Below are 144,179 nucleotides of genomic sequence, written 5' to 3' on the forward strand. Positions count from 1 at the left end.
TTATATTTGGCTCCGTTGTGGACAAGCAAGTTCAATGGTGTGTGAGTGAGTGAAGTATACTAGCTTGGTGGAAAAGCAAAATAATGAAAAGCAGATGGCAGAGGGCCAAAGATGCTAGTCTAAGGAGTATGAATTCCACTCATAGAAATCAGAGAGCCTCCTAAGGTTTTAGACAATGACAAGAATGCTCATAGAGGCCATGCCTATAATCATCAAACATATATAACATAAATGTGGCTCAGTCGTGTCTAACTCTCTGCGACCCCGTGGACTATAGCCCACTAGGCTCCTTTGTCCATGGGGATTCTCTAGGCAAGAATACTTGAGTGGGTTGCCATGCCCTCCTCCAGGGAATCTTCCCAATCTAGGGATTGAACCCAGGTCTCCCACAAGGCAGGTGGATTCTTTACTGTCTGAGCCACCAAGGAAGCCATATATGTTACCAGCAACTCTTATTCCTAGTATTTTCTCTAAAGAAATGAAAAGCGTATTTGCAAACACAAAAAATTTGTACATGGGTGTCCACAGGAACTTTATTCCAAAAAACTGGAAACAACTCAAATATCCATCAAGAGGTGAATGGTCCAAGAAACTGTGGTATATTGACATAGCAATTAATAAAGGATTGATTCACAGAATATGGATGAGTTTCAAAACCATTATGCTGAGGAAAAGACGTCAGACAAAAGACTACAAACAGTAGGTTTCATTTATAGGAAAATCTAGAAAAAGAGCAAAAAACTTGCCAGGTGGTGCTAATGGTAAAGAAATTGCCTGCCAATGTAGGAGATGCAGGTTCAATCCCTGGGTCAAAAAGATCCCCTGGAGGAGGAAATGGCAACCCACTCCAGTATTCTTGCCTGGAGAATTCAATGGACAGAGGAGACTGGCAGGTTACAATCCATGGGGCCGCAAAGAGTTAGACATGAATGAGCACACACGCACGCACTAGAAAAACTATTCTAATCTGTTGGGACAAAATGCAGATTAATTGTTGCCCGAGGCCAGGGGTGAGGGGGGGAGTTGCCATCCCATGCACAGGAGCACAGGGAATTTTGGGGGGTGGGCAATGGAATTATTCTATATCCCAGTTGTAGTGGTGGTTTTGCAAGTACATACATTGGTTAAAATTCATTGAAGTGCACACTTGAAATGGATGCATTTTAATGTATGTAAATTAAAGCAAAATGAAGTTGGTTAAAAAAAAAACCCAGAACTTTATTTGGGCACAGCCCTACCTAGGGCAAAGATGAAACAGGACAGACTTTCCTAAGGTGCTTGTCCTTTAGCCTGAAGGTGAGGTGCAGCCTGTGACTTAGAGGCCCTGCTCTGTAGCACCATGGACAGCAGCGTGGGGGGTTGGGGCATGGCCAAGGAACCACGTGGACAGAAAGGAGCCAAGAATGCCTCTGTGTGTGTGTGTGTGTGTGTGTGTTGAGGGGGTGGGATCCCTGGAGTTAATTAATGCACATTGTTCTAGTGAAGATCTTACCTACTGGCTCATCCTTCAAGATTCTTCCCAGTCCTATGTCCCATGAAGTCTTACTCGAGTTCCTGCCCACACCAGCCTTTTCCTCTTTCTCTCTTCTGAACTCTTACAGTAAGTCCTGTTTGTTTAATCTGTTTGGAGGTAACTATGGCCTTTTTTTTTTTCTTCTTTTTCTTGTACTGCTCTTCCAGTTGCTCATTGCTACTTAATTTGAAATGTGGATACACTTTACATCATCTGCTACTGCCAGGACCTGAAGAGGGAACCACCATTTGGATCCCCCTTAGTGCCTCCAGAGAAGTCAGGCAGGGTTTGTGTATGTTCTTGATTCACGTTGGTTTTCACTTCCTAAAACTGGACTCTGTTAACAATTGGCATAAGGAAGAGACAGCTACAATTCTGTTACGATTGAACATAAGGGCTAAGTAGGGATATACTGGGGTTTCCCAGGTGGCTCAGTGGTAAAGAACCTGCCTGCGAATGTGAGAGACGCAGGTTTGATCCCTGGGTCGGGAAGATCCCCTGGAGAAGGAAATGGCAAATCACTCCAGTATTCTTGCCTGGAAAATTCCATGGACAGAGAAGCCTGGCGGGCTACAGTCCACGGGGTTGCAAAAGAGTTGGACATGACTCAGTGACTAAACAACAACAAGAAGAGATACTGAAGTTTGTGAACCCTTTGATAATTCATCTCCGTTTCTACTTTAATTGACTGACCGTAATTTCTACCACAAAGCCAATACACTATTCAGGCGATGTCGTTTCTGTGGCAAACTGAAATCGAGTTGATTTCAGTTTTTCAGTTTTTGAGTTGATCAGTATTTTCCTGATGATTTTGTATCTCCATGATTTTTTTTTTTTTCAATCCTGAATTTCAGCCAGGGCAGTCACATTTGTATTCAAAGCCTGCCAACTCTGGCCAGAAATCAGGTGTCCGCTTAAGACACACCTTGACAAGTGGATTAGATGTTCCAATGAAAGGCAGATAAATGTCACTCATGTCACTATAAATAAAAGTCTAGGCCTGCTTATCAGCTTGTAGGGTTGAGGTTGTACCTTCAGCACTTCTGAGTGCTTCACACTTTATTATCCTTGAAACGAGGCGTTTTCCATGCAGTTTCTCCATTTACACCCCCAGAGGGAATTATTACCATTTGACTCCTTGAAACATGTGCCTTCTGTCAGTGTCCCGTCTTTTGCTTTAGGAGACAATATAACCTGTGTCCTTAAACAGAAATCTGCCAGGATCTTCTCAAATGTCATTTTATGGAATGAAATGTAGCAGGAGCCTTTCACGGTGCTGACTGAGAACGTCTTGTACCTGCTTTATAAGCAAATCACATTCTAGTGGACTTTGACTATTTGGGGTTATGTTTTAGAGTGTGGGATTTGTCACTGAAATCCATGTAATGATAAGTATGATTTAAATTTGTGGTTTTGGTCAAATCCTGTTCTTTGAAACCAAACTACGTATAGCCAGCCACACTTTGCGAAAATGTCAGTCACAATGTGTCACATTTACAAACATACAACATCACCTCCAAAAGTATCTGAGGGATACAAGGCCTTGCAAAAAAGAAAAAAAAGATTTTTGTGGTTGGAGAAATTGAGAGATGGGGCATGCAAAAAGGCTCTAAAAAGGCCACAGAAATGTAGTCCACTTAATGCAATTTAACCCTAAAGTCATTTCATTACAGTTTCCCTTTCTCAACACTTTGGGGTATGGTGCTCATTGTTTAATGTCTTTGGTTAACTTAAGGTGTGAGCACAGACGGAGAAAGTTGAGAGGGAAATAATATTTCTGGATGCCTTCAGCAATGTGTACAGATGGAGGCCTTACAAATGCATCTTTCAGTTATGTACATTTCTGAGCTGCATTCTGAAGTTCATCCAGGACAGGACTGCATAGGAACAAACATGCTTTCACCAACGTCATGTTCATTTGTACCTGTGAACTACACTTGGTGATAATGATTGCCTATTGTGCTGTGTTGCAAGGAGCATTTGAGACAAGATCTGAATATATCAAAATCCTAGAAATCTGAAAAAGTAGCTTTGTATTGGGTTCTAAGAGCAGAAATTTGTTGATTCTATTTCCATTTCTTATGTCTTAAGATAGAGGTTCTCAAAGTGTTTGGCCTTGGGACTCGTTTATACTCTTAAAAATTATCCAGTACCCCAAAGAGGTTTTGTTCAGGTAATTATACCTGTCAATATTTACCATGCTTGAAATCAAACCTGAGAAAATTTTAGAACATTTAAAATGCTAAAATAAATAATTATTAATTCATTTAAAAATAAGAAGCCCTTAACATGCTAACAGAAGTAACATGCATATGAAAACAACTATTTTTCCCAAACCCAGATTAGTGAGGAGATTGGCACTGTTTTATATTTTTTGAAATTCTTCAGTGTCTGACTTAATAGAAGACAACTGGGTTGCCACAGCTGCTTCTGAGTGTCAATTCATTGAGAGATCCCATCACATAGCCTCTAGAAATTTCCACTATATACTTTATACACTTGGAGGATGAAAATGAAGACAGAAAATCACACCTTTTTTTTTGGCTGTTCAGCATGCGGGATCTTAGTTCCTCAACCAGGTATTGAACCCATGTCCTCTGCATTGGAAGCTTGGAGTCCTAACCACTCGACCACCAGGGAACTCCCCCAAATCGCATCTTAATATTATTATAAAAAGTTTTAACATCATGGACCCACTGAATGAGTCTCTGGGATCTTAGGGATTCCTGGACCACATTTTGAGAACTACCGCTCTCAAAATTCAATTCAATGAAAATATTGACAGTCTACTGGATGCTCATCACAAGATCAATAAAGACACATCCCTGTCATCAGGGAACTTACAGTGTCTTCTTCCACACACACCTCATTTCCAACCCAATCTCACCGAGATTTCAAGACTCCTTGTCATTCTATTTCCTCTCTATCATCTCTGACTACCCCCATTAGATGACTAGATCTGTATCTTTTTAAAATGTCTGTAGCAATTATTGTCTGTGCAGTTCATTTGGGATGTTTAATGAGAGTTTTGGTATGAGGCTTATTATTCATTAAAATGTGACTTAATTACTTCATTTATTTCATATGCTGTGGCTGTACCTTGTCCTTGCTAGTGATGGATAAGACAAGTGATGGTAGCAGGACAATGATTTATTTTGCTAATGGTGCCCACATAGGCAGAAAAGGCTGTGGACCTTAAATAGATATTTAATAATTTGATTTGCAGCTTAACTGGTAAGGAGTGTGGCAGAGACAATGCAGTATTCCCCAATCCTGTTTCCTTTTTCTGTTACTGAGTACTCCAAAAGACGAGATTGGGTAATATTTCCTCACGGGTGTTTCCCAATCTCGTCTTCAGCTGGGAGCCAAGTGATTGGAATTTGGTCAAATGAATGTGAGGAGAAATTATGTAAGCCACCATCAAGCCTAGCCCTTCAGAACATCCAGGGCAGCCCTCCTGCCCTGCCTTCCTTTGGTAGTGGCTGTGGTGGTCACGTGTTGAGCTAACAGAACCGCAGGATGAAAGCAGCTGGATCCCTGAGTCACCACGTGAAGAACAAACAGCCCTGGAGGAAGCTCAACCACACTTATGGTCAGTTGATGAGATTTCAGCCATCATTTATTAACCAGCAAAGCGTAGCTTATCCTGATATATTAGAAGAAAGAGAATATTTACAGATGCGATAAGAAAAATGTAAGCTGCAATACCACACATTAGAAGTCAAGGAGAGCTATGGAAGATGAGAGCTGGCAGAAGCCTTGGGCTCTGTGCTGCGAAAAATTTATGGAGAAGAGGGGAAGTGGAAACACGTAGGATTTGAGCTGGCACAGTCTTTCCTGTGCAAAGGAGAGGAACTTAGCTCCAAACAGCTTAGGGGAAAAGGATCATTTATTGGCACGTGGAAATAAAGGACAGGTTTACCAACCAAACTGCAGGAAGAGGGATTTAGCTGTACTCGAAACCCACTGAAACCAGGGACTAACTCTGCTTCTCTCATTGCAGACTGGCAATAAGTCCCATTCTGATCTTTCAGCCTCAACCATCTGGGAGGTGCTGCCTCACCTTCCTTATGGCTTGAAGTTGAAAAACGCTGGGCAAGGATTCTCAATGACTTAGCTTTCCCAGCTACCCATCCTCATACCAAATGCCTACCACATGTGTATGCCTATGAGAACACAGCACTGCCCAGGGAAGTCAAATACTTGAGGAAGGGCTCTTTCTAGGAGAAAGGCGGGACTTCACCACAGACATAATTCGAGGTAATAGTTTTGACTGTTCTTAGATAAAATATGGGCTAACCATTTCTCTAATTTCCACACCAGTGGCTTAAACAAAGTAGCATCAGACCACAGAGAAGGGGGCAATGAATACTGCCAGGTGGCAGGGAGAAATGCTTCCCTAGAGACCTCTTGAGGTGAGCCTTTAGGATTGAGTGTGATTTGTCAAGGCGGGAGGGGATTCCAGGGAGACAGACTTCCAGACTTGAGCATATGGATATAAACACCTCCTCTTCCACGCCTCCCTTCTTATATGTTGAAAAAAAATGTATCTGAAGCCATCAGAAAACAAAGGATAAAAGTATCCTGTTAGTGCAAGACAGAGTATTAAATGATCTTTACTTGGACTGAAACAGAAGCGGTGTGAATAAGCAAGTGACTTAAGCCCCCTCTATCCCGGCCTCTCATCTGTTACAGGAAGATGATTAAAGCATCCTCAGAAGGCCCAAGGGACGATCAAATCTGGTAATGCCCTAGCCAATGCTTTAGCACAGTGTAAACTTGCAAATAAGTGCTGGAAAGTGACACCAGCAATTATTTTACACCCATAAATGTAGCTGGAAAGTTGAATTACATGCTACATTGCATTTTATAACCAGTGAAAAGTGAGTTGTTTATGCAAACCAGCCGTCATCAGTGCAAAATACTTTAAGAACAAAACAACAACAAAAAAAACGGTTGCTAACCCAGATTCATACTGTGGCATAAAATCGGGAGAAAGCAGAAAGCAGAAGTAACGAGTGCGTGTGGATGCTTAGATTCTACATAAATCGAGGTGGGTGAGGAGAAAACCAGTCCGCCAAGGTTCCCCTGGAGCAGCCTGGGACGCAGGGTTCCCCCCGAGGGTCGCCGGTTGCTGGGGAGGCTCCGAGTCCCGTGCGGCCGAGGACGAAGAGTCACGCGGGCGACTGCTACCGGCCGCCTGCTCACTAGCCCCACCCCTTGCCGGCCCCGCCCCTCCCGGCCGGCACCTCCTTCCTGGACTCCCTCGGCGGCGGCGCCAAGACCTCATTTCCGGTCGCCGGGCGCACGTGGGCGGAAGCGCCGGTGCCCGCCGCGGCTAGTCTCTCTGGTTACCGCGCGTTCGCTTGCCGGGCCGCCGCCCGCAGCTGCGCCGCCGTCATGGGAGTCCCGGCCTTCTTCCGCTGGCTCAGCCGCAAGTACCCGTCCATCATTGTCAACTGCGTGGAAGAGAAGGTGAGGGGGCCCAGGCGGCCGCCACGCCGACGCCTAGAGCACTCCCCCCGGCGCGCGTGCAGGCCGCGGTCCTCGGGGGCCCGCCGCCCGCCCGCGGGCCCCGCGCCCGCTGCCTCCCCGGTCGCCGCGGGCCGACGCGCGCCGGGGGCGCGGGCGCTCGCACTCGGGGCCCGGGAGCGGCTCGGGCGGCGCAAGGGCCACCCCTGCGCTGCCCGCGGGTTCCCGGGCGGCAGACCGACCCCGCCCACGGCTTTGTCTCCTCCCGAGGCGGCCGGCTTGAGAGGCTTTCGGCTCGGGGAGAGGCAGTCCGTCGCTGTCGTGTCAGGGGGTCGCGTGGGGAGAGCAGCGCCTCGGGAAGGTCTCGGACAGCACTCAAGTCCCCGAAGGGGCCCCTCCCTCGTTGCCTGACTGCTGGGCCAAGCCTGCCTTTGATATTTTCAGGGTTTCTGGGCGCGCTCGATCGGTGCTACGCCTCTTTGCTGTTGGTTTCTTGGCGTTTCGTGTTGGTCGTTTCCGGGTTTCTCCGTCCAGTTTCGATTTGGAGGTTCAGGGAAACACACGATGCCCTGTTTTTGAATGAAGTGCCCGGCCGACACTGGGAACTTTATGCTTAGGCTAGTGAGGGTTTTTTGGGGGGAGGGGGGAAAGGTTGTTGGTTTAGTTTTTGTTTGTTTTGGACAGGTAGATGGGTCTCCAAGCTTCATTCAGTGTGAGATATTGATCTTGTTTAGTTCCTGTCCGAGGAGAAACCGAAACTGATGGTTCTGATGAAATTTCCACTACCGCCTGTTTTTCTCAAAGAGAAACTGAAAACAATAAAACAATACTCATGTTCTTTGCGTTTAAAACTTTTATTAACTATATATCTTACCTCCTTTCTGCTCTGCAGGGATAACTGCTTTAAACTTATTTTTGGTTCTATCTCTGAGTGTCATGGTTACGTTTGATGTATTGCTTTTGGATATATCTGTTGAATTGTAGCTGAGTTAGGAGTAGTTACTTGTACAGGCCCCCGCCCCTCTACCCCACCCACTAATCAGTGCCTTTATTCTTCTACTGATAAACTAAAGCGTTAAGTAATATTTATTATTATTTTTTTTTATTTTTCGCCTCCTATACAGAGTACCCCTTGACTCTTCACATGCTGAGGTTAGGTATTAACTTTTCTACCCCTGCTGTCCTTACTCCTCACCCCAAGCTTGTCAACTGTGCTTTTTGCCTTGTTGGCATCCAGGATTAAATTGTCAAGGGCTTTGGCTATACAAGTTTGTTTTAAAAGCTGAAAAATCAAGTAGGATTGGTGATCATTGTCACTGTGTAGATCTAGGTTGTGTACTAGGATTCTGTTTCTTTTCTGCTACGTTTGTGTTTTTCTCTGTTGCCTGTTTTCCACTGTACATGGTTTCCCATTCAGACTCTTATATCAGATATTCTTATCAAGTCCTCTTTCTAATTGGAGACTGCTTGAAGTCTGTATTTTTGCTGCTGTGGCACCTGGTTATGTAGCCTTGCTGGAAAGCTGCTGCTTGATACTTTTAAAAATTTCTGCAGTTGGAGGTACTGTTTTCTAATCATCTTTCTTGGTTATTGTTCTTTCTTGAGTTCTTAAGAAGTGCTGTTGTAGTATGTGAGTTTTCTAAGTCCATTCTTCCCTTGTAATCATGAGTAATCATTAGCTAGGCAGAGGTTGAGTTTGAAAATTGCTTTCCCTCAGAACTTGGAAAGCATTGTTCTTTTGATTTTTGTCATCCAAAATTGTTGATGAAAAGGTGAATGTTAATGCAGTTTATTTATTTGGCTAACACTTATGCAGTATTTAGTAGGTACTAGGCATTTCACGGATGAATTTATTAAATCCCCATAACAACCACGCAACTATTTCTTCACCTCTTCCCCTTGCTTCTTATTACAGATGAGAAAACTGAAGCACAGGAGGCCTAAGTAATGTACTCATGGTCATGTGGTTAATGCATGTCAGAGCCTGTCAAAACCAGGAAGCCCATAGTCTTAATTTCTGTGTTCTTTAGCTTTCACTCTTTTGTAGTTGATCTATTTTTCTTTCTGAATTTTAAAAAGAGCTTTATCCTTAATAATGTAAGCTTGTGTGACTGTGTACCTAGTTACAGACTTCTTTTTTTTAAATTTTAATTCCTTTTCATCAGTTCTTGGCTGACTCTGAGTCTGGAGGCTTGTGTTCTGTAGTCATGGGGAATGCTTTTTTATTTTTTCCCTGTTTTCCTTTTACTTTGTCCTCTGAACTCTGAATACTGGTCCTCCTAGTTGATTTATTTTTCTTTTCTCTCTCCTCCCCCCGAAGTATAATTGACCTAGAACAAAATGCACTTTTTTAATGTGTACAGTTTAATACATTTTGACATGTGTCCATGCATGGACTCATCACCAAAACCGAGGTAATGAATATCACCTCTTATTTTGGAATTGTATTCTGTGTTGCGCATATATTACATTTTGATTTTCATTCATCAGATTGCTTTTCATTCATCTGATTGGTGAACATTTGAGTTATTTCCAGTTTTTGGCTTTTAAGAGAAACTGTGAACATTGGTATACACATCTTTGTGTGTGGACATAAAGCTTTCATTTCTTTAGAGAAGTGGTTGCATTGTACATTGGTGTCTGATTATTTAAAAAGAAAAAACTAGCCAGACTGTTTTCTAAAGAGGCTGTACTGTTTTATTGCCAACAGCAATGTATGAGAGGTCTGGTTTTGCACTTCCTTGTCAGCACTGAGTGTGGTTAGTCTTTCTGGTTGTAGCCATTCTAGTGCAGTGTTATGGCAATGTGAGTTCAGTTTGCATTTCCCTGATGACAAATGATGCTGAGCATCTCTTTAGGTGCTTTTTTGCCTTCCAAATATCTTCTTGAGTTGGGTGTCTGTTCATATCTCCCCTCCCCCGCCTTTTCTAAGAGCAAAGACTTTTTTTTTTCCTTTTATGAGAGTGGAGGAATCTTAGTTCCCCAACCAGGTATTGAACCCCCACACACAGCAGTGAAAGCAGAGAGTCCTACAAGGGAAGTCCCTTTTGCCCCTTATTAAGTTGGATGGTTTGTCTTACTGAATTAGAGAGCTTTTTACATATTGATTTTTTTTGGTAAATATTTTCTTTTAATCTGTGATTTCCTTTTTCATGCAAAAAAGAGCAAAAACAAAAGTTTTTAATTTTAGTAAAGCCTGCTTTCTTTTTTCTCTGTGTTGCTGCTTTTTGTGTTATGTTTAAGAAATCTTTGTCAAAGCCAAGGTCACTGAGATTTTTCTTATGTTTTCTTAGTTTTTAAAATTATACTGTTATAAAATTATACTTCATGCTATGCTTTCTCTTTTTTAGCTTTTTTTTTCTTTAATGGTGAATCACATTGATTTTTAAATGTTAACATGAATCTGGCATTTCAGATAAATAAACCCCATGTGGTTATGGTGTACTATTTTTTATATACGTGGGAGTTAATTTGCCAAGTTACCACTATTCACTTCTAGAAATTTTTCATCATTCCAAATAGAAACTCTGTACTCACCTAAACAACAATTCTGTGCTTCCCCTGCCACTTACTTTCTGTCTTATGAATTTGCCTATTCTAAGAACTAATGTAAGTGGAATCATATATTTGTTATTTTGTGTCTGGTGTATTTCACTTTTTCATTTTGCGTAATGTTTTTAGGATTCATCCTTGTTTAGCATGTATCAATTTTTTTTTTTTTTTCCCCAGGATTTTGGAAACCTTTGAATGCCTTATTTATAAGCAAACTGGAGTTTCTTGTATTTCACAACCCCATTCTTAGAGTCTGTGCTCTGGTCATTTCTGTATGAGAGCTGACATAGGGCAGAGTGCTGCCTTGTTTAACATCAGTTGGGAGTGTGTGTGTGTCGGTGGACTCAAAATTTTTCCATTCTGCTTGTGTTTGTGAATGACCTCAATAGTGCAACAGTATTGATTTGGGGTATAACAAAATTTTAGTGAGCAGATGAGTTCGCAAATTTAGAATTCGTGAATAAAGAAGACCAGTTGTATGTGCGCCACATAAGGTGGTTGTGTGGATTGAGTCAGTAAATCCAAGTTCACAGCTTCAAATAGTGCCTTGCACCGATTTATGTTAATTTTGGTAGTTTATATATCCAAGTAAAAGTGGAGATGTTTTTGTGTCTAGTTCTTAGTAGCGTTGCATCGTATAGAATTGTGCTATTTGCCTGTAGTGAAATCTAGGTTTCCCACCTTGCTTTTTTCTTTCTTGGTCAGACTTGTCAATTTTGTTGCTCTTGTAAAACAACTGACTTTTGGTTTCATAGATGATTTATTTGCTTGTGGCTGCACTGGGTCTTGATGCCGCGTGAGGGCTTTGTCGAGTTGTGGTGTGTGGGCTTCTCGTTGTAGTGGCTTCTGCTGTTGCATAGCTCGGGCTTTTGGCACGAGGGCTTCAGTAGGTGCAGCACAAGGGCTCAGACTTGCAGCTCACAGGTTCTAGAGCAGAGGCTCAGTAGTTGTGGCACACAGGCTTAGTGGCTCTGTGGCATGTGGAATCTTCCGGGATGAGGGCTCGAACTTGGGTCCCCTGCATTGGCAGGTGGGTTATCCACTGTGCCACGAGGGAAGTCTGGTTTCATAGATTTTTTTGGAAAATTGTCCTTTTTATTCTCTGTGTCATTTTCCCTCATACTTGTTTTCTTCCTTCTGCTTGCTTTGGATTTATTTGGCTCTTCCAGTGTCAAGTTGGAAGGTTAGGTAATTGACTGGAGATCTTTCTTAATATAAACATTTACAGCTATAAATTTTCCTCTGAACACTGCTTTGGGGCTTTATAATATTAGTTTTCATATGTCATATCTTGTTTTTCATTCATCTTAAATCATTTTCTGATTTCCCTTCTGATTTCTTCTTCATTGGTTATTCCTGAGTGTGTTGTTAAATTTCCCATGTTTACAAATTTGCCAACTTTTCTCCAGTTATTGAGCTCGAATTTTATTTACTTTGTTGTGGTTGAAGAACATGCTTTGAATTACTTTCATGCTTGTAAATTTATTGAGGCTTGTTTCATGGCCCAGCTATTGGTCTATCCTAGAGAATGTTGCAGATGCAGTCAAGAATGTATTCAGTCTGTTGAGTGAAGTGTTCCACAGAAGTCTGTTATACACTAATGCAGTGACACCTGCAAGGCTTCGCCTCTGAGATTAATATCTGGTATCTGTTATAACCCCAGCTGGAGGGTGGCTCCTCCCAGCTGTCTTAAACCCCATTTCTCTCCCGCAGACGAGCCAGTCTGTGATCTAAGCTGTATCTTCATCAGGTCCCTGGTTCTTTTCTCTGTTCCTTTTCACCACAACTTACCCCATTCTTGAGAATGCCCTTGGGTGTGAATTTCTCCACATTCTGTCACAAATGAAGTGAATTCTGAACTTTCAAAGGTTTTCTTGACTAGATTGCTCTTTGCCTCCAGACTGTTTCCAAAGGCTTTAAATTTAAATGCTTTTGTCTTTTTCAAAAAAGTCTCACTAGTTCAGCTGGAGAGCAGATGAGCAGAAGTCCTCATGCCGTCATGCTGGCAGCCCAGCTCACCAGTATGCTCTCTGGGCGAGTGAAGATCAGGTTCACACATCGGCATACTCTGTGTCCCCTGTAGTTCTGGCTGTGGTCCTTGACGCACGTTACAGGTGTTCGTTAAGTTCATGCTGAATCTAGTGAAATTGCAAGTAATCACGCTGACATATGGCTTAAGGTACCAGCTCTGAATTCAGATGACTGAGTTCAATCCTGGTCTCTGAACTTGACAGAAGTATAACTTTGGAAAACCCCTTAAGCCCTCTGAGCATTTGTGTTCTTATTAGTAAGTGAGATGCTCTGTACCTCACAGGGTACAGAGAGGGAAATAATCCATGAGTAAAAGTCCTGAGAACAGTTCTTGTCCCATTTTAAGTATTCTGTAAACGTTGGTGGTAATTAGTAGTCCTTGTTGACTGACACCATATAAAAATGGAGAGCTGACAAACAACGTGAAAAAGTACTAATCACTAAAAATATGAGGTTTTTCTATTTGGCAACTATATCAAAATTTATGGCCTGAATTTAACCAGAATACGGTAATTTAAATTTTTCAGTAGCCTTGTGACCCTTTCTCCCCCAAGTATCACCTGTGTTTTGTAAGTCCTTTCTGAAGTTCTGAGCTGCTTTAAGGGAAATCTAAAACCAAGTTGTCAATATCTTATCTGTCAAGAATCAACCTGCAATGCAGGAGACCCCAGTTCGATTCCTGGGTTGGGAAGATCCGCTGGAGAAGGGATAGGCTACCCACTCCAGTATTCTGGGACTTCCCTTGGGGTTCAGCTGGTAAAGAACCCTCCTGTAATGCAGGAGACCTGGGCTGGATCCCTGGGTTGGGAAGATCCCCTGGAGAAGGGATAGGCTACCCACTTCAGTATTCTTGGGCTTCTCTTGTGGCTCAGCTGGTAAAGAATGTGCCTGCCATGTGGGAGACCTGGGTTCAATCCCTGGTTTGGGAACATCCCCTGGAGAAGGGAACAGCTACTCACTCCAGTATTCTGGCCTGGAGAATTCCATGGACTGTATAGTCCATGGGGTCTCAAAGAGTCAGACATGACTGAGCCACTTTGACTTCACTTTGATTAAACGGAGGGCGCTCTCATTGCAGTGGAACCTCAGGCATGCGTCCTGATTCTTCTGTGTTTCTGCACATGCTGCACGCTTAGTTTCTCAGTCATGTCTGACTCTTTGTGATGCTTTGGACTGTAGCCCACCAGTCTCGGTGCATGAGATTCTCCAGACGAAAAACTGAAGTTGCCATGCCCTCCTTCAGGGCATCTTCCCTACCCAGGGATCAAACCCCAGTCTCCTGTGTCTCCTGTGTTGCAGGTGGGTTCTTTATGCTGCTGTGAAATAGGTGCAGGCTTACACAAAAAATGCATTTACTTAAATACTACTGATAGTCGGGGTTTCTACCTTACATGTGAAGAGCCAGAAAGTCGTATACGGTTGACTAGAACAACAGGCTGGTGTGGAGTTTATTTTAGGGGTTTTGCATTAAAACCTGTGGAGTGTATTTTTATACAGAGTCACTATTTGTGTGTGGACCATCTTTACTTTTTCACATACCTTCTTTAACTTGATTCTGTGGCGTACTTGTGCAGAAACAAGCTTGTCTGGGATGCAGATAGCTCTTCCTCCCCCCGTGCCATGGAGAAGTGGGCTTCCTGCAGGATAGGACTGCCCTGACAGCCAGCTTTCCATCAGCCAGGGTGCTGACTGCCCTTCCTCCGCAAGCACCCGTGCCTTTTGGAATAGCTGTCTCAAGGTGCCTGGTCCTCCTGGGGCCTGAGCCAATGAGTAGAGGGGAGAGTGCTGGGCTTGACTGGCTGGGCTGTTCGTGCTGCTGCTGCTTCTGGGTCCTCCAGAGGCTGTTACGTGAGCCCCTTTTGGGCCCAGAGCCCTCGGATTCTCCCACATCTGCGTGTTTGAGGCACGCCCTCTGATCAGATCTACTAGTTTTCCACATTTCGGCATCCCCTGTGATTTACCAGTCACCGACGGTTCTCCTCATGGTTTTCCAGCACAGCTCTGCACTTGTGGTGGGATGTTTTTAGTCTTCTACGTGGCCCGGGGATAGAAAGGGAAGGCTGCAGTGTGTGCTCAGTTTATTACTGGAAACTCCCAAAGATAACGAAAAGCTATTTGAGATGAATTGGTTTTCCTGTTCAGAGTAGCTCTCCTTGTAGCTACTCTTTGATTAAGAATCTCTCAAATCCAGCAGCAGATACACTTATATTGTATTTAATGGCCAGGCTCTTGAAGAGTGAGTTACTTTCTTGAGAATCTTCTCCTGAAGAAAGAAACTCTAGGTTTATGTAATTAATGTGTTGAAGATATCTTTAGAACTCCCAAGAGGAAACTGTGTGCCTTTCTTGTTGGGAATGCCTGGAGCTCTTTTCTCAAAATCAGGACCCGCCTACACCTTCTTCCCTAGGCTCTGCTTTCTAGGCAGGGGAAGTGGAAACTCATCATCTACACTCAGCATTTGTTGAAAAGCTGCAATATAGCAAGCCAGCGATCTCCTGTTTTTGTAAATAAAACTTTATTGGAACACACCTATACTCATTCAGGTCCATATTGTTTAGGGGTGCTTTAACTTTATAAAGGCAGAAATGAGTCGTTGCAACTGAGGTCATAGGTCAAGTCAAAAATACTGTCTGACTTCTTGGGAGGCATAAAGAAAGTGGGTCTGGATTCTCCTGCGTGTGGAGTCTGCTTGGTTCAGGAGGAAGGGAAGTGTGGACCTTGAGTGTAGAGGGAGTGGAGTGGCACAGCCTGCTGCCTTTATAGAGCTTGTTTTTGTTTGGGAGTCATCAGACGATCTTCTCTGATGGACCTCTAAAATTGACTTGCTTTCCTTCCGGTTCACTGCTTCTGATCAAGCCCCTCTTTCCTGATTCACAGGGTGTCTGCACAGAACTCTGCTAGCCTCTTTTTTTGACACCCAGTTCTCCCAATTAGAAATGCAAATTGAAGCCCAATCTCATTGCTTCCCTCTCTCGAGGACCACCACTGTCCTGAGATTGGTGTTCATCCTTCATCCGCTCTTCTCTGTGCTTTCACTACATCCCTGCCCTGAACAAGGCCTAGCGCTTTTTTGTTTATAATTTTCTGTAAGTGGTATACAGTATGTGTTTTTCTTTACCTCGCTATTTTGGCATAAGATATATTTGTGACCATCCAGCTGGATGTTACTTTTGTGACATTTGTACTTTCTGTTACTTTTGTACATTTGGAATATTACTTTTGTCTGACATTCCAGTATATGGTTGTACCACAGTTTCATCAATCCTTTCTGTGCGCCCTGTTTTTTTTTTTTTTCCCCTCTTTAAATTGACCTTTTGTCTTTATATCTTTTAAAAATAGCTTTATTGAGATACGTACCATATAATTCACCCCTTAAAATGATAACAGTTCAGTGTGTTTTAGTATGAATGCAGTGGTACAACCAGCACCATTACCTAATTTTAAAACAGTTTCCTCATTTCCAAAAGAAATGTTGTAACCATTTTCAGTCACTTCCTATCTCCTCCCTTCCTCTCCGCCCCCACTGCAGATTGAAGCTAATCTGTTTCTTTCTAAAGATTTGTCTGTTCTGAATCTTGTAAATAGGATTTTTTGTGGTCTTTTGTGACTGGCTTTAATTTAGCAGAATGTTCTTGAGGTTCTTCCATGAGGTAGCATGTATATGATGGGTTTTTAAGTTCACAATTTTTTTAATGATACTTTGCATGTGTTATTTTTAAAGTGCCTTTGCTAAGAATAAAAACCTAGATCTTACCATTTGCTAAAGCTCTGGCAGAAAGAAAGATAATGCTTTACCACAAAAATACAGTTGAGAGCCTCCAGGAGTGAGTATAGCACAGTCCTTACCTTTTGAAGAACTTGCAGTGTAGTCGGGGGTTAGAATGACAAACCAAGCAGAAAAACACAGAATAAGAATTGTGAGGACATGGAAGAGGAACAGTTAATCTGTTGGGGGGATGTGTTCAAGGTGTGATAACACAGTGGCATTCGATCTGAGTCTAGACTTTGGAAAATGAATAAGATGTCAGGAAGGAATGTTGGTCAGGAGGGAGAAGGAGGAGCAGAGGTGTTGAGAGACGAAAGGGCATCTTCTGGGAACAGGGGAGGTGGGGTGGCCTGAGCAGCGTTGTGGCAGGACCGAGGGCTGGTAAGGGCCAGGCTCGTGGATCTGCACGTGCTGTGGTGGCACTGGAAGACGTAGGAAAGAGAAGACACAGCCGCATTTGTACTTAAAGAAAACTGACAGCATAGAGGGTGGGCTGGAGAAAAGAGAGCCTGGAAGCGGGGCAGTCCATCCAAAGGCCGATGTTTTGGGTGAGAAGTGATGCCTGATGCTGGTAGCAGGAGTGAGAACATACGGCGTGGAGAGGCTTTTTTCAGGTTAAGTTGAAATGGGCGGTAAGGGAGAGAATTCTGGGAAGACTCCCTGGTCTCTCTTGCACAGCTGAAGGACTTGGGAATTTGGTCACTGTCCCCCACGTAGTCAAGAGTAACTTGTCGTGCTGGAAGCTTTAAGGAGTAAAAATAGCCTATCTTGTAACTTAAAGATGACTAAAAGTATTTTATTTCCAATTCAGAAATGAAGCACAGGTTCATACTGAGCCTAGGATATGTCAATTTCAGACTTGAACAGTCAAACCAAACTACTATTAATTATCACTTCCTCATAGCCAAAAGAATGCAATGGTGTAAAGATTCCTGTCGATGCCAGTAAGCCTAACCCCAATGATGTGGAGTTTGATAATCTGTATTTGGATATGAATGGAATCATCCACCCCTGTACGCATCCTGAAGACAAGTACGTAACCCATTTTTGTCGCTGATAGCACAAGTCACGGAGGAGTGCTATATGATATTACACTATTTGCTTGTCATTGTAGACCAGCACCAAAAAATGAGGATGAAATGATGGTTGCGATCTTTGAGTACATTGACAGACTCTTCAATATTGTCAGACCAAGACGGCTTCTCTACATGGCAATAGATGGAGTGGTAAGTGCTGAATGACTTAGAATCAGTTCCCCTGTGTGTGTTTTTGCTGTGTTGCCAGTGTCTAGAATGAAAGTCAGCTAAGTGAAGAATGGTTGACGATAATCACTTTGAGAAAGAAAGCCTCATCTTTCAGTCTCTCATTTGCTGTGTTTTGTTAGTGTGCCTGTTTTGTGCCAGAGCCTGTGAGGTCCTGGGGGTGTTGGTGGCTGCCCTGGCTTTAGAGGGCTCGCCAGTGTAGGGGCAGAGGCAGGGGTAGACGGGTAAGGTGAGTCACCCAGGGCCTTCCTGAGCAGCAGCAGCGCATGCAGGGCATTGGGGCATGGAGTGGGCAGTGCTACATGGCAGTGAGTCAATAGAGAGGAGGGGTCTTTGTCCCATTTATTTACTTATTTATTTTTGAAGAGTTAAGAGTAATGAATGAAATAATTTTGAAAATCCAGAAAACGTTGGGTCTAAGATCAGTTTTTCTTTTTACTCAAGGAAAGACTCTTAGCTGCCTGAAAACTTAAGCTACAAGTAAAGTGTAGTAAAAAAAAAAAAGTAAGGGAGCAGGAGTATGTCTTCCTTGGAGCAGATTACAGCTCATATTAGTTAAGTTTCGTGCAGAAGCCCTTTCACTGTACTCCATTGTGCTCTTCTGCTGGGTCGAGGATAAGTTATGTGCACATTTGAATGTTTATAGATATGTACCCATTCTTGTCTGTAACTGGTTTTCTGTTGTTGTTAAAAATATAAATGTAGTTCGTAGCACTTTCAAGAGTTAGATTAGGTGGTCTCATTTTACAGGAAAGGGAACTGTTTAAAGAGAATATGAAATGCTTACTTTATGCAGACAGGAAGCTTGAGAGTTCCTTCCAAACCCAATTCAGTAATTGCAAAACCATACAGTTCAGTTCACTTCATTCACACTTACTCAGTGATTGAAGTTACTTTTGATTAGAGTGATATAAGATAAAGTGTTCTGTTTCTACCCGCTGTGCTTTATTATAGAGACAGGGTGATAATTATGGTCTTGTGAATCCCATTTGGAGACCATTCTTTCTTTCAGGTGTGGGCTCAGGGAAGATCTTCCTGATCCTGGCTCTGTGGCAGCTACTCCCTTTCTGTGTGCTGAGTTTCTGAGTAAAGGGAGCTTTCCACCTGGGGTGTCTGAAGTATTGTAGCCCAGTGGAACTGTTCTGGGCCTGCCCTTGAGCTGTGCGGCCTTCAGGGCTGTGGCCTCATAAGGGGGTTGTCCTTTATTGACACGTCACTCGTTCACCTGACTGAACTGCATTTAAGGGTTTTGGTCCAAATTTAAGCCCTCAGGTTCTACTCTGTGGTGAAAGGATTGTTTGGACATATTACTTAGCTTTTCCATTTGAGTGTGCTGTTTTTATAAGAGTAGCTGGTTCAAAATAATGTACAGATATAGTTATAAATGTTTGAAATAGTTTGTGAATATGAAATACCCATTTTCAGGCACCGCGCGCTAAAATGAACCAGCAGCGTTCAAGGAGGTTCCGAGCATCCAAAGAAGGAATGGAAGCAGCGATAGAGAAGCAGCGAGTCAGGGAAGAGATACTGGCGAAAGGTAAAGAGCACGCACCTTGGGCTTAGATGTGTTACACGAGCTGTGTGGGGGGGGGCAGGGCTGGTGCTTTCTCCTTTCTAGTAGGTAGGGTTTTAATTTAATCAGGATCCAGGATATCCAGGAGAAGTTTATGTTCACTGTTGAGGAAAAGTAGTTAATAGATTCCTTTAGTAGTTAAATTATTCCTTTAATAAGCTTGTTCGTTTCTGAACTCTCTAGTAAAAGGGAAGTGAAAGTCTCTCAGTCGTGTCCAGCTCTTGCGACCCCATGGACTATACAGTCCCTGGAATTCTCCAGGCCAGAATACTGGAGAGAGTAGCCTTTCCCTTCTCCAGGGGATCTTCCCAACCCAGGGACTGAACCCAGGTCTCCCACACTGCAGGCAGATTCTTTACCAGCTGAGCCACAAGGGAAACTTGTGGACAAAAGGAAGGAATTATGTAGGGAGAGCAAATTGTCAAGTTCTGTCAGGGCGAGTGCAGCCCTTCCGTTCACTTTCATCGGGCTGTAAACTAGAAGTACGTTGAGTGCTTCTTACTGCCTTTTGCTGCGGGGGCTGTTAGGAAGCCGCAGTTCTGTAAACGTTTTCCTCCCGTCAGTCTTGGTGGCTTGCTTGCTGCTTCTCCGTAGCACTCAGGTCTGCTTGCAGAGGCCTGGGGTGATGGCACCATGTTTCCAGGCTGTCCTGGGATCTTGCACACTCTCCCTGTGGGTGGAGGTGGTAGCACTGAGGTGCCCAGGGCTCCCTCAGTTCAGGAAGGGGCTTGTGGGGTCAAATGGGGTCATCTTCGCAGTCCGTCTGAGTCCTGATGGGTCCAGAGGCAGGAGTTGGCTGTGACTCAGAGAGGAGGGAGACCAGGGTGCTGATCCCCTGGGACCGCTTCTCCCAAGAGCCCTGTGGGTGAGGCGTGCCTGCAGGGTGACTCATCACTGTTGTGTTACCTGAGGCAACATGATAGACAGGAAAACCACCATCATTGGTTCGGGATGTTGTGTTTGGCAGGTGGAAAAAGAGGTGTAGTGTAGTCATCTGAAGCTTGTAGTTACAGTGCATGTAATGTTTTTTAATTTGCTGGAAGTGTGCAAGTACATAAATATTATAACAGCTTGTAATTAATATTCTGATTACTGTTTGTATTTGTAAAAGATTGTCTTTGCTTCCAAATGTCTTTTTTTCTTGAAGATGTTAGAAGAAGTTCAAGAAAAGTCTTTTCAGTGATACAGAGGGAAAAATAGAATTTCTAAATCATTCCAAGTGATATAAAGCTGTGATAAACTTGGCTTTTTAGTTCTGTTGTTCTTGGGCCCCTTCATCTTAAGAACTGTTGCTGGGATTAGAGCCTCTGCCTCGTGTGTCTGTGTGCACGCACGCATGCATGCCAAGTCATTAGGAAGAATGTCATTATTTTTATATAACAATAGAGTATCTTTTGTGTACCATGTGTTGTTTGACAGTCATGTTAAAGCAGCTTCATTTAATTCAAGAGGAGGAATCTTATTTTCTTCGGAAAGGGGGAACATTGTTCCTCAGGTGACAACACTTCTCTTTCTTTATATTTCAACTTTCTGTTTTTGTTGTTCTGGTCTAATATTGAGTAACTTACCTCACTGTTTATGGGGAGAACAAAGCATTGCCCCTTCTTCTCTAGGTGGCTATCTTCCTCCAGAAGAAATAAAAGAAAGATTTGACAGCAACTGTATTACACCAGTAAGTAGTCTCATACTTTGCTAGCTATTGCTAACTCTTAAATGATAGGTTAATTTATTTCTTTCTATCATTTTAGGGAACTGAGTTCATGGACAATCTTGCTAAATGCCTTCGCTATTACATAGCTGATCGTTTAAATAATGACCCTGGGTGGAAAAATTTGACAGTAAGTTTCACATTTTGGTACTTCAAAAAGATGAGGGTGACAATTTGAGTCATATCAAAGTCATGTCCTTTGATAGGACTGATATTCTTTGTCATTTTCTCCCCCCATGAAATGCTGGTTGACTGTTAAGAGGAAAGAGAAGCTTCCAGGGTTATTAGAGATGGGGTGCCTTGCATGGTCCAGTGACCGGTAGCCAAATTTTCTCTCAGTGCCAGTTTTGTCCTCTTACCATCGCTGTGAAGCCATAAGATGGGACTCATGATTTAAAATACATATATATGAAAGTAATTTCTGTTGTTAGAAATCAAAATACAGCAAGATAAAGTCATGGGGCTGCCTTTAAAGAATGGCTATGTGCTCCTGAGTATTTAAGTAAAATTTAAGCAAAATGTTTATATAATCTTGGGTATACCTGTTTCCCTGTTAATTAGATGTGGTACTCTGTATTTAATGGGTATCTCTTACCAGTTACTCTTAGGGTTTATATGGCTCAGTGCTGTATCCTTGAGAGCAGCAAAGAGTAGAAACTTGTGAACTGGTCTGTTTTTCTAAAGGCTAAGTTTGACCCAAAATTTCATTTTTTCTACTTCAAGTAGTCAGTTAACTAGTGAAATAATTTTGATGTCTAACACACACCTTATTAAGAAAAATTTCCAATTAGTAACACTGTCTTAATAGAATTATCCCAGTTTATTTTAAAATATTCAGTTCTGTTGATTTTTGAGCTTGAAAAATGGGAATGAGCTAAAAATGTTTAAACTATTTTTTATAGGTTATTTTATCTGATGCTAGTGCTCCTGGTGAAGGGGAACATAAAATCATGGATTACATTAGAAGACAAAGAGGTAAAATTCATATATAAATAATTGATTATATGTTCTATTAAAAAAAAAAAGACAAGCCATTGTATAGAAAATGTTCGGTAAAATATGATATTCCTGTAGTATGAGATCTATTTACATAAATATATATTTCCCTTCTCTCTAGCCCAGCCTAACCATGACCCAAACACTCATCACTGCTTATGTGGAGCAGATGGTAAGTTTCTTCTTTGAGATCGAAGTCTCTTGGGTTAAACAGTAGTGAGACCATGGATTGGTGTGTAGTAATGAATTATTCATGGCTGCCTGGAAATTCTAAAATGCCATGTTTATTTTATGTTTGAGAGCTAACTAGTGTGGAGTTGTTTAATCTGTGGCTAATAGTCACCTATCTTGATTTCTTTTTTTACATTTTTTCAACTTTTTAATATGGTCACACATATCTTTAAAATGGAAAGTTTCTAAGTGTTGACTTCTGAGTGGCAGTTACACTCTAGGCCCATGTTTCTGGAGGTCCTGTTCTTGGCCAATAGGAAATTTTAGGCTTTTCAGCTTTGCTCTCTGTGTGATCCTTTGGGCTTTTCTTTGCCTTGCTGTCTTGTGTTATGATAATATCTTGCCTTTAAGTTACAGTAAGGGTCTTCTGAAAGTGCTCACTGTTTGGTATTTTGTTGTTGTTGACTGATAGCTGATCTCATTATGCTTGGCCTTGCTACACATGAGCCCAACTTTACCATTATCAGAGAAGAATTCAAACCAAACAAACCCAAACCCTGTGGTCTTTGTAATCAGTTTGGACATGATGTCAAGGACTGTGAAGGTTTGCCAAGAGAAAAGAAGGGAAAGGTAAGACTTTCAGGATGGTAGTAGCCTCATTGAATATTTTTCAGTTATATTTTTGTGATCAAACATACATAACAGACTACCACTTTTTAGCCATGTTTAAATGTGCAGTTCAATGGCATTAAGTATATAATTGCCTCATTTTAAAAATGGATAAAAAGAATACTGGTTGATTTGATTTTTTATCTACTTGCTCTGTTACCCCTCAGAGATGCATCTTTCCAAACTCCTTAAACACACATTCACAACCTTGCATGCAGTCAGATTCTTTCTCTTCCCCGCTTTCCTAGCGCAGCTTACATATACACGAGGCTGAGGTCTCATCGGTAATAATGCCCATTGTGCATGATTTGTTTGGTTATTCTTCTTAAAAGGAACTGTAAATCAAGTACATTAAACTTCTTGATACCTTTGAGTAACTCTTAGTTTCTCCCTGTTTTGAGTTCCCTTGGTTATATCCATTTAAACCATTTATATCCGTTTAAAAGGGTGTCTGTTTTAAGAATATGGTACCTCTTTAAAAGACGTGTTGAGTGAAAACTGGTAAAAAGTATACATATTCACAGAGAAGGGTGAGGCATGTACATTAAAATGTTAATATTGGTTGGATGTAGGTCAGAGTTTGGCAAACTACAGCTCTCCAGGTTCGACCTATGAGTTAAGGGGGTCTTTTGTTTTTAAAGAGTTGTAAAAACAGAACATGAAAGAATATGCAGCAGAAACCATGCATGTCTCCCTCCGCAGGCTGAAATATTTATTGTGTTGCCCTTTGTTAAAAAACGTGTGTGCTCAGTCAGTGCCTCAGTGGTAAGAATCTGCCTGCCAGTGTAGACCGCAGGAGACTCGGGTTCAATCCCTGGGTCAGGAGGGTCCCCTAGAAGAGGAAATGGCAGTCCACTCCAGTGGACTTCTTGCCTGGGAAATCCCATGGACAGAGGGGCCTAGGAAGCTCCATGGGGTCTCAAAAGACTCAGACACGATTGTGCGTCTGAGCGCTCAGCCCCTGGTCCAGGTGTGATTGAGACTGTGGGTAATTTTTATTTTTAAAATGGTTTGGTAAATTCTTCTCTTATTTAATACTTTATGTTAAAATGGGTCTTGCTTTAGAAAAAGCTGTGCTATTTGTTTGGATGAAGATTCGGAGTAGGTATATTGAGTCTTCACCCTCTTTCTTGCAGCACGATGAGCTGGCAGACAGCCTTCCTTGTGCAGAAGGAGAGTTTATCTTCCTCCGTCTCAGCGTTCTCCGTGAGGTACGTGGCAGTGACCGTTGGCATCGGTGCGCTGATAATAAGCCAGCTGCTATTTGATGGCTTTAATGACGGCATTCCTTCTTGGTCGCAGTATTTGGAAAGAGAGCTCACCATGGCCAGCCTGCCGTTCACGTTTGATGTCGAGAGGAGCATTGATGACTGGGTCTTCATGTGCTTCTTTGTGGGAAACGACTTCCTTCCTCACCTGCCATCCTTAGAGATTAGGTATGTGTGTGTGAGCTTGTGTCTTCAGGCTCCTGTTTAGCCCTCTGGCCTTTCAGTGCAGTCTGGTCCTAACGCTTGATGTTTGTTTCCTGGTGGCAGGGAAGGTGCCATTGACCGCTTGGTTAACATATACAAAAATGTGGTACACAAAACCGGGGTAAGTTCACTCTTGAATAATTTCAAAACAGAAGTGTTTGCTTTTGTAAGAAGGTCATTTTACATGTATTTTATCACTTACAGGGTTACCTTACAGAAAGTGGTTATGTCAATCTGCAGAGAGTACAGATGATCATGTTAGCAGTTGGTGAAGTTGAGGATAGCATTTTTAAAAAAAGAAAGGATGATGAGGTAAAGTGTTTCTCTTGCAGTAGCTCAATTGCTCCTGTCTCTCATAGGCTGTGATGATCCTGTGATTGTCCTTTTAACCTCTCTGAGTGCGCTGTTAAATCAATGTAGTGTATCAAATACCAGTGTAATCACAAGTGGTCAGTGCTTTGACGATTTTATAAAGGCTGCTGATGCTTGCTGTGTGGAATTATGTATTGCACCCTGTGTGAGTTGCATTGTACCTTCTCTCTTTTTAATCTCAAGTAAGATATAAATCCAAACACCTGCCTAATCAATGGGCCATGAATTGAGGGTTCCAAAGCTAGAAGAATGCTGGAATTGATCTGGTGGCTGCCGTGTTATAGGCACTGTGTATGCTCTGGACTTTGCAACTCTGTACTCTGGTGGCAGAATGTAGGGGATCCAGGATGGATTGACTGCATTGGCCAAGGTAGAGGATTGCAGCTGGTGTAAGAAATGTGGGCGTAAAAGAGGGAAATAAAGCCACAGAGCATTTGGAAATTGGTTATATGGTGGGTAGGGTGAGTGCTTAGCATGGGCAGTGGGAAGTTTGCTGGTGCCATTCATCCAGGTAGTGAGCCCTGGGGGTGGAGCGGATGGGGTGGAGATAAGGTCGAAATAAGTTTCATTTTGGAGGTGCTGCGAGTGAAGGGCCACAGGACACCTGAGAGGAGAAATCTGAACCAGTCAGATAGATCCATGTGGAGCTCAGGTCAGAAGTCCTTCAGAAGGAGATTTGAGAACCATGAGCAGATGGGAGATAGCTCCTATCTTGAGCATAAACTTGACATCCCTGGGAGCTTATAAATAGGGAAAGTGCCTCCATCAGGGGTCTCTGGGAGTGTGGAGGTTTCAGGGGAAGGTAAGGCGGGGGGGGAAGAATCCCCCGGAGAGAGGCGAAGCTGTTGGTGTTGCCTGAGGTTGTCAGAGAGGGATGGATGGGCCCCTGGTCCTCAGGCTGGAGGGAGGCCAGCAGTGGGTGAGAGGAGCAGAAAGGAAGCGGAGGAGATCCTTCCCCTTCTTAGTCCTACAGATCTTTGTGAGCAAATGGCAACATAATATCAATACATAACTTCCTGATCTCCTCAAAGATTAAAACATGTTATTGTATCTGACAAGATTTTGTATTTTCCTCAGCTTTGCGTTACTTTAGCTAATGGCCACCTCTTCAGAAGCTTGGGTACCATTTTGTATAACAGTGGACTATAGGCATTTTTTCAAAGCCTTTGGTACTTGGTAATCTTCACATGTAAAATTCAAATAGCAGAACTCACTCACTCTGGGGTATGAAACACCAGAACAGCCATTTTTAACACATCTTCAACCGTCACAGTGGCTCCACTTGAACTGCTGCTGTTTATGCTTAAGAAATAAACTACACACTTTGTGTACTACTTGGTATAAAAATCTCATGTTAGAAAAGTCTTTTTCTGTGACTTTAGCAGACTCTGTAGTATTAGATATTGATGGTATTTGGCATTAGACTGGGATGTGTAGGATTTGATAGATACCAAAGTGCTTCAGATTTCAGTATGTCCTATGGTTTCCGGCTGGCCTGGCAGAGAGGGCATTTGACAGTTTTGGGTCTTTGTTGGTGTCTGTGACTTGTTATGATGTTTTTTGGCATGGTTGGGCATTGCCTTGGACAAATTTATGAACCCTCAGAAATTCAACATAAAAGTATCTGGGTGTATATATATTTTCCAGGAATGTGTGCCCATGGCTTTTGACAGATTTCCAAAGGAATTCGTAACACACAAAAATATGAAATAGCAGTAAGGTCCTGTCCAGGTAGACTTGATCTGCTTATGTCGCTGCCTCCCTTAAAAAGAGCAATATACTAGAATGGGAGTCTATCAGTATCTGTTATTAAAATTGAACAGTTAGGTCAGAAATGTCTTTTTTTAATGAGCTTTGATCTTTGCCTTGTATCTTGCAAATGTTCGTTTATTCAGCACACATTTCCTGTTTACAATGTGCCAGATAGCATTCTGAAGGTTAGTGATAGAACAAAAAAACAAAATAAAAAATAGGTGGAACTTCTGAGCTCATGGCGCTGACATTCTTCTGGGGGAGATGGATAATTAACACAGAGCTGAAGTGCAGTATGCAGGGTGTGAGAGAGTGTCACGTGCCGTGAAGGAAGTTAAAGCAGGGGACCGAGTGTCTGGGGCGGTCGCAGCCCTAGGAAAGGTGGCTGGAGAAGGCCTTGCTGATGTCAGGGAGTGGACCATGCAGATGTTTTCAGGAAGAGCACTGCAGACGGAGGGAGTCACCCATGAAAAGGCTCTGGTCCGGAGCACGTACGGGATGTTGAGAACAGCGAGGAGCACATGTGGGAGCAGAGGATGCAAAGGGAAGGGAATAGAAGCGGAGGTCAAAAAAGCGGTAGATGTGGTAGAACCCTCTCGATCATTAACAGAATTTCAGCTCTCAGTCTGCATCGTTGAAGCATAGAAGCGACAAAGTCTGACATGAACTGGAAAACATTAACTCAGGCTGCTGTGTGGAGGCAGAGACAGAAGCATCGAGCCCAGTTAAGAGGCTCCTTTGCAGTATGCTAAGGAGCCAGCGTGGTGGCAGTGAAGGTGGTGATAGATGGTTGGATTCTGAGTAGGTTTTGCGCTAGAACCAATGGGATCAGCTCATGGAGTAAATCCTAGGTGTGAGAGAAGGAAAGGTATCAAGCATGGCTCCAAGACACTTTTTTCTGAACAACTGAAAAATGGCCTGGTCTGAGTAGCTGTGATGAGAAGACTGGGAGGTGCAGAGATGGGGGTGGCGAATGTCTTTTGGACATGTCAAGGTTGAGACACAGGTGCGGGAGTTGAGTTGGGAGAGGCTCTGGTTGGAGACTCATGAGACTAGGTGATTATTATGAGAGCAGAGAAGTGGGGAGGTCCAGGTGTTGGGCCCAGGGGAGCAGCAGCTTTCAGAGGGTGGAAGGAGGGCCCAGTGAAGGCAGCAGCAGGAGTGAAAGAAGAGGTGAGTGTGGTGTCCTGGCAGCCAGGTGAAGAGCGTGGTTTCAGAAGGAGGAGTCACGGCCGGATAAGAGACGGCTCATTAACTGTGCGAGCAGAGCATGGTTAGGGAAATCGGTGGTGTTCGGATCTTAGGAGGTTTTAAGTGGTCAGTCAGCATGTATCTGGCATTCAGCCCCTCCTGGCAGAAAGTGCTAACCTCTCATCTTGTTAAGTGTTCTCTTGGGGTGGCAGTACTGCCTCGGAGGGTGGAAGTGCCAAGAGGAGGGTGATGGTCATTATAGTACCTGCTGTGGGCATCTCCGCTGTCATTTCAGTGCCTGGACACTCAAGCATGGGCATGGGAGGGGTGCTTTCTGGGGAAGGACGCCTTTGAATGACTCGGTTAGTGGGGAGCAAGGTCAGCCCTAAATTCCGTCTAGTTGAAACCGTGGCTAGATTTCAAAAATGAGTGGAGGGAAGAATCAAGGCAGACTGGACCCTTTCCTGTGAGTTAAACTGGCCCGGAATAAGCAGTGCAGACATCTGTCTTTTCTTCCTTCTCTCATTGGGTCTATCTGGTTGGGGGTGGGGGGAAGCATCTGAGTGGTAGTGTTTGCCTGGAGCCCCACTGTCCCCTTTATCACTTGTGCCACACATGTGATAGGGTAGGCACTGTCCAGCCCTTTTTAGGTAATAGAGGCTCATTATTAAATTGTCTTGTTGAATTTTTAAAATTGTCATCTTGATTATGAACTATATTCAGCTACAACTTAAAGAATTGTTTTCTTACTTATGTGTATCTTCTCTATACTGACAGCCTATTCACTCCAGGGTAAAACCAAGTGTCTTTGTCATGACTCTTACATTCTTCCCTGAAATGACATTAAAAACTGAAAAAAAATTAAGAGGAACCATTTAAAGTGTATATAAACCCAATTTAGAATGCCCTCTACCCATGTACAGTTCTGATAAGCAGCACTTGGAACATGCAATCTGTTGCCTAGTTTCATTATGTACCTAGGTTTCTGGGGTCTTCCTTTAAAACTTTAATTGTCTCTCGAATCATTCCTGGTAATGTTTAACTCTTACATTTTTGTGTAATTATTTGACAGAATATGTGGATTTTATACTTTTAGGACAGTTTTAGAAGACGACAGAAAGAAAAAAGAAAGAGAATGAAGGTGAGTTTTAACTCATAAGACTGGCAGTGGTATAAGTTTCCAGTTTGGGAGGAAGGTGTTCATTACAGTAGCTTTTTATTCTTTACCCAGTAGGAGCTGGTTAGAGACATGCTCCCCACCCAACTGCCTTCCTGCCTGGTGTTGATTTTGGAGTCCTATCTAAGCTCTGTCTCGAGTCTGAAGGGAAACACTCGATGGGCAGGAGGGGCAGGTGGTACTTAGTTATTTGAGTTTTTTACAATAATCAGTTATTGTTTTTGTAATAAAAGCGGTCAACCTTTGGTACCCCTTGAAGTCACTGTGCTCTGTCTTTAACTTCGTCAGGTTCATCTTCCTAGAATAGGATGCGCGCATGCTCAGTTGCATCCAATTTTTTGCAACTCTGTGGATCGTAACCACCAGGCTCCTCTTTCCATGGGATTTTCCAGGCAAGAGTACTGGAGTGGGTTGCCATTCCTTTCTCCAGGGGATCTTCTTGGCCCAGAGATCTCCTGCTTGGCAAGTGGATTCTTTACCGCTGTGCCACCTGGGAAGCTCGCAGAATAGGATGGCTACCTGGAGCTTTGTTGTTTCTCTGCTCAGAAATCAGCAGTGACTCCTTAGTCCCCCTCAGAGTCCATTCTCAGTCTGGCGTCTGGTCGAGTTCCTGCCACCAGCTCCTCCCCTCCTGTTCTCTCAACATGCTCTAAACAAGCCAGGCTGCCCCTGCCCCAAGCCTGGCCCCCGTTGGCTCCTCAGAGGTTCCCCCTCCCATCTGTGCACACCTCACCTTCCCCATGGCGTCCCTTGCTGCCTGGCTGGTGCCTGGGTTGAGCAGGCCTTTCCTTTACCTCTGGTGATTCTTGTCATCCTTCCTAGATTTTAAATTCACAGAGTTGAGGGACTGCCTTTTATTTTCAGATTTTATTGGATTTGCGCAATTTCAGGAACCTAGAAAGGAGAAGAGTAATTTATTGCTGAAGTAGTTCCAACCCACTTAGATATGGGGAGAAGCCTGTTTGGTTACTACTTTCTTTTTTCTTTTATTAATTTTTTAAATTGAAGTATAGTTGATAACTGAAGACGGGAAAGGCTTACCCACTCCAGTATTCTGGCCTGGAGAATTCAATCCATGGGGTCACAGAGTTGGACACGACTGAGCGACTTTCGCTCACTCACTCATAGTTGATATACTGTGTTACATAAGTTTCAGGTGTATGGCATAATGATTCATAGTTTTTAAAGGTTGTAATCTATTTACAGTTTTTATGAAATGTTGGCTGTGTCCCCTGTGGTGTACAGTGTATCCTTGCAGTTTATTTATTCTATCCATAATAGTTCATACTATGTATGATTATTTTCTTTCAGTCAGTATCTGTTTTAAAAAATCTGTCAGTCACAGCTGTCATCTATTATAGCTGTCGTCATAGCTCTGATTGGCAATAAGAGTTAAATTCTAGCAAGGTGAAGAGTGAATAAAAGCTGTATTTCCTAAAATCAAACCCTTGACTTTTTTTTTTTAACCATTAAGGTAAAATGTTAATGTTATTTGTTATTTTTATTTGACTAGAATTATGTCTTGAACGTGTAGAGAAATTGTAAGTAAATGTAGTAGAACAGCCTGAGACTTGAATAGTTCCATAGAGCGGAACTGAAGGTGATGATGACTATTCTCAAACTTCATGTGTATGTACCAGAACAATGAATTATATGTACTTTTAGAGCAGAGTTGCTATTACAGACTGTTGTTTACAGGGTAAGTTACCATCATATCAAAATGAATAGCCCTGAATGTTAATAGAACATTTCACCTTTTACATGCTTACAGTGGGGTCTCTTTACATTGCCCTCTTTTTTTTCCTGTCATACAACTGTGTTGTGGTTTCACTTTAATTTCTACATTTATTTATCTCCATTTATTTTAGAGAGATCAACCATCTTTCTCTCCTGGTGGAATATTAACCCCTCACGCCCTTGGTTCAAGAAGTTCACCAGGATCTCAAGTGGCCAGTAATCCGAGACAAGCGGCTTATGAAATGAGGATGCAGAATAACTTGGTAAGGGACTCACTTTTCATGTAGCGTGAAAGGATAGTGGCTTACCAGGTGCCCCTTGTAGTTGTGTGTGAATTTGATCTTGTAGCCTGGGGGTGTTTTTGTTTTACAGCTTTTCTCAATGTCTTTTGCCTTGGGATGTTTTTAATTCTGTTAAGTCCACCTTTATCAATATGAAATGATCTAAATGTGAATATGAAATATGAAAATACCCAAATGATGTGAAAGAAAAGAAAATGCATGTAAATAAGATGGCTTAGTGGCTGCAGTGTTTCTGTAATGAACATGGGCCTCAGTGCTTCCAGCTTCTCCCCAAGGCACAATGGTGATGGTGATGGAAGCATGAGGGGGCATCCACATGTCTCATAGCTGGGACAAGAAGGGAGGGAGGGTTTTGCTACCTAATTTCCCCTTTCTTCCAGGGATCAGTTGTGGGCATTTTGCAGAATAGTATTCCTCAGTCTGTTAAGTACAGGTGCTCATTACTGCCTAAACTCTGGCTCTCTGATTGTCATGGAACAGATCCAAGTATCTATTTTAAGGTAGCTCTCACTACCAAAATTCTCGTTGCTCCCTGTTTTGTAAACTCAGGAACTGAATGGATTTGCCTTGTGATGCCCCTCCTTGTTTGGGCTTTGTAATCCAGGCTGCAGGAGCAGATCATCTCAGCCGGCAAGGCTGTACTCTGCCCATTAGCTTCCTGTTGTATTGACAAAAGACCCAAGAGCCCAGAACACATGTCAAGACAGCAAGCAGGGATGAGAGAGTAGACCATGAGCTAACAGCAGATGATCAAAGCTATTGCTTAGTTCAGTCTAGCAGGCATGAGAGAAAGAGTTCTGTACAGGGAAAAAAGATACAGTTTTATTATTCCTATTAGTTATCCTGTTGATGTTCAAGTTCTTTATTATAGGGCAATCCTACATGTGGAGTTTTTGCCATGTCAAGAGACTGAATTTATATTCCCATTAACTCACAATGAGAAGTTTTAGGACCTTAGATTTGAAATTGAAGAAACAAGGTTTGCGTCTTCCAAGAGAAGAAGCTTGCGTTTCTGTTGTGGGTTTTTTTAATTTTTACTTATTTATTTTTTTAGTATTATTTTTATTTTATATTGGAGTATAGTTGGTGAATAGTGTGCTGGTTTCCTGTTAGATTCAGCTGTACATATACATGTATCTGTTCTTTTAGCTCTTTGTTTTCTTGTCTTATTACTTGCACCATTAACAGTGAGCTGCGGAGGATCAGTGAAAGGGATTGCAGTGAGGCTCTTGAGTAGGACAGCAGAAACTGATGTTTGTCATTGAAGAGCACAGTCCCCACAGAGTGGACCTGAACGTGACTGGCAGCACCGTGTTGATGATGGGGTGCTGTTTTCTTAACATCAGGGAGGCATTAGGTCTAAACTTTGTCACCTGTGACACCTGGCCATACAGTCTCAGGAGTAAAGTTGATACTCTACATTTTTAAAAGGGTTATAAACAACTCTATGTGAAATATAATTTTGCTTTGTTATAACAAACTTTCTTAGCCTATGGTTTAAACTGCCTTTATGCTCAGATTTTACAGTTTCATCAAAATAGCCTCCTGAACTACTCAATTTAAAAAATTCGGTTTACTCAGAATATCTAATAGATTGTCACTAATAGAATAAAACCTTCACTGTGAAAACCTTTTCTGCTGCGTATGTTTTTGGTCACTTAAAACTAAAGTTACAGAAGATTTTAATTTTGTAGTTAAATATTAGAGTACTGTAGGGTTTGCCTGTCCTCACTGATTTAGGTACATAGAGAACACTGAATTTAAACTGGTATCCAAGTCTTTGAAATACTAATGTGTATTTTTCTAAGATGACCAGTAGATTTTTATTTGTATATTGAATTTTAAAGCAGTGTATGTAAAATATTTAATAATTTAATAGTTATCTGGCTGAGTCTTACTACTAAACTGTTGCTTTATAGAGTGGTTATACTCTACTAGGTTGAACACATACAATTTAAATTCATTTTCACCTGCTTAGCTGTTTTATATATTGTTAATTTATATATTTATCTTTTCCCCCCTTTACAGTTTTGCTGTTTGATTAGTAGAAAGTGATTGTGAATTCATGAGATCAGGGAATCACCAAAGAAAAGAAATATTTAAGTAATAATTTTTAAAATCTGTAAAATTCAGTTTTTCTTTTGAAGCAGTTTTTGCCCTAAGAACGTTCAAATTCATTTAAGCATAGGAAGCTTGGTACCATATTATCTTTTTGGGGAGGCCAAAATCAGTCTTATGCTTTTTAAATATATTCACCGTATCTATTTAACAGCTTTAAAAAATAACAGCTTTAAATAAGGTATTACCATGAAGCATGGTGGTAGAAGCAGTGGGATGTAGCTGCTTTTGTGAAATGAATAATTAAATCCTTCCTCTGTAATGTCATAATTGTCTGCAGAGTCCTTCAGTTTCTCCTAATGCGAGTTTCACTTCTGACGGCTCCCCATCTCCAAGAGGAGGAATTAAACGAAAAGTGGAAGACAGTGACAGTGAACCTGAGCCAGAGGATAACGTCAGGTGAAGCCATTTTTTGGTAGCACTTTGTTAGCAAATTGCTGAAATAGAGGTGGTCTAATTAATGCTATTTAGCTCAGAGAAGCAGTGCCTTCAGTTGCTTGCCTGTGATCTTTTTATCCACCAGTAATTAATGTGGAGGGTTAGGATAGTCAGTAAATTCCAGTGAGATGTGTAAGCTATAGCTGTTAAACCTAAGTATCTAGATTAGTATGCGTGCAGGTTCTCATCATCCAAGCCACTTTCCCTCTGAGACCAGGCGCTAGATAGGCTAGGCATGAGGTGTTTAGCTCTGACTATGTGATCTGAATGCTACTGTGTGGGGATTAAATTTTCAAGCTGCTTAACCCAGAAAGTTCAGTAACACTTGGATACTTGATATAGTTTGCTTTAATCTTCTCAGTTGAAAAGTTCCTTCCTCAAGATGAAATATGCAGAAATTGTTTGGTTAAGAAATACGTATATTTTTAAAAACCACAAATTTGTATATGCACAGTTATATTTCATGACAGGAGTTTCCCTTTAACTGTATACTTAACATTTATAATGGGAAACTTTGATTCTTTCATTTGTCCAGATCAGAGATTAATAACCTCTCATAATTAAATCTAAGCTTGAATCCTAGACTCCCAAGTGCAAAAGGTCAACAGTCTCAAAAAATGTAACTCATTAATAATTTAGCAAAATGATAGATAGTCTAAAGTTAAGCGAACAATAGTGGTCCAAAAGCATGAACAAAAGAAGCTCATGCTTTTTATATAGGTTGTGGATGGTGTGTTTGTGTTTATGATTAGAAATCTCACAAATGTCATGTGTGGTTCTGCATTTTCCAAACAACCTTTGATGTCAGATACTGCAATCTGTGATGATGTGTTATTGTATTTTTACCTTACCTGAGTTTTTGTCCTCTGCTTCTATAACAATGGATTTTCCTCTTTGAGTGTTTTTTATTTTACTATCTGGCTAGCTTAATAGTAAACTTGATTTATTTAGTACTTTATTGTTTAATGTTGGTGCTGGGAATAATCATGGTGGAAATGCTTCTATCAAGAAATGCTTGGAATTCTTAGCATTTATTTTCTGACTGTCTTTTGTATAATGATGATAATCCACATCATGGATAGAGATATTTCTCCAGATTGATGTTCTGTGAATCCTTTGTGTGCTATGAAACCTTTCATAGCTAGAATGGCATATAGTGAAGAACCAGTTACCCCAGGTTGCATCTTGCTGCACAAAATAAATGGAGATCAGGCCCAGCTGCTCACAGACACAGCTCACAGCTCTGATGACTGATGCTCAGATGCTGAGTGTGGTTCCTGAGGAAGGAGCTGGTGGGGCTCCTCCCACTCCTGGGGTGCACCCTGAAAACAAACATGCTAAATGAGATTCCTACTTTCTGCCTTTTTAAAAAAAACGAAATCGTCTCTGCACTTCTTTCACTTAGGGAAAACAGGCATTGATGGAGGTTTTTTGCACAAGCCAAGTAGTGTAAAGTGAACTTTAGAAAGGGCTTACCTGTATTCTGAAACATGACTGCAGTTAATTTGTAAGGTCTGGCACATGGTAGAAAGTGGCATTACTGTAGAAGCATCTTGAGATCTGTCCTGATGAAAAGAAAATTATTTTGGCTTTTTTGTGTTTCTTCAAGAAAATGTTTTAATATCTCAGAGCCTGAAAAATCAGTACTTTGTGGTTCTTCTCATTGTATATTTAGTAATTAATGATAACTTAGTGAATTGATTGGCCTGCTTCTAAGTTTTACCAGAACATGCATATATACATATGTGCATGTGCATGCATGTCCTTCCCTTTAAATCTTAGCTCTAAGAGGCCCAAGCATGAAGAATGTAGATTAGGTATACCAAGTTTCTGCCTGGTTTCTAGATTATTCTTTTATAAATTGTGTTTTACCTTTAAAAGAATTACCCATGGCAAATCTTTTTTTCCTAAGTAGTTTAATTGACTTTCTTTGTGCAGTTTAAATATATCCTAATAAACTGAGGAACTTGAACTATATAAAAATGTGTTCAGTATTTGAATCTTAAAATGTAGTTTGAGAGTTATTCCATGGTCCAAAAGCATGTAAAACAGTATAAAAATTCAAGCAAACAAGTGTTATGTATCTGCACTTAGTCACTCAGTCGTGTCCAACTCTTTGCGAGCCCATGGACTGTAGCCCACCAGCTCCTCTGTCCACGGGGATTCTCCAGGCAAGAATACTGGAGTGGGTAGCCTATCCCTTCTCCAGGGGAACTTCCTGATCCAAGAATCGAACCAGAGTCTCCTGCATTGCAGGCGGATTCTTTACCAGCTGAGCCTACCCAGGAAGCCCTGTTATGTATCTACTTTAGCATAAGTGATGATCCTTTTTTAAAATGTAGTTTTAGAATGATCTTACTGGAATCAGTGTTTTTGAGTTTTTTTGTTTGTTTGTTTGTTTTTGAGTTTTTTATGTTTAACTATCTTTAATTTGGTAATAAATCCCGTGAAAGTGGAGTTTTTAGAAAATAGTTAAATGAACTCTGTTTGCTAGCATTACTGTTGAACTCATTTACATTTCACTTGGACATTAAATATAAGTTGATTGGGGTGATAAGTAGGTGTATAGTTACCATATTGAATCAGGATAAACTGATCTTGCCTGGTTTGTAGGTTATGGGAAGCTGGTTGGAAACAGCGATACTACAAGAACAAATTTGATGTTGATGCAGCAGATGAGAAATTCCGACGTAAAGTTGTTCAGTCTTACGTTGAAGGACTCTGCTGGGTTCTTCGATATTATTACCAGGTACAAAGGATGTTTTCCTCTAAATTTCTAACTGATCATTTTAGAAAGATAATTTCTGTAATAATGTGTATTATTGAGCCTAATATTTGTTTCTAAAGTTCATTAATGTATATACAGAGCTAATTTCTATTGTGTTAAAGAATTTCAGCATAAAGGAGTGTTGTTGAGTATGCTTTGTCTTGCAAATGACTACAGTTTAGTGATTTTTTTAAATTGGAATAAAAAAACAACTGAATAATAGATAGTCACTAAATGAATTGGAAGAAAAAAAATAGCAACTATTAGATAGTCACTAAATTACTGAACAAAAGAGAAAGCCTGGAAAATGCTAGTAAGAATTGGAAAGAAATTTTGAATGATACCATTTCCTCCATGTAAAGTAACAATGGCACTTGAAGTCTGACTTTAAATTAAAGCCTTTGGTAATTGGGATGTCAGATTGGTGAGAGGTTAGGTAGACATGGGGGATGTAACTCATAGTTAGTATCTGGTTTTGTGTTTGTAGAGTGAAGCAAGTTCAGTTTGTTGTGATCTGAAATTAGTAAGTAGAAAGTAATTTAATGTAAGTATCTACTATAGAATATTTTAATATAATGTTTTACTTCTATAAAGATTTTTAATTCACCAGGCACAGAGTCAGAATACATGTCATTGAATATTTTTATAAGAAAAAGAAAGTTCTCACTGAAAATCTAGGGAATTCTCAAATGAGGCTTTTGTTGGTTTTGCTGTCAATCACAGTGATGTCCCTTCTCCGTCTGTAGGCTCAGTGTCAGCTACACTTTTGTTCTTCATTTTAACTGGAAAGTTGTAAAGAAATGTTGTAAAGAAATGCCACCAAACACATTTGAAGAACAAAAATTTCACCAAATTGTGTTTGTGAATATAAAATTTGGTGTTAACTGCTGATTTTTAAAGGTGTTTTGCAGTATTTTTTTTAAATAAAGGGGCCATTGATATGTAGTGAAAAGTTCAAATTGAATCAAAATAACTTTTAGGACTCATGGAAAAATTAATACATGGACTATCTACTAGAAATCATATGTTTTATAAATAGAATATTATAGATTAATAGCCTAATTTTTTTTGGTTTTCTGTGTATATCATTAACATAGATTTGTGGCTTTGCTGTTTTGAATGATTCCAGGGCTGTGCGTCCTGGAAGTGGTATTACCCATTCCATTATGCACCATTCGCTTCAGACTTCGAAGGGATTGCAGACATGCCTTCTGATTTTGAGAAGGGTACCAAACCGGTAAGCTGAGCATTTATAGAGCCATAAAATTTATAGAATTTTGGCTTAGATCAAAATTGTGTGTCATATGTTAACGTTTTTTGTTTGTTTTGTTTTTAATAGTTTAAACCACTGGAACAACTTATGGGGGTTTTTCCAGCTGCTAGTGGTAACTTTCTACCTCCATCATGGCGGAAGCTCATGAGTGATCCAGTGAGTCTCTCCCCACCCCACCCCCCCAAGTCTTAAACACATTTATTATTTTGCAAAATAACAGGTGCATTCTCTTTCTTAATCCTGCTAAATAAGTAAACTTCTTAATATATAAATAGTAAATTTAAGAATTTTTCTTGATTGGTGTTAGTGGTGGTTTGTTTTTTTCCTTATGATACAGAAACTTTGCTGTCTGTCTTGAGATTAAGATCTTTGGAGTTGTTCACAAAATCAGCCACATTTAAATTATTCTATATTATCAATATGTTACCATATTAGTATTAAATTCAATATGATGTATCCGATACATTCTGATATATATTTGCCATGAGTCTTGGTGTTTTGAGTGTGTAACTGGGTTTTTGTCATACACTTTACTAACATGAGTCACAATTGTATTTGCATTTCATAGTTAAGAGTGAAGTGCAGAGCAGTGCAAGTATTTGAGTTCTTCTGTATATTTTTCACTACTTCATTATTTTTTTCTGCTTCTCTTGACTATCAGTACCCTACTTAGTAAATAAAACGCATTTGTATTTTGAAGAAATTCTTAAAAACAGTTATTTTGTTCTCCGCCTACCTGTAAGCCATTATTTTTGCTCCAGCCTTTGTGGTGTCCGCCAGACCTAAGACTGGCACACCTGGAATCCTCTCCTAGCTGGTCTTGTGTGTGAGGCGGCGTGAGGCACAGCTGGGACACAGGGTTCTCTGTAAATTCTTCACTCTACACTGGATCCACAGATACCCACTCTAAAATTCTTCTGTGTTAATATCTTTTGTTTTTATCTTTAAAATTGTTGATTTTTTCCCCCTGGACCTGCAATTTAAAGAATACTATTTTAAAAGGAAAGCTTGTTTTCTTATCGGGCATGATAGCGTGATTAAAAGTTTTTTTTTTTTTTTTTTTTTGATCAAAAGTTTTATATCAAATTTTTCATAACAGAAATGTGTGACTTCACTTTCTGAATCTTTACTTGTCTCCCTGGTATAGGATTCTAGTATAATTGACTTCTACCCTGAAGATTTTGCTATTGATTTGAATGGGAAGAAGTACGCATGGCAAGGTAAAATTTAGACAGTATTCCTTTTGTTAAAATAATTTTCTCTGTTTGATAAAACTGTGTACTAACATGACTTATTCCAGAAAAACATCTGCTGCTTCTTTATTGACTATGCTAAAGTGACTCTGTGGATTGCAACAAACTATGGAAAATTCTTCAAGAGATGGGAATACCAGTCCACCTTACCTGCCTCCTAAGAAATCTGTATGCAGGTCAGAAAGCAGCAGTTACAGCCAGATGGAACAACAGTTCGTTCGAAACAGAGAAAGGAGTATGTCAAGGATTTATATTGTCACCTTGCTTATTTAACTTTCATGCAGAGTACATCATGTGAAATCCTGGACTGGATGAAGCACAAGCTGGAATCAAGATTGCCGGGAGAAATATCAATAACCTCAGATATGCAGATGACACCACCCTTATGGCAGAAAGTGAAGAGGAGCTAAAGAACCTCTTTAGTGAAAGAGGAGAGTGAAAAGTGAAAGAGTGAAAAGAGGAGAGTGAAAAAGCTGGCTTAAAACTCAACATTCAGAAAATGAAGATCATGGCATCTGGTCCCATCACTTCATGGCAAATAGATGGGGAAACAGTGGAAACAGTGACAGACTTTATTTTCTTGGGCTCCATTGATGGGCTGCACCATCACTGTAGATGGTGACTACATGAAATTAAAAGACAATTGCTCCTTGGAAGAAAAACTATGACAAACCTAGACAGCATATTAAAAAGCAGAGGCATTACTTTGCCAATAAAGGTCTTTGCCAACAAAATTCAGAGCTATGGTTTTTCCACTAGTCATGAGTGGATGTGAGAGTTGGACCATAAAGAAAGCTGAGCACTGAAGAAGTGATGCTTTTGAACTGTGGTGTTGGAGAAGACTCTTGAGAATCCCTTGGACTGCATGAAGATCAAACCAGTCAATCCTAAAGGAAATCAGTCCTGAATATTCATTGGAAGGACTGATGCTAAAGGCCACCTGATGTGAAGAACTGACTCATTTGAAAAGACCCTGATGCTGGGAAAGATTGAAGGCAGGAGGAGAAGGGGACGACAAGGGATGAGATGGTTGGTTGACATCACCTACTCAGTGGACATGAGTTTGAGCAAGCTCAGGCGTTGGTGATGAACCGGGAAGCCTGGCATGCTGCAGTCCATGGGGTCACAGAGTCAGACACGACTGAGCGACTGAACTGAACTGAACATGACTTATGGAATGAAAGGATTTTCTGTATTTTGCCATCCAAACTGGGATTAACCATGATTAATATAATTTTAATAGTCACATTATGATAAATATAAATAGCAAATCAGGTTGAGACAGATTAACCATTTTATCTTTTATCTCCTTTGGATTAATTAATGGAGCCTGGGACTTGGCTCCTGTTAGTCATTGATACCTTATGAGGTTGCTTAGTGATGTATTAATAGAAACACAAGAGTATCCTTGTGGAGATTTACTTACACTCTGTGGAAACTTTTGAAAAATATATTAGAAATTTAGTTTAAATGTTTAACATTGATCATTATTTATCTATATATTATTTTCTCATTCCTTCTGTTCACAGACTTTGTAGAAATAAGGGCAGTAAAAATTAGTATTTAAGGTGATAATTAAGCATTCAAAAAATGTGTAATAACAGTAGAACACAAGAAAGTCTCAAACACAGTAAGCCAGCTGTTGTTTCCCATCACAGTCCCTTTCAACAAGTCATGTTAACCTCTTCTTCCACCATTATTTTTTTAAAATGATACATGTGTTTAGTACTACCATTTTTCACACCTTTTTCCTTGATTATTCTCTGTGGTGCAGAAGATCAGTAAACTAACTCAAAGAGAATTGTGGAACAAAGGGGAATAAGTAATAATTTACCAATTGAAAGAATTATTTTATGAGATTTTAGAGTTAACTTACGCAGTAACTGGAATTTCGTGTTAACTTGAACAGAATGGTAGTGGGAAATGCAGCCCATTGCTTGGGGCTATGCAAGTGTAGTGCTGTGTGGGCATATCGTGTTACACGTATGGATTGGGGTTTAGGTTGCTTTTGAAGATGCCCTGTGGAGGAGCAACAGGGAGAGGAAACATAGGAGAATAGGAAGTAGTAAATAAAAATCTAAGTGTATTTATGTGAGTGTGTGTTAAGTGAGTAAGTAATTACATAGACATGCAGACAACCTGCTGTTACTGTAGCATAAATTACTCAGAGGAAAGGTCAGCCAGTGCGCATCAGTTACAGTTTCTCTACATCCTTACTGATAGCAGCTTTCTGTTTCCTTTGATAGTAGCCATCTGGATGGGTGTGAAACGGTGTCTCACTGTGGTTTTTATTTTCATTTTCCTAGTGATTAGTGATACTGATCATTGTTTTCACGTGCTCATTAGCTATTCCTGTATCTTTTTTGGAAAATTGTCTGTTTGGGTCCTCAGCCCATTTTTGACTTGGGTTTTTGGTATTGTTTGGTAGATGTCATTTATATGTTCCATACTCTAATCTTTTATCAAATACGTGATTTGTGTATTTTCTCCCATTCTGTGGGTTGTCTTTTTCCCTCTGTTGATAGGGTCCTCTGATGCACAGAAATTCTTAATTTTGGTGAAGTCCAGTTTTAGTTGGACTGTTTTGTTGTTCCTGCCTTTACTTTTGGTGTTTTAAGAAATCACTGCCTGACCCTGTGTCATTGAAGCTTCCTCTGTATGTTTTCTTCTAAAAGCTTTATAGTTCTGGCTCTTCACATTTAGGACATTTGAGCCATTTTGAGTTAATTTTTGTACATGGTGTAACGTAAGGGTCTAGCTTCTTTCTTTTGCATGTGGATATCCGTTTTCCCAGTGCTGGTTGCTGACGAGACTGCTTTTTCCCCACTCAGTGGTCTTGGGAGGGTTTATTCCTGGGCCGTCTCTTCCATTGGTCAGTAAGTCTGTCTGATGCCAGTACAGTATATTGTTTTAATTACTGTACCTTTGCAGTAAGTTTTGAAATCAGAAGATTGGAGTCCTCCAACTTATTTTTCTTTGTCAAGATTGTTTTGAGTCCCTTAAGATTCCAAATGAATTTTAGGGTGGATTTGCATGCGTGCATGCTCAGTCGTGCCCGACTCTTTGGGACCCCCCTGGACTGTAGCCCGCCACGCTCCTCTGTCCATGGGATTCTCCTGGCAAGAACAGTGGAGTGGGTTGCCATTTCCTTCTCCAGGGGATCTTCCCGACCCAGGGATCAAACCCATTTCTGCATCAACAGGCAGATTCTTGACCATTGCACCACCTGGGCAGTCCCAGCATGGGTTTAATTTGGACCTTTAATATTTTTATATCTTATATAAATATTTTCACTTATTAGACTCTGTACCAAGAATATACCTTTCTTGAGGTAAAACTTACTAGTAGGAGGTATAGTTTTTTCTCCATACGTATGTTTAAAACTTATGGAAAGTACTTATGAACTTATGGAAGGTACTTAGTTAAGTTCTTGCCTAAATTGAGTACATCTAAAATGATAGAAGATAAAACTTATCTGGATACATTTCTAGCATATATTTACCATACAAATACTATCTGTAATAATATAATATAGATATTTCAAATGTGTTTTTTATATGGACAGAGAATATAAGTTATTTGATGAGAGTCACACAGTGTCGGAAGTAAGATCAGAACCTGGAGAGTGTGACCATTGTTTTTGCCTAAATACTACCACCATTTGGACTGCCTCTGGGCTGTTGAGACAATTAATGAGCCGTTGGATATAGGTGCTCAGGAAAAAGTCACCACTGCTGTTTTTACTGTCATCTCATTCTCAAGCACCACCATCTTCATACCTGGCTGCAAAGTATTCTTTCTTCCACTGGCCAGTAGGGCTTGTTATTTATTAACCATATTGCTGTCATTAGCACTGCAAACTGCTTACTATTTGCTTCTGGAGTTGATATCGTAGGAAAGTCTCTCATAATTTGTTTAGATCCTGAATCTAGTAGGTAGAAAATGAAAGCTAGGTAGTGTTTTAGTTTTTCATGGTAACTTATGTGTGTGACTAATTAAACTCAAACAACTCTCAAGGTTTTTTTCCATCTAAGTGTTTATCAGCTTTTTGACCGTATGAAATTCACACTAGAACTTAATTTCTTTTTAACTTAAAAAAAAAAAAAGTATTCTTCTTTGTAGGTAGTACAGTTGAACACATTTCCTAACTTTGAAAATATGGCAGCTAAATCATAAATGACAACTTTGGAAACTTTCCACTTCTAATCATTTTAAAGGGAATAATCATAAATGCAGCAGTTTTGAATGGCAGTAGTTTCAAAACTGTTTAGCTTCATTTAGCATTTCTCTTTGCTATTTATCTTAAATTTTTTGTTTGGCAAAGATACTATTTATACTATAGACAGCATAACTTACTATGCTTCAAAAGTGTCGAAAATTTTCTAGTAATGGATCCTGCATTCACTGGTGTGCTTCTTTGAAGATGATGCACAAAGGTCTAGATAAAACAATGACCTTAATTCTACCACACTCCAGAGGACAATTTTCAGCCTGAAAATTAACATCTCTTCTACCATCTCTGAGTTATTTAAGCAAACAAATGTCTAAAATTTTTGTGTAAGTTAATTATTATGTTTTAAAATGTGATAGAATTTCTAAAAACTTCTGTTGAATGATCTTGTTTTATAAAAGAAGAATCCAAGGTTCTAGAATGATGAAAGGATAAGCCCAAGCTCTTTGGGGAATTGACTAACTTGCCCAAGACCATCTCATAAGGAAGATGAGAACAGGCTGCTATCTTAAGTGTTCTTTTAACTTAAAATTTTTACTATCACAGAGTTAAGATCAAAGATGGTTTTCCATATGAGACATTTTAAGAATGGAAAATTGGAGGTTTTTTCCTTCTACATTTGAACTCTGGCTAAATATTTCAATTCCAGATGTTTTTATGTTTGTGGGAATATTCTACTAGAAATGTCCATTTGGACCAGTTGACATTTAGGTGACTCTAATACTTGGGGCGGTTGGTGTGCTTTTGTGTCCCCAGGTGTGGCTCTGTTGCCGTTTGTGGACGAGCGGAGACTGCGTGCTGCCCTGGAAGAGGTGTACCCAGACCTCACCCCTGAAGAGAGTAAGGCCAGGCCCATCGGGCAGCACAGTCTGTGTGACACAGGCTTCACGTTTGCTTACAGAATGAGACCTTTTGTTTTTTTCATTTGTCAAATTTTTCATAAAAGAGGCTTAAATCATTGGTTTTACTTCTTTGTAACAAAAATGAGTTTCTTAAAATTAATACTATCTGTACATTGGGTAGTAATTAAATAGTAAATTAAATTGAAAGCTTTTAAGTTATAAGTGTTTGATTTCCTCCATCTCCCTTCTTCCCTTCATCTTCACCCACCCCCCAGATTATAATAATTTTGCCTAAAGGTTAAGATGAGTTGCAAGCATTTACTCTCAGATTGTTAACTTGAAATGTTATCTTTCGCAACAAGTGGGATTTTTGTCATTATACTGATAGTTAAAATATTAGGAAATTGCAAGGTTGGGTTCAATTGGAAAATTTAATGCCAGTGTAACAAACCTGTAGAAATAATTTCTCTGTCAGCCATCCTTAGGATAATTTTCCTTCTCAGATGATTAAATTCCTTGGGGAATGTTTATATCTTATAAGAAATTGAGTTCAACTTAATAAAATCTTGCAATTCTATGTGCAGGTATCTTTTACTGACTTTTTTCCTAATAGTCGTTGATTTGTTAAGTTTTTCTGAGACTAAAAGCTTTTTTTGATAATCATTGATTTTTGAAACCTTATTGTCAAAGTTTTTTTTTCTTCTTCTGCAAAGACACATCACCTAAATTTAGGCCTCTTCTTGTTATTTTTTCACAAACTATAATTTTTTAAAAAAGCATTCATTTATTTATTTGGCTACATGGGGTCTTGGTTGCATTATGCAGGATCTTTTGCTAGAGCGCTTGGGCCCTCTAGTTGTATCGCTCAGGCTTAGTTCCCTTGCGGCCTATGGGGATGCTAGTTTCCCAACCAGGGATCGAACCCACATCCCCTGCACTAGCAATTGGATTCTTAACCACTGGTCCACCAGGGAAGTCCCCATAATAAAGCTTTAAAAATTTAGATGCATCTTCTAATTTTGGTCTCATAATGAAAATTGCTCTTGTGGATATAACTTTGATCTTGTCCTGCCTTCCCCCCCAGCCAGAAGAAACAGTCTTGGAGGTGACGTCTTATTTGTTGGGAAACATCACCCACTGCACGACTTCATTTTAGAGCTGTACAAGACAGGTTCCACAGAGGTATGGTTTCTTTTCCCTCATGATGTGTTTCTTGACAGTGTGTTCATTTGATTATTTAATCAGGAATGCACTTTTACAATTTTGGCCAAATATAAACCCAATTTACCATTTGGAGCATTTTTAAGTGTGTAATTTTGTGGCATTAAGACCATTTATAAAGTTGTGCACCTTCCTGATCAGAAACTCTGTACCCGCCAGACAGCATTAAACACTCCTCCCCATCCTTCCCTGCCCCCAGCCTTTCACAACCTCTCTGCTACTTGCTGCTTTTATGGAGTCGCCTAATTTTGAGACCTCCCCTAGATCACATCATACAGTATTTGTCCTCCTGTGTCTGGCTCACTTCATTTAGCAGAATTTTCGAGGTTCAGCCATTTTATGTCAGTGTTTCTTTTCTTTTATGGCTGAATAATACAGCCGTAATTTGTGTATACACTACATTTCATTAGTCCACTCGCCTGTTGATGGGAACTTGCATAGTTTCTACCTTTGGGGAGTGTTAAGAATGGTAGTCCTGTGACCACTGGTGAACAAACATGTTTGAGTCCCTGCTTTCCATTCTTTCAGCTGTATAATAAGGACTGGGTTTTTTCCCCTCCCCACAGTCAGTGAATGTACCACCTGAACTATGTCATGGGATCCAAGGGAAGTTTTCTTTGGATGAGGAAGCTGTCCTTCCAGATCAGTAAGCATCACTGTATTTAATTGAGGGGTTGGGAGGATGTTTAGTTAGCATTTCTACTTTGTTGCCTAAATGTTTCATATTCTAGAAATAATAAGAAAGTAGAGAGAAAACAAAACAACATAAAAGCCTTGGACTTGGGGTCAGAACCCAGCTCTTGAGGTGATCCACACAAGGTCAAAATTACTTTCATAATCTTATTAAAGTGTCAGGATGTTGTGTATCTTGTTGTGTACCTGTCTCTCAACTGTTTGGTGTTCCTTATTTATGAAATACCTGTTCTATTTTTTTATTCAGTTATCTGTTCCCCCACTGCCCCCTTTTTGGTTTATAGAATATAAAGAATTCTTGTATCAGAATTTTTTTTACAAATTCTGATATAAGCCCGTTGTTCATAATTGTTTTCTATTAGTGAAATTACAAACAGGGCCCTTTTTAAAAGTTACCTATGATTATATTGTTTTTATTGGTTTAGTGATTTCTCTCTCTGAAAGCATAAGAAAGGTAGCAACATTTTGTTTCCGCTTTTCCCAGAGGTTACAACTTACAAACAGATGGTTCTTCTGTTTCTTTTTAGAGTAGTATGTTCTCCTATTCCCATGTTAAAGGATCTGACACACAATGCTGCCATCAGGTAAGTTTCCCCAAATTCCTGACATTTGCCCAAAATACAGCTCTGAACTTGCAAATAAATTTAAGAAGACCTGTGATTCACAGGGAAATGGTAGCTATTATTCCAGCAAGTCTTTGATATTTGGAGAGTCCCTGTGTTGCAGACCTCCAAGTAGAGCCTCTTGACTTTAAATTATGTATATTGTTAAGGTTACTGACTTAACAAGCTTACTTCTCTGCTTTCTGGTTTCCCCTAACAACCTCTAATTCTTCCTGGATTAGAGAGGTGGGAGTTGGAAAGTAGGAGTTTCCAAGAGTTGTGTGCTGTGTAGGTTCAAACAGACCTCTGCACCCTGGAGGCCCACATGGCTTCACTGTATTGTAACATAATATAAATTGTATTTATATTCGTGGCCCTGTAGAGTTCAAAAACAGAGCTGTTAATATATTTTAGTTAAGATGAGATAGAATGAATTAGTGGAATATTTTTTTTATCTATAATTACAAACTTTTAAAGTGCTAATTTCTGCTACGTGGAAAACTCATACTTCATTTCCTCAGTGGTGACAGCATTTTCTGCCAAGTATGTAAAATATAATATGGCTCTTTAGAATAAGAATCAGCAAACTTTCTATGCATCTGTGTAACTATTGTATGAATTCCTGATCTTGATGGCAAGGTTTATGTTGTTGTTTCCCTCACTCTTTAGATGAGAACAAGGGCAAATGTTTAAGTAATTCAAGAATTTTGTAAAAGCTATTCCTGAATACTACTTTCCAACATGTTGTTATTTCTCTCACTCTCAGGGACTATTTTGGATTTTATTTAGATTTCTCATTGTGAAGTTTAAGCATGTTTATTTTCCTATCTTTAATGGATTTAGATAGCAGCTGCCATTCTAGGAAGGCTTTCACTTACAGACATCCTTTGTGAATTTGAAAAATCTTACTAGATTAATTGCCTTCATCTCTCACCACCCCCGTTCTTAAATTTCCGGTGGATCATTTTTTTAATTAATTTGTATTAGCATATAGTTGCTTTATCCTTTATCTTTACCACAGTTTTTGTTTATCTTGGCGTATAATCTGTCCTGGCTCTGTCTTTGGGCTCTTTTGTTAAAGGTGGGATTCAGAACCATAAGCCAGGTTCCTGTGTCCGCCACAGTCTGATTCCGGCAGAGCCAGTGTGGACTCTTGTGTTTAACCCCTGGGGCCCTGGCTTGCAGCAGACCTTCAGGCCGGTTACACCACCAGTCCGCTCCGGATTGGCACATTTGCTGTGCTTCTCAGTGTCTCAGTGTGTGTTCAAGGGTCTTCCTTCGCAGCCCCCTAGAAATAGTAAGTTCTACTTAACTTTCTAATTAGGACAGAGACTTGCACAAGGAAGAGTTCCAGAGTTAACAAATCCTGGAGTTTTTGTTTGTATGATTATGATGGTGATCGTGATTTCTGAGCCTGAAATGGCCTTTGGTGTTATTTGGTATCCATTGTTTTCACAAGATTATTAAATTTATAAAAGAAATCTCAAATCCAGCTGTATGTTGAATAAATAATAATAAATAAATAAATAATAAAATTGAGTTGATTTCCTGGAGATGCCTGAAAGGCCAAAGGTAACTCTTTTCTTACGAGGTCATTTTCAGTCTTTTCTCTGAGGGGTCATGCTGAGACTGATGCAGTTTACTTTAGCTTTTTGGATGTTTGTTTCAGGGCTTCTTCTGTATCCCAGTGTTGTTCTTGCTTTACAAACAAAAAATCTGAACATGCAACCTCCAGTGCCTGCTGCCAGTTACTCCTGTCTCTGTTGACTCCTAGCATTTCCCTCCTTCTCTGTTTGTGTGCATCTGGTGTTGGATTCCGTGTTTGAGAAGTTGTCTCCTTGAGTCCACTTTAGTGGACTTTCCCTCACCTCGTGTTCCCATCACATTAGGTCTTACCTGTGTTGTTGAGGAAATATATTTTAGAAGTTATTGAAGTGTCTTAAATTGATGGAAGGACTCTTAGAGAATACAATCAACTGTGACCTAGGAATTTTTTTTTTTTCAATTCTGATTCCATAAATCTTTCCATATAGTAGTAGTTTAACTGTGAGTAGAACTGAGCCATCTCCCTGAATTTCTCTCGTCCTTCTCTTCTTCCACCATTGTAACTTGCTTTTTATAGTAACTCTTTGCTGACTTTACAGATATAAAACCTCTGTTTGATTCTCAGTTTTCTTCCCATCTGGAGGAGCAGGTGACACCCTCCGTGTCACCCGGACTCCGTGTCCACACTGGCCGCTGTGTCCTGCACCCACACACACCTCCTTGCCCGTCTCTCCATCTTTCCCTCACCTCCTGTTCCCCCGTTGCCCAGGCTTAGGAACTTTAGCTTCCCATGGTACGTGACTCCGTGTACTGATACCACTGCTCTGGAGCCGTCTTTTCTTTCCACTTATTTCTCATATCTGGCTTTTCCCAGTGAGCCTGTTTGTATTCTCGTCTCCTGGATTACTGTAGGGCTCTCCTAGCTGATTTTTTTTTTTTTTTAAATCCCACCTACCTTCCCACTGAATCTTCTCTCGTCTTTCTTAACCACTGCCACCCCTCAGAGACCTCTGGTTCCTGCCATAGTTTGGTAGAGCCGTGCTCTGTATCTGGGTCCCCACAGCTCTGCGGGGACGCCTCCTCCTTGCTCTCCAGGCTGGTCCCTCTGTGAAGACCCTCTCCCTCACATAACGTGTGCATTTAGCCCACATTCACAAGGTCCCATGTGGAAGGCAAGTGACAGGCTTTGATGAGCATCTTTCTTGTGCCTGCTGTGGCCTTTTCCACTTTCTTCCTTACTATACTGTTAAACTTTTCCAGTCTATCTCCCCTATTAGAAGAGGAGGCAGGCCCCATGGTTGGGCACTGTTTGTGCCTCTGCTCCCACCATGAGACCATGTACACAGTAGGCATGCTGAAAATTTGTTTGGTAAACTGCCAAAAAGGCCTGCTGACCCCAAGAGAACTGCTCTGAGATACTTTAGTTGCAGGCCATGCTTTATTACCAGTTTCCTCTGTTGGCTTTGTGTCTAGAAAGCCCCAACAAATCCACATACCTACCTACCACCTTGTCTCTCACCTTCTGAAACCTTTCACACTGCCTGTTGTGCCTGGCCCTGCCCTGAGCCGCCTGGAGTAGAGAACATCTGAGATAAAAACAGTCATGGTGAAGAGTGAGTTTCTAAGAGGAACAGATTGAGTCAATGAAGTGCTGTTCAGCTGTTCTTGAGCTTATAGCATCTTTATTATAAATGGAACCATTTTTATGTACTTAAAATATACAGTTAACAAAAATCTCTCTATAACAGATGGGCCCTAATTATTTTAAGTGGCATTATTTGAAGAGAATAAAGTTAGCTATCTAAAATGTCAACCAGTTCAATAAAACCCTTTCTCACTGATTGCAACTGTAATCTGTAATCTTCAGAGGATCTTTGGAGAATATGAAAAAGCACAGAGAAGGAAAGGAAATGGTTGCGTGTACAAATAATCTTCTGGTGAACGTGTGTCTAGTCTGTTGCCTGTATTTCCATCTTGTCATTAAGTATTTTGTTACTACATTTTCAGAAATAAACCACTTCGGTTTATTTATTATAAAAAAAAAAATGGAAAATTTATTTTTGGCTGCCCTGGGTCTTCCTTGCTGCATGTGGGCTTTCTCTAGTTGTGCTGAGAGCGGCTGCTCTCTGGTTTCGGTGCTCAGGTATCTCACTGAGGAGGCTTCTCTTGCTGCAGAACACGGGCCTTAGGAAGTGTGGGCTCAGCAGGTGTGCACAGGCTTGGTTGCCTCTGGCATGTGGGGTCTTCTGGACCAGGGATGGAACCCACGTCCCCAGCATTGGCAGACGGATTCTTAACCGCTGGACCACCAGGGAAGTCTCCGAGGATACCATTTTTAGAAAGAACCATAGTTTCTTTAACCAGTCCACTATTTGCCTATACACTTAGGTTTTACAGTTTTTCAGTATTATGAATCCTGATATTATGAGCATCCTTAGATATAAACTAGGTGCATATCCAGAGTCCTAGAAGAGACATTGCTGTGTCAGAAGGAAGACTTGTGTGCTCTGGGTGAGACACAACCCCCCCGCCCCCGCGCACACACACACACACACACACACACACACTCAAAAAGGCAGTTTGGCCCAGCTTGTTAAAAGTCTGACACTTTTCACATCATTTCAAGTTGTGACTGTTTACATTCTCACAGAAACACATTAGTCGAGCAGGATATGGGACTTCCAACAGGGAGGCTTTGTGTTTTTTCCCCTGTGGATTATCTGTTCATTGTTTTTGATTTTGCAAATGTTTCTACTGTTTCTTGCAACAAGCGCTGATCTTCTTGAAGATGTTCGAGGGAGGGTCTTTGCCATGGACTGAACAAAATGAAAGGTGGTTTTTATTTTTGTTGTTGCAAACCTCTTGTACCGGTGTCTGGTATCATACTGGAATTTCTCAAGAGTTGGGCTGGCAGTGTCTGTTCTTTCTCTGCGATCACCTACAATTAGGTGGGGCATGACTTTGCACATAAAGTTACACGAGGCCGTCCTGGGGATTAGTGGCAGTTTGGTGAGAAAGATGTACAGCCATTTGGCAGTTTGGCAGAATCTGCGGACTAAGATAATTTTGGGAGAAGACTTTTGAATTGTAGTCATTCTGTTTAAAGATCCACAGCATCTAGTTCCCTGGTGGTATAGTGGTTAGGATTCCAGGCTTTCACTGCCATGGCTGCAGTTCGGTCCCTGGCTGGGGAACGGAGATCTGCAAGCCATGCAGAACAGCCAAAAAAAGAAAAAAAAACCTTAAAAATAAAATGAAGGTCACAAGTACCTGAATTTACAGGTAGTAGTCAAGCAGACTAATCCAGTGAAATTACTCAATTGTTTCTTGTTCTCTTCTAGTATCAATTTTAAAGACCCACAGTTTGCTGAAGATTACATTTTTAAAGCTGTCATGCTTCCGGGAGCAAGGTAACAACTGAACAAATTAGAAAATATAAACTTTTCAAGTTTATTTTGTGTAAGTGAAGTCCACCCCTGTAACTAAATATTGTATTTTCAAATGGTTAGAAAACCTGCACCGGTCCTAAAACCTAGCGACTGGGAAAAATCCAGCAACGGACGGCAGTGGAAACCCCAGCTCGGCTTCAACCGGGACCGGCGGCCTGTCCACCTGGATCCCGCGGCCTTCAGGGCTTTGGGGTGAGTGGTAGGTTTTTGTGTCTGTGTATTTTGGTTGTTCAGAATCTTCCATGGAGCATTAAGTCAGCACTTACACCACAGATGTTCGAGATTATTAAATACAACTATTCTGCAGCTGTTTTAATGACTTTGATTCTTTTCTGCTTTTCTTCTTTTTTAAAATTCAATTCTGTGTCTCTGGTTTATCTATTGCTTTGTGTTGCCTGAGAATTCCATTATTTTCTCTCAAGAGATTTTGCTGTCTCTGACCGTTATTTCAAAAGAATGAAACATGCTGTTTACCCTCAAGAGAGTTGTGACTGAGTTAATCTCTGGGTGTCACAGTCCCTCTACGAGGAGCTGCCAGCCCCTGGGCTCGTGCCCGTGTGTTGAGGCCTCCGTGATGCCTGAATGTGTCTCCTGGCCTGTTAGTAAGGTCAAGCCTCTCAAAGTGTCTGCTGGCCTTTTGTATCTCCTCTGCTGTGAATTTTGCTTTTTATCCTTCGCCTTCATTAGCTTCAAATTTTCTTTTTTCCTGACTGTAAAAGAGGGAGCTTTGAAGCAGAAAGACATAAAGCTGGGATAAAAAGAGTAAAGTACTAGGGCATGTATTAATGAGTTATCATCTGTGAATTGATATTGGTAACTCATAAATAAATATTTCCAATTCATATGAAAGCTTTAAGATTCAAAGTGGGCTTTAGGCAGTAGGTTACCATTAGTAGCATGCACTTTATGCAGTGACTAGTAAGGGACAGTGGCGTCATGGGCTTTGAGTCCTGAGTGTCTGGATCAGACACCTTGTCTACCACTGGATATTTTTTGTTAAAGTTACAGAACCTCCTCTGCCTCCGTTTCCTGTGTGTGAAATGGAACTTCAGCCTCGTGAAGTTGTGGGGATTAACTGCTTGGGATAGTTTCTAAGCCACTGTGTAAATGTGAGGTTTTCGGCAGGTTGCTTGGAAGTCTTCATTTAATAGTTAAAAAAAAAAAGCAAATCTAAAATACTCTCTAGATTTCTTTTTTGCATCATTTCAGCCACTTTGGAAAGCGACATAGAAGTATCTCTAAGTAGAGTGTTAAGGTCTGAGGATCCTCTGAACTTTTGATCCAGATTCCTACTTCTTGGAATTTATCCTGAGAAAATATTTTAGAGGAGCCTAGTTATACACCCGTATCTCTAGGCATTGCTGTCTATACTACTAGTACTAATTAGTACTAAATGAGTGGACAGGTTTAGTAAAGTATGAGACACTAACTTGTAAGTATTCTGTAATACTTGATACACATTACACTTAGGAAGACTATGAAAAGTATAGGGAAATGTTTGATGCAATAAACTGAAAATAGTAAAATATAGAGTAGTAGTATATACAGGTGAACCCTGAACAACTGTGGGATTAGGGACATTCGCCCACTGAAAATCTGCAGCCGTGGATTGTGCAGGACTCCAGTATTTACTGTTGAAAACACTGCACGTATAAGTGGACCTGTGCTGTTCAAGGGTCAAATGTATCGTGATAGCAACAGCATAGGTCTTTGAGGGCAAAACTCAATATAATGCAGAAAAAGAGAAATAGACTGAAATGATTTTTTTTTAATAAAGTACTAAATATTTACATGATTATCAGGAAGCTCTGGTGTGACAAATGAACATTTGCTGTCTCCATTATCAGGTAACATTTTGAACTTTGTTCATTTTAATTTAAACTTCGCATTGTCTTGGTCAGATCTAGTAGTGACAAGATGGCTACCGGCATTTGTTTATCATAATAGTGATGGGTATGTCTTTGTCTCACTTTTTTTTTGGCTGGGGGGGTCCTTTCATAGCCACGTTATGCCGAGAGGCTCCTCCGGAACAGGTGTCTACAGCAATGCTGCACCGCCGCCCCCAACTTTCCAGGGGAACATGTACCGGCCACTTTTGCGAGGACAAGCCCAGATTCCAAAGCTCATGTCAAGTATGTTTTCAGTAATGGGTTCTACCTACTAGCTTAAATACTGTGACAAAGGGTGGTCTCTGATCTGCATTGCTAAAAGGGTGGACCTAACAGCGTAATTGCATTCATTTTAATTCATATGTCCATTTAATGTTACATTTGCACTCTGTGGCTGTGCTCATTTTCTAGAAAATACAGGTTAGGTACCAAGTTCTCAAAGCCAGTTTTCTTCATGAAGCCTTTGCATCTTCATTCCTGGTTGTCTGCTTGCTTCCAACCAGTCAGCCCCCCAGGTGGTGGGGGAAGAGGCAGTGTGGCAAGATGCTGACATTTAAGTCCAAGTGTCGTATCATTTAAGTTTTCTTCTGAATGTTTCAAAGAGTTCATAAAAATTAAATTTAGAAAAAGCAGGAGGGGCTACTCTATTGCAGAGAACCGTTAGAACTCTGTTAAAATCAATTACACCTGTCAAAGAAAGAACCAGATTAAAGCGATGATTGTTGGGAAATATTTATGCCATGTATTTAGTGTTAGTTCAAGCTGATTTACTCACGAAAGCATTTTTAACCTGAAGCTCTAAGAAAGGAGTTCTGACAGTCTCCTGCTCTCAGGCTTCTGTTTTCACTGTGTTCTGTCTGTCTGTCTGTGTCTCTGCGCGTCTTAATGATAGTAAATGGAGCATTGTTGCCTCCATTGTAAAGTCTGTGGACTTGAGTGGTTCTGTTCTGTTCAGTGAAGAAAGCACAGGGGGCATGGAGTTTGATAGGCTGTGGTGAGCTGCTTGGTACAGTAGTTTCTTTAGCTACTTCCCCCCAAAACTGAGCAAATAGTGTTTCTTGGCATTTCCATTTATATCCCTGTGTGGAGTATGTATCAGGATGTACCACATACAGCTGAAGCATCTAATCAGTTTGAAAGAGCTGTCTGTGCCCCGAGAGCTCGCCCTGGGTGAGGGCACCTCCGGCCGGCAGTTAAAGCCTGCTCTTCACTTACAGGGTCCTCGTCAGTGCCTTTCTCCTGTGGCTCTTTTCTGCTTGTGCTGGTATCACGGCTTCCCAAGAGGAGAACGAAATGAGATGTGGATACTAGACCCAGGTGTAATCCATCTATCTCTGTGTCTTGGTTTAGTCAGTCATTCTCAAGACCACGGTTGTGGGGAATTTCGGAGGTTACTGTGTCTAGTAGATCTCTGAGGTTTGAGAAGACAAGTTTGAGTAGCACAGGTGAAAGCAAGCATGGGCTCCATGTTAAACAGCTCACTTCCATCATCAGTCATTGCATTCCGGGTTTGATGTGCTTGATGTATTTTTTTCAAATATACATCAAAGTGAATACAACCACAAAGATAACAAGCTTTTTCATGGACCTCCAGAAAACCATCTTCTATATCACCTGTGATATGCAACACACTTGGAAAGTATTAGCCAGATCAGTAGTTATTATCAGGCCATCACAGACGCAAATGAGAATCTATATAAGTGGGCCTGGTTCAGTTCCTGGTTAGGGAACTAGATCTTATATATTGCAACTAAACATCCCACATACCCCAACTAAGATGGAAGATCCCACGTGCTGCAGCTAAGACCTGGTGCAGCCAAAATAAGATAAATACAATTTTTAAAATAAAAATTAAAAATAGGAAATAGGCTTTGTAGAGTAGGGATTCACTTTGAGTAAGAAACACGTGGCCCTCCCTGTCTGGTGACTTGTAAACATCATTTTCCAGTTGCTTGCTTGTGTATATGTATATAAAGAGTTGACTTTTGAATATTGACTAACAGTGTCACTAAAATTTATTTACTCTGAAGTCTTGTCTGTATGTTCTTTTGGATTTTGCCCTTTTCATTCATGTCATTTGTGAGTAGTGACAGTTTTATATATTCCTTTTCTGATCTTAATGCCTTTGGTCTTTTTTGCTTTTTTGTACTACCTAGGACCTCTAATGTGATTGAACATAAGTGGTGATGCTGGGCATCTTTGTTTCATTGCCAGTCTTCAGGGGAAGACTTGGAATATTTCACCATTAAATATGATATTGCTGCTGCTGCTGCTGCTAAGTCGCTTCAGTCGTGTCTGACTGTGCGACCCCATAGACGGCAGCCCACCAGGCTTCCCCATCCCTGGGATTCTCCAGGCAAGAACAAGATAACCTTTGTTAGGTCGGAGGAGTTTCCTTATATTCCTTGTTTCTAGTGGGTATTGGATTTTATCAACTGCTTTTCCTCCATTTCTTGAGGTAGTAATTGTTTCTTTGTTTTTTTTTCTCCTTCTGTTACATGGTGAATGACACAGACTGATTTTTGACTGTTACACTAACCTGGCATTACTGGAGCAAGCCTAATGTTGATTTATCCGTTTTTTTTGTGTGTATTAGCATTTTGTAGGATATTGATTCATGTCTGTGATTTGAGAGATGAGTTTACAGCTTCACACATTCTGGGCTCATAAAACAAGTTAAGTGTTTCCTACATTTTTATTTCTCTAGTAAGGGTTACTGTGAGATTGTTGTCATGTCTTAATCCTTTGAAGAATTCAGTGGTTTGTATGAGTCTCTTTTTTTGCAAGAGTTTTTTAAAAGCTTCTTAAAGGAGAAAAGTGTACAGTTACATCTCATTTCTAGAACCACAGCTCGGTTGTGGAAAGGCTTGGTGGTGGTTCTGGTTAGGGAGAGAGACGAAAGTCTGCATTTATCTGTGGTCACACTTGTACGATAAGCCCAGACAAACGCTGCCAGCTGTCAAGAAAGGAAATTCCATGTCCTGTGAAGTTTTCCCCAATACTCTTCACACATAGCTCCAAAGATTTGGCTTTTCTTCTTTCTCTTTTTTTTAAGTTTACTGTCATTAAGATTTTTATGGCATATTTATCTCATGGCCTCTTGTGACCTCTCAGTTTCTATTTATGCAGACAGACCTAACCCTGCATATATGCCAACCAGTCTGTCTGTCATCCATCCATCCATCTGTATCTCTCTCTATATTTTGTGTCTGATTTGTATCCGATCCTTTACCTTTACATTTCCATATCTTTTTTGAATACCAAGTGTTTTAGGGTGGTGATACTCTTTTAAGAACAACAGTGATAAGATCTTTTTTCATTTTCTCCCCACGAGTCTGTGTTGCCAAGATGCTCACTCCCAGAGTGCATGTGTGAAGTATCCTTGTTTGCCCTCCTGTCTTGATTAGATGTGTGTATTCTAAACTTTGAAAATACTGAAAGTAGTGTGCAGATCCCCAGTCTTGCCTCCTGGAGATCCTGAACTTCTGAGTCTTTGGTTGAGGAGGCAGCTCTCCTGGTGCTTCTGACATAAAATAACACGAGACTCACCTTGGCCCACAGCGCAAGTGCATGTGGACTGTGGAGTGACATGGTGTGCTGGGGGTGGTCCTGGCTTCCCCTCCACCCCTCGATAGCCTGTGACCTCAGGCAGGCTTTGATCAGTACTCAGCATTTCTTCTTTTCTGAAATGGTACAGAGAGCACCCATCTCACAAAATTCCATGGTAAATGAGTTTTTAAGTACTTGAAATAGTACCTGGCACAGAGTATGTGCTATGAAAGTACTAAGTGATAAATGATCCTCTATATATCGTTCCTCTTTATAGAATTTTGAACTTTAAGTTTTGGTTAGAAATAGTTTTAGTAAAACTGAGATCTAAACTGGTTAGTCAGTCTTTTCAAATATTTGTAGTATCATAGCTGTTTCTTCATGTGGTGCTGAGCTCCATCAAGGAGAGCCACTGGTCACAGAGCCAGTTTCTGTCAAGTGTCTGCTGCAGGCGTCTCTGTCAGTCTTTGATTTGTCTTTGATGTGTCAGGTTTTGGCTGATGGGTGATTGTCCAGGGACTGTTGGAGTCAAGTGCAGCCCTGAGTGCTCCGCATGAATAAAGCATTCGCTTCTGCAACCTGGAGAACATGACATGTCACCTCTCTTCATTTCAGTCCATAAACTTGTCAATTATCTGCATTTGAAAAGTGATTTTTGATTAGTGGCAATCAGTAAACATGGAATCTTTTCTGTGATTGCCACGCTGATTAGGTAAATTGTCACTTGAGGAGCTGTTGGTAAAGCCTTGGTTTCTGTGGCCGTAGAGCTCTAGAAAACGGATGTGTTTTTAAAGACCACGCGAAAAAATTAGCTCTCATTTTTTTCTCTCTTGTGCTGCTACCTTTCTGAAGTGCAATTCAGTATCTCAGAATTTTTTTTCTCCCTCTCTAATGGATCTTCTGTTAGAGCCATACAAATGAATGATAATAAGTTTGTTTTACATTCTACTTCATTACTTCTCCGCCAGGAAGTATTTCCGCCTTATGAACACTTAAGGGCCATATATATTGTTTGAGCCACATGAAGAGATTTGTTTAAAGGTAGCTTTGACGTTTGTCGATCCTCTTTAGTTTTTTTCTTTGATTGAGAGCAAGAGGTATTTTAATAGTCATTTGACCGAATTTTTAAAGTCTTATAAAATTTGCTTAGGTTTTTAACAAAAAACGATAGTTTTTGCATGTACTGAATTTGGAAAGAATATTGTCTTGGTGGTAAGAAATAGTGAATGAGAAGCAGAGAGGAAAGCACCTGGCATACCAGAGTTGGTGGAGTAGGAACTCCGGCCGCTTTCCTGGGCGCTTATCGGGATACAGTTAGACTACTGAGAAGGGCTCTGCCTCTCCAAAGAAAACATTTGTGTGCAGTGAAGTTTACATTCCAGTTCTCCTTAGAAATATTGGTGTGCTTAATTAATCTAACAATGTGGCATATTTGGATATAGTGAATATTCTAGAATGTTGAGGACTTTCCCTCCACTTACAGTGTTCCTGGGAGGAAATACACCTGCTTTTTTCCTGCCTTTACTTTTCATAAAACCCTAGGATAAACATTTCTGAAGGCTTTTCTTAATGTGAGTGTATTTTTTTATTATCTTCGTTAGATTCTCCTCATATTAGGGGGTCTATGTGGAAGCTTCTATCAGTCCCATGGAGAGTGCATACTCTGCAATGACACCATATATAAAGAGACACCATGTAGCTCAAATCGCAGAATTAAGTCTGTTAAAAAGGAGGCCTGTTTCTGGGCTGACCACAGTGATTTTGGAATGTGTGAAATACAGAGTTAGACAGGGGTTTGAATGAAATTTCCTGTATTTCTTTTGATTTTTAAATTTATTATTATTAATTCATTTTTTGGTTGTACTGATTCTTTCTTGCTCTCTGGGCTTCTCACCATGGTGGCTTCTCTTATTGCAGAGCACAGGTGAACTTCAGTAGCTGTGGTTCCCAGGCTCTCAAGCACAGGCTTATAGTTGTGGCCCATGGGCTTAGTTGTTCTATGGTGAAGTTTCTCATATTAGCTAATTTTGTTTAAGATGCTAAACTATAATCCTTCTGGGAACATTTTACCAGTTTTCACAAACTTAAGTTTGGTACAACATCTGAATAGTAATGGACTGCAAGGTTAACAAAGTAACGATCAGAAAAAGCGGCCCAAGTGTTGGTTTTCCTGTTGGTAGATTGCTTTCTTGTGATTCATTGAAAATCATAGAGTGTTTTGGGGTATGTGTATTTTAGGTTTCTCTATAGAAATAAACCACACAGATGAAATGATTGCTGTCTTGTAAGAAGTTCTGGTTTTACCTCCTCTGATTTAGATTTCCTGATGGTACATAGTGATTCGGACATTACTCCAGGCCCTGACTAGGTTCCTGGCCCTACTTCCTGTGAATTGTGTGGTGATGAGCTTCCTGAGTTTCCATTCAGGTCTGAATATCTAATGATCACAGAGAAACATCATCAGCATTGTTCTCTGTTTGACTGGTACTAATTTGGTTTTTAGGGCTTCCCGGGTGGCTCAGTGATAAAGAATCCCCCTGCCAGTGCAGGAGATGCAGGTTCAATCCCTGGGTTGGGAAGATACCCTGGAGAAGGAAATGGCAACCCACTCCAGTGTTCTTACCTGGAGAATCCCATGGACAAGAGGAGCTGGTGGGCTACAGTTCATGGGGTCACAAAGAGTTGGACACAACTGGGCAACTAAACAACAGTTTGGTTTTAAAGAGATGACAGGGAGGCATAATTCACATTGACTGGAAATGCCATCTCTCTTTCAGTTTGGAATGGCATTCTGCTTGGGAGTGATAGAGGTAAAGGCCTCACGCATGCACACGCCATTGGCCCGGGACTGGGGGACTCCCCTAGGCTGGTTTGTCCACTTTGGAGGCTTTCTTTGGGCCAGCACCTTGGCCATGTTGCTTCCAAAGTGGAAACAGCCAGGTGTTTCCTGCTGGAACCCTTGTGAGCAGCCAGGTGCCTTTACTTGTTCCTGATTCTCCTTAGCAGGGGGTTTTAAAGCAACGTTCTACTTTTCTTTTTCTCCTCAAGTAAACCCAGATTGCATCTTTTTGGTTGCTAACCAGAGATAAGCTTTCATTTCTTCTTTCCTTTAAGAAAGTAATTTTGAAAAGCATGTTTCTAGTTTGTGTTTCCATTAAAATGTGAGCTTGAATACATTATGGTAAGCCTTGTTGTCCTTGGGCCTTGGGAGTCTGGAGACCTTACTGTCCTCACACGGAGACCTCATTAGACAACTCCTGGAACAGCTGGTCACACTCAGACCCTGCCAGAAGGTGGCTGAGGTGACCGAGACTGGGGGCCAGAGCGGCGGACAGTTGATACCAACTGTGGGCAGCGCTGGGGGTGCCCTGCACCCCTTTACACAGAGGGCCGGCAACCACTTACCTGTTCCTTGTCATTCGTTCAGTGTTCCCAGCTTCACTTCATGTTAGGGGAAGAGGTTTGACTGTCAGAAAACAGCAGGGAAGTCGGCGATCCCTCTGTGAGCACGTCCTCTGGTCTGTTGTGGAGAGACTGCTGTGTCCTGTCGACACAGCTCAGAAAGTCAGGGTGCTTTCCGGTTGACGTGTTTAAGGGGCAGATTTTAGGCTTTATATTAAAGTTACTATTTGTTCAGTTTCTGTTTATGGATAAAGCCAAAATACCATCGTTTTGCACAACATTTAAAATATGAATGTAAAATACATGCATATGTCTTTGCATATACACACACACACACATAGCAAGGGAGAGAGAAACATGTGAGTTTAATGAGAAAGGCTTCTAAAACTAAAAGCTATGTTTTCTTATCAAAGGAGAAATAATTTTACAGACAAATTTGTTGACCTTGTTGATTTCACATCTTTTCACATTTCCACAGTGTGTAATTATGCTCGTTATTATATTCAGTCTCAATTTTTCCCAAGAATTGTTAATTATATGTGGGTAGCTGAATAATAATTACTTTTCCCAAAAAAAAAAAAAAGTCTCCTGTTTAATCCTTTCCTGTTTATCTTCCAGATATGAGGCCCCAGGACTCCTGGCGAGGTCCCCCTCCCCTTTTCCAGCAGCAAAGATTTGACAGGTAATACTGAAGCAGACATGAATTTTCAGTAATTTTTCACACCAGCATTTGAGGTTTGAGCTTTCGCTGTACTATGAAATGTACTTTCTCCCCTCTAAAGAGTTTCTCTTGGGCCTGTTCTTTAGGAAAATATATGGTTAACACGTTGAAGTAAAAGATTCATATTTATATAGTTTCCTGCTTTTCTTGGTTCCTGGCCTTTACTTTATTGATGCTTTTGAGGTGCCCTGAAAAATGCAACACAGAGAGCTTAAAATTGCATTAGGTTTTGGTCAGGCTAAACAAATTTCTTTTTAGAAGAGTTGTGCAGCTTAATGAGGCATAACTAATGGGGTTCCACTTTTATCATTTCTTTGCCAGCAACACAGTGTCAGTACAGACCAACCATTGATTCTTGCTGCAGACCTCTTGAAGTCCTAATCAGCTTCTTTGGTACAACTTTTTCAGGGCTGACAAGCTCATTGTAGTGCAGTGTCGCTGTAGGTCAGTAGTTATTAGTTGCCACTGAAAACAGTTTCTTCAACTACTTAAGACTGAACTGAATTAAACGCAGAAGGGACTCAGAAGAGGATTATGGGATCTGCAGTCTAATAAGTACCACGGACGAGGAAGAATGTGACATGGTTTAATAACAAGGGATGTTTGACATGTGTTCTTTCATTGATAAGTTGTGCTCGCCTAAGTCAGGTGGTCTCTGCATGAGAAGGCAGCCAGGCGTGTTATGAATAATTATATTAACATCTGAAGAATAATTTTTAAGGGCAGCTTTAAAGTCTGTCGTCTCATGCTGGTCTTGCCTGCATTGGTAAATGCTAAGACGAGTTTAAGCCCCCTCCTAGCACGGCTTCCTTCTTTGCCTTCCCAGTCCTGATCTGTTTTGTTCGCCTCTCCTCTGCCGTTTTAGCAGTCTGATCTGTTCACATCTGAAATGAATGAAGTGTTGTTATTTGAACAGGGTTATAACCTCTACCCCCTTTAAGAAAGTTCTTTCTTTAGAGACTCCAAAACCTCATTTCATTATTTTCTTCAAGAAGATAAAAGAAATTATGTTATTCAATTGTTTATTAATAGTATCAGCTACTTAGTGCAAGCTGCATGTTAATTTAGAACAACTGCTCTTGCCTGTGTTTATGTTCTGTTTTCAGTGTAAGTGCTCAGGGCTCATGGTATGTGCCACTTCAGCATCCTCAGAGTAGCACCATTGTCACACTAAATGAGTGAGGGGTGAACTTTTTCTAAAATACATATTATCACATTCACACTGATCTTACCTTAGATGACTGCCTTCTGCAGAACGATTGTCACGTTTGATGTTTAAGATTTGGTTTCCCGTTGCTTGCTTTTTTGCCATGTTATTAAATAATCACCAAAGTGCCAGCACTGTGCTAATAACATGCTTTTAGAAACATGAATTCATTTATTCCTCCTGTTGCCCCTTTGAAGTAGATGTTTTTACTTTTACAGATGAGGAAACTGAAGCCCACAGTTCAGCTTATCTGAACTTCCATACCGTTCTTTTACCAAGAAATTTTTCACCCGAGCAAAACTCATCAGAAAACTGGCTCTGAGCATTCTGTCCCATGAAGCCACAGGGACTTCAGAGAAGTCCTTCCCCTTCTGAGGCACCCTTTATTCAGTCCTACAGCTTTCCTTCCCTCTCCACATTAAGCTTCCCTAAGATCACCACTTATGTCCTGACATCCGTGGGTTTTTCTTTGATCTATGATCTGTGTCCTAGTCAAGTTGGTATCTTCCCGATTGACTCTGTGAACCCAACAGATTTGATGTGTGTTCTGTAGGAGTTTTGGTTTACTTTCAGTCAGAAACTAAAACTGTGCCATAAGGCAGAAGTTACGTGTGAGCTTAATAGAATTCCTTATGTCTTAGAACGTGGCTGTTTAAGAAACACACTGTTTATTATTAAAGAAAACAAAGTTTGAATTTAGCCTCCTAAACTTCTCCAGTAGCCAGCCTTTCAGCAGATACATCACTCATTTCTGTAGCCTGTGTCAGTCACTTTTCTGACCTTACATGACACAGAGGAGAAAACACAAACTGACTTTGCTGAGATGTTACAACTGGTAAGTAGAATTCTTGCTAGAACCAGGTTTCACTGATTATTAGTTCAGTACTTTTCCACTGCACTGTTAAGTGTTTGGTTGAGAACCCTATTAGAGAAGAAAATTTTTCAAGTGTACTTTTTCTTTCTTTTTTTTTTTTACATAAACTACACTGTTTCTTGAATTAATTCCTACTTTGAGATAGTATTTATAATTCATATGTTCATTTCACTTAAATTACAACAGGAGCACCCCGCTCCCGCCTTCGCCTCCCCCAAAAGGACGGCCTAGCCATCATCATGATGGTGATCGAGGTCCAGCTCATGCCTCCTCCTCCCCGGGTGCTGCCCTGTTGTCTGTGTCCTTGCCAGTGGGGGAGTCTCTTTTCTGGCCATATCTTTTCCAATGTGGCCATTTCGTTTTTTAACTTAATGGGTGCTAAGCTCAGTTGTAGATTTTTAAAAGCTGATTTGTCATATACATATATGTGTGTGTGTGTGTTTATAAATTAAAAATATCCCAGTGAGTAGTATATAGTTATGTCATACTGCCAGCTGCTTTCCAAAACAGTAATTTAGAAACTTCAGAATATTGTTGTCATCCACGGTGCAGAATGCCTCAAATAAGTTGCCTCAGTCGATAGCTACTCATTTTAAAAAAATTAAAATGTGTCAGCCTCAGCACTTCCATTTCAGGTTTAGAATGTATTTTCCAGGGCAGATTTCAGTTTGTAAAAAGTATTTGCAAACTGATATAATTAGTATAGAAATATGATAAACTTATGTAAAATAAAGGCCTTTCTGTCACTACCAAGCAGAAGAGGGTAGTTCGTACATGTCCCTCTTACATGGCTCTTTCCATTTAATTATTTTTGTAACTATTTAATTAAATTATTATTTTTATAAACATTTTTGTCAAAAAACATTTCAGGTAATCATTTTAAACCAAAAGGAGAACTTTGTGCTTCCACATTGTAGCCTTGTTCCTGTCTTTAGGTCATAAAATAATGTAGAAGTGCACTTACAATGTATTTTAGCCATGCCAGCTGATTTTCCTGAAATTCAGTTGACTGAGTTTTACTATTGTAAAACTGTGGAGAAAACATGGTCACAGCTCCTACAGTGTGTGAGCTGCACGTGAAACAAGCGGATTTTGCATTAATGGCCCGATTTTCACCAGCCTCCTTGGTCACAGCACGAATCTTAACCACTCAGTCCTGCAGAGACCAGAAGAGACTGTGTCTTCTCTGCATACAGAGCTGTTCCTGCTTGACAGTTGAGCCATTCTCGCTGAAATATATTTGTATTAGTGAATTCAAAAATAATTAAAAGCCCTAAATATACGCATATTCTTTCTGAGGTACAGATATTTCATTTTATTTCGACTCACAGTACATTATACTGTTAGAGTTCTGGTCCCACCACTAACTGTGAAGAATAGCACTGGCCTTTCTAGAATTCTTTAGAGAGCAGTTCTTGGAGACCTCACACAAAAATAGTTATCTTTGCTGGTTTAGTTTGTTTTTGTTTTTTTTTTTTAAAGGGCAAGGTCCAAGTGAAGGAAGGAGAGTGGGGGTGGAGAGGATGGATTCAGGCTTGAGTAGCTGTGAGAAGAATGCATTACCGGGTGAGCCCAGCTTTGGGCTTCCCCCACTAAGACCTAGGCAGTGAGATTCATATGCTGATGTGGTCATAGCTAATACCAGCTCAGTGCTTTAGCAAATTTCAGGTTTTCTTATAATTCCTCCCAGTGTCTGTAACAGCCCCCAAAGCTTCTACTGCTGAAATACACTGGGGAATTTTGCTACTGTTTATTCTTGGTAGTGACTGTTGAATAAAATGGAAGTTGAGGAAAATGCCTCAAGAAAGCTGTGTCATACAGGGTGATTGCCTTTAGAGGGTAAATCTTTGCTACACTGTTTGTGACAGCTTTAAATTGTTATGATTTAATACTTCATACCTGTTGTTTTGTATCTGCAGAGTTAAAATAAGCACTTGAAAACAATTAAAACATTTCTTTTGACCAGTAATCCGGGCCAGCAAACTGGGTTATAATAGCTGTTGAATCTGTGTTCCCATGTAAACTGTACACCAGTTGCCAGTCAGTCCTTGCCAATTAGTGCTCATGTTGCTAGGTCACCATGGTCAATTCAAAGCCGCATCAATAGAACTTGAAAAGGTTTCCTCCCGATCAGACCTTCTGACATATTGAGCAGAATAATGGATGGGAAAAAACAGCCAAGTCCCCTACCCTAGATTCAAAATACTCAGCAGTAAGAATTCATTTGCAGCGTGCAATTAACTAGAAAGAATGGACTCCAGGAACGAGCCTGGACATTTTTAAAAATAAAGCCTCATTCTCTTGTCTCGTGCATGTTTACTCTTTGGATAGCATCTTAAAATGTAGCCAACTTGGTGATCTTGGGTCCAAAACTTTAGTGACTAAAAAGGAAACTTTACAATTGAAGATGAACAAAATCTTTTTTTTAACAAATTTTTTTTTAAAGTCAGATCTTTCTGATTCAACTTGAGTTTTAAACAAATGCTGATATTTCATGAAATACGTTACACTACACTTGCTGTGAGGGACCTAAAGGCTACTCTGATCCTATATATCCCTTAGGACAAATCCAGGCACATTGGATTGTCCCAAAATTTGGAAATGATACCTGCAAGATTTTGACCTTTAATGTAAATGTGATGCTTTTCCACAGAGGTGTTGGGGCCGAACCTTTGCTACCATGGAACCGGATGCTCCAAACCCAAAATGCAGCCTTCCAGCCAAACCAGTACCAGATGCTAGCTGGGCCGGGCGGGTATCCACCCAGACGTGACGATCGTGGAGGGAGACAGGTGATGGATGTGGTGTGGGCTTTGGGGTGGAAAGCTTACTGCTCACTTTGTACTGAACGTACGTCTTGAGACTCAATGGTTGGTTGATTGTTTTAAAACATCTCTGTAAGTACTGTTAAGAGTAGCTCGGTTGCCCTTGGATCTCTCATTAAAAATGTTTATGGGGTGAGTGCCTCATTAAATAGGTTGTACTTTGAAGATGCTGAAGAATTTTCAGACCAAAAGCCTCTTTAATCACAGCAGTCCAATATTTAGCACAAATATGGTCCAGCACCAAAACATTGTTTTGCCTTATGATGTTGCTTTTTGTTTTATTAGAAACTAGATCTCTCAAAATGAATGGTAATTTTCTAGAAGCTGAAAGTAATCTCTCACCTTTTCAGCTGTTACCTTTATTCCACTTAGGAGTTTTGTGTCTTGATTTATCTGTTGTATCTTCATGGGATGAAATCACTCCTAATTTCCCACTTTTTTTTTTTAAACTAAATTTAAACCAGCTATATATTGAATGAGTATAGTAATTCCTAGACAAATTCATTATGAGGAAGCTTTATTTTTTTCTCTTTATAACATCCAGTTGTAGCAACATTTAAGCCTGAGGTCTGTTTGCCTCAGTCTGTCCCTCAGCCATTTGACACCCTGGCCAGTATTTACATGCTCTTTAATCCAGTGCTTGCCAGAGAGCAGGATCTGAAAGCAGTGATTCAGAGTGTGTAGTGTTCGTGGAGCTGGCACCTGCAGTGATGTGAAGTGGGTTTTAAATTGCTCACCTTGTGTTACCTCCGCCTTTTGCAGTGCTTCGAATGTTAATTTTCTAACTCAGTTTCTTGCCGTGTGTCCCTTTGTTTTGACAACTAAGAAGAATCTCCTGCCAGCTAAGAAAAATCTTTTCTTCACACTTTTTTTGGTGTACTCTTAAAAGTCTCAGTTCACTTTACAAGAAAATAACCATCTTAGTTGTCCTTTGAGAGAATTTTGTAACAGTTCTTTAGACGTATAATATTACTTTGCTTACATACTATCTGCCCAGAATCTCTACAGATGATATCAGCAGGTTCTCTAGATTGAGATTTTATGTTGCTAGAGTCAAGGTGACACCAGGCAACCTAAACAGTGAATATTATTGAAAGGAAGGTGTACCTGCAACTAAGTAGCTCTGGAGAAAGTTGAGTCCACTCCCCTCATTTTCCAAGTCAGGAGTTGAAACCTCAAATCTCCTGCTGTTGAGCAGCAGAGCTAGGGGCACCTGTTAACTTCTGACCCCAGTTCAGTGGCTCTCCTGCCTCCTTTAGGGGAGACCCACTGTTTAGAGGAGCTTTCTGCTGTTTCAGGAGGTATAATTGTTATTCACTCAGGAGATCTAAGTCGTTTAGCACATTATAATTCTTTAGGACCTTTTGGAAATACATTTCTTTTTCAGCCTTTTTTCTGCAGAGATTTCTTTTTTAATTAGAATTTTGAAGCACTATTAAATTGTAGAAGTTCACTGTTAAAACCAGTAAAATTATACTTTCAGTATATTTTTAGTGGAGAACTAGTAAAGTGCTCTGAGTGACAGTATGGGGAAAGGGGTCCATTTCAGAATCCTCCCTAGAAACTAGAAGTTGTGAGGCAGACACATCACATTTATCTTTAGGTTATACCGAAATGGTGTTTGGAAGCATACTCGGAAATGTTATGAAAGTTCCCAGTAATTGATTAAGTAATAACCTAATGTGGCTCACTATTATTTATAGGTAAACAAACAAAAACACCTAAAATTAATAGTTCATTAGGCTTCAGCAGAGCAGCAAGCTCCTGCCTTGGTTAAGCAAAATGGCTTTCCTAGTCTAATATATCTGAGGGTAACGTGGGCACCTTCCCACAATGTGGCCTGAAATACCATGGGGGCTGGGGGAGGGGCTGGTGGTAGGCGAGACCGACAAGTGTTTTACATAAGACACTTAACTGTCCTTCATTTGTGTACATTTTAAGCAGTTTCTTAGGCGCTTGTTAAGGCTGATTTGGTTAGTTGTCAGTGATAGCATTTATGCTAATTTCCACTCACGTGCAGCTTGGAAAAGGCTGAAAACCAAACACAGGTATTTATGGAGACTATCCGTGTGATATACCTATAAGAAATATTCCCTTTTTGGTGTGTTTTTCCATCGAGAAGTAAGGTTAATTTCTTTGCACGAGTGTTAATCCACAAAGTAAACTTTTGCTTTTTTTTTTTCTCCTCTTCAGGGATATCCCAGAGAAGGAAGGAAATACCCTTTGCCACCACCCTCAGGAAGATACAGTTGGAATTAGGCTTTTGTAAAGCTTTCCCAGATCCTTTCATCATTCTACAGTTTTATGCTATTTGTGGAAAGATTTCTTTCTCAAGTAGTAGTTTTTAATAAAACTACAGTACTTTGTGTATTTCTTTTAACTGTATATTTCTACTGATTCGATCTCACTGTTTTATGTTGCTTTCCAAAGATGTGTGTTGCATAATACAGTGGATCTGAATTTATTATTGCTTGTAAAACACATTTGATGGAATAGGAATACTGGTTTTTCATTATGGTTAAAAAGCAAACCAGCTGTGGATTTCAAAACACAGTGTATTCTAGATCATCTAAGATCCATGCTGATTTTTAATGCACAAGAATTAGGTATGAACTCTTGAGCTGGAACCCTCAGCTAACTAGAGTGTATATTGTTCAGTATTTCTTTGGGAACATTTCATTGATGTACTTGTCATATGGAAATTTCTGGACTTTAGTAAAAAACAATGCAAAACTTAGAACTCTGGTCTCTCTTGTTGTTTTTCTTTTACAGTATTTAAACTTTGAAAATCTTGGCCAACTGTGTGGGTTTTTTTTATCAATATATCAGAATTTTCTACAATTAGATGTCCAAAAAAAAAAAAAAATCAATGAAGAAGTAGATTTTAAGAGGATATGGTCAGAAAGACAACCCAACCGACTCATGTATGCCTTTCCACTACTAATTTGGCGAATTATAAAATCTTCGTGAGATGATCTACATTTTACAAATTTCAGGCATATTTGTGCTGCAGTTTTAAGGATTTGTTTTAAATCTTTGAGAATTCTCCAAGTTTGAGAGAAATCTTTGAGAAAAGTTCAGGGGGGTGGTGATGCGTGAGACGTGAGGAAGATTGTGGTATAAATAAACTTCCAGTTACAAAATAAATGAGTCACAGGATGAAATTTACAGCATGGAGAATATAATCAATAATGCTGTTTCTGTATGGTGACAGGTGGTAACTAGATTTACTCTGCTGATCATTTTGTAACGTACAGAAATCTGGAATCAGTTTGTGCTCCTGGAACTAACGCAGTGTGGTAGGTCAGTTATACTTTAGTTGAAAAAAAAAAAACAACACACAATGGAAGAGCAGAAAGAAAGAAGAAAACTTGAAAAGTTTTGGACTTCCTTAGTGGTCCAGTGATTAAGTATCTGCCAGCCAATGCAATTCCCAGTCCGAGGAGATTCCACATGGCACGGGGTGACTAAGCCCCAGCACTGCAACTACTGAAGCCCACTTGCCCTAGAGCCTGTGCTCAACAAGGAAAACCCGCACACCACAGTTGGAGACACCCGGAGCACAGCAACGAAGACCCAGCACAGCCAGAAGTGGATAAATAAAGGATTTAAAAAAGAAAACCTGAAAAGTTTAATTGCTAGGTAAATTGTGTATGCTCCTTGGTATATTTTTGCATTATTTCACAATAGATTCCAGTTTGTACTCATTTTTTCCTTGCTACTAAGTACACTAATTCCTTAAATTTATGCTTGCAGGTCATACACAAGCACTTCCATATGTTTTTCATTTTCCCCAACAAATTTAGACACACGTATGAAGACTTGTCCACTTTTCCATTCTAGCCTCAGATTGTAAAATGTTTCTGACTTTCGACATTTTTGCTTTAATATTCAACAAAGGCAACTTGTTAAATCTATTCAGGAAAAATCCCACCTTAACCTTGGATAGGAAGGTATTTTGAAGCTATTGAGTTCATTGCTGATGATGGGTGAGTAGAGCAGTGTTCTTTTTTGAGATAAAGTCTCTGAATTAACCATTATATATTACCATCACAATACAGTGAAGGAATAATGCTGTTTATCTTCTGAATATTGAAAATGTGTAACACCTGAATCAAGTATTGCATATTCCAAAGGAGCCCAGGCACATGTCTTGGGGTATACAGCTTCCTAAGTACCCTAGAGCCATGCGTCTACAGGACCTAGACTTTCTCAGATCTTTAATTTTGGTCTAGTTTTTTAAGTTTTCATGAGCATATCTGAAATAATTGTTTTTGACTTGGTTTTTTGCACCATTGCACGTAACTGATCAAAACACATTAAGTTTGAAAATGTTTTTAAGTGTTTTGAAGACATCTAAGCAAAAAAGCCTGATGGAAAATTAAGCCCCGAGCTTTCCTCTAGCAGGTGGTGAGCCCTGGCTTCCTTCTCTCTCCTCACTCTGACATCTCTTTCCAACTTATCCCCTCACGTTTGAATCTTCCAGAAAAAGTCCCCGTTATTTCAACAAAGGCTTTTTAGAACTTTCAATGGCGCGTTAAAGCTATAACTAGCCCCCTCTACCCTCAGGAATAAATAAAGGCAACGGGTCGGTTTTGTGTAGTTAACTGTCCTCCATCGTACTATGCTTGAGTAGGGCCAAGTTTTTCAAGGTTTTTAAGCATTTAAGAACCTGGGAACAGCCCGACTTGATCGCGTCGCTGAGAGCCGGTGGTGAGCGTCTGTCTTCAGGGTGAGTTCGAGGGCAGCACACGGTTATCCGTCCATCCCGGAGCGCTGTCCAGCCGCGCGGCGTCGGGGAAGCCCGTGGGGAGGTGACCTGCAGGCTGACCCCGAGCCAGGGCCGGGCGGGCGGCTCAGGGGGGCGCGCGTCGGCGGCATCATCACCCGGGTTCCCTGGGTCGCGCGCCGCAGCTTCGCCGCCGGCCAGCGTCGCCTCGGCTCCCCGCACGGATGCGATCGTCGGCCCTGGAAGGAGACAACGGAAAGGGTCTTCTCCGAGGCAGCTGTTCAGTTCTAAGCCTGAGGGTAAGTGAATTTCGCTTGGCTTGGAAATCAGAATGTAGTCGTTCTCCGACGTAACCTGGAAGCCGGGTTCGCAGGCGGCGCGGTCCCGGGCATGGCCTGCATCCGGCTCGTCCGGCCCCGCGGCTGCCTGGAGCAGACCCGCTAGCCTCCGGCCCGCGAGCGCCAAAACTAATCAACTAGCAAGCGGCCCATTTTCGGCGGATTTCTTCTCCACTCAGGGTGAGGTGAACGTCTGCATTGCTAGTTATCTGATACCGCATATGTGGCACGAGGGGCAGAGGTAAGAGGCTTTAATTAGTGTGTGGGAAATGGGAATGGAACCACTTACTACCGCAAAACAGTTTGCACAACTTAAACTTAGGCAACATTTGTGATTAAACTTTTATTAGAAATCACCTAAGCAACTACTGAGAGAGGTTACATGGAAATTTAGAAACTGAAACAAAAGGCACTTCATGCCAACATTCTAAAGCAAAAACAAAAGAAACCAATATACCTCTCTCAGAAGCTTCCAAACCTCCCTGCTCAAAATATAATGACATAAAAGTGATCCTAAAATCACAAAGTGATCTCAATACTTACAGGAGCGACTCCTGACTTCAAGTCGTCTTTGAATCTTCTCCAGATGCTCACCAATTTTCACTAGCAGCAAAAGTCTACTTATTTAATTCATTTTTAATAAAATGTATCTTAGTGCCCTGTCTCATTGGATTTGAGCATGGCAAGTAGCAGTATTTTTAAAAACTGGACTTGAGTAATTAACATACAGAGTTTTATCCACATATTAATGTTAACGTTAAATAGCTGCGCGGTATCATTCATATTCTCAACTACATCTGAAACTTTTATCACCACTACACTGCATTATCTTACGCACAAATTCTTATCTAAAAATCTAGTCATGGGTATTTATGTGAGTATGGTTCACAAATTTAAGTCTTTCTAAAAGTCATCATTATGAAATGCAGCTAACAAAGCAAGTCTTTGGAAGGTGCTTGCATTTAGTGGACAGGATTGTGTCTCTGATTTGCTTTAAATTGAAAGTAAACAGTCCATAGCAGAATGGAGTTTGGACACAACATCTGTGTTGATAAAAGTGTGATTGACTTACTTGTTCTGACTGTTAGGTTTTAGTTCTAAGCAAAGCCTCAAACAGAAGACAACTGGGTTACACCCCCTCTTCCATGTACAAAACTCCCTTCCTGTATCTTTCAACATTGGGTGCACATGTACACACACACACACACACACACACACACACACACACCCCACTTCAATTTAAATACACACACACACACACACACACCCCACTTCAATTTAAATACACACACACACACACACACACACACACACACACACACACACACACACACACACACACACACACACACACACACACACACACACACCACTTCAATTTAAATCCCAACACAGATTTCAGAAAAGTACCTGCAATCTCCGCCGTTCCTCTCTGCCACTTGGATTCTGGATTTTGGTTTCTGTGCCTCAACTGGGAAGAAATAGGTTAGAATGCTGTAAAACCCCAAAAACCTTTAGGAAACTGTGACATCGGCAGTTAGCATTTCTCAAACGGAGTTTTGCTGTGGCCTCTGCTAAACTTTGGAGGGGCTTTGTTCCCACTTAAGACTCTGCGCCAACCTCCCTCTTGGTTGTGAAGACACTTATCCTCCTCTTCAGTTAATGAGTTTCACCTAGTCTGGCCGTTTGTGTTTTTATAAAAGATCTGCAAAGCACTAATTGCAAAAGAAGGGAAAAAAGCTTTTGTTTAGCATTAATCAGAATGTGGAATTCTACAGTATAAACATTTTCTATTTTAATGTTTCAAAAACAAACCTTATCCTAATTTCTGGATGTGCACACATAAACTCAGTACATTTCTGGGTGTAGAATGTTAAGCTCTCCGCAGCAATTAACTCTGGCTTGAGTCCCTTACTATTTAAAGGAACACTGAAAGGAAAAAGATGCCTGTACCAAATACACTTTCAGAAAATATTGTATAAAGAAGGCTGTTTCTTCTTAATGGTCTTTTTGATTGATAGTTCAGTTAGTCTAAGGGATTTTTTTGTTCCAAAAATTATCAAGGGAAAAACTCTGCATGAAGATTTATTTTCTTTAAATATGTTACTCGGAACCCTTAGTCCATAAGCTACTGTTTTTGTTAAGTATTGGGCTGTTAAAAAAAAAAAAATTTACAAACCATGTGAAATTTTATAACATGTTTTCTAGAAGTAGAATTTCAGAATTTGAAGTAATCAATATAAAGAAGCATTTTTAAATCTGGCACATTAGTAATAGTTATGCTAGCCTGGTTGGCTTTTGAAAATCAATTTTATTAGCATGCAAAAACTCAAACTGGGAGAATTTTCTGAAAGTGTACTGCATCATTTTCATATTTTTTCTGCTCAAATTTTATGTAAAATGTGTTAAAAATCAGTTATCATTTTGCAAAATGCATTCACAGCCCCTTGATAAAGATTGAGTCACTTGCTTCTTTAAGTGTTTTTTTTCTCTTTGTGAAAGGAACTGGAGTTTTTAATTATTATTACTGTTTACTGTAGAAAATATATTTAGAGAAAGTGCAACTTTTAAAAACACTTTGCACAGTTCAGAAAAATACCCAAGCAATGAAATGAAATAAAGTGTTTCATTTCAAACTATAATTCTAAAATATCAAATGTATAAGAGGTTTAGGGTCTCTGGGAAATGTTTTGGTCATTTGTAAAACATGCATTATCCATGTTACGTCTTTAATTTTTCTTCATTTTATGAACTCCCTTTCTCCAGTCTTCTTTTAGCATTTTTAATCTACTACCAATTCTTGAAACCATGAATAAACTGAGCTGTGTTGTCACATCATGCCAACTAGTGTTAAAAAAAAAAGCCTATACAACTTAGTGAAAAGGAAATGATCATTTGAAATTTACCAAAAAAAAAAGTACTTAAATTCTTTTAAGTTATATTTAAATATCCCTTTGAAACATAGGAAATATAAATCAGCATATTAAAGAGTAAATACATTATTTGTACAAGAAAACACCAACAAAATCGGTGTGTAATCCCTATTAACTTCTAAATATGAGAAAATAATCAATATTTTACTGATTCTTTACACACTGATTACCATTCAATAGGTCACCTTATTTTCTTCCTTCTTGACATGCTTGAAAAATAGATTAATTGATGTCTGTTTTAGCAATTTTGCTTGTTTGTTCTAGTGTTTTATCAAGGTACTTTAATTCAGATAATCAAATACCTTAGAAAGAGTAAATAACATGTCTGTAGAATAGGGTATAATTTATTTTGTCCGTTGATTTTGGGAGACCAGTTTCCATATAAAAAGTAGCTTACAATCCTTTCTTTTGATGAGCTGCATCTTAGGAGGAAAAGCCTCTTTTAGAATAATATACAAACACTCATTGCCAAATCATGATCGAAACATTTAAAAAACAGCATTAAGTTTAAAAAGCTATATCAATTCGTATAATATTTTGATTACGTTTATTCCATTTCTCTAAATGGCAATAACTCCTCTGCAGTAATGTTGCTATGTGCATGATCCACCTTGAGCTACAGTTCACTTTCCATCAAACATTAATGAAATTGCACTTAAGCGGGGGCGGGGGGAGCGGTGGAGGGGGGGTCGAAAATTAATCTCCCAAGGTAAGTTCCACTTCAAGAAGAAAACCTTGTTAAAGCTGGGTTGATTTTTAGAGCTACAACCACCACGTAAGTCTCCAACGTTTAAAACTCCGAGAGCTTTGGTTAGGAACGTGGTGGTGGTTGTGGACTCGGCCGGCTTTTTACACAATTTAGGAACCTCCGGAAGGAGAAAATCACCTCAAAGCTTCCTGGCCGGCGCGATCTCAGGGTTCGATCCCGGGGCTTGTCGCGTCCCCACCCGCAGCGGAGGCCCGGCGCCCGCCCCTCTCCGCGATCCGTCCGTCCGCTCGCGAGCGGCGACCCCGCCGTCGGCGCGCGCAGACCCTCGGGAGGCGGAGGGACCCCCGGCCAGCCGCGCCGTCACCACGTCCGGCCGTAGAGCAGGTTGGCGCCCAGCGCGCCGCCGCCGTAGTCCCCCGCCGCCGCCGCCGCCGCGTCCAGCCCCGCCAGGCCTGCCCCCGCGCCGTGCAGCGCGGGCGGGCTGGGCGACAGCTCCTCCAGCTCCGGCGTCGGCGCGGGCGGCTGCGGGCCGGCCTGGGGCGTCGGCGTGGCCGCGCCGTTCTGGCAGGGCTTGCCGTCCTTGACCAGCACGGGCACGGCCACGCGGCGCGGTGACGACGGCGGCGGCGGCGGGCCCAGGCTGGCTTCCTGCTGCAGCTGCTGCGCCGCCTTGTCCTTGGCCTGGCGCTTCATCTTGTAGCGGTGGTTCTGGAACCAGATCTTCACCTGCGTGGGCGTCAGGTGGATCATGCTGGCCAGGTGCTCGCGCTCGGGCGCCGACAGGTACTTCTGCTGCTTGAAGCGCCGCTCCAGCTCGTACACTTGCGCCTGTGAGAACAGCACGCGGCGCTTCCTCCGCGGCGCCGCCGCAGCGTGCAGGGGCGCCAGCGACTTGGCCGCGTCCGCGATGCCCGTCAGCGACCCCATGCCGGCCACGTTCACGCCCGCCGACGGCCCCATGAACCTGGAGACTGGGGAGGGGCCCAAGGGGAAGACCGGTCAGCCGCCGCCGCCCCGCTCTCTTCACACCGCGGCGGCCGCGACGCCGGCGGGGCCGGGTGGGTCCCAGGACGCCCCGCGCGCTTGGGGTCCCAGGGTCCAAGGACGTTCCGCGCGCTCAGGGTCTCAGGGTCCCAGGACGCCCCGCGCGCTCAGGGCCCTAGGATCCCAGGACGCCCCGCGCGCTCAAGGCCCCAGGATCCCAGGACGCCCCGCGCGCTCAGGGCCCCATGGTGTGCGCTCAGGGTCCCAGGATCCCAGGACGCCCCGCGTGCTCAGGGCCCAGGGTCCCAGGACGCCCCGCGCGCTCAGGTCCCAGGATCCCAGGACGCCCCGCGCGCTCAGGGTCCCAGGGTCCCAGGACGCCCCGCGCGCTCAGGTCCCAGGGTCCCAGGACGCCCCGCGCGCTCGGGGTCCCAGGGTCCCAGGACGCCCCGCGCGCTCAGTGTTTCGGGGTCCCCCAAGCGCTCCCTGCGCCCCGGGCTGCGGCGGGGAACGCCCGCGCCGTCCGCAGCCCTCCGTCCCGCGCTCCTCGCCCCGCTCACTTGACGAGTAGCGCGGTTCCGGGTTGGCGCCGTACCAGCCGGTGGCCGCAGCGGCCGCGCCGCCCCGCACGCCGTCTGTGTAGGCGGGCAGCTCGCCCACGTTGCCCAGGCCGCCGTTGCAGTAGCCGCCGACAGCACCGTGCGGGAACTGCGAGACGCCGGGCGGCATGTGGTAGGTGGCAGCTGCCGCCGCCGCTGCCGCCGCCGCTGCCGCCGCCGCCGCGTTGTGACCCGCCATGGCGTGCGGGGGCTGCATGCCCCCCGCAGCCGCCTGCGAGGAGGGCCCGGGCGGCGGCGCGCGGTAGGCGGCACCCAGGGGTGTCCCCAGGCCGGGCGGCGTGCCGTCCATGGCGCCGCCGAACTTCTTGTAGGTCTCCTCGATGGGGCTCAGGATGTCGGACACGGAGAAGGGCGTCGTGTGCTTGGGGCTCAACGACATGGCTCGGCGGGCGGCCAGGTAGGGGGGCCCGGGGCGCGCGCGGGTCGCCGCCACCTCGACCGCGGCGGCTGCGCCTGTGACCAGGAGTCGGCGGCGCGGCGAACCCCCCGAGCTGCGGGATCTGGGGTTTATTTTAGTCCGGCGCCGGGTTTACGACAGACTCGGGGGGCGGAGCAACATCCCAAACGAGCAAACAATGGTCCTTGACATCTTTTTTCTCTCACCAACACCCCCACCCCACCCCCATTCCCCATAGAGGAGGCAAAAAAGGTAAAGGGGGCAGTTGGATGTTTCTTGAAAGGATCACCCGCTTCGCTTTCTCCATCCTTCCTGCTTCCATCCAGACTTCTTGTCACCCTAGCCCTGGAGCATCAGAAACAGAAACTCAGGCTGGTGTCGAGGCTGGATGTGAAGGACTCCACGCCTCTGCCCGTCAGACCCCAGTTTCCTAAAGTGACTTAGTAGCAAAGTCTAGGGTGTTCGGAGATGGGGGGGTGGGGCGGTGGACTGAATGGTGCTAAGTTGAGAGCGGATGGCGGTTTCGCTTAGTCCTCTGCAGCTATCAGCCTCTCACTTGCTCCATCAACTAAAGTGTTAAAAAAAAAAAAAAAAAGCTCTTGGGTCCCACCGTAAGAGCGCATAAAGAGATGAGGTACAATGACCGTCCTCTCCCTTTGTAGGGTTTCTAATTTATGCGTCTTTAGACTCTCAAGCATCATTTTGTGGGCAACCAACCGGGCACTTTCAAATTAGCTCAAAGTATCCAAATCCAAAGAAGAGAAAACACACAGAGACACAAATACACGGATGGTAATTTGTAAGTATTCTGTTTCTGCTCTGTGGGGATAGAGGTTAGATAAGGGAAAGAGGTTAGGTTTTCCTGTGTTCTGATGTTTCTTGTTCAGCTCGCACCTGTGAAGTTCTGTACAGGTTTCTTTCCCTTTTGTTTTCCTCCTGCACCCCCCCTCCCCCGAGTGAAAATATCCAACTTTGGGTTTACTGGCCTATCACTACAGTAATCAAAAAAAAAAAAGGAAAGAACACACCCCCAAAGTCCAAAATTTCTAGCTGTTCGAAATGGGTCTTTTTATTGTTCAAAAAATATAATCTATTTAAAAATGTGAAATGGGTACAGACATCAGGTGAAAATGGTACTTTCCCTTCAAAGATACGCAACTGTAGATAAATGATTTTTTAAAAAAACTTTGTCATCCTTTGATTTGTAAATTTACCTGCATAGCATAGAAGAACTTAGACTTTGTGAACTCTCCTGTGAATGCTGAACATGATAAAGAATATGACAAAAGAAGTCTGTGAAGCATATTGATTAAAATTTGAAAACAGTGCTTCACTTAAAACTGCCAGAGAAACGAAGATGCAGTTTTTAAGGTTTCCTGGAGAGTGGGGTAGGAGAAAGAAAAACAGGGAGAGTGCTTTCTTAAGCAAGATTTTATTGTTTAAAACAGAAGAAGAACGGGATGTAAGAAAGCAATTCCAGTTTAACCTATTAGAACATAAAATCTAATAGTGCACGTCTTGAAGGTAAGAACAGTTACCTATTCCTTTTCTTGTTTGGTTTCCGTACTTTGATTGGAATGTGTTCCATGGTTTTGCTTTTATTGTTTTAATCATTGTTTTGTTCATTTCAGTGAGTTTTGCAAAGAATCTAGGGGTGGGGGGATGGGGCAAAAGGGACCCACATTTATCTATGGGAAGAAAGTATCAACCAGGCAAGTGTGTAGAGTATTAGTATTTTAAAACAATGAAAGAACAAAAGACAAGGTACCGTGATTATTTGCAGATGTCAGTTATTTACTTAGCAATAATAGTATTGCTACAATTTTAACACCATGCCACTTTTATAGGTCTTTCCTGAGCTTGAAACATTTGGGCTAGGTCTTCATCCTTACCTGCAGTTGAATTGCCTACTTAATTTTTTTTAATTAATGAATTACAGAGAAGCATTTATGTATGTATTTAAGTAGTTGCTGGAATCTTGAAAACTGCACTTTGGTTTTTAAGTTTTGGTTTAATTCAAAATGTATTGTTTACTTGATCCACTTAAATAAAAAAATAGTAGACAGTCTTTCATTTCAAACTTTCCTCAAAGATAACAGGGTAAGTAAAAATAGTTGTTTTAACATCCATGGACAGAAAAAGTCATTTGTGAACCATTATGTTTTACTTTTAAAGTTCAAACATGTTTCAAAAATGAAACCTATTATCATAATCTTTGTATTGATTAGTTATCCAAGCTGCAAAAGTGCTTATCATTAGTTTTTTCCAGACAGTTATTATTTGCTCCGTTTTCAGGCTATACATTTCATCTCATGTAATATTTTTATAAACTTTAGGATAACAGTTCACTTGAGTGGTTGAACTACAAGTTGTTGCTTATTTTGTTTTTCAACTGTAGTGGTTCCTGCTACAAGTCCGATGACATCTGGAATGCTCACACCTTTGAATAAAGAAAGCACCTTATCATGTCTGGAGGCTCTCTGCCGACTGTCAGTTTCTGGCTGCTTGGGAACTTGATACCCTAATTAGTACTCCTTTACTAGAGGTAAACAGTTATGAAAAATATCCACAATCTTCAACAGTTCTTCCTCTCAGTTGTTTGGGTCTCATTTCAGAAATTGCATATCTTCGTGCTGAAAACACTGGATGTGTGCAGATGATTCTGAAAACATGTATTCTGGAGGATGTGTATGTACAGATGCAAATTAGAATAATCCAATTGACACTCCATTAAAGGTTTTTATCAAATTCATTTCATCATATTATTGTCTGTCTAAATTATGTATGGAAGTTAATACTCAGTAGATTGTTAAATACTGTTGACCAAACTGGATTTCACAGGAAATATATTTCTGAGAAATGCTTTCCTGTTGATTCTTTTCTTTTCTTAAAAACAATGCTGGCACTCAGCAAAAAAAAGAAAAAAAGAAAAAAAATACTACCAAAGAGAACACAGTGAAAAGAGATGGCCCTGCCTTCCCATCCTCCAGCCTTCCTCTTTCCCCTCTCAGAGGCACGGTTACCTGATTCTTCTGGGTGAGTCTGTACATCTTGAAACATGCTGCCTTTTTACACACAGGAGGTGGCATGTGGTTTGATACCTTGGTTTTTTCACAGCTTAGGTTTTTGTACGTTTGTATACCACACCACTGAAAAGTTAATAATTGGACTGTGGCAGACATAGAAAAATTACGTAAACAAAAAGATTCAATATAATCTCTTGGCTTTCTGACAAAAATGTGGTATTCATTGAAAATTTCTCATGTATTAGTTAACCTTAGGGTCAAAATGATTTGGCAATACAGTCCTGAGGTAGGAGCCTTACCCAAATAGAGGATTTGCTGTTGTCAAACAGAAGCTCAGAGAAAGAGGCCTGAGAGACCTTGCAAAACCAGTCAGTTACTTAAAGGGCAATGTTGTTTTTCTAGGGTAGCAAGTAGATTTCTAGTGTGTCCTGAATTTACTTATAAAGGAAAATAATGTTTGAAAATACAACTTTCTGCTTGACATTCAAGGTCCATGCCTTTTAGAAATGAGACACTTGCCACATTAGTGATTAGTTTAAAATAGTTGTTAATAAAATTCTTACTCTTTGGAAGTGCCTTTAAAATATTGTCTTTGCAGTAGGGAAGGAACAAAAAGAATATGTCAGGATACTAATATTTTGTAACAAAATTGAGATTATAAAGAGCAAACAAAATTGCTATAGATATGAAACAGAGTTTTAAAAAATTGAAAATGTTTATGAATTTCACCAATTTCTGAAATTTGGTCTCCTTTCATTCCTCCTAAAAGACTCTTTGTTTTAAATGTTCATTTCAATTATTATGAGTCTCTTGTGTTAATTTTACCTTTTGTTATTAACAGAATGACTGTTATTTCTACCCCACCCCCAACCCTCGTGCTTCCCGACCAGGGTTCCTTCTCTTAACCCTCAGTTCTGCTCTCCCTGATGCCCTGAAATGCAGCTAGGGCCCAGGGCTGAGACTCTCCTTGGGAGGATAAAAGGAAGAAGTTAGAGAACTTGAACCACCCTCCCCCCACCTCATTCTTTCATAATTTCTTCACAAATGCAAATTTCTTACAGTTTAACTCCTCTGTTTAAAAAATTTTGAGTCACTGTTTCCTGATCATCAGATCTTTAGATTGAAAATATTCTTCTGATCAATGAATATATTTTAAATTAAAGTGGTTATTAGTACAATGTGAGAAAGAATAGTAGGTGTTAAAGATATGATTGTTGTTGGAATCCTAATAATGAGATCAATTCAATGATTCCTAAAAAAAAAAACACAAAAACGAAGTCTTGCCTTCTAGTGTCGAATTGTAATACTAACGTTTACAGTCTAGGTAGAAGATAAGGTTATGCTACATCAGAGCTGTAAAAATATTGGTCAGTTTTCAAAAATATGAAAATTGACCACTAGGGCACAACTCTCCTACCCTAGGATTACAAACTTTGGCTAGAAATTTAAATTTTTCTGTGTTTTAAAAATTATTTTTAGAGTAAGTATTAAATACATGATATGGGAAACAAGGGCAGGCAATATGGAATTATACTGTTTATTGAGGCAACAAGTTTACTTGTATATTTTGCTTACACAGAATGTTTAAACTTTAAAATAGCATTTCTATTGAACATTATCTGACATTTTTACATGTCTTGGAATGTAATTGAATTGTTCTTTTATAGGAAGAAAGAATTCTTTGAATTTTAAGCAAAATTGTATTTCTATTTATTATTTTGTGTGAGAAGCTAGTCTAAGTTTGCGCTATATCTCTACACGTAACCTGAGTGATTACATACAACTTTTTTAAAAATACAATTTTATAACTTTTATTCTCATTTGCACTCAATTTTTCCAAATCTAAGAGGTTCATTGAATTTACTGTAAAGTCTCTTTCTGTCCTACAAGTCCCATTAAAGATGTATCTTCTTATGTTTACAAATTAAATTGTGATTATCAAGGAACATATCTATTTCTCCACCAGAGTCAGGTACTGGGGTTATTTGTTATTGTCGCTTACTTGAAAAAGAAACTCCAGTTTGGGGAATTTTGATAAACTGTTTGTTGCGTTTATTAACAAAGTTTTAGTATGTATATTTTTTGGACATGAATTGAATTTGAGCAGCCTCTGGTAGATAGTGAAGGACAGGGAAGCCTGGCGTGCTGCAGTTCATGGGGTCGTAAAGAGTCGGACAGGACTGAGCGACTAAACAACAACAAGATATATATTTTAGAAGAAACAACTATGACAATAATATAAGTAGAAAATGTTGCCCAACTTTGTTGTGTTTGTTCTGTGTACTACAAATGTTGTGGAGGTCTCTGCATTCTAGGTTGAGAATTGTGCTTGATGCAATAGGCTGGTGTTCATGTCATAAATCAAAATCAGTTTTGGTACTTTTTAAGCAATTTAGTTTCTGGTTCAATAATTTACAAAGCTTGATATGAAATACTTTTTATTAATGTGCTTTATATAGACACTGAGTGGAGTGAAGAGAACTAATTGATAAAAGTTGTTTGTAAGGTTGTCTTAAAAAAAAATCTAGTGAAATGAGTCTTAAATTATAATAAACCTGTCAGATGAACTTGATAATTACTAAATATTGACTCAAAATACCCAGTTTGTAAAGTAAACTAACAATGAGGTGACTCTTCAGTAAAACTAGTGTTTATTAAGTATTTGAAAATTAAGTCCTAAATTTGATCTTGTAGCTGTGTAGGGAATTACAGGGGAATACTGGAAACAAGTATCACCAGACAAGAGCTATTGGAATTTGGCCAAAAATGCCACATAAGAATTACTAGAGAAAATCAATACAGCTTGAATGAAAGCAACATTGGTATACAACAAGTCTTTAAAAATAAATAATTCTCTCACATGAGAAATAAGTAAAATTTGGAGTAAATCATCTCTTCCAAAATAAAAAGTATATGTGTACATGCAAAATAGTTTAAAAAGCTAGTAAAACTATCTTAACTATAGGAAAATGGCAAATTTTAGTGAGTGAAAGATTTTTTAAAATTACAAAGTAAAAGAAATTTAAAATAGAATTTTTAATTGTTTAAAGTTCACTTTTTAATGGGATAAATAAATGTTGACCTGTGAAGGGTAGTTTATGCTTGAATGTTGTGCATAAGTCATTCTAGGAGTTAGATGATGGAATGCGTGGTAATTGTTTTGTTTTGTGTTTTATGTACTTACCGTTATAAACATATAAAATACTCTCAAAGATCTGAAAGAGAACTATTTCACATATGAAGTTTTAGTTTTCTGTAAATAGTCTGGTATATATGAAGATTTCTTCTGGAGTTAATTCTCTTAAATGCAGTGTTTCTTTAGAATAATCTGTGGTAGTGCATATATGATTGAGCTGTCACTATGAACATAATTGATGACAGTCTGCCTGATGCAACTCTTATGAACAATTTGCAGAGATTAAAAGGGTGATGGAAATGGTGCTTTAGGAATTGCTTTCTAAAGACACCAGAGGATCGGAAAGAAATCTGGGGTTTCCAGTGCCCTCTGAAATCATTTTCACATAAAACCCAGGTTTAGTAGGTACAAGTGTTGTTTAAGTGCTCAGCTCTTGAAAAAAAATATTTATGTGGCGTAAAGAGAGGATTTGGTCATGGATCTAAATGATCAAATCACAGTGTCTGTTCTATACCTGTTTCAAAAGAACAAATGGAGAATCTTTTACCTATTTAGTATTCCATATGTACTTGCATTTAAGTACATAGGCAATAAATGAATATAGATAAATACTCAGGAAAGTAAGAAGCTAAGATGTGGCTAAAAGAAGCATCAACTCTATGGGTCATAAAGCCTCCTGAGTTCCTATAGTTGAGCCTCAGTCTTGGTTGTAAGCTTCCTAGTGGTCAGCTGAAAAGCCAGTTAAACTTTTTTGTGGGGCGGGGGTGGGGGGAGCAACCCCCCTCCTCTGATTCCTCAGGAAAAGAAGGACTTCCTAATAGTGTGCTCTGAAAGAAATTCCTCATGGGGGCTTCACATAGGAAACACTGAATATAAAATTATTAATAGTTCTCTAGCAGACGGAGTTATTTCCTGAAGTTAGCTTGTTATAGTGGCCATTCCTCAACAATTTGAGACCTCAACAACAGCTCAACTAAGGTAACTCCAAGATGTGGGATCAAAGTAAGCAGCCTGGTCCAGATATGTAGCCTTCTGATGGCCAAGGAATGAACTCCACACCTTTTAAAGAAGACTTCATAAAAACCACAACATTGTTATGCTTTTGCTATTACAAAGTTCTTATACTGAGGCTATGACCCTCTAACTTGCAGGTATCAGTCCAGTTCAATACTTTGATGCCAAATTGTAAGTTTGGTTTCCTCCCTTAAAGACCTCTAAATATAAGAAGGTATTATATTAATGATATTATCATACTATGTCTCTCCTTTTCACAAAAAAATTCCCCAGAACAAAAACATCTATAATGAACATACACAGTTATTACCCAAGAATTTATCAAGTGATTATCAAGAGTGCCCAGAGTGCTTTAGAAAATTGGAAAGGGAACCTGTCTGGTATCAGAAAGAGGAAACTTAATTTTGTCATCCTTATCCTGATCTTGAAATGGTTCCGTTCAGTTCAGTCGCTCAGTCGTGTCTGACTCTTTGCCACCCCATGAACCGCAAATGCCAGGCCTCCCTGTCTTATCACCAGCTCCTGGAGTCTACCCAAACTCATGTCCGTTGAGTCGCTAATGCCATCCAACCCTCTCATCCTCTGTCATCCCCTTCTCCTCCTGCCTTCAATCTTCCCCAACATCAGGGTCTTTTCAAATGAATCAGCTCTTCGCATCAGGTGGCCAAAACATTGGAGTTTCAGCTTCAACATCAGCCCTTCCAATGAACACCCAGGACTGATCTCCTTTAGGATGGACTGGTTGGGTCTCCTTGTAGTCCAAGGGACTCTCAACAGTCTTCTCCAACACCAAGTTCAAAACCATCAATTCTTTGGCGCTCAGCTTTCTTCACAGTCCAACTCTCACATCCATACATGACTACTGGAAAAACCATAGCCTTGACCAGATGAACCTTTGTTGGCAAAGTAATGTCTCTGCTTTTTAATATGCTATCTAGGTTGGTCATAACTTTCCTTGCAAGGAGTAAGTGTCTTTTAATTTCATGGCTGTAATCACCATCTGCAGTGATTTTGGAGCTCAAAAAAATAAAGTCAGCCACTGTTTCCTCATCTATTTGCCATGAAGTGATGGGACTGGATGCCATGATCTTAGTTTTCTGAATGTTGAGCTTTAAGCCAACTTTTTAACTCTCCTCTTTCACTTTCAAAAAGAGGCTCTTTAGTTCTTCTTCACTTTCTGCCATAAGGGTGGTGTCATCTGCATATCTCAGGTTATTGATATTTTTCCCGGCAATCTTGATTCCAGCTTGTGCTTCTTCCAGCCCAGCGTTTCTCATGATGTACTCTGCATATAAGTTAAATAAGAGGGTGACAATATACAGCCTTGACGTACTCCTTTTCCTATTTGGAACCAGTCTGTTGTTCCATGTCCAGTGCTAACTATTGCTTCCTGACCTGCATACAGGTTTCTCAAGAGGCAGGTCAGGTGGTCTGGTATTCCCATCTCTTTCAGAATTTTCCACAGTTTATTGGGATCCACACAGTCAAAGGCTTTGGCATAGTCAATAAAGCAGACATATATGTTTTTCTAGAACTCTCTTGCTTTTTCGATATCCAGCGAATGTTAACAATTTGATCTCTGGTTCCTCTGCCTTTTCTAAAACCAGCTTGAACATCTGGAAGTTCTTGGTTCACGTATTGCTGAAGCCTGGCTTGGAGAATTTTGAGCATTACTTTGCTAGCGTGTGAGATGAGTGCAATTGTGAGGTGAGGTAGTTTGAGCATTCTTTGGCATTGCCTTTCTTTGGGATTGGAATGAAAACTGACCTTTTCCCATCCTGTGGCACTTTTAAATTATATGTACATATATGTGTATTACTTTATGTTTCATTTTAAGTTTTATATATGTATGAACATATGCTTATGTATACATACATGTGTATACACACATGTATACATGCCAGGTTCTGAACAATTGACTTACTAATGAACTCTTTAGAACATATCCTACTAGTTGCTGGTGGATTCTTTACCAACTGAACTATCAGGGAAGCCTTGTGAGGTGGAGATAAGGCTAAAATCCTAAAACCCACTAACAATCATCTTACTAACGTGCTTTATACATGCATGAACTCCAGGTGCTTATCTCATTTGATAGTTACAGTAGAAGGGAGCTTAAAATGTGATCAACATTGACAGTGATTCAAATGAAAAAAATGCTTTTTTTCTTCCAGCTCTATAGAGATATAATTGGCACACAGCACTGTATACGTTTAAAGTATACAAGAAAGTGAAGTAGCTCAGTCATGTCCAACTCTGCTGTCCTGTGGACTGTAGCCCACCAGGCTCCTCCCTCCATGGGATTCTCCAGGCAGGAATACTGGAATGGGTTGCCGTTTCCTTCTCCAGGGGACCTGCCCAACCCAGGGATCAAACCCAGGTCTCCCACACTGCAGGCAGACGCTTTAGCCTCTGAGCCACCAGGCCAAAGCACAAATCCAATCTCTTTTTCTGAGTTTGTTTTTGAAGTGTAATTTACCTACATCACTATGTTAGTTCCTGTTACATGACATAGTGATTTGATACTTTTATACATTTCAAGCTTATTAATAAGTCTAGCTTTGATATATTATTTAATACACACAAAGACATTACATAGTTATTGACTATATTCTCCACATTGTACGTTTCATATTCATGACTCACTTATTTTGCAGTTGGAAGTTTATACCTCTTAGTCTCCCTCACCTATTTCTTTTCCTGCCGTTACTCTGCTTAACTCTGGGAAACATCTGTTTGTTCTCTGTTTATATATTTGGTTGTATTGATTCTTTTTTTTTTTTAGATTCCACGTATAAATGAGTAAATGTAAATGCTCATACAGTACTTGTCTTTTTCTGACTTATTTCACTTAGCATATTACCCTCTAGTATGAACAAAGCTAGTGGAGGTGACAGAATTCCAGCTGAATTATTTAAAATCCTAAAGGATGATACTGTTAAAGTGCTGCACTCAGTATGTCAACAAATTTGAAAAGCTCAGCAGTGGTCACAGGACTGGAAAAATTCAGTTTTCACTCCACTTCCAAAAGAGGGCAATGCCAAAGAATGTTCAAACTACCATATAATTGTGCTCATTTCACATGTTAGCAAGGTTATGCTCAAAATCCTTCAAGCTAGGCTTCAGTAGTACATGAATCGAGAACTTCCAGATATACAAGCTGCGTTTTGAAGAAGCAGAGGAACCAGAAACCAAATTGCCAGCATTCTTTGGATCATAGAGAAAGCAAGGGCGTTCCAGAAAAACTTCTGCTTCGTTGACTATGCTAAAGCCTTTGACTGTGTGGATCACAATAAACCGTTGGAAATTCTTAAAAGAGATGGGAATACCAGCCCACCTTACCTGTCTCCTGAGAAACCTGTATGCAGGTCAAGAAGCAACAATTAGAACTGGACATGGAACAATGGACTGGTTCCAAATTGCGAAAGGAGTATAACAAGGCTATATATTGTTACTCTGCTTATTTAATATTATTACTATATGTAGAGAAGATCATGCAAAAAGCCGGAGTCAAGATTGCCGGGAGAAACATCAACAACCTCAGATATGCAGATGATGTGACTGTAATGGTGGAAAGTGAAGCAGAACTAAAGAGCTTCTTGATGAGGATGAAAGAGGAGAGTGAAAAAGCTGCCTTGAAACTCAAAATTATATAAAGTTTAAATTTCAGTGTTTATAAATAAAATTTTATTGAACAGAGCCACACACCTTTATCAGTGGCAGAGTTGAGTACAGTAGTTGCAACAGAGACCATATGGCCCATGAGTTTAAAATATTTACTTGCTGGTGCTTTTACAGAAAATGTTGGTCAACCTCAGCCAAGGTGAAAGTGAAAGTCGTTTTTCCAAATACGCAGTCCCACAACTATCTCCAGAAGTAATCACTATGGAGGGTTTTCTGGGTATGAATACACATATATACTCTAGTTCTATTTCTTTATGTATGTATAACTTATGCATTCACACTTAAGAAATATAATGGCATCATTACATATACTGATTTCTTCACTTAACTGTATTTTTATATCAGCTTGCAAATCAGTACTTTTACATACATTCCTCATCAGTACAAGTACGTGCTTTAATGGCAGTGTGTGTAGATGTTCTCTTTCTAATTATTAATATTCCATGAGAGTTTTACTGTATTTTATTTCATGGGTCCCATGTTAACGAGTATACTTTCTTCCTCTTCTCTCTGTCCCTCCCTCTCCCCTTTCACCTGTTTCTTTCTGTTACAAACAGTGCTGTGGTGAATATGTGCAGATCTGTGTGTACTGGTACAAATAATTCCTCAGGATGAATTTCCAGATGTAAAATTGGATCGAAGGATAAGTTTATTATACATTTTGGGAGAAGTTGCCAAATTACCCTCCCAAAAACCTGTATCAGTTTACATTCAACGATGTGTGATATAGCCTTTGGTTGCTTTGTCTCTCACCAACACTGGGTAATTATTTAAAAGTGTGTTTTTTAATCTGTCTAGTTCAGTTTTACATACATAACTTAGAATTTCCTTAATAGTCTTCTACTTCCGAAGTTACTATTGCTCATTTAAAAAACCAAAATAAGGAAAGAAAATTAACCAAGACATATATAAAATGCAAAGGGAAAGTCATTTGAAATAACATTCAGAAATAACCACTCTTAAATAAATATTCAAGCTAGAAATTTTAGCTTAGGGCTCTGGTATATTTGTATTTTCATTCTTGTTAGTTTTCTATGAGAGGAATATGGCATAGTAAAAAGCAATCATGCTTTAGAATTAGACTTCAGTTGATTCCTACTCTACTGAACTGTAAAATTTGATGGCAAATTTTACTAAAACTTTCTGAACTCAGTTTTCCCAGCTGTAAAAATGTGAAGGTTAGCTTAAATAGGTTTAAATAGTAGATGAAATCACTGATCATAGCTGTTGCCTAGAATATTTTCTTTATTTCTTGCTTCCTTTATTTTACTCTCACTCACTGCTTTCTTTCTGAGAACAACAGAAAGACATATTTCCTAAAATACCATGTAGTATTGCAGAGGTTGGCAATCCACAATATGTCAAAGGAGATAGATGAGAAGTAACATTGGTATAATAGCAGATATGGGCTTGTGGAGAGATTTATGCCTTTAAGGGCTGAGTATTCTCACCATCTCCTGACATCTCTCCTTCAGTTCTTCTCTTGTCCCATGACATTCTACAGCCAAAATGTTGAATAACATTATCCCCCCCCCTCCTTTAGAGAAAGCATGACTCCTCAGGCATAAAGAAAGTACTTAAATTTTTTTTTATTGAAGTATTGTTCATTTACAATGTTATGTTAGTTTCAGAAGTTAAAGTAATTCAGTTATACAGACATAGGTATGTTTTTTTCAGGTTCTTTTCCCTTATAGGCTATTATAAAAATATTTATATAGTTTCCTGTGCTATAGAGTAGGTCCTTGTTGGTTATCTGTGTTATGTATAGTAATGTATACATGTTAATCCCAAACTCCTAATTTATCCCTCCCCCACCTTTCCCCTTTAGTAACAAGTTTATTTTCTAGGTCTGTGTCTATTTCTGTTCTGTATATAAATTCATTTGTATAATTTTTTAAAAGATTCTGCATATAGGTGATATCATATGGTATTTCTTGTTCTCTGGCTTACTTCAGTTAGCTTGATACCCTCTAGGTCCATCCATGTTGCTGCAAATAGCATTATTTCATTCTTTTTTATGGATGAGTATGGTTTTAGACAAGGCAGGGGAACCAGAGATCAAATTGCCAACATCCGCTGGATCATGGAAAAAGCAAGAGAGTTCCAGAAAAACATCTACTTTATTGACTATGCCAAAGCCTTTGACTGTGTGGATCCCAATAAACTGTGGAAAATTCTGAAAGAGATGGGAATACCAGACCACCTGACCTGCCTCTTGAGAAACCTGTATGCAGGTCAGGAAGCAACAGTTAGCACTGGACATGAAACAACAGACTGGTTCCAAATAGAAAAAGGAGTACGTCAAGGGTGTATATTGTCACCCTGCTTATTTAACTTATATGCAGAGTACATCATGAGAAACGCTGGGCTGGAAGAAGAACAAGTTGGAATCAAGATTGCCGGGAAAAATATCAATAACCTGAGATATGCAGATGACACCACCCTTATGGCAGAAAGTGAAGAAGAACTAAAGAGCCTCTTTTTGAAAGTGAAAGAGGAGAGTTAAAAAGTTGGCTTAAAGCTCAACATTCAGAAAACTAAGATCATGGCATCTGGTCCCATCACTTCATGGCAAATAGATGGGGAAACAGTGGAAACAGTGGCTGACTTTATTTTTTTGAGCTCCAAAATCACTGCAGATGGTGATTGCAGCCATGAAATTAAAAGACACTTACTCCTTGGAAGGAAAGTTATGACCAACCTAGACAGCATATTAAAAAGCAGAGACATTATTTTGTCAACAAAGGTCCGTCTGGTCAAGGCTGTGGTTTTTCCAGTGGTCATGTATGGATGTGAGAGTTGGACTGTGAAGAAAGCTGAGTGCTGAAGCATTGATGGTTTTGAACTGTGGTGTTGGAGAAGACTGTTGAGAGTCCCTTGGACTGCAAGGAGACCCAACCAGTCCATCCTAAAGGAGATCAGTCCTGGGTGTTCATTGGAAAGGCTGATGTTGAAGCTGAAACTCCAATGTTTTGGCCACCTGATGCGAAGAGCTGACTCATTGGAAAAAACCCTGATGCTGGGAAGATTGAAGGCAGGAGGAGAAGGGGACGACAGAGGATGAGATGGTTGGATGGCATCACCAACTCAATAGACATGAGTTTGAGTAAACTCTGGGAGTTGGTAATGGACAGGGAGGCCTGGCGTGCTGCAGTCCATGGGGTCGCAGAGTTGGACACAACTGAGCGACTGAACTGAACTCATTCTGTTCCATTGATCTTTGTGTTTATAATCTTAATGTATTGTTGGATTCAGTTTGTTAACATTTTGTTGAGGTTTTTTGCACAATGTACTTACCAGTGTTATTAGCCTGTCATTTTTTTTATGTGTGCGGTATCTTTGTCTGGTTTTTGGTATCAAAGTGATGCTGGTCTCACAGGATTAGTTAGCAAGCATTCTTTCCCCTGAAATTTTTGGGATTAGTTTGAGAAGGATAGGTGCTTACTTTCTGTTTCTTGCTGGTTCAGTCCTGGGGAATTGTACATTTGTAGGAATTCGTCCACTTGTTTTAGGTTGTCCATTCTGTTGACTTATGGCTGTCCTTTAATAATATCTGATGATTTGTTGTATTTATGTGCTATCAGTTGTAACTTCTCCTTTTTCCTTTCTCACTTTATTGATTTGAGCCCTCTCTGTTTTCTTCTTGATATATCTGGCTAAAGATTTATCAAGTTTGTTTTATCTTTTCAAAGACCCAGCTTAATTTTGCTGATCTTTTCTATTATTTTTTAGTCTCTATTTATTTCTGCTCTATTTTCATGAGTTCTTTCTTCCTGCTAACTTTGGGTTTTTTTTTTTGTTTTTTTCTAGTTTCTTTAGGTGTACAGTTAGATTGTTTGTTTGAGATTTTTCTTATTTCCTGAAGTAGACTTCCTTTAGGTGTACAGTTAGATTGTTTGTTTGAGATTTTTCTTATTTTGTGAAGTAGTCACTAAAAATTAATCTCTTAGAACTTCTTTTGGTGTGTACCATAGATTTTGGGATCATTGTGTTTTCATTAATTTCAGATTTTAAAAAATTTCCCCTTTGATTTATTCAGTGATACATTGGTTGTTTAGTAGCCTATTGTTCAGCCTCCACATATTTGTGTTTTTTACATTTTTTTCTTGTCCTTGATTTCTCGTCTCATAGTGTTATGGTCGAAAATATGCTTGATGTGATTTCAGTTTTTCACATTTATTGAGACTTGTTTGGTGGTCTAGCATGTCATCTATCCTAGAGAATGTTCCATGTACACTTGAAAACAATTTGTATTCTGCTGCATTTAGGTGGAATTTTCTATATATATCTTTTAAGTCCATACAGTCTAATATGTCATTAAGGCCAGTATTTCCTTATTGATTTCCGTTGGAATGATCTGTCCATGGATGTAAATGAAGTGTTAAAGTCCTGTACTAATATTCTGCTACTGTCAAATTTTCCCTTTATATCTGTTAATATTTGCTTTATGTATTTAGGTGCTCCTATGTTGGGTGCATATGTATTTACAATTGTTATATCTTCTTCTTGGTCTATTTTGTATGATACAAACGTTGCTACCCTGGCTTTTTTTCTATTTCCGTTTTAATGATAATCTGGCTAGGAGTTGTGCTGTGTTTAATGTTTTCTGCAGTTGTAGGACACGATTCTCCAGTGTCCTTATTGTCCCTCCTGTTGTTTTGGGGCCTTATTAAGGACTTTCTTAAATAGAGCCTGTGTCTCAAAGCTCTTTCAGCTGCAATCCCACTGTTACTATAGCATAATAGTTATGATGTGGTGGTCAGTCATGGGGCGGGGGGAGTGTTCTATAATCTTATGATTAAATCTCAGTCTTTCAGTGGGGCTGTGTTCTTGGATGTGACCTTCACAAGTGCATTTTAGTTCTCCCCTGCCTGTAGAGAGGCAAAAAAAGCTAGAGAGGGCTGGGGCTGGAGAAAGGCCCTTCCCCCAGGTCAGAGAAGTCTCCAGTAAAGTCCTTGCCCTTGGAGAATGGGCATTTGTAGGGCAACGCTCTGGGTGCATTTCACAATGGTTACTTTCCCCCTCCCCCTACCATAACCCTGGGGGATCTTTCTTGGCTTTTTACCATCAGAACCTGGGGTTCTTGGAGGTAAAACCCACAGAAGTGTGGACCCCTCTAAGGCTAAGCACCCCACGAGATTCTCACTCTTACGTTATTCTACCCTCAGCCTCCAGCGATTCATCACATTTGCCATTTGTGTGCCCCTATTGGCTTATGGCTCTTGCACTTCTACTCCAGATTGACAGATCTCAGCTGTGACTCCCAGGGCTCTCCCATCTTGCCAGATTTCAAGATAGCAGATAGCCTTGCGTCTTCAGTTCTCTAATGGGTCTAAGAAAAGCCACTGATATTTCAGTTTGTCCAGATTTTGCTTGTTGTAAAGAAGAGAATGATGACTTCTAAGCTCTTTACATTTAGAGGTGAAATATGCTGAGCACTTAGTAGCCACTAAATAAACAGTTTATCAGACAGTATAATTTTGTGTATTTGTTTAAAAATTTTATTTTTTGTTGTTCTGAAAATTATCAGCTTACATTAAAAAAGCTTAGTATAAAATTAAAGCTGTCTTAAAATACTTAGAGAGTTATAAAAGGGAGATTGGATTTGTTATCAGTAGCATCAAAAGATCTATTTGGTTAATATGATATTGCTAATCAACTATACTTCAATTAAAAAAAAATTTTAAGATCTATTGGTGGAAATTTTATGTGTGTAGGCAGATCTTAATTCAACATAAGAAAATTCTGGGAAAATTATTCAACAATGTTGGGCATATAGGTGGCAGTTTATTAATTTTAAAATCTATTCCTAATTGTGAATTGATTTGGGGATGCCACTAAATTTTTTCTATTCCCCCAGGTGAGTAGGTAAAAGCAGAAGTTAAATGACAACTCTTCAGGTGCTGATGATAAAAGATAAACTATCTTGGATGAGAGGGGGCGCTATGTAACTTCCAGTGGGGAGATTCTGTGTCTCTCAGACACTGTCCTTTAAAAGGGGAGAAGTCCACTTCTCTTCGAGTTTTGTCTAACTAGAGTTTCAGTCCGTTTACACACGTTTAATGGTGATGGCGTAGAGGATGCCGATGTTCAGTGCCCTAAACCCCACTCCAGCTTTGCTGCTAAGGGTTGGACATGGAACCCAGCTGTGCTGGGCTGTGGTGACATTGCTCATGTTGCCTGTGAGGCAGAGGACAGAGAAAATGCACTGTGCGTGAGCTGTTATGAAGTGACTTTGCCCTTTTGCAGGAGGTTGTGTGCAGGGAAGAGAGAGGCTCAGGATGTCTTAAAGGTGATCTCCATTGCTTGTAAACTGCTGCGTGTAGCAAGCTTGCTGAAAATGCAGAGCTTATGTGCAATATAGCTATTGTGTGTTGCCTTTGCACTAAAAGCTTTATTGTTAATGACAAAAGAGAGAAAGACCTTGGTTGGTTGTTTTACTACTTACTGTTTTATTTTGAAGAAACAATCATGTTCCAAAATGTTGAAAAATAAAGCAAATCTTTTAAATGTTGTTTTCAAGGGCTGAGAAAGATCATTTTGAAATAATGATGTTTCTGAATTTTGTATAATTTATGATCTCTAGGGCTTCCCTGGTGGCTCAGAGGTTAAAGCGTCTGCCTCCAATGCGGGAGACCCGGGTTCGATCCCTGGGTTAGGAAGATCCCCTGGAGAAGGAAATGGTAACCCACTCCAGTATTCTTGCCTGGAGGATCCCATGGACAGAGGAGCCTGGTAGGCTACAGTCCACGGGGTTGGAAAGAGTTGGACACGACTGAGCAACTTCACTTCACTCACTATGATCTCTAAATTCTATACAGTTCATGTTTTTTCCTCCTCTAATCAACCCCAGATATTGGGGTTGATTATAAATATTATAATATTTTTCAATATTATAAATATTGAACATATTTATATGATTTAGGAACCACTTAAGCTGACTTCAGTGTATTTCCTGAAGAGTTGAGCCCAGAAAATTTAGGGCTTTGCCCAAGTCACTTTTGATATTTAGTGGCAGAGTTGATAGATATTACATAAAGTGATCCTCTCTTAGCAGTCATAATTCTAAAAATTTTTTAGTTAAGGCATAATTAAGATGCCTTAAAATTCATCCTTTTTAGTGTTTAATTCTTTGAGGTTTGACAAATGCATGTAGTCACATAGTCATGTAATCACCACTACAATAAAAATTTTGAATATTTCCATTAACCAAAAAAAAGATCAACTGTGGCCTTATAAAGATTTAGGTTTTACTTTTAGGTCTGTGATACTTTTGTGAGAATATGAGGATGTGTGGATCTAATTATTTATTTCCTTCTTCCTCCCCCTTTCTTCCCGTCTCTCCTTCCTCCCTCCCTCCTTCCTTTCTCTGTTCCTTTCTTTCACAAGCGGATATCCAGTTATTTGAAGACCACTTGTTGAATGGCCCTTCTGTTTTTATTGAAAAGTATTCACCACGTATGTATATATCTAAAATTTCTGAGCTCTTAACGCCTGTTTTATTGATCTATGTGAGTATAAATCTCAAAGTTTTAAAATTCAGTAATGTGGTTAAGATATGTCTTTGGTTCCATGATTACTTTCTAGTTTCTAGAAAATCTGTTTCAATATTAAAAGTATTCAAGAGTAAAACATTACAAAGAGGGTAGAACTATTTCTTTCTTTGAACTCCAGTCTCTGTTTTTGTCTCACTCCGTCTTTTCTGGCCTGAGTTTGGACTGCATCAAGATGTGAGGGCCCCAGCTTCTCCCCTGCCTACATTCAAAGCAAGACTTCTTTGGTTTCTTTACAAGAGCTGTATTTCATCAGGTGTTTTGTTTCTGAAGTATTCTCTCTCCAAGTCCATATTTAGCTGTAGGTAGATTTTATCTCTGATGTTGGGGGTGGTGTGGGTGCAGAAGCAAAGGATAGAGCACCAGCCACTCAAAGCCATGCTCCGTACACCTCCCGGGTCTTGGGTCTAAGTTCGTACTCACTCCTGGGACCCCATGTCTATTGAAGAGAGGAATGAGAGGGGAAGGGTTTTCCTCAATGGCTCTCATTCTATAATTGTCGTTGAGTGGGCTTTCTGTAACTTTGCAAACATGCCCCTCTGCCTTGACACTGGACGAGCAAGGTCCCTCACAGACTGTAGGGGCCTCCCGCTCGGCTCCATGCACATGGCTGAACACCAGGTTCCAGAATGTTTCAGTTAGGCTTGCAGATAATGACATTCACTGCCCCTTCTGTGAGTGGCACTCGGTCGCCTCCACTAAACTGTGCTGCTTCCTGCTTGCCAAAGCCTGTCTCTCTCCCTTCCAGTCGGCAGTTCACAGAGCGAGCCTCCAAAGGGACTCTGCCCGGACATGTTCCCAGAAACAAGCCATTGCCCTTTTCTCGACGTCATTTCCCCCTTCCCTGATAAAGTGGGTAGTCTTCCTCACCATCCCCTCTGCCGAGATCAGAGCCCGCTGATTAAGCCAGCCTCGGGCCGTTCACAGTGCTCCTTAGCACTTTGCAGCACCCCCAGCTCCCAGCCCCGTACCCCTCCGAGTTACAACAGACCCGTTCATCTCCCTTTTCTTGAGGGCAGCATAGCCAGGAATAACTAGCTGGGTGGTGGTCAGTGAAAATGAAGCTAAGCCTCCTGACTCAGCTGCCCACCCTTCCCTTGCTCCTGGTTCCTTGTTTGCTGGGCCGCTGTTGGTGAACAGTACTTCCTCTTCCCTAATGGCTCAGAACTTGGAGCAGCAGTCTTCCAGGACTGGAGGAGAAGCAACTGATTTTTATCTGCAGCCTTCATCACTCCATTTTGCTTTTCAAACTTCAGTTTGAAGGCCCCTGTGTGAAAATTATCCCAGGGCCTCAGTCACGCCACCTCTTGTCCTTTCCAGGACATGACCCCCAGAGTCAGACATTTTAAAATGTACTGTGTAGTCTTCTAGATTCTGTTATGTGTTAAAAAAAAAAAAAAGAAACAAACGTGGGGTGATAGATACCTTACAGACTGCAGTCTTCTTTATTCACCCCTGTGTGTATGGCATTTTTCATGTTGTAGGCTGCATGGAATGCCAGTCTGTAATTACAGCATGTTTTGCCTCTCCAGAGCCTCGGTGACTGATGTTCACATTGACCCAATTTTCAGATATTGTGAACAACACTCCCTTGAACATCCCTGTATGTACACGTCAGTGCCCCTGGACAATGACTGTCTTAGGGTGTATCCTTAGAGGTGGAGCTAATAACATTTATATGTTGATACACACCACTCTTTAGAAACAGCAGCACTGATGCTGTCCCCAGCAGTACATAATGGTCACCGTTCCCAGTATTGAGCTTCATCATTCTTTTTCATCTGTCTCAGACCATACCTATACTAGGGCAAACAGAGTATTTTATTGTTTCAGTTTGCATGTCTTTGCTTATTAATGGGGTTGGTTATCATTTCATATATGTAATAGTCAATTGCCTGTTTATATCTTTTTTTCATCCCAGAGAAGGAAATGGCAATCCACTCCAGTATTCTTGCCTGGGAAATCCCATGGATGGGGAGCCAGGGTCACAAAGAGTCGGTCACGACTAAGCCACTAAACAACAACAGTTTTTTTTCCTACTAGAGTGTTCATCTTCTTTGTTTTGATTTGTAAGAGTTCTTTATGTGGTAAAGATATTAACTCTTTGTCTTGTGTATATATTGCAGTTATTTCCCCCAGTTTGTTTGTCTTTTAATTTTGATTCTAGTGTCTTTTGCTAAATGGACTTTAAATTTGTATACAGCCAACTGTGTCAGTATTTTCCTGCGTGGTTTCTCATTTTTCACTCATTTCCTATGCAAAGATTATAAAATATGTAATTGTATTTATTGCCATTAGTGGTGCTTCCCAGGTGGTGCTAGTGGTAGAAACCTTGCCTGTCAATGCAGGAGACTTAAGGGACTCAGATTTGATCCCTGGGTCAGAAGATCTCCTGGAGGAGGGCATAAGAACCCACTCCAATATTTTTGCCAGGAGAGTCCCATGGACAGAGGAGCCTGGCGGGCTATTGTCCATAGGGTTGAAAGAGTCGGACACGACTGAAGTGACTTAGCATTCATGCATGCATTGCCATTAATATTTTTAAAAAATCTTTTAAGTATGGAGAAGCTGTTTTGTTAAAGGAAAGAATATTGTAGCATGATTTCCTAGGCTGAATGGAGAAGGGGAGTGTAATGTCACTTCTTGACAGGTCTGGTGAAATAGACTCTCATGAGCTCCAGAGAAGTTGAGTAGAACCAAGAGCCCAGTTTCATGACACTGATTGTGTCTAAAAGTTAATACAAGCGTCCCAAATGCTTCATAAGTAAATGAAAGGTAGAACCTATGATTCTCTTGTTATTAAGTTGAAAAAATGTTTTGTTTCCAGCCTTGACCAAATATGTACTACCTTTATAATTTTAGACCACTAACCAGTTGGCCTAGAGTTTTCTGTATAAGGGGAAAGAAACCTGGCTAAGTAATGTGTTATTAATTACTGTTGCTACCAACCATTTCATCCTCTATTGTCCCCCTTTCACCCTGTCAGATGAGATGGTTGGATGGTATCACCAACTCAATGGACATGAGTTTGAGCAAACTCCAGGAGATGGTGAAGGACAGGCAAGCCTGGCATGCTGTAGTCCATGGGGTCGCAAAGAGTCGGATATGACTGAGCAACTGAACAACACCATTGCAGCCACTCTGAGAAACAGAATGGACACTCTCTCAAAATTAAGACTGTTGGTGGCACTGTTAAGACTGTTGGTGGCACGCACACGTGAAGAGAGTATGAAAAGTTTAATTATGTCCTTAATAGGAGGTCTCTAGGGAGAGCAAGGCCAGGTAGTCAAGGAGGTCCAGAATGGCTCCAGAGCATAAAGAAAGGAGACGCGTGTTTATCATGGCTGGGGTGGGGCTGGGAGGAGGGTTCCCACATGTGGGCAGGGCCTTGCCTTATTCGAGCCTTTCTCTGTGTCAACAGAGGGAGGTTGTTTTTGTTCATTCCCTACTCTTTGTGCCCCCATGGACTGCAGCACGCCAGGCTTCCCTGTTCTTCACTGTCTCCTGGAGTTTGCTCAAACGCATGTCCTTTGAGTCGGTGATGCCATCCAACCGTCTCATCCACTGTCATCCCCTTCTCCTCCTGCCTTCAATCTTTCCCAGCATCAGGGTCTTTTCCAATGAGTCAAGTCTTCTCATCAGGTGGCCAAAGTATTAGAGCTTCAGCTTCAGCATCAGTCCTTCCAATTAGGTCTATTTCCTTTATGGTTGACTGGTTTGATCTCCTTGAAGTCCAAGGGACTCTCAAGAGTTTTCTCCAACACCACAGTTCGAAGTCATTGATTCTTTGGTGCTCAGCTTGCTTTATTGTTCAGCTCTCACATCCATACATGACTACTGGAAAAACCATAACTTTGGCTATATGGACCTTTGTAGGCGTAGTAATGTCTCTACTTTTTAATATGCTGTTTAGGTTTGTCATTGCTTTTCTTCCAAGGATCAAGCATCTTTTAATTTCATGGCTGCAGTCACCATCTGCAGTGATTTAAGCCTCAGCAGAGGGAGGGGAGTGGCTTAAAAGCTGATAGAACACACACTCCTTATTGTAACCACGTATCTCTGAACAGTTATATTTACATATCCTTAGGTTCCTGGAAGTGCTGAAAGATGGGAGCACCTTTGTGTATTCAAAAGTTCACCCCTACAAAATTCTAGTTCATATTCAGGTGTTTTCTGTAGTTACTGATAGCTGGAGATAGCCAACAAGCCAAACACCTTTAGAAAGCTAAAAATACGTGTCTGGAACTCCAGATAATCACGTTGCGGGTGTTCATCACATCTAACCTCAGGTTCCTTGATGGCCCAGACATTCATGTTGAAACAGATTTTATTAATAAATGACTTCCTCAGCCACACTGATGTACATGACCTTCTACTCCTCTGATGATAATGCCTCAGCCCTGAGTTTTTCCATTACTTGGTGATTTAGTTACTAATATCCTATGAATCAGATATCAGCAATGCATTTATTTCTAGTATGCTGAGTATCAAAGCTTGGATAAACTAGTTTCTTTTGTAAAAATTCTATTTGTTGATATGTGATTTTCTCATTTCCTCCTGAAACACTTCATCATTGTCAGTAATTTCATTCTCTCTCTTTAGACAGCCGTTACTGCCCTTGATGACTTGTTTTTTAGATTTTCTGCTTTCTTGGTAAGCACTTTCAGCAATACACACTGGCATCATGGATTATCTATTTCTTAGATACTCTTGCTTCTGTTGAGAGTATAAATGGCCATTTGATTTCAGTGGTTCTTTGATTTTGATTAGTTATGTATATGTTTGTGAACATTTAGTTCTGAGGTAAATTGGGCTTTATGTCCAATACTAATTTTCAAGGCCCACATGATTGGTTGGGAAAACTGAAAAACCAAATATTACTCTTTTTTTTTTCACTATTTAATGCTATGCTGTGTAATTAATTTTTGCCTTCTGTGAAAGCTTGTCATGAATTCCATTTGCAGTTATTTGTTTTTAGAGTTTGTATCTTCTTTTGTTTTTATACTACTGTATCTTCTTTAATCCTTTGATCCATGCTTTCAACTTAGGTTTTTATTGTATATACAAATAGTTTACTTTTTTTTGAGGTTATCACTCAAGTGCCTTTCACTGCATAAGTCCTGTAAATTCCATATTTCTGCTTGTTGGAATTCTGGAGATTTATGAGAGATCAACAGGAATTTCACACTTAGATCTGAGGTGAGGGATTTTTTACTAGGCATATTTGACAAATATAGAAAGTGTTAGTATAGAAACCTCAAACACTAAAAATAGGAAGGGTCCTTGGTCCAGTTTTCCTGGAAAATGTTGAGTATATTTTCCCTTAAAATGGAACAAAAATCTTCCAGTCAAAAGAGTGATATTTGCTCCCAGTAAACCAGAAACTTGATAGTAAAATACAAAGAGATTGTGCTGTCAACATTAACATGGATTAGATTTGTTTCTTTAGTCAAATGGAATTAAATCACTAAGCTCTGAACTCAGAAAAATTTGAGCAAGTACAATACAATCCTTACAGCAGTTACACTATAACATGACTAACATAACCATTATAATCTTCCCTGAAAATTACATTCAGCATAACTACACATCAATTATTGAAGGATAACTATGTCTTGTTCCCTATGAAAATAGGCATACTACTAATATGATAATGAAATAATGCTGTAAAGGTGTAATCAGAAATACCTTCCAAGAAAAGATGTCTAAAATGTTAAACTTTAATACAATATAATAATCTTCAAATATTACTATTTGAAGTTTTAGTTTATGCCTAAATTCACAAGGTACTATAGCAATATTTAATATTATCTCACTCACCATTAGAATGTTTCTATTGCCTTTTAAGAGTTCTTAATAAATCATGGAGTCTTGTTCAGGGACTGCTATATTAGTAAATAATCACATATTTCTCTTGATCAGTGAATCAGATTTCAGTTTGTGATTGCATGGCTTAGTAAAGCACTTGGAGAGGCTGGAATTAGGAGTACCACGATGTTTGTATGTTTCTAGTATATGGAATCCATACTAATTCTATTCTATTCTAACGTTCGAAAACTCCACTGTGTGATGGTTAATTTCATGTGTCAACTTGGTGAAGCCATTGTGCCCAATCGTTTGGTCAAACTCCAGTCAAATACCTGTGGAGAGGGTATTTTTTTATTTAATAGATATGATTAGCATTTAAATCAGTAGACTTTTATTAAGCATTTTACTCTTTTTAATGTGGGTGAGCCTCTTTCAGTCAATCGAAAGCCTTAGGAGAAAAGACTGAAGTCATCAGAAGAAAAATATTGCCTCCAGACTGCACTCCAGCTCAGGGCTGCAACATCACCTCTTCCCTGGGTCTGCAGCCTGCCTGCCACCTGCTCCACAGATTTCAAACTTGCCAACCTCACAAACTTGTGAGCCAATTCCTTAGAATAAACTTCTCTCTCTCTCTCTCTCTCTATATATATATATATATATAGGTGTGTGTGTATGTGTGTGTGTGTTTCCTCTCTCTATATATATCCCAATGGTTCTTTCCCTCTGGAGACTCTGTTAAAACTGGTAAATTTAAAATAAATAATCTAAAATATAAAAGACCTCAAGAAGAAAACACACAGGCAATAAACTCCTTGACATTGGTTTCGGTGATACTATTTTAGACCTGGTTCCAAAAGCAGATGCAACAAAATAAAAAATAAACAAGTGGAACCACATCAGAATAAAACACTTTTGCATAGCAAAGGACATCATAAACAAAAAGAAAAGACAGCCTACTAAATGGAGAGACAGCTTGACTTACTTATGATAAGTTTTCCAGTTCATAAACATATCTCTCCATTTGTTTAGGTTTCTCAATGTTTAATAGTTTATTTTGTAAAGATTTTTGCACATATTTTGTTAGGTTTATTTCTTGGAAAATGATTTTTTAATGTATTATTTAAGGAGTATTCATATGCAGGTCAGGAAGCAACAGTTAGAACTGGACATGGAACAACAGACTGGTTCCAAATAGAAAAAGGAGTATGTCAAGGCTGTATATTGTCACCCTACTTATTTAACTTATATGCGGAGTACATCATGAGAAACGCTGGGCTGGTAGAAGCACAAGCTGGAATCAAGATTTCCGGGAGAAATATCAATAACCTCAGATATGCAGATGACACCACCGTTATGGCAGAGAGTGAAGAGGAACTAAAGAGCCTCTTCATGAAAGTGAAAGAGGAGAGTGAAAAAAATGACTTAAAGCTTAACATTCAGAAAACTAAGATCATGGCATCTGGTCCCATCACCTCATGGGAAATAGATGGGGAAACAGTGGAAACAGTGTCAGACTTTACTTTTTGGGGATCCCAAATCACTGCAGATGGTGATTGCAGCCATGAAATTAAAAGACGCTTACTCCTTGGAAGGAAAGTTATGACCAACCTAGACAGCATATTAAAAAGCAGAGACATTACTTGGCCAACAAAGGTCCATCTGGTCAAGGCTATGGTTTTTCCAGTGGTCATGTATGGATGTGAGAGTTGGACTATAAAGAAAGCTGAGCACCAAAGAGTTGATGCTTTTGAACTGTGGTGTTGGAGAAGACTCTTGAGAGTCCCTTGGACTGCAAGGAGATCCGATCAGTCCTGGGTGTTCATTGGAAGGACTGATGCTGAAGCTGAAACTCCAGTATTTTGGCCACCTCATGCGAAGTGTTGACTCATTGGAAAAGACCCTGATGCTTGGAAGGATTGGGGGCAGGAGGAGGAGGGGACGACAGAGGATGAGATGGCTGGATGGCATCACCGACTCGATGGGCATGAGTTTGAGTAAACTGCGGGAGTTGCAGCACAGGGAGGCCTGGCGTGCTGCAATTCATGGGGTTGCAAAGAGTCGGACATGACTGAGTGACTGAACTGAACTGAAGGAGTATTCAAAAATTTTTATTTTCTAGTGATTGTTCATTATGGAAATATAGCTGTATAGAAATCCAACAAATTTGCTGAATATATTAATTCTAATAATTTATTTGCAGTGATCCTTTGGTTAGCCTATATATCATAGCATTAGAGTCAGACAGACAAACCTGGGTTCAGATCACTACTCTGATATTTACAACTGCTTGATCTTGAGCAAGTCACTTCACTTATCCAACTCTACTCTCTTTTAGAGTAGAGATTATTTTTTAGGAGTAGTCAGATAATGTATACACTGTGCCTGGCATACAATAAATACTCTGTAAATGACAGCCATTATTAAAACTTTATTTCACTGTCTTTTCATCTCTTTCTGTTGCCTTTTTATTTCAGCCTATTATTTCCTTACAGATTTCTGCTACCATCTCTACAGGTAATACCTTCTTGCATAGTAACAAAATATTACTAAAAGCCCTTTTTTTTTTCCCCTGTATACTGAATTATGTCATTCCCAGAGAAAGAATCTTCCTTTGGATTTTTTAGAAGCAGTTTTCTTTCCCTCTCTTCATGGTATTTCTTCATAAGCTCCACGTGGGTTTGTGTACCCTTTACTTATGTTTGGACAAGGTCAGCTGTGTTCCAGTTCGATGTCCTGAAGCAGACAGTGGGGGATGCTTGCCATAGCTTGGCCTCTGTCCTCCTCCTGAGACCCAGCCCAGGGGAAGTGGCAGACGGGCGTGCACAGCTCTCAGACTGTGGCTGGGCTGTGGCAGCGTTCTCCAGTGCCCTGCGCTCCAGGGGAGTGGTGTGGCTTTGTCCCACAGCCCTTGGTCCTCTAGGACTCTGAATGGATGGATGTAGAGAAACAGAAGCCCCGACTCCTAGAAGTCCTGTTACTGAGACTCTGCCTGACTCTCCTGGGCGCTCCCCTTCCGGTTGCCACTCACCACTGCCAGCCTCATCATTTTTCAACTGTTAACAGTAAACATAGGGTCAGACAAGAATCACCAAAGGGTACCAACTCTAGGGGAAATTTTGATGAGGAGATGTTTGTAGGATCTTAACGTATCGCCTCATAGATTGCTTATCACTTACAAGGTGAAAAGCAAATCCAAGTTTATTTCGGTGAAGGAAAACGGAGAAATCAGGTAGTGCCTTGGCCATCTGCCACCAATAAGGGACAAATCGACACTGTTTGCCTCCAATGTGATACCCTGAGAAGGATGTGGCCTCATCCATGAGCATTCCAGCTGAGGAAAGAAAAAGTGTCAGTCATTCAATCGTGTCCAACTCTTTGCAACCCCATGGACTGTAGCCCACCAGGCCCCTCTGTCCATGGGATTTTCCAGCCTATCCATCAATTATTCAATTTCACTGTGACACTTAGATTGGATATGTATTTAGCAGGGCAGTTTATTCCTCTGTCCCTCCCTCTTTTTCCTTCCTTCCTTCCTTCCATCCTGTCTTTCTCTCACATTGAGCACCTACCACATGGCACACTGGTAGGTGATGCAGTGATGATGAAAAACAGGCTTAGGGTAGATAAGCAATAAAGATTTACTGTATAGCACAGGGAATTATACCCAATATCTTGTAATAACCTATAATGGAATATAACCTCCAAAACAAAAAGGCAAATCACTATGCTGTACCCCTGAAACTAACACAATATTGTAAATCAGCTATACTTCAAGAAAAACAAATGATTACGGTTAAAAAAAAGTTTAACCATGTGTGTGTTACCTATTCAATATACATCCATTGATTTCATTAATAGGCATAAACTATTACAGCTCAGCTGTGGGTGCCCTGCCCAGATGTCCTTTGCACTTGTACCATCCCTGTGTATGTTGACACTATGGCTTCCAAACACCAGCATCTTGACTTCTTTGCTGAAGGTTTTATTTGGCCTCCGGACAAAATAAATGGGGCTTCCCAGGTGGTGCTAGTGGTAAAGAACCTGCTTGCCAACCCTGGAGACATAAAAGATGCAGATTCCATCCCTGGGTCAGGAAGATCCCCTGCAGGAGGGCATGGCAACCCACTCCAGTATTCTTGCTTGGAGAATCCCATGGACAGAGGAGCCTGGAGGTCTACAGAATATGTGGTCACAAAGAGTCAAACATGACTGAATCAACTTAGCACAGGACAAAAATACTGCAAAGTTAATGCCTCCCCACCCCAGCTGCCCTCAAGCTACCCAGATAGGGGTGGTTAGTATGAAAATCTCCAAGGGGGAACAAGGGTGAGGCACATTCCACATTGCATCCCAGACGTCCCCAGCAGCGCTGAACCCAGAGGCCCGTAGTGATGACCTACTCAGTAGTACACCCTCTTTTTACTTCCTTCTTTTCTCTATCACTTTCCCACTCCCAGAGGTGCTTCTGGGGATCACCCCCCAATAAACTACTTGTGCTAAAATCCTCAGTTCAGGACTTCCCTTTCTGGAGGAACCCAAACAAAAATGTTTGTTAATATTGATACTTAATGGCACTTACTGGAGAGTGAGGAAGACAAGTCACACCAACAGTTGGGTAATTAAACTCATACTGGGCATCATTAAACTCCCATTTGTAATTGAATGTACTCAAGTGCTGGCAAAGACATTTTAGTTTGGAAATGGTTCAGGCATTGTTTAGAAGATTTTCATTTTTGATAAAAGCAGTCAGTACATGCCAAGTACAAAAGACATTTATGTAAGCTACAGGAAAGAGTATTAAATATCAGTGAAACTGAAAATAAATAGTTTCTGCCTTCTTTGATTTTTGAATTCTAAAGAAGACAAATACAGATATATACAAGGTGCTGTGAATATAACACGGTTTTGTGGATTTCTTCTTAATCACTGCTTTCTGTTTGTTGTACTTTTAGGCTCAGAAAACACCTGAAAATTGTAGTTGCTTATACAATCAGACGCTTGACAACAATTCCAGGAAAATTATCCTTATCTTTCTTTTATAATGAATCCCAGGAACAATCAGGTCAATGGAGAATCTTAGGTGCTGCTGAGAACTACCAATTTTCTGACAATCATTGAAATTGTGCTGCATTAAAGCTTCTTTGAGGACACACAAACAAAGCAGGATGTAAATAACCCTCTTTATTTTTCTCATTTCAGCTTTGGTTTTTTCCCCATGTTAATCAAATCCAGTGTTATTGAAGACAATATGGCATAGAAAACTATATCTGATTTTTTTCCCAGGTGGTTATTATTTTACAATTATCTGGCAAAGTAAGGACCAATATTTAGTCAGTTATCTGAGAGACATTGTCCATCCACGTTATTTACAATACATGAAAACCTACTTAGCAAACATAGAGAAATATAATATATTCAGCAATCAAACACTGGAACATGATTGCCTGGTATTAAATAGATGAGCCAGGGCTGTGAAATGGCTTTTTATGGGAAGACTGTTTCATAATCACAAGTGATGGTAGGTAAACCTCTTCCCAGATGCAAACTGGGGAAAGCTGTGCCCTCAAAAGACTGCTGCCAACTGCCTAGATGCCCTTAGCCGAGTCTGTTTCTGAGTCTCAATTTCCTTATCTGCATGTTGAAGGGCTTCTACCAGATGCTCCGTGAGGTCTTGCTGGGAGCTTAAAGTCGATGTCTGTTTAACCCGGAGTGACCCAAAGCGGAACACAGCTCACCTGTCAGGGGCTGGGTTATGGGGACAAAAGAATACAGTGAAAGCCTCTGAAGAGAATTGCATGGTTACTTCTGTGCATCCTTCCAGGTCAAATTATAACCCCACCTCTTCCAGAAGCTCAGGTTCCAGAGAAGAGGGTAGGAAAGAGGGAGATGCGACATCAGGGCATGTGGGCCATCAGTCTGACTGATATTCAGGGCAGGGGCAGGAGCGAGAGTAGAAGCCAAGGATTACGCCCGGAGCCAAAATGAGCAGCAGAGAAAGGAGTGAAGAGCCATAGTTAATTGACTAACAGGCTCCCAACAAAGGCGCTTCAAAGTAAGTTCCACTTATGTTTGTTAGAAACATTCTCAGGGCAGCTACCATCATCTCAGCAAGCAGGCATGAGAGTCCATGTCAACACTGGTGGGGTGCCTACCGTGTGCTTGGGAGTTCCTGGAAACCAAAAGTGAATTTACACGTGGCCTGGTCTCCTGGGAGTTTAGAATGTGCATGGACAGATACGTGTACCACCAATCAGCAATACTTTAGTTTGCAGGTGGTACTAAAGCAAGCGTCTAATCAAGTGCTGTGGGAGCTCAGAGAATTAAATCTGGTTCAACCAAACTGGGAGGGATAGAGGAAGGCTTTGTAATGGAGCTGGTATTGAAACTGGCCTTTCCTTGGCAGGTGAGTATGATCCTCAGATGGAAACTTAGGGAAAAGAAGAAAAATTGGCATGAGAAGAGGGGTGAAGGAACAAGACGATGTGATGTGTCTGGTTCCAGTGAGAGGCCGAGTGTAGCTGGAGAAGGAGGGCTGTAGAGGTGGGAGCGGGTGAAGCTGGAAGAGAGGCTGACCTGAGCTGGGAAGTGCTTTGACTCTCATGCTAAGGGATCTGGGCCACAACCAGCTGCTCCATCAGGCATCTAGGTGGCCAAACTCAGCTGCTGTAAGTGGCCACAGGAGAGGAGCGAATGAGGGACCCAAGGGAGGAAGGGAAAGAGAAGTTACAGCCACCTTGCCGTTCAAGTGAGACGAAGTGCTTAGGAATGTTAGTGACTGAGACATGGGCTGCAGAAGAAGGTTTGAAGAGAGAGAGAATACATTCAATTTGGTGAAGTCTGGAACATCCATGAGAAGCTCATGGTCTGTTGATAACGTGGTTCTGAAATTTGGGAGAGAGCCAGGGCTGGATTAACTGCTTAGGAGGAGGCAGTGGGAGTAGATGACATTTCAATGTAGATTTCTTATGAATAAGGACATTACTTTCCATTACAATAGTAAAGTCACTAGAATAAGAATTTCATACACTCCATATTCAAATTTCAGTAACTATCTAAGAAGTCCTATTGTAGTTATTTTTTCTTCATTTGGATCCAAGCCGGGATTATGTATTTCATTGAGTTGTCTTGTCTCTTTGGTTTCCTTGAGATGAAACAGTTCTTAAGCCTTTCCTTATCTTGCATGACATTAACAGTTTTTGAAGAGTACGGACTGGTTATTGTATAGAATGCCATTCAGTGTGGATTTGATTATGCTTCCTCAAGACATGATTAAGCTTTCTAATTTTTTTAGGATGGCCCCAGAAGCGATGTGTCTTTCTCATGACATCCTGTCAGGAGGCACATGACGTTGTCTTATTCCCTTATCAGGGACAGAATCTCTGATCCCTTGATAATGCGGTGTCTGCCACGTTTCTCCCCTGTGAAGTAGCTATTTTCCTTTTAAAATCAGTAATTTATGGAAAGATACTTTGAGACTATGTAAATATCCTACTCCTCATTAGACAATCACCTACCATTAGTGTTTAGTATTCACTGAAATGGGCTCAATAAAGGACAGAAATGGTAGGGGCCTAACAGAAGCTGAAGATATTAAGAAGAGGTGGCAAGAATACAAGAAGAACTATGCAAAAAAGATCTTCACGACCGAGATAATCACGGTGTGATCACTCACCTAGAGCCAGACATCCTGGAATGTGAAGTCAAGTGGGCCTTAGGAAGTATCACTATGAACAAAGCTAGTGGAGGTGATGGAATTCCAGTTTAGCTATTTCAAATCCTGAAAGATGATGCTATGAAAGTGCTGCACTCAATATGTCAGCAAGTTTGGAAAACTCAGCTGTGGCCCCAGGACTGGAAAAGGTCAGTTTTCATTCTAATCCCAAAGAAAGGAAATGCCAGAGAATGCTCAAACTACCACACAATTGCACTCATCTCACATGCTAGTAAAGTAATGCTCAAAATTCTCCAAGCCAGGCTTCAGCAATGCATGAACTGTGAACTTCCAGATGTTCAAGCTGGTTTTAGAAAAGGCAGAGGAACCAGAGGTCAAATTGCCAACATTCACTGGATCATCAAAAAAGCAAGACAGTTCCAGAAAAACATCTGCTTTATTGTCTATGCCAAAGCCTTTGACTGTGTGGATCATAATAAACTGTGGAAAATTCTTAAGGAGATGGGAATACCAGACCACCTGACCTGCCTCTTGAGAAACCTGTATGCAGGTCAGGAAGCAACAGTTAGAACAGCAGACTGGTTTCAAATAGGAAAAGGAGTACATGAAGGCTGTATATTGTCACCCTGCTTATTTAACTTATATGCAGAGTACATCATGAGAAATGCTGGGCTATATGAAGCACAAACTGGAATCAAGATTGCCAGGAGAAATATCAATAACCTCAGATATGCAGATGACACCACCCTTATGGCAGAAAGTGAAGAACTAAAGAGCCTCTTGATGAAAATGAAAGAGGAGGGTGAAAAAGTTGGCTTGAAGCTCCACATCAGAAAATTAGGATCATGGCATCCGGTCCCATCACTTCATGGCAAATAGATGGGGAAACAGTGGAAACAGTGGCTGACTTTATTTTTTTGAGCTCCAAAATCACTGCAGATGATGATTGCAGCTATGAAATTAAAAGACGTTTACTCCTTGGAAGGAAAGTTATGACCAACTTAGACAGTATATTAAAAAGCAGAGACATTACTTTGTCAACAAAAGTCTATCTAGTCAAGACTATGGTTTATCCAGTAGTCATGTATGGATGTGAGAGTTGGACTATAAAGAAAGCTGAGCACCAAAGAGTTGATGGTTTTGAACTTGGTGTTGGAGAAGACTGTTGAGAGTCCCTTGGACTGCAAGGAGATCCAACCAGTTCATCCTAAAGGAAATCAGTCCTGGGTGTTCATTGGAAGGACTGATGTTGAAGCTGAAACTCAAATATTTTGGCCACCTGTTGGCGAAGAGCTGACCCATTTGAAAAGACCCTGATGTTGGGAAAGGTTGAAGGCAGGAGGAGAAGGGGATGACAGAGGATGAGGTGGTTGGTTGGCATCACCGACTCAATGGACATGAGTTTGGGTAAAATCCAGGAGTTGGTGATGGACAGGGAGGCCTGGAGTGCTGTGGTTCTTGGGGTCGCAAAGAGTTGGACACGACTGAGTGACTGAACTGAACAGAGCTGATGATATTTTTAAGAACTATTCATTTATTTATTTTTGGCTGTGCTGGGTCTTCCTTGCTGCGCCGGGGCTTTCTCTAGTTGCAGCGAGCGGGGCTTAATCTTTGTTGCCGCATGTGGGCCGCTTATTGCTGTTCTCTGGTTGTGAGCACAGGCTCTGGGGCATGGGCTCAGTAGCTGCCCCTCTCCATGTGGAAGCATCCTGGACCAAGGATGGAATCCATGTCCCCAGCATTGACAGGGGGATTCTTTGCCACTGGACCACCAGAGAAGCCCCTCATTGATGACTTTTGCCTGTATCAGTTATTACTATGATGGTTATAAAATGTGATTTTTTTCCTAAAAAAAATCATTTATTGGTTGGTTTATTACTATAAAGAAGAGCTCCTATTAATTTATTTATATCAGTGTGGATAAAGAAGGTTTTTAAAAAGAAGGTGGGCAGACATGAATTTTCTTAGAGATGGAATGAAAAGACCCAATAGGTAACATAGGGAATAATAGGGGGCAATTTAAGCCATCGAGTCTGAAGAAGGAGTGGGATGAAGATGCAGATTGAAGAAGCTGGTCCTAGACAGGTGTGGGAACTCAGCAGTGTGAAACCAGAAGGGAAGAAAAGGTGGCGGGGGGGTGCTGCGTCAGGAAGTTCAGGGACTCATTCCTGATGCCCCTCACTGGGGACATGAGGGATGTGGTGACGTCAGCCACACATGTCCCTGGTTCTGTTAAGAGGAACCGCAGGTGGCTGGCAGGATGAGTGGTAACAACTACCGTTAATCCCAAACACTGTGGCGAGCACTAGGTACAGGTCCGCAATCCATCATCTGAAATCGCTGAGGCCAGAGGTGCTATGGAGTTCAGAACGCAGGGCAGCATGGTGCGTATACCATGTCTTGTGGCACTCTCCCAGCAGAATCTGGGGCAGCACGTGGTAATCACCCCCGTTTCTATTCCTAAAGTGAAGCCAACATTTCTAAAGAGAAAGGTAACATTTCACACTGACTATAAATGACAGTCTCATGTCCGCTCAGATTAGGTGAGGCCACCAACAAAAGTCTGCATGGAAGTTATCAAAAGAAGTTTGGGGTTTTCAAAGTATTTTACATTTCTGAACTGTGAATAAAGGAATGGTAGGGGGCACCTATGTAAACAGTTCTGTGAGAGCAAATCCTCCCAACTCAAAGAGTCAAGGCTGGCTCTGCACCTGAGTGGGGCCTTGAGGAAGGTATAGGCTTTGATAAGCAGAAACTGGGGATTAGAGGTAGGAGAGAGGAAAAGGACATTCCAAACAGAGGGACGGATTTAAGCAAAAGCACAGTCAGGGAAGTCCCTGGCCCGTCTGGGTGATTATTGGTAATTTCGGGTCACTACACCTGAGGCTGGCAGGAGGAGTGGTGGAAAATCCAACAGGAAAGGTGGGTTGGAACCTGAACACACAGCTCCGAAGGGCATCCTCAGGGTCTGAAACCTGATTCTGTCGTCCGTGGGGAGTGACACGTCACATCTCTGCCTTTGTTAAGCGGAACCTGGGCTGCCTGCGTCCTTGCTTTGTGCCCATGCAGAGGATTAACTCGTCAGGGGACACTGAGGCAGGAGGCAGTAGCAGCCGTGCAAGAGATTTGTTGAGAGCTAGGGTGAGTCCAGCAAGGGGAGGATGGCGATTTGAGAGCCAGGTTAGACTCCATTGGCCTTGAGTAATTGAGGAGAGGGGGCGAAGGAAAGGGAGATTCAAAGCTTGGCTGCTGGCTGAACCTCAAGGACAGAGAGCTGGCCAGTGTATGTGTGATGAAGACTGAGGACTCAGGTATTCACCCACCTGGACCTATGTCCTACCTCCAGCTTCCTACCTGCCAGAAATGCAGCCAAGAGCTCCACCTTTCTCCCATCTGCAAAATGGAAATAATAATAGCATCTTCCTGAAAGGGTAATAGTGTGGCTTAAATGAGTTAATCCATATAAATACTAACCATAGGGCCTGACACATAGAAAACATACCACAGATGTCTGTGAGTCTTTTTGATGGTTTTGATGATGACGACATTGAGTGAAAAAGAGATCTCAAAAGATGTTTTCATTCTGGAATTGTATATAGATTGACTTGTAGTTATAAGGTCATTTGAGGAAATGACTTTTGACTATTTAATAGTCCCAGCTTCTTCAAAAACATTTATGTAGAATAAAACAAAAACCTGTTAATATTCTTCAAGACATATCAGGCCCTGTGGTTAGTATTGATATATGAATCAACTCATTTAAGCCAGGCTATTATCCTATCAGGAAGATGCTATTATTAGAGAACTGTTTCCTGGCCTTAAGATAGCATGCATACTCTATACCCTTGTCTATTATGTGTACTTTAAAAAATATATTTTAATTGGAGGATAATTACTTTATAATATTGTGTTGGTTTTTGCCATACATCAGCATGAATTGGCCACAGGTATACATGTGTCCCACCCAACCCTGAACCCTCCTCTCACTTCCCTCCCCACCCTATCCCTTTGGGTTGTCCCAGAGCACCAGCTTTGGGAGCCCTGCTTCATGCATGGAACTTGCCCTGGCCATCTACCAAACACTAATATTTATTGGAAAGAAATTTTTCTAGAGGGGGTGGTTGCTGTAGACTCTAAGGTGATGGTGCAGTGGAAGAAAATGAACTAATAGGTTTTCAACAAGAGAACTAGTCACAGATACTCAAAACGGTATTAGCAGTATGACCAATGTAGAAAGATGACTTGGAATTTCAGTGTGGCTGGAGAGCTGCCTCCACAAGAAGACCTTTGTGTCTTGGACTCTAAAATTCTTTGAGAGAATTGCTTAGCCTTCTGGATAAAAAGTACCATCATTGGACTCACCCCTATGGGGCAGCATCCAGATCTCCTGAGCTTGGGTCAATGACATTGATGTTCAGCCATCTCTGGAGCAGAGATGTGATCGAGCCTTGTGAATGTCCTTCAGAAAACATTGCAGGGAGGCGGGGAGAGTTGATACAGACGTCTTTCGAGGTGTGTCTGAAGTGGAAACTTAAGCAAACTGTTAAAAAACTTCAAAAGTCACTCCCCACAATCAAGCACTGAAGAAAGAGTTGCGATCACTGCAACTCGAGGTAGAAAATTCAAGTGCAGATTAAGAGACGCGTGGGAGCATGGTCCTGCAGCAGTTAAAACTCCATGTATATTGAGTTACACAAACTTATGAACATGTGGAATGAAAAACCAGTGTTATCTATAAAACACTTTCTCTTATGTGCCATCATCTTTAACAAAATGGAAAGTGTTCTGCATTTGGAAAGCAGTTTCTTCTATCTAAAGAATGGAAGTTTTCTGATATATAAAAAAACATTATTATATTATCTCGAGTTAAAAAATGTTTGAGGGGCTTCCCTGGCGGGGGGGGATTTGCTTCCCTGAAGCAAAATTATTTGGGGCGGGGACTATGAATACAGTGTGGTAATGGCAAGCATATAATACAATGTTATATTTCCACATGGACCCTTGCATTTTGGAAGAAATGTGTTCTTCAGTGGCTTTAATATTAGAAAGTCCAGTTAACTCAGACTTGTCTCAGTCAGCTCAAATAAGGCAAAACCCAAATGACTTTTGAAACTTTGTGGTATAGGAATTATTTCCAGGAACTTAAAGCCATCAGAAGAAAAGTTATGTTCAACAAGCACTTGGAACATTTAACTTTGTATTAAATGACATTCTACACAGACGCATGAATATTAAGCTAGAAAAAATCACTGCAAAGTTAAATAGTCTATCTTTTTTTCCTATTTTTTGCTACATGGCTTGCCTTGCAGGATCTTAGTTTCCTGAACAGGGATTGAATGCAGGCCATGGCAATAAAAGCCTGGAGTCTTAACCACTGAACCCTGGAGGAATTCCAGTACTGTATCTTTGAATAAGCTTTGTCTATGTATGGAAAGTTAAGTCAAGACCTGTACCAATGATCCAGTTGAAACAAGCTGCACTCTCTTTCCCTTTTATCTGAAATATCCATGCAAATTTTCTTTTGGTTTTCAATTGGCTTCTTTACTATATTTTGCCTGTATAGATAGAACCCAAAAGAGATGATTAGAGGTTTACATTGTTGAAATTAATATGGAAGCACACACATGCAAGCCAACCAGGAAAAAAATCATTTTACCCTTTAAAGCTTCAAGCCTATTTACATAACATCTAATTTGAAAATATTGCAGATAATGGGATTAGTGTACTTAATTTTAAAAATAAATCTCTAATCTTAACAAGAAATCTCAGTAATGAAAAGGAAATATTAAAAAAGCTTCAAATAAATGAAGACACTGTTTCTGAGAAGGATGGCTAATGGCCCTGAGTAATGAAACTTAATTCTTCTCAAATTAGATCTTTTATTTAAGGTGATTTAAGGTCTGTTTTTCAGGATCTTGAGGAAGTAACACTACAGTTTATCTGAAAGAGATAAAAAGGCAGATATTGTCAAGCCAGTGATTGGAGATTCCATATAAAAGCATGTGTTAAAGCTATGCTATTTGAAACAGAGTGGTTAAGACATTCAAATAGATGAGTGTAGCAGAAAGCTAGCTGCATGATTGTAATTGTACATGAAAACAACATTTGATAAGAGAAGCATCATGGATCAATAGGTATAAGAAGAATAATTCAATAAGTGGTTTGAAAAAGTTGACAAGCTATTTGCAGAAATAGCAAAGGAAAATATAGATTCTCCTTCTCTGCCAAAACTTTATGTATAAATTTCAGATAAATTTAGAGTTAAATATATAAGAAAAGTAATAGTATTTGAAAAGATCGATAAATATGTAATTGATCTCTAGAAGAAAAGACCATTTGCTAAACATAATGAAAAATCACAAAGGAAAATATCAGTATTTTTGAGTTTATAAATTTTTATCTCTATGCTTAAGAAATGATAAAATACTAAAAGTAAGCAAAATGTATGAAAAAATATGACTTTCAAATATGATGACTTTAAATTATAAAAAGTTCATCCACTAGAATCTCAACAAATTCATGGCTAAAGAACAAGAATAGATAATATTGAAAAATAAAAGTAAAAAATGAATTTGTGAAAAAATTCAGACTCATCTGTAATGAAATGTCCATCAAAACATCTATGAGATACCATTTTGCTGATGAAATTATGAAAGATTGAAAATCAATGATGTTATTGAGGCTGTGTTAAGATTGGGGCTTCCCTGGTGGCTCAGAGGGTAAAACGTCTGCCTGCCATGTGGGAGACCCAGATTCGATCCCCGGGTCAGGACGTTCCCCTGGAGAAGGAAATGGCAACCCACTCCAGTACACTTATCTGGAAAATTCCATGGATGGAAGAGCCTGGTAAGCTACAGTCCATGGGATTGCAAAGAGTCTCACATGACTGAGCAGCTTCACTTAAGATTGGGACTTTCATAATGGCTGGTGGGAGTGTGAATTGGTACAAATAATCTGGAAAAGGATTTGGCAATGTAAACCCAGAGTAGGATTACTGACAAATTATCCAAAAATTCAGTCAGAAATACAGGGTTGTTCACTGCATTATTATCATTATTGTTGTCATAGCAGCAAGAGTCATGATTTGGTTTATTAGAAATACAGCACATTATATTTGCATTTTATCAAATGCCAAATGTAAAAAAACTGAAATTGTCATGGACAATGAGATTTCAATAGAATTATATATACTGAATTCAATAACCAGAAGCAATTGGGAAAGGTTTTTTTCAATTGAGATATAATTGACATAGAATGTTGTGTAAATTTAAGGTGCATGATGCATTGATTTCATCCATTTATATATTGTAACATGATTGCCATTGTAGCTTCAACTAAACATCTCCATCACATTACATAATTATCATTTTTGGCGGGAGAGATCTAGTTTTTTAACATCTCCATTTAAGATCTAGCATTTAAGATCTAGCTTCTTAGCAGCTCTGAAGAATGCTGACTCATTGGAAAGGACCCTGATGCTGGGAAAGACTGAAGGCAGGAGGAGAAGCGGATGACAGAGGATTAGATGGTTGGATGGCATCACCAACTTGATGGACATGAGTTTGAGTAAACTCCGGGAGTTGGTAATGGACAGGGAGGCCTGGGGTGCTACAGTCCATGGGTCGCAAAGAGTCGGACATGACTGAGCAACTGAAATGAACTGAACTGAACTGGTAATTATAATACTGTGTCCCAGAAGTTATTCCTCTTATATTTGGAAGTTTGTGTCTTTGAACCACATCTCCTCAATTCCCCCACACCACCTTCAGCTCCTGGTAGCACCATTCTACTCTGTTTCTATAAGTTTGGCTTTTTTAGACTCCAAAAATTTGGATCTTGTTAAGATCTCCACATATAAGGGAGATCATACAGTATTTGTCTTTCTCGGTCTGACTTAACTCACAACATAATGCCCTCAACATGCATCCACGTTTTTGCAAATGGCAGCCTATTCTTTTCCATTGTGTACATATGTATCGGAACTTCCCAGGTGGCACTGGTGGTAAAGAACCTGCCTGCCAATGCAGGAGACATCGGAGACTCAGGCTTGATCCCTGGGTTGGGAAGATCCCCTGGAGGAGGGCATGGCCACCCTCTCCAGTATCTTGCCTGGAGAAGTCCATGGACAAGAAAGCCTTGTGGGCTACAGTCTACTGGGTGGCAAAGAGTCGGACACCACTGAAGTGACCTAGCACGCACACACACATATGTGTATCTCGTCTTCTTTATTCATCTGTTTTATTCATCTTCTTTGTTCGTCTGTTGACAGACACTTCAGTCATTTCCATATCTTGGCTGTTGTGAATAAAGCGGCGGTAAACATGGAAATGCAGATATCTTTTCTATATCCCGTTATCATTTCCCTTGGATATATGCCCAGAGTGAGACTTTGGATCGAATGGTAGTTCTATTTTCAATTCTTTGAAGAAGCTTCATACTGTTTTCCACGGTGGCTGGACTAGGGGAGTTTTGTGATGGACTGAAGACATTAAGGACCAGAATAGGGGCATCTGATGCAGCCTGGTTGGAAGCAGAGGCTGGAGAAAAAACAATTTCTCTCCAGGACCTACGAGTAGGGATGACTTCATTGTCAATGACTCATGTATCACCAGATTTTAAGGTGCTTGAGGGCAGGGAGTGATCCTAATGCTTTTGAAGCAGCCAGAGGCCAGTTCTGTGCTGGACACAGAAGAGGACCTTTAGACGTGTGCTTTCTGGAGGAGAGATTCTCCAGCTGGGTTCTGCCCACCTACTTACTGGGCTGTATTTAATTTCTACTTAGTCTGTTGCTGATGCAGGTTTTGTTTGTTCGTTTTAAACTAGGGTCTGATTTCTGAGGTGGGGAAGGTTATTATAAAACAAATACATCTTTCAGCTAAACTATTTACAGTACCTGACACTGGCAACAACAACAAGAAGTAAGCTACTTCATAATTTTAGAAGATTATGTTTGACTCGGAATGTTGTCATCTCTGAGCCCACAGATATTCTACCACTGGCACTCCTTGCAGCCATGATAACGGTTAGGGCTGATGGGTGTCAGGTGTTTTTGTATTGACCCTCTAAGGGTGAGCAGTCTGGAGGCCTTTTTCCCCCCTCTTTTAAATTATGCGTGTATTTATTTTTGGCTGTGCCGGTCTTCATGCTCAGGCTTCCTCTAGTTGCCGTGAGCAGGGGCCACTCTCCCTGTGGTGCATGGGCCCCTCCTTGCGGGGGCTTCCCTTGTTGCATGGGCTTTCGAGTGCAGACCCAGCAGCTATGGCTAACAGGCTTCATGGCTCTGAGGCATGTGGGATCTTCTCGGATCAGGGATCGAACCCGTGTCTCCTGCATTGGTAGGCAGATTCTTGTCCACTGTGCTGCCAGGGAAATCCCCTGGAAGTCTTATTAATCTCTTCAATAAACCAACCTCTCTATTTAGAAGGCTGAAAGGGATTGCAAGGTGGAAAGGTCCTTATTATTGGGTAGAGAGTGCAATTACACACCTTGAAATCATTATGCTGAGGAATAAATTAGATGAAACCATGCAAGACAGCTTACTGCCTCAGCTCTCCTCTGTGCTCAGTCCCTCAGTGGTGTCCGACTCTTTGCAACTCCATGGACTGTAGCCCTCCAGGCTCCTCAGTCCATGGGATTTTCCTGGCAAGAATAGTGGAGGTTTCCATGCCCTCTTTCAGAGCATCTTCCCGACCCAGGGATCAAACATGTGTCTGCTGCATTGCAGGTGGATTTTTTTTACTGATGAACCATCAGGGAAGACTTTATTCTGAGACACTTGGATGTTTTCGTTGGGAATAGGATGGAGGGACTTCTACACGCTCCCCTCCAAGTCAAGAGAAGAAACAAATGTGCTGTTTTTAGTGCTGAAATTAGTGCTAATACAAACATTTACTCCTTTGTTTACACTTATGATCTAACAAACAATCTGAAAATATGGCCACTGGGAGAAGTCTTGCCAGGAATGACAATAAAGTAGTTTAATATGCAGAAAACTGTTTCTAAGATGGATACTAGCTGGTGCTTACTGAGGACAATAATTACTCTTAAGATTGCACCCTGCTTCCTTTCTACATTTTTCTTGGTTTTACAAGAATGTTTATCTTAATGGTATATTTCCCTACAGTCTTTTTTTGTATTCACATTTTACAAGGCTGTCAATGATCACATATATACAATTTTTCATTTTTAATTAATTTAACATCTGGCATAAATATTTTCATGTTATTAATTTTGATGTCCATATTTGTAATTGATGTAAAATATTTTGTTGGGTAATTTAGTGTAATTTATTAAATATAACCTAATGTAAGGATTTGGACTTGCTTCCAATTTTAATATTATAAAAATGCCACTTTTGCTGTGGTAAAAATGTATTTTTGTGATATGTCTTTTTATTATTTTAAATTATTTAAAATTAGATTCCCAGAAGTGAAGTTTTGGGGCACAATGTTTGAAGTGTTTTTGTTTTTTTTTTTTACTGAAGTATAGTGATTTACAATATTATATTAGTTTCAGGTATATGACAGTGGTTCAATAGCTTTAAAAACTGAAGTCTTTTTGGTTCTTGATAAAATTGCCAAATTTCTTTCCAAAGTATGTATTATAAGTCTACCATCTACAACCTTTTGTTGGTTTCATGAAAGTCTCCTTTTATTTACTGAGAAAAGAGTGAAAGCAACTTGTTTGATGATATGCATGATACGTCCCCCAGAGAAGCCCCCAAATAAAAATGGAATTTGTACATATCTGTAGAGAGAAGAAAAGGTGGAGAAGTTTGGTGGACTTCACAACAAAAGAAAAAGTGGACATCACAACAGTGTCCACATACGTGCATGGCGGGCAGTGTGGAGAGTTGGGGCTTAATGTACCTAACAAGAGGGTACTCTTCTGCCTGAAAAACAGGCTCAGCTGACCAGATGGTGAGTGAGATGAAGTCACTTTCCTGCCATTGTGCGCAAGATTTCTGGGTATTTGTCATGACTCTGTCCTTAGCTAGTGAAGTCAATGGCGATGCCTCCCTGCAAATGGCAGGAGGCAAAACCCCATTTCCGCTCTAATTTGTCATCATTTGCCCGGGACCTATTCATTTAGACTTTTGTTTTTAATACATGTATACTCCCTTGGCAATGCTATTAATGCCTTTCTTCCCCTGTTGGTCTCTCTCTGCCCTAATCACGACGAACACAAATGTAATGGGCATAGTATTCCTTCATTTGAGTCTCGCTTTTATTCTTTTAATTCTCAACTGCTGCTCTTCCTGAAGGAGGACTGTGTTACAAAAGAATGGAATTTTCCCAACAATGTTTAGTACATAATAGTTTTAAGAGGCTTCATGTTTGCAAGAGACAAATTAAGCAGCCTCCTCTAATATGTAGACAACATCTGTTACACAAAGTCACCATTAATGATAACACCAGGATCTCCTTTGTAGCTGATTTTCACCCAGCTGCACCGACCCATAAAAGGCGCCAGGAAAGAGGGCTACATATTCATCTCTCAGCTCAGAATGACTTTGGAAAATGGCACATAAACCCAAAGCAAATCTTTGTTAACCTCTGAAGTCGGAGCTTCCATAAATCACTGCTGAGGACAGCTTCTAACCTCCTCACAGCCAACTCATCGTGTCCATTTGGTGTTTTATGATTTGCTCCAAATTTCAAATTGATAATCCAGAAGAAATCCATACGTGAAATGGAGCCGTATGGGACCCTCCCCTAAAGGGGTCAACATGCCTCTTGGTCTGTCAGTTACAAGTTAATACCCTAAACCTCTATTCAGACAACATTCCCATTGGTACCAGAAAGTCTATCACTCAATAAAAACCTTGCAGAATCCTTGAGAGGGCTAGTCAGCTACAGCTAATAGTTTGATTTAATGAGTTGTCCTTATTTTCTTTGATATTAAACATTGAAATTCTTAAAGGAAAACCATCCAGAAGATTAGTAGGGAGGGTTCCACTTTCTTCATAAAAATGAGTTCTATTAACGCTCTCTCTTACAATTTGGTTGTGGAATGTATTCCGGTATGTTTTCTCTTGGTTTCTCTGTGGATGTGTAACTTACAGGGTAATACATCAAATTACTCATTTAATGCTGACTGGGTGCTTGCTATCTCAGGCTTGTTGCTGGATGCCAAGAATGCATGGGGAACAGGATAAAGGCTCTGCCCTCTGGTCGTCTGACCCCCAGATGGAGAGAGAAACAACGAATGACTAGACTTATAAATAAGGCAGGAGTGATTGAGAGATGGCACTTTAAATGAAGCATTTAGAGACAGACTCTCTTCAGCATCTTAAATGAAGCAGGGGAGTGCTTCATTTAGTGTGGATCTGCAGGAAACACATGATCCAGGCAGAGGGAACGTCAACTGCACAGGCCTCAGACTTGGCAGGTGCAGGAGATAGGATGGAAGGCTGTGTGGCTGGTTGTAGGGAGGACCGGAGATGAAGGTAAGGCTGTGAGGTGGGCACCTATCAGCTCTGGGAGGCCCTGAGGCCCACAGGGATGGGTGGGATTTCACACCCTGTGAAGGAACACCCCGGAGGCTTTAAAGCAAATTCAAACAATTGCACCTATTTTACACCAGCTGAAAGATCTCTCTGAAGCATAAAGAAATCATAATGTAACTCAGTTTGCCCACCTGTCACAAGAGGTTTCCTTAACAAATGACTTAAAATGAAATTTTGAATCAGTTCAATTCAGTCCCTCAGTCATGTCTGATTCTTTGTGACCCCATGGACTGCAGCATGCCAGGCCTCCCCGTCCATCACCAACTCTCAGAGTTTACTCAAACTCATGTCCATCGAGTTGGTGATGCCATCCAACCATCTCATCCTCTGTTGTCCCTTTCTCCTCCTGCCTTCAATCTTTGCCGGCATCAGGGTCTTTTCCAATGAGTCGGTTCTTCGCATCAGGTGGTCAAAGTATATTGAAGTTTCAGCTTCAGCATCAGTCCTTCCAATGAATATTCAGGACTGATTTCCTTTAGGTTGACTGGTTTGATCTGGTTAAAAATGCAATTTTAACCAAGGCTTATGGATGTCCAGGGGCTTACAGATGGGTTTCATATAGTCCCCAGAAAGCTTACAAAGGGTTATATGTTTTTACACATGCGTAAGAAGAATCCAGACCCAAAGAATGCAAAGAACCACTGGTTTAGATGACCCTAAATTAATGGAGTTCCAGCTGTATATTACATGACCTTCTAAGTCCTAAATATAGTTGCCAGTCTTCTATCAGTAATTTTTTAAAAAATGCGGGACTTCGCTTTCCATTTCCTTTCTTTGTCATTAATCAGGTGTGTCTTTTCCAGTCTCTTTGTCCTCTCTGGTACATTATATTCCTTTCTTTATCCTCTTTGTTTCCGTGTTCTTCACCATGTAACTCTGCAGGGCAGGACGTACTTCTGTATATCTCGGCTCTGGTCAGGTGACTTGCTTTGGCCAATGGGATGTCAGGAGACCCGATACAAGCAAGCTCGTGGACAGCACTGGTGAGCTCTTGCTCTTTTGCATCCTCCATCATCAGGAGAAGGAACTGCGTGGGCTAACCTGCCAGTCCCCAGGGAGAGAAAGAGAGACCTGTAGGAAGCTGAGTCATCTAGCCACACCCAGGCTAGACTGATTGATGCAGATCTGTGAGCTAAATGAGGGCTTATTTATGCCACTGAGACTTCCCTGAGAACATTTATTACACAGTAAGAGTTAACTGATATTGCCACCATACTTGCAGTCTCCTTTTAGAAACACCAGATTGGACATCCTAAAAGTCATGTTCATTTGTACCCATTTGGGATCCTGATTCAAAACCCATTTTCAAATTTCATAACCGTGTTAATCAACTCTGGTTGTTTGCGCTTCCTTCCTGGCACCCTCCCTGGCTTTGCCTTCAAAAACTGGCACAGCTGCTCTCAGAGGCCAAGTACTAGAGGGTTCCACTGGTGGCAGAAGGGCGAAGTTTGCAGCCCTAATCTCATAATACTGTGACACAGCCTGGCAGCGGTGTCTGCCACAGCTTCCTAGCCGGGTACAGGTTGCTAATGAAGGCTACAAATCCCCCTTCCGAGAGGGGTGTAAGCTGCAGAACCTTGTTAAATGCCTGTCATTAATGTAAAATGCAGCATACCAGCTGAACCTTGGGATATGCTTAATTGCCCAGGGTGGCTTAATCTTCAGCCCTGCCAGTTGCAGAAGGATTACTTGTCTTTGGTGAACTCAGTTGAGAGTTGAAAGTAAATTTGCTTAAATAGTAGAGTTTAGAAGAGGAATAACAGAAGAATCATAAATAACTGCTACTGGAAAGTAAACTACAGCTAACTCTAACCAAGGGCTGCCTTCCAGAGAAAAGCATCAGAAACTCTTGATTTAGGCTTTTGTTCAACTACCATATGCGTAACAAGGATAAAATGGGTTCTAGTTAAAGTCATGCCTGGGTGCATGCTGAGTCGCTTCAGTCTTGTCTGACTCTGTGTAACTATGGACTGCAGCCCACCAGGTTCTTCTGTCCATGGGATTCTCCAGGCAAGAATACTGCAGTGGGTTGTCATGCCCTCCTCCAGGGGGTCTTCCCAACCCAGGGATTCAACCTCTGTCTCTTATGTCTCCTGAATTAGCAGGCGGGTTCTTTACCAAGAGTGCCACTTTACCACTAGTGCCACCAGCTAAAGCCATAGTCATGACCAAAGCAATATTCAGTTCAGTTCAGTTCAGTCACTCAGTCGTGTCCAACTCTTTGCGACCCCATGAATTGCAGCACACCAGGCCTCCCTGTCCATTACCAACTCCCAGAGTCTACCCAAACCCATGCCCATCGAATTGGTGATGCCATCCAGCCATCTCATCCTCTGTCGTCCCCTTCTCCTCCTGCCCCCAATCCCTCCCAGCATCAGGGTCTTTTCCAATGAGTCAACTCTTCGCATGAGGTGGCCAAAATACTGGAGTTTCAGCTTCAGCATCAGTCCTTCCAATGTATATTCAGGACTGATCTCCTTTAGGATGGACTGGTTGGATCTCCTCGAAGTCCAAGGGACTCTCAACAGTCTTCTCCAACACCACAGTTCAAAACCATCAATTCTTTGGCACTCAACTTTCTTCACAGTCCAACTCTCACATCCATACATGACCACTGGAAAAACCACAGCCTTGACCAGACGGACCTTTGTTGACGAAGTAATGTCTCTGCTTTTTAATATGCTGTCTAGGTTGGTCATAACTTTCCTTCCAAGGAGTAAGTGTCTTTTAATTTCATGGCTGCAATCACCATCTGCAGTGATTTTGGAGCCCCAAAAAGTAAAGTCTGACACTGTTTCCACTGTCTCCCCACCTATTTCCCATGAGGTGATGGGACCAGATGCCATGATCTTAGTTTTCTGAATGTTAAGCTTTAAGCCAACTTTTTAACTCTCATCTTTCACTTTCATCAAGAGGCTTTTTAGTTCCTCTTCACTTTCTGCCGTAAGAGTGGTGTCATCTGCATATCTGAGGTTTTTGATATTTCTCCCGGCAATCTTGATTCCAGCCTGTGCTTCCTCCAGCCCAGTGTTTCTCATGATGTACTCTGCATGTAAGTTAAATAAGCAGGGTGACAATATACAGCCTTGACATACTCCTTTTCCTATTTGGAACCAGTCTGTTGTTCCATGTCCAGTTCTAACAGTTGCTTCCTGACCTGCATACAGGTTTCTCAAGAGGCAGGTCAGGTGGTCTGGTATTCCCATCTCTTTCAGAATTTTCCACAGTTTATTGTGATCCACACAGTCAAAGGCTTTGGCATAGTCAATAAACCAGAAGTAGATGTTTTTCTGGAACTCTCTTGCTTTTTCGATGATCCAGCAGATATTGGCAATTTGACCTCTGGTTCCTCTGCCTTTTCTAAAACCAGCTTGAACATCTGGAAGTTCACAGTTCATGCATTGCTGAAGCCTGGCTTGGAGAATTTTGAGCATTACTTTACTAGCGTGTGAGATGAGTGCAATTGTGTGGTAGTTTGAGCATTCTTTGGCATTGCCTTTCTTAGGGATTGGAATGAAAACTGACCTTTTCCAGTCCTGGGGCCACTGCTGAGTTTTCCAAACTTGCTGGCATATTGAGTGCAGCACTTTCACAGCATCACCTTTCAGGATTTGAAATAGCGCAACTGGAATTCCATCAGATCCACTAGCTTTGTTCGTAGTAATGCTTTCTAAGGCCCACTTGACTTCACATTCCAGGATGTCTGGCTCTAGGTGAGTGATCACACCATTGTGATTATCTGGGTTATGAAGATCTTTTTTGTACAGTTCTTGTATTCTTGCCACCTCTTCTTAATATCTTCTGCTTCAGTTAGGTCCATACCATTTCTGTCCTTTATCAAACCCATCTTTGCATGAAATGTTCCCTTGGTATCTCTAATTTTCTTGAAGAGATCTCTAGTCTTTCCCGTTCTGTTGTTTTCCTCTATTTCTTTGCATTGATTGCTGAGGAAGGCTTTCTTATCTCTCCTGGCTATTCTTTGGAACTCTGCATTCAAATGGGAATATCTTTCCTTTCCTCCTTTGCTTTTCACTTCTCTTCTTTTCACAGCTATTTGTAATGCCTCCTCAGACAACCATTTTGCCTTTTTGCATTTCTTTTCCATGGGGATGGTCTTGATCCCTGTCTCCTGTACAATGTCACGAACCTCCGTCCATAGTTCATCAGGCTCTCTGTCTATCAGATCTAGTCCCTTAAATCTATTTCTCACTTCCACTGTATAGTCATAAGGGATTTGATTTAGGTCATACCTGAATGGTCTAGTGGTTTTCCCTACTTTCTTCAGTTTAAGTCTGAATTTGGCAATCAGGAATTCATGATCTGAGCCAGAATCAGCTCCCGGTCTTGTTTTTGCTGACTGTATAGAGCTTCTCCATCTTTGGCTGCAAAGAATATAATCAATCTGATTTCAGTGTTGACCATCTGGTGATGTCCATGTGTAGCAATATTATCTTAATATCAAAGCTACATTTCCATGCATGAACCTTTGACAGTAAAGGGATATAAGGGTTTTGCTGATTCTGAGCTTCACTGTTATCAGTACTGTTATGAAGACAATTCCGTAGCTTCAACTCTACAGACTCAGTTTAAGAGCAAAACAATTATGAGCATCTTTTCCAAACAGAGCTGTCATAAAGAGGTTTTTCTTTAAAAAAAATATAATTCTGTTAGTATTGATAAATATGTGTTGAGGATAAAATTGTTGTAAACTCTTCATACATGTTGACTTCTGCAGATGGCTGCTGTTTACCTACCACTGACCTCTTCTTTCCTTCCCCCTTTATAATAGAAGCTCAGTTTTACTTAGGACAAACAAGTGATCTGCTGAAAGGTGATGTTTTTCAGCTTCCCAGATGGGCATGGCCATATGACTTTGTTTGGGCCAATGAGTTGAAAGTAAAAGTGTTGTGTGAGGTCTCTTCAAGAGCAGAGGCATGTCTTTCTCTTCCTTGCTTTTTCAGTGGGCCTAGAACATGGATGTGATAGATGGCCTTCCAGCAGCTATCTTGGATCATGAGGTCTAGGGTCATTATAGGGACAGAAGGACAGAGAACTCCAAAGAGCCTGGACTCCCAAGGACTGTGCAGAGCAGCCCTGCCATCAAGTACTATCTGCCTCCAGATTTATTTCATGAGGGAGAAAAAGAAATCTGTATCTGATATAAGCTACTGTCATTTGGAATTTTCTGTCCTTCCCAGACAAACCTACTTTTGGTTGTTATGTTTCCATATTGCTTCTGAGCCTCTGAAGCAGCAGCAACAAATACTTTCAAAGCACCTCTTTTGGGCTCAGGCAGCATTAGAGAGCACCGTCACCTCAGAGCCAATATGACTTACACTCAGAGACTGCAAGGATAAATTTCAGATGGTGGGGTAGGGAGTATGAATGAAAATTCCTTTTCTTTTCCCTTTTTGGCCACTTGGCAAATGGCATTGCTGTGTTTGCCCTGCCATTACCAATGGAGGGGTTTGTGAGGCCAGTGTTTTCCTAGGGGGGCTTCCCCGATGGCTCAGCGGGTAAAGAATCTGCATGCAGTGCAAGAGGCACAGTAGACTCAGGTTCGATCCCTGGGTTGGGAAGAGTCCCTAGAGGAGGAAAATGGCAACAGACTCCAGTGTTCTTGGCTGAAAAATCCCAAGGGCAGAGGAGCCTGGCGGGTTACAGTCCAAAGGGTTGCAAAGACTTGGACATGACTGAGTGACTAAGCATGCAAAAAAAAAAAAAAAAAAAAAAAAGCACAGGTTTCATAGTAGCTTTATCAGTCTTCAAAGTAGTCCTTGTTTCAAGGACTCACTCTGTACTCAGGATGTGGATGGCCACTCCAGAGGCTGAGCAAGGACTCATTTCTGGGTCTTGCTCTTTCATTTTTCCTTTTATCCTTTCTCCCTCCCTCGTCTCTCCCTCTGACTCCTTTGCCCCTACCCTGTCCCTGCCCTGCTTTCTCCATCTCTCTTTCTTTCTCCATTCCTTCTTTCCTTCCTGGAGCAGAAGTGTTTATTTGTGTGAAATGTAATCTTGTTGGGAAAATGGGGACTTTATTTTCTTAACAGAAAATATCACCTACCTCATAAACATTGCCCCTCATAAATCAAAGGGGGTAATTTACCAAAAGGAATATTTAGTGAACATTCTCCACTCATCTCCCCTTTCCCAGTCCCCACATTTTCCTCCCCACAGCCCAATACTCTTATCCGTGTCTTATGTGGACCTGATATATTTGTTGTTCAACAAATATATATTCAGTTGTGTCCACCTCTTTGTGACCCCATGGACTGCAGCATGCCAGGCTTCCCTGTCCCTCACCATCTCCCGGCATTTGCTCAAACTCATGTCCATTGCATTAGTGATGACCTGATATATAAATTCAAACACATATTACATCTTCCTTCTGTGGTGTCCTTCAACTTGCATTTTTACACTTCATTGTGTGTCCTACAGATTTCCCATGTTAATTCACAGGGAGCCTCTTCATTCTTCTTTTTTAAAGCAGTGTAATAGTCCATTTTGAGGAGCTGTCCAGGGTCCTGCTGGTGAGCACCGTGATTGTTCTTAACACCACTGCTGCTGAGAACAGTCTTACACAGGTGTTGCATTTAGAAGGGAGGTGGTAGTATCATCTGCTGGGTGAATGTCTGGAGCTGAGTGGAACTGACAGACCACAACCACATGTAACTATGCAGATGAAGATCACAGTTACAATCTTTTTTTTTTTTTAAATCAAACCTGTGCCCCCTGCAGTGAAAGCATGGAGTCCTAAACACCGGGCCATCAGGGAATCCCCCACAGTTATAATCTTGAGTGGAAGAAGCCAGACACAGGAAAATACACATTGTATTATTCTATTTATATAAAGTACAAAACTGGGCAAGACTAATCTTTGCTGTTAGATGTCAAGATAGTGGGCACCCTTGGGTGGGTAGTGACTGAGAGGGCCCAGGGAGCTTGCAGGGATGCTGGGAATGTTCCCTTTGTTGATTGGATACTGGTTTCATTGATGTGTTCACCTCATAGAAATTCATCAAATCATATACTTACCATGTGTCTTTTTTATTGTTGAGGAAACCCATGTGCCTTTTTAATATAATATATACATATGTATATAACATATACATATATTTGTGCTTCTATAGATGCAGTTTCAATCCCTGGGTCAGGAAGATCCCTTGGAGAAAGGAATGGCAACCCACTCCAGTATTCTTGCCTGGGAAATCCCATGGACAGAGGAGCCTGGCAGGCTACACTCCATGGGGTTGCAAAAGAGTCCGACACAACTTAGTGACTAAAGAACAACAACAACAATACATTTTTTTTTTCCAGTGGGTTTTGTCATACAACAATACATTTTAAGGTACTCTCTATCAAAATTTTAGTTTCTGGCCATCACCATGCAATTGACCCCCTTTATTCATCTCACCCTCCCCCACTTCTACCCCCTCCCCCCCCCCCCACCCTGGGGACCACTGCTCTATACTCTGTACCTACATATTTGTTTTTGTTTGGCTTGGTTTGTAAAATATTTGTTTATTTATTTGGCTATGCCGAGTCTTAGTTGTGGCATGTGGGATTTAGTTCCCTGACCAGGGATTGAACCTAGGCCCCTTGCATTCAGAGCATGGACTCTTAGCCACTGGACCACCAGGGAAGTCCCTGTTTGTTTTTTATAGTCCACATAGAGTGAAATCTGGGCTGATAGGGTGGAAAGAAGCCTGTGAAGAGAAGTAGGAACTCAGGGGCTGGGGTGCCAGCCTACGGCAGGGTCTTGAGAAAACAGGGGTCCTCTCAGTGGTGGATGTTCTGTCCATGATATGAATTAATTCAATGATACTGCTTTCCTCCTGACAGAGCTGCTACTCTGGGGGAAATAAAACATTTTAGAGGACGACGAGTGGAAATCTAGTTGATGTTTGTTGGACCCTGTGAAGGAGGTGGCAGGCAACCTCTCCCCCCACCTGCTTTCCTCCTCTATCTGCCTCTCCATTGTCATTTCCCTCCTGCCTTGTCCTCTAGGACACTGAGTCCCAGACTTCCATGCCTTGCAAACTCTAGTGGTTCCTTCTTCAGCAGGTGTTCGTGGGGTTTTCCCTGCCTGGGCTCTGCTGATCCAGAGGGTGAGGGCCCCTCAGGTGGTGGTTCCGGGGCTGGGAGCCTGCCTTGGACACGGCCCCTCTCGTTCTGACTCCCTGACAGCAATGCTGCAGCTGCTCTCCAGAATTTACCTGCAGGAAAACCCACTTAGCCACAGCCAGGGCCGATTAAATTCCTCCCAGAGACTCCAGACTCATATAAAGAATGCATGTTCCTTCTGGTAGCATCACTTTGCTGCTGCTGCTGCTGCTAAGTCACTTCAGTCGTGTCCGACTTTGTGCAACCCCATAGATGGCAGCCCGCCAGGCTCCCCGGTCCCTGGGGTTCTCCAGGCAAGAACACTGGAGTGGGTTGCCATTTCCTTCTCCAATGCATGAAAGTGAAAAGTGAAAGTGAAGTCGTTCAGTCGTGTCCAACTCTTATCAACCCCATGGACCACAGCCTACCAGGCTCCTCCATCCATGGGATTTTCCAGGCAAGAGTACTGGAGTGGGGTGCCATTGCCTTCTCCAGCATCACTTGAACCCACCCTTATCCACAACTAGGCTCCAGAATAATTGCATTAAAAGAACTTTTGCCTGCTTTGAGGTTTGCTTTCATTAGAAGGGCCCTTGTGTTAGCTTAGATTGGTTTTGTCTGGAGCCAATCAGGACACTGAGCTGCTGATGACAAATGGATCCTTTCTGGTCCCCACGCCCCCTCCTCCATGGAAGGCAGTGTGGGGGGTGGGCAGATGGAGTCGTGTTTCAGGTGAGCTGGCACGAAGGTATGAAATGCACGTTTGCTTCATGTGGCCCAGAGGAGCCGTCCACCAAGAGGCATGAAAAGTGAGTGTTAGTTGCTCAGTCGTGTCCGACTCTTTGTGACCTCAGGGACTGTATCCCACCAGTCTCCTCTGTCCATGGAATTCTCCAGGTAAGAATACTGGAGTGGGTTGCCATGTCCTTCTCCAGGGGGATCTTCCTGACCCAGGGATTGATCCCAGGTCTCCCTTGTTGCAGGCAGATTCTTTACCATCTGAGGCACCAGGGAAGCCCACCAAGAGGCATGCGTGATGTTCATGTGATACAGTTGTAACAACTTAGGTTGGACTTTTGACTGATAGACGGTGCTGGTGGTGGGTTTTTCTGAGCATCCCTCTGTGACACTTCATATTATAAAACATAATATTTACCTTTTATCTGATACGACCTGATGAGCCACTTCTTTTGTGGCTAGTAGAGCAGGAAGACTACGATACCACCTCTTAGATTTGAAACTGACATCTGCCATTTTCTATGCAATTTCAGGTGAGTAGTTTAAACATTCCCATGATATGGTTTTCCCATCTGTAAACTGGGTGCACTAACTGGTACCAGCCACATAGGGATGTACGTGTGTGTGTGTGTGCTACGTCGCTTCAGTTGTGTCCGACTCTTTGAGACCCTATGGACTGCAGTCTGCCAGGCTCCTCTGTCCATGGGATTCTCCAGGCAAGAATACTGGAGTGGGTTGCCATGCCCTCCTCCCAGGGGTCTTTCTGACCCAGGGATCGAACCTGCATCTCTTCTGCATTAGCAGGCGGGTTCTTTACCACTAGCACCACCTGGGAAGCCCACATAGGGATGTAGGAAGGAGTAAATGAGTTAATACCTATTAACCACTTGGAACAGTGTCTGAACATAGGAAATACTAAACAAATGTGCAATGTGATTATTAAAATTCTTTTTTTTCCCAAAGAATGATGAACACTTGTCATCTAAAATTGACTTGTGACCTCACCACCCTTCTTTACAAACACAGTAAAAGACAGCCCCCTGCACAATGTAGAAGCTTAAATCAGCACCCATATCACTTCTCTTCTTCATCAAGCACTCACCTTACCAAGGTGAGGATCCCTCTGAAACAACAGGATACTTCAAAATCAGGACTTTGGATTTCAGCTGACCTGGGCAGATCATGTTGTGAATCTTGTCTCAATCTGCTTCATTTCCAAATAACAGCTCATGATGATCAAAATCACCTTTACTCTCCCTGTGGGTTTTGAGTAACTTGGATTCTTTCTTATAAAGTTTTGTTATTTCCAGGTGGAAGCTTACTTATCCCCTGTGTCCCAAGAAATGACCTTCACCCCTTGGCCATGTTTCTGCTGGGAAACCGGAGACTAAAGTCTTCTCCTTGAACGTGAGTATTCGGAGCCATCCTGGAACCTGGGCAGAGTAGACGTCAGTGGCCACCTTTGGCACACTCTTAGTTGTTTTGAGGACCAGCTACTATATCCTTTGAAATGAATTTCCAGTCAATAAACACAAAGATAAACACCCACAAATGAAGATACAAACAGCATATTTTAAATTTATCTATCTCATCTCATTTGCGTCCCAAAAACATTTGAAAGCTGGGGGAGGAGGGATGAGCATTCTGGGGTTGACCCAGCACCCAGCTTTCTGCTTCCTTCCAGCCCCTCTCACCGCCATCACATCACTCTTGTAGGCTTTCATCTTTGGGGTAGCCTTTAATGTTTGTTTTTCAAGACCAAACTGCCACTGTGAGAGATCACAGGTGAGGGGGGGGGGGAGGGATACCCAGAGCTGACGCTGGAGGTAATTTTGGAGATCACCCCGCACTCAGTCTCCAAGTGCATGAACTCTGTTCTGAGATATCTGCATATCTATGCAAAGGGGTCCAGGGTGAATGAGAGAAATACGAAATCACCACTAGGCCAGCATTGCAGTAAAAATCTTCATAGGCAAGATCCTTCACTGAATGACAAAATCTGCTGGCAAAAGCTTGAGGAGGATATCTGCAATATTTACATACCCCTCTCCCAATAAGATGCTTGTTCATTACAAATGGAAAGATGGTAACCTGGCCATGGAGACTACCAGGAGGACCCCACTTCACCCAGATGGTCATCATCAGTGATGAGACACATCGACTCCATGTCCCCCTGACCTGACATGCTGAACCGAGGGGAACCCAGCTCCACTTCTGCTTCCCAAAGGGCACAAGTTCAGTCTCAGGAGAAGACATCAGATAAACCCAAACCGGAAGACACTCATAGGCAAATGACAAGTACTCTCTCTCTTTTTTTTAAATTAAATTCTCTAGCAGTGGCATGCAGGCTCAGTTGCCCTGTGACATGTGGGATCTTAGTTCCCTGATGCTTCCCTGGTGGCTCAGATGGTAAAGAATCTGTCTACAATGCGGGAGACCCGGATTTGATACCTGGGTTGGGAAGATCCTCTGGAGAAGGAAGTGGCAACACCCTCCAGTACTCTTGCCTGGGAAATTCCATGGACAGAGGAGCCTGACAGGTTACAGTCCATGGGGCCGCAAAGAGTCTGACACGACTGAGTGAGTAAGACTAACACAAAGGGATCAAACCCACAAGCCCTGCATAACAAAGCAGATTCTTAACCTGGACCACCAGCGAAGTCCCTGACCAGTACTCTTAATTAAAGTTTCAAAGTCATGAAAGACAGAGGCTGAGCAGCTGCTCAGATTGGAGATGTGACACCTACACGGAAAGTGGGATCCTGGAGTGGGTCTGGGGCCAGAAAAAGGACGTTAGTGGGAAAAGTGGCGAAATCCAAGCAAAGTCTGCAGTTGGGCGTCTGGTTCCAACCTTCATCTCCCGGTGGTGCTGCTCACCCTGCGGTCGTGGGATAGGTTTGCCTTGGGGGAATCTGGGTTGGGCGCAAATAGAAACGCTCCCAAACTCTCCCTGAAAGTAAGGCCTTTCCTGATGACAAAATGTGTCATCGTTTGATTGGTGGACGTATCACAGACGAGCGTATTGTCAAGTGCATCAAGGCAGTGCAGGAAAGAACTTTGTATTTGACAGACGTCTTGTCACAGAATATCCCAAATCTCGGCTTTGGAAAGCATTGCGGGGAACCCAGCAGTGTTTTCTTCCATTAAAGCTATCTTCACTCTGGAAAACAAGATGAGCAAAGGCTCATCCCCAGCTTGAACACCCACTGGGGTACTGACCTGGAGGGACACGGGCAAATGTGTGCAGTTTTACTTATTGGCGTATAGTTGCTTTACAGTGCTATGTTAATTTCTGCTGTATAGCTCTGTGAATCAGCTGTAAGGATACGTATATCCCCTCGCTCTCGAGAGTCCCTCCCCTTGCCCCTTTGAGGTCATCACAGAGCGCTGAGCTGAGCTCCCTGTGCTATAAATACAGCAGCTTCCCATGAGCCATCTGCTTCATGCATGGCAGTGTTTTTATGTCAATGCTACTCTCTCAGTTTGTCCTACCCTCTCCTTGCCCTCCATGCCCACAGTCCTTTTTCTGCCTCTGCATCCCTATTCCTACCCTCTAAACAGGCTCATCTGTACCACTTTCCTATTAATAGATTGCACATATATGTGCTAATATATTTCTTTTTCTCTTTCTGACTCACTTAATTCCGTATGACAGACTCTAGTTCCATCCACATCTCTACAGATGATTCAATTTTGTTCCTTTTAACGGCTGAGTAATATTCCATGGTATACATGTACCACATCTTCTTTATTCATTTATCTGTCCAGGGACATTGAGGTTGCTTCCATGAAACTATTTTGTTTTTTACAAAGTTGGTCCAGAGATTTTTGTAAGATTGCACTTTTCACCCCTAGTGATTCCTGCAGGAGAGCTGAGCACAATCTCTTCCTCAGGTTCATAGAAAAACCAGAGCTCTCACAGACACGTGAGACTCGTTAGGTGACAAAACCAATGCAGGAAGAAGTCCGGGTCACCCGCAAGAATCCTGGATTCATTGTCAACATACCTCAGAGTTCTTTCATCACGACAATGGCTAAAGATCTGTGTTAAGAGTGACATTAAATGAACACCTTCAATTCCCATGCTGCTGCGTGGGTTTCACAACACTTTCTCATTTTATTTCAGCAGCAGCCGGAGACTGTGGAGGGCCTTTGGGGCCCTGGCTCCTGCCTGGGGTCACCACCACCCTGGCTGAAGGTGGGATGAGAGCAAAGAAAACCTGAAACATCCTGGTCCTACTCCTCAAAGCTGCCACTTTTGACCCTCTCTGATTTTGGTTCCACATCAAAACTCTTTATTTCCTTAGAAAGGGTACATATTGTGAAGCTTTTTAAAAAAAGTTGAATTGTGTACAAATGACATGGCATATTGTATTGTTTTACTAAGCGTAATTGACCCATCATAGCTTTTAGGATCAGACTTTATCAAAATTGCAGCAGAATGCTCTACAACGTGGATATTTAGGGTAAAAGTAGGTTTTTAGCACCTGAACCAACCATGAACAGCTTCATCGCAACCATTGCTAAACAGACATTAAAGTACTCATGTAAATTCTATTTGAATAACTTTCATGCCTTGTAAAATCTGAAGAACCTTTGAAATTGATGTGGCGTTAGAATGTTTAAAGAAATAAATTTGCGTTTAAGACCAGCTTTATCAGAATCCATGAAGGTTATACTGTGGCATCAATGTGCATAGTATAAATGCTGGGGGAACAAAAAGAAAAAAAAAAACCCAAAGAATGGAAAAATTCCTGTTGGATGTCACGTTCCCTGTTTATTATTCTGGGATCATCACGAAAGCAGCATTAGCACTGCCGCCTCCTGCTTCTCAGTCGCGGGGTTGAACTCCGTCAGGGTCTCTTCCTCCAACTCAAGTCATTAGGAGTAAGGATTCCGAGGAGAAAGGGTTGCCTTGTGTATTTTGCATCCTCTGCTTCTGACACTTTAGGTTACCAGTGCAAGATGAATGTTTATCCCATTTCCTCACTGGGTTAATTAACCCAGCTTCTGCCTTGGTTTGAGCCCCCACCCCCATTGTCCAAGTCTCCATTAGAGCTTTCACTTCCACTGGCCAGGCTGGGGGCACTTGACAACAGTGTTCATAATCTAATTGCCTGGGATCAGGGTGGTAAACTTTGCAAGGATGTTTGCATCAAGAGTGCTCTTTCAGGTTGCCTTGTTATTCCCTCCTGTGGCTGATCTCATACCTCATTTCAGCACAGGACATCATGTTCCCTGAGGGAGTGACCTGGAGTCGGGAGGGGCTGACAAGGGAGCCCCGTCTGCAGCCCGTCCCTGAGCCTCTCACCCTCCCACACGTCCATTCTGCCAGGGACTGGGCTGTCCCTCACTGTCACCAGATGCACCTTCCAGGGAAGAAGGCAAATCCTGACTAGTCTCGTCCTGATTCCCCCTGAGGTGATGAAGGGGGCAGCTGGTAGGAGAGAAGGGGTGGCTAAGAAAAGGGCTTAAATTAAGGTGCTCTTCATGTGCAGTTCCTCATCCCTGAGACATAGAACTGTATTCCAATCTAACTTCCTTTACAATCTAAATTCATTCTTCTGAGAAGGGTTCTACAGGATTCTGAAACCTGTCCAAAGGGCCTTTGGTCCACACGAGGTCAGGAACCTGTGGGTGGGGGCTCCAGCCCACCCTCCAGCCAAGCAAGAATGGGGGCTTATGAGTGCCCTGTCCTGTCCCACTCCACCCCACCCCAGCCCACCGCACCGCACCCCACCCCACCCCACCCAGGTATGTAGTCAGGAATCAACCAAGACTGTCCTAGTATATATATTTTTAAAACCTCTATTTTCTTTAATGGAATTTTACCTAGTCTGTAGCGTTTGACTGAGGGCAGAAAGTGTGTGAAAGGATAAACACACATCCTCACTCCCACTCTATGCCCACCCCTTCCTCACCCCTTCCCCATCCCTTGCTGCCATGGCCATTCATTTCAGAGCAAGCGGAAGGTTTCAGGAGAGCAGAGGTGTTAATTAGCGTTTTATCGAGGGGTAAATGTTTTTTCTCTGTACAGCTCCCTCCTAACAGAAGATCGGTGTGGTTCAGATATTCCTGGTCCTGTACGGAGCCTCTGGCCACATGTGATTAAACTTAAATTAGTAACAATTAAATAAAATGGAAAACTCAGTGCCACAGACTCACTAACTTCACTCCCAGGGCTTGACAGCCAACATGTGGCTGGTGACGACCACACTGGAGGGCCAGAGGAGGGGGCGCTGACCTCGTTGCCCACATAGCCCCCCGGAAAGAGAGCCTGAATCTTCCCTGCTCACTGCCCATCCAGAGCCCAGTCCAGGCCGGTCCCGCCATTGCGTCCTCTTCTCTCCGAACTCCTCGGTCCTCACCCCTCTGCGTGTTTGGCCCTCCCCCCCGCACCTCGCTGAAGTCCTTTGCATGAAGAGCTGTGTGCGATGGTTCCCACACGGTGTCCAGCTCCACCGTTTTCAAATGACGTGACCCTCACGGCTTCCTTGTGATGCCCTTTGGATTCAGAAGGGCAGGTCAGCGGTAATCAGGGGGAAAACAGGCCCGAGAGAATAACCAATATGTCCGAACTTGCACACAGACACCGCCATCTCCTGATTTTGGGTCCAGGCTCCTCACAGTCTGTATGCGTCACAGTCACACAGTCCTGGTTTGAAAGACAGGGAGGCCCCCCCCCCCCCCGCCCTCCGAGGGCCGTGTGGATCCAGGTGGGAAGTGTGTGGGCGCCGCCCCCGGGCTGTGTGACAGGCGCAGACTGCTTCCCTCCTTGGGCCTCGGCTTCTCATCTGGAAACTCTAGGGAGGGAATTGTTACGAAATGAGGCTAACATTTCTTCCACTCGGCCCACAGAAAGTTTGGATTAACTTTTTACTCATGGATTACTTTTTACTCTTTTCTCAAATGATTCAAAGACTATCTTAAGATTTCCTGCCCTCGTATTTGGGTGGCCCCCCATCCAGTGGGCACCATATTGATAATGGAATAATTGGATGATGGATAATAAATAAATAATGGATAATTATCCATAGGGGCTTTGGGCTTTCCTGATAGCTCAGTTGTTAAAGAATCTGCCTGCAATGTGGGAGACCTGGGTTCGATCCCTGGGTTGGAAAGATCCCCTGGAGAAAGGAAAGGCTACCCACTCCAGTATTCTGGCCTGGAGAATTCTATGGACTGTATAGTCCATGGGGTCACAAAGAGTCGGACACGACTGAGCGACTTTTTCACTTTTCACCTGGTCACACACTTGGGCTTGTCATCCAGGCCTCCCATCCAGGACTTCCTAGAGCAGCAGCTCGTCTCCCACCCCCCAGGGCCTGCCCACCTGCCGAGTCAGAAGCTGCAATTCTCCAAAGTCTCAGGGGATTGGTTTTCTCAAAGTCTGCAGAACTCTCATCCATGCCTGGGATAAGGACAAATGCAGCTCAACAGAAACCTGTCTCCAGGGGACGAAGTGGATACAGGGAGCTTGTCAAACCCTCCCAGTTCCCCTCTGGGGAGCGGGTCGGGGGCTCCCTTGGGGTCTGAGTCCATCCCTATGCAAGAGTCCACGCCATCCTACATCCTACATCATCCAGCCCCAAAACGTGAGCACTTGTACAGAGAGCACTTGGGGCTCTGGGATCCACCCCCAGCCCCGTTCTTCCATCTCATTAACGCTGCCGTGGAAGCTCTCTGGTGGGGGCGGCCTTCCCGTGCGTACCCTGGGCTCTGCGATGCCCGTGAAGTTGGGAACAGAAATTGGGTCTGTGGAATACACAGGAATCAGGTGGATACTGGGCAACGTGGCTGTCAGGCACTGAACGACCTGAGGGGACGCCACCCCTGGGGCCCTCCAGAGACCTAGAGAGACCCACTGTCTCCCACGTGTGGGAAAAAAGAATGGACAGTTGTAGTCCATCAGATTAGAACCTCTGGAAGTGGCTATTTTAGCCGAGAAGACACGACCAGCTGGCAGTCAAGATAAAAATGTCTAATGAAGGCAGAGTGAAGTTCAAAGTGAAATATGACAAGGCTGAGACTCTGTCTCCATGGATCATCCACTCAGGCCCCCATGACAACGTCCCACAGACGTGTGTGTTGAAAAACAGAAGTTTATCTTCTCAGTCCTGGAGGCTAAAGCTCTGAGATCAAGGGGTCCACAAGGCTGGTTTCTTCTGAGACCTCTGTGTCTGCTTGCCGCCCTCGCTCACATCCTTCTCGTGGTTGTCCCTCTGCACATGTCTGAGTCCCAGTTTCCTCTTCCTTTAAGGACAGCAGTCATATTGAATGAGGACCCACCCCAACAATCTCATTTTCAAAATGCTCTCTTTAAGACCCAGTCTCTAAGCAGTCATGCTCTGAGGCCCTGGGGGTTGTGACCGCGATGTGTGAATCTGAGGACACTATCTGGTCCATGACACGCCGTCTGTACAGCCTCTTGTGAATCATGACTGGCTTCTGCCACAAGTGGACATCCTGTGTCCTGCGCCCCTGGACCAAAAGTCACCATGAAGGCTGGAAGCCAACTGCCTCTCGGGTGTTTTGGCCCCAGAACCTGCCCAGTGGGTGCCCTGCACAGCACAGGGCACCTCCCTGACCCCTCTCAGGGGGGCAGAAATGTGTGAGCTCAGAGATGCTGGGAGTCAGGCTTTCTGATGGGTGAGACCAAGTCGCTTGTCTTGAGGATGGTCCTGAGGGGGACAAGCGCCGTCATTCTGCTCAGCTGCCCTGGGCTTGGCCTTGAGGAGCCAGAGTGACTGGGCAGCTGGTATCTAGTCTCTAGGTCCCTCATTACACAGTCGCCTGGCTCACAGTTTTCTTGCCATCCCAAACTCTAGGGGTGGCATCCTAACATCTAGTTAGGATGGAAAGATGCACAAGTGGTGGTCACCCCAAGGAAGAGGCCACTGGGGTGAGTCGGAGGTCAAGGGTAGTCCCCAGAGGCCAATGCCAGTTCCAGGATGAAGGTACCCTGAGAGCTCAAGGAAGTGCAGTGCAGTGTGAAAGTGAAAGTGAAGTTGCTCAGTCATGTCTGACTCTTTGTGACCCCATGGACTATAGCCTACCAGGCTTCTCCATCCATGGGATTTTCCAGGCAAGAGTACCAGAGTGGGTTTCCATTTCCTTCTCCAGGGGATCTTCCCTACCCAGGGACTGAACCCAGGTATCCCAAATTGCAGGCAGATGCTTTACCCTCTGAGCAGGGTAGCGCAGTGTGGGGTCCCCTAAATTAGACCCTGAGACAAAGATTCATGTGCAAATAGTTAATAAGGGAGAGGGCCCTGGGAGGACCATCAGGAAGTGGCGGGGGAGATGGAAGGGAAGAAACCAGTTGAGCTGGTTTCTTGAGTAGACCACCACCACGGGCAGCTGGTGACCCCAGGCCTGGCCGGCATCCCGGGCTCTAGCGTCCTCCTGCTCCTCCTGCCACGTGGCCTGTGGTGCTGGCACCTGCAGCAGTCCCTGGAGTAACTCCCTCCATCCAGACCCACCAGAATGGGACCTTCAACTGTGGCATTTCAGGCTGGAAGGAGCTGGCCGTATGTACTGCTGGAGAAGGGCCGGCCATTTCTGAAAGGTGCTTTCACAGTCGGATTATCCGGTGTCTGAAACAAAAATCTGATTCCTTGGGGTTTGCCTTGTATATCTACCCCATCCTCCCAACTTTTTAATGTTGGTATATGCCAAGGCCATTCCTTTATGTTGCAGCTTGCAGAGCTAAAGAAACATGGAGAAGTCTGGAAGTAAACACTTAAGTAAAATGCCTTTAATAGTTCTTGTAAATATCTCAGGTTAAGGAGACCAGCACCAGAACTGACAGAACATAACTTATTTTCCGTTTCTCACACATCAGGTAAAAGATGGATAATCATTTAAAGATACAAATATGAAAGTGAAAGTTGCTCAGTCCTGCCTGACTCTTTGCAACCACATGGACTATACAGTCCATGGAATTCTCCAGGCCAGAATACTGGAGTGGGTAGCTATTCTCTTCTCTGGGAATCTTCCCAACCCAGGGATCGAAGCCAGGTCTCCCTCATTGCAGGCGGATTCTTTACTAGCTGAGCCACAAGGGAAGCCCAAGAACACTGGAGTGGGGAGCCTATCCCTTCTCTAGGGGATTTTCCTGACCCAGGAATCAAACCGGGGTCTCCTGCATTACAGGTGGATTCTTTACCAACTGGGCTCTCAGGGAAACCCAAAGAAGATCCTTCGGCAATTGAAAATCAATTTGTACCCTTCATCATTCTGGCGTGGGGCGGGGGGGGGCAGTGTGCAGAGGGAAGCTGTGTCACCAGAACTGGGGAGACGGCAGGCCACAGGCCTGAAGCGGAGGACAGACTCAGAGGGAAGACCCCCAGCCTGTTCTTCCTCAGTTCTTGGGGTGCACTTGCTGGCCCAGGATAGCCCCAGGGTGTGAGCTGCAGTGCTGGCTTCTCTGAGGGAGTCAAGGGGCTGGGACCTGAGTGCTGGCTGCGGGCTGGAAACCCCAGACTGCTCTGTGGAGAAGCCTGCCAACCAGCCGTCTTCTGCAGAACAGGAGGGAGCCTCCGGGCGCCCCCACCTCGCCCCTTCTCTCCTGAAGTGGCACAGAGCACCTGCTAAACCTCCTCCCACCCTCTGGACCGCTTCTTTGCCAGGACACTGCCTGGTTCCTAGGGGGTAAGTACTTCTTGGAGACCTAGTTTCCTCATCTCCAGGAGCACAGGTTAGGGGTGATGATGAGATAAGATGATGAAGGAAAAGCAGCATAAGAAGCATAAGATGACGTAGGCAGCAGCGGGTACTCAGTAAACGGTGGTTGCCACGACCTCCTGGTATGGGGCTGAGGGCAGAGAACTGGGTTTTCCACCATTCCCCCTACAAGGTGAAACAGCAGCAAAGGAAGGGGTAGTGCTTGCTTTCACCTAAGTCTTTCAAGAAACATCCCAGCAGGAGGGAACACTTTGGGGGTGATGGAAATGTTCTGCGTCCTGATTGTGGGGGTGGCGGTGACACCGGGATGGCGTCAGCAGCCCGGAGGAGGGAAGAAGTGCTTGGGCTGGGTGGATATACCTTTAGACTCTTCTATCACAGCTCCAGGTGCCGAGTTCAAGGGCAGAGAGCTTTAACTTCTCTGGAGTCAAGGGCAGAAAGTTTTAAAGTTTCTGGAATTAAGCCTGAGCAATCTTTCCTGCCTTCTCTCAAATAAGCGGACACACCCACCCGCACGCCCCAAGCCCTGGTGTAGAGGACGCTTCACCCATCCAGCTCCTGTCCGCGGGTGTCCGAGCGCCACTGCCCGGACAGTCTGGACGGCGCCCGCCGCCGGTCTTTTCTTATCCAATCGCGCCACCCCGCGGACACCCTGGGCACTGCCGCCTCCCCGACTTGCCATCCCCCGCCCCCCCGCCGCGGATGTGGAAGGCGGGGGGGTTTCAAAAAGTAAAGGCACGCACGTGTGGGAGACTCGCGCGCCTAGGACGGGAGGCAGTTTCACGTCGGGCATTCCCGGGACAATCAACCAAACGCGCTGCAGCTGCGGGCCCTGAGCTCGGCGGGCGGACGTGGCCGCATTGAACCCGTCCAGCCCCCAGCCCGCTGCACCCCCCGCACCCAGCTTCTCAGGAGGCACCCACGGGCCGGCGTCCTTCCTACCCTCAGAGAATCCGGAGCTCCCACGGGGCCTCAGCGCCGGGGCGGGGGGGCTCTGAACCGGGGTGGGGGGCGCCGTCCTGCCTCCCTCGCTCGGACCCCAGCGTCCGGCGTCGGCGCGGCGTCTCCCTCTGGTGGCCAGACGGCGCGGCTGCATCGCCCACCTTGCGTCCCCCGGAGCGGCCAGCGGCTCGGAGGGCTCACCGCCCACGGTGCGCCCCCCGGAGCGGCCTGCCGGCACCTGCACCGGATTGGGATCGAGGACCAGCGGCAGTGGCTGCAGCCCCCGACTCGGTGGTGAGCGACAGGTGAGGGTTTCTCCTTCCTAGGACACCAACCCCCCCTCCCCCCCTCCCCCCGCGCCAAGCCCAGCTCTCCAGCCCTCCAGTCCTCCATCCAAATCGGAATTCCCTTTCAGCATCGCTCTTTTATTCCCTGAACCACTTGGAGCCACCATTCGCCCGCCCTTACAGGGACCGACACGTGCGAGGGGTCGTCTCGGGGTGGTGGACCCCACTCCCAGAGACCCGTCGCGGAGCCCTCCCCATGGCCAGCGCGCGCCTGGACCGCAGGACGGCTTTGCTGTTTATGCCCAAATGTAATGCAGACTGGGGCAGGGACTGGCACGTCCTTGGAGGGAGAAGGATGGAGGGAAAATTACAATCGAGTAAACGAGTGGTCCGCAAACGCAGGTGCTCCCATCGACGCGCGGCACATGCCGAGCCCGCCGCCGACTTACACACTCTAATTCGGTTTCGGAGCCGCCGGACTCCTCACTGGGCCTGGCCGCGCCTTGGTGGAAAGGCTGTCGGGGACCTCGAGGAGGGGCGCGGCTGCCTCCCGGCGCTCTCCCGGGGCGGGGGGCGAGGCTGGGCGCGCCGGGGGGGCTGGAGCGCCTCCTGGCGGCGGCGCGCGGGCCACACGGGGGTCTTCTGCCCCCTACCCCGGCCCGTGCGTCTACGGGTTCCCTGCGCTGCTGGTGGCCGGCGGGCCTGCATTTCTTGACTTGCTCGGGTGGCGGCGCCGAGGCCTACTCGTCTCTTTATTCATAGTGATGCCCCGGGAGGAAGGGGGGAAAAAAATTGAGTCCTTAAAAACCAGACAGGATGGATGGGAGAGGAAAGTGTGTGTGCGTGTGTGTGTGTGAGAGAGAGAGAGAAAATTGGGGCGTTGGTGAAAGCAATAAAACTGAGATCGCTTCCTTGGAGAGATAGCGGTGGCTATAATGCGCTGGGGGATCAGGGGTTTATTTGCAGATCCTGGATAAAAGATGATATATCGACACGGTTTAGAGTGTCATTGCGCCCGGCCTCTCAGGAAGCCACAAGTACATATTTCCTGAAATACCGGCCAACATAATATCTAATCCACACGCCACTTAAGCACGGGAGGGGAACTTCGGCATCTCCAAAGTTCGCGCCTCCTTGCAGGGTTCTGGGCGCCGGAGACCCCACCCGGGCTGGATCGGGTGCGCCCGGACGCCCCCTCCCCTAGTCTTTGTCTTCAGGCCAAGTATCACTTAGTGTAGGGCCTTAATAAATACGTCTGAGAACTGTCCTTATGCTCGGTAAATATTGGATTAGCTTTTCAATGACCAGGCTCTTGAAAAGGCTGGAGAAATCCACACCAGGTCTCGACTAAGCCCAACAGTCAATAGGTAAGGAAAAGACTGTTTCCTTGACTGGGGTGGGGAGCATGGAGATGGGGGGCTCCTACTCTTATCAAGTTAGATGATTCTACTAAACATGACAGCAGTTGTGGAAAATAGAAAAACAAAGGGGGTGGTCGCCTGAAATTTGGATGAGCTGGAACTTCCACCTGGAATCCTTGATGGATTCTATTTCTATTTCCATACAGTGCACAGCCTCAGCAAGAATTCGTTTTGTCTAACACATTTTCTGTTTGGGGACTCCTTTCGAGAATTTCTGACTTGGCTCTAGGGACAAGGTATGACCCAACAGCTCTCTGACTGCCCCACTAACTTCGGAGTGCTTAGGTGAGGCAAAACTGGGCAAATTCTTTGGGAGTCCCTCTCTGCCTTCCTGTTTTCCAAAGGCAACGATGCAGGAGACATTGAGAATTAAAGAGGAAGTCCCTTTCTCCTCCAGCACGGAGGTACTGGTCGTGAAAGAAGTTTCTAAACCGGTTTCCCGTGGTGGCACCGAGTTGCCAGGAGGGTTGGGTGCATAATTTGAATGACAGGGGGTTGGTCGCTGAGGGGTCCTGCAGGGTGAAAGCCGGCTCAGGCCGGCTGCAGCAGAAATCCAGGCCTAAAGGGGTCCCTTGGCGTCCCTGACCCTCTCCTGCAGTGCGAGGAGGGCTGACTCCTGTGCGCCCAGGCGTCAGGACGCGTCCAATACAGGAACAAGAGACCTGGCTCTTCGTCTATCCTAGAGCCGCGAAGCCGGTGGCCTCTGCGCTTCCCCCGGCGCTGGGCACCTCGGTGTCCTCCTGCGCCTGGCACGGTTCACTGGCCTCTACTCCAGGCTCCTAGACAGGAGAGGCCTAGCCGCTAGCTGCGCTCCCCGAAGCCCGCAAAGCGCGCAAGGAGCCCCGACCCGGAACGCGGACACACGCAGACCCGAGCCCCAGCTTAGAGCCAGTATTTGCTAGAGAGACCGAGGCAGAGACAGAGAGAGAGAGAGATCTCCAGCTCACAGTGTCACGGGGCCTAGGCGGGGCAAGCGCCCTCTGAGGCCATCAAAGACAGGGGTGGCTGTTTCCCCCTCCTCCAACCTCCTCCCCAATAGATATAGCACGAATTTTTAATGCGTCTTCCTTTCACAGACAACAATACAGGGTTTGAAAGCCGGACACAATTTGGGTTTTGTGCGGGTCCCTCCTCGCGCTCCCTTGGCCCAGCTGGCCATATGGAATCCAGCATGGAGCCCGCGGATGACAAAGGGACCCAGTGACGGGCCCAACAAAACCCCAAGGAGACTTCTGCCTGACTCTGGGATTCACTGCCCGCGATAAGCGCGCTGAAT

General features: G+C 42.1%; 2 protein-coding genes across 3 annotated transcripts; one reads left to right on the forward strand and one right to left on the reverse strand.

Annotated features, from left to right (window-relative positions):
- The first annotated feature begins 6,801 nt into the window (after window positions 1-6,801).
- Window positions 6,802-68,355, forward strand: XRN2 (5'-3' exoribonuclease 2). 2 transcript variants are annotated; one of them, XM_061126468.1, is made up of 30 exons: window positions 6,803-6,988; window positions 17,239-17,366; window positions 17,449-17,560; window positions 19,022-19,133; window positions 20,783-20,841; window positions 20,918-21,007; window positions 21,780-21,852; window positions 21,995-22,045; window positions 22,517-22,674; window positions 23,850-23,924; window positions 24,016-24,149; window positions 24,249-24,306; window positions 24,390-24,497; window positions 28,597-28,641; window positions 30,546-30,677; window positions 33,115-33,233; window positions 35,886-36,021; window positions 37,169-37,276; window positions 37,379-37,468; window positions 38,460-38,532; window positions 43,553-43,636; window positions 44,723-44,820; window positions 45,426-45,505; window positions 46,080-46,136; window positions 51,041-51,109; window positions 51,209-51,340; window positions 53,150-53,280; window positions 60,607-60,670; window positions 65,444-65,582; window positions 67,809-68,355. In XM_061126468.1, exons 1-30 carry the CDS (start codon window positions 6,914-6,916, stop codon window positions 67,872-67,874), a joined length of 2,856 nt encoding a protein of 951 aa, XP_060982451.1. In that variant the 5' UTR covers window positions 6,803-6,913; the 3' UTR covers window positions 67,875-68,355. The 2 variants fall into 2 exon arrangements, with proteins under 2 accessions (XP_060982452.1, XP_060982451.1); XM_061126469.1 differs by lacking the exons at window positions 53,150-53,280; window positions 67,809-68,355 and having other exon boundaries at window positions 6,802-6,988; window positions 65,444-65,578.
- Window positions 68,356-74,684: 6,329 nt separating this feature from the next.
- Window positions 74,685-76,319, reverse strand: NKX2-4 (NK2 homeobox 4). Its single transcript, XM_061125771.1, has 2 exons — window positions 75,869-76,319; window positions 74,685-75,295 (listed from the first exon to the last, which is right to left on the reverse strand). Exons 1-2 carry the CDS (start codon window positions 76,305-76,307, stop codon window positions 74,685-74,687), a joined length of 1,050 nt encoding a protein of 349 aa, XP_060981754.1. The 5' UTR covers window positions 76,308-76,319.
- Window positions 76,320-144,179: the final 67,860 nt, after the last annotated feature.

This window comes from Dama dama, chromosome 23 (genome assembly GCF_033118175.1).
Source record: "Dama dama isolate Ldn47 chromosome 23, ASM3311817v1, whole genome shotgun sequence".
NCBI lineage: Eukaryota > Metazoa > Chordata > Mammalia > Artiodactyla > Cervidae > Dama > Dama dama.

What these genes read in the sequence shown, in the direction of transcription:
- XRN2 (XM_061126468.1), top strand. Translation starts at nt 6,914, where the DNA reads ATGGGAGTCCCGGCCTTCTTCCGCTGGCTCAGCCGCAAGTACCCGTCC. An exon ending in CAAGAGAAAAGAAGGGAAAG is followed by an intron (nt 22,675 to 23,849) that starts GTAAGACTTTCA and finishes TCTTTCTTGCAG; the next exon opens with CACGATGAGCTGGCAGACAG. An exon ending in TGAGGATGCAGAATAACTTG is followed by an intron (nt 30,678 to 33,114) that starts GTAAGGGACTCA and finishes AATTGTCTGCAG; the next exon opens with AGTCCTTCAGTTTCTCCTAA.
- NKX2-4 (XM_061125771.1), bottom strand. Translation starts at nt 76,307, where the DNA reads ATGTCGTTGAGCCCCAAGCACACGACGCCCTTCTCCGTGTCCGACATC. An exon ending in GGAACCGCGCTACTCGTCAA is followed by an intron (nt 75,296 to 75,868) that starts GTGAGCGGGGCG and finishes GCCCCTCCCCAG; the next exon opens with TCTCCAGGTTCATGGGGCCG.